Source organism: Bombus vancouverensis, unplaced genomic scaffold, assembly GCF_051014615.1.
Source record: "Bombus vancouverensis nearcticus unplaced genomic scaffold, iyBomVanc1_principal scaffold0041, whole genome shotgun sequence".
Taxonomy (NCBI): Eukaryota; Metazoa; Arthropoda; class Insecta; order Hymenoptera; family Apidae; genus Bombus; species Bombus vancouverensis.
In genome coordinates this window covers 110,978-255,156 of record NW_027468932.1, presented here as the reverse complement: position 1 = coordinate 255,156, position 144,179 = coordinate 110,978, and the positions used below count along the sequence as shown (strand labels likewise).

The following is a 144,179-nucleotide window of genomic DNA, read 5'->3' as shown; positions in this document are numbered from 1 at the left end:
AATCAGAAAGAGAGAGGAAGTCTCACCGATTCGCTATCCTGTCTCAAAAAGATTCGAAATAGATACGTCAACCGAAGACTCTCCCATATTCGAAGCTAAACCACACGTCTTGCCTCAATCCAGTGATTCTAAAAATCAAGGAAAGGGTTTTAACCGAAAACATTTTACAATAGAAGAAACCCCCATAAAATATTTAGACCAAGCATTAGCAGAAATCGATGTAAGTACAGATAGAGAAATAACCAATCGAGAAAAAGAAGGCACGGATACAACAAGCGAAAAAGAGACCTCCACTGTAATTCCAGAACTAATTCAACAACGAGAAAAGGACACGAGACCTACGATAATTGCGGAACTAAGAATTTCAGAAACCCGAGACTCAATTGCGAGAGTAAATGACCATAAAGTAGTATTTATAGATATACATGGCAATCCGATAGATAAAGGAGCCTTAGAAATGAAGGAAACGGGAAAATTACCTCGTTATGAAGATTTAATGTTAGAAAAAGCAAGATTGAATTACGATTCTGGAAAATACATTGTATTCCTACCGATAAAGGAAAATAGAAATATTCCAATAACACCAGAAAATTTATTAAACTCGCTAAGATCTCTATTAGACGCAATAAATGAAAAACAGTTAACTTCGTTCAGCATTAGCAAAGGAAACTTGGAGGAAATACCCTGGCGATATACAATCAGAAAATTAAAGGAAATATTTATGGAAAAAACCTTAACCATCACCATTTGCACTGGGGAAGTAATTACCCCATCTGTGGAAGCGCGGAACAACATAATACGAGAAAAACATGAATCAAGCGTAGCAGGACACAAAGGAATAACAAAAACTTATCAAAGAATACGACAACATTACTATTGGGAAAATATGAAAAAGGAAATTCAAGATTACGTAATAACATGTAAGGAATGCCAATTGAAGAAACTCACAAGAATAAAAGCAAAGCAACCAATGGTACTTACAGACACACCAGGTAAAGCGTTCGATAAGGTTAGTATGGATATTATAGGTCCATTACCAAAAACCCAAAAGGGAAACGAATATATATCAACTATCCAAGACTTATTAACAAAATACTCAATTGGGATTCCACTAGGAGGAATCTCTTCAGCGGAGATAGCGGACGTTTTTGTAAAGCGATTTGTTTGTCGTTTCGGGTCACCGAGAGCTATTCTCACTGATCAAGGAACGAACTTTACATCCTCACTAATGAAGAAAGTAGCAAAGAGATTCCGCATCAAACAATATACCACGACGGCATATCATCCACAAAGTAACGGTTCAATCGAAAGATCTCACCACGTGCTGATAGAATATCTCAAATTATACATTGAAAATTCCAAAAATTGGGACGAATGGGTAGAATTAGCTATGTTTTCCTATAATACCTCTGTACACGAAGGAACGAAATTCTCCCCGCACGAATTAGTTTTTGGACATCTAGCCAGAGAACCTACTGGTGAAGTAATAATCGAAGAGAACATGGAACCAACTTACGCAGAATATCTCGAAGATCTGTTCGATAAAATTAACACCGTACAACGAATGGCAAGAGAAAATTTGATAAAATCCAAACTAAGATCAAAAGAATATTACGACCGACGAATCAACCCCCAAGATTTTAAAGTAGGAGATTCGATATATTTACTAAAAGAACCCAGTAAAGGAAAATTCTCCGATCAATATACTGGACCATACAAAGTGCTAGAAATCTTGCAGAACCAAAACGTCAAGATCGAAGTAAAAGGGATTCCGCGAACGGTGCATTTAAACAAGTTAAAACTAGCGCATAATCGAAATAAGCAATGAATAAAGCGATTTCAGTGGGCAACGTAGTGCGGTAGTATATGTTATAGTGCTGTTCGTCGAATAATACAGATATCGAACACCTAAAAGGAAAAAGGAAAATTATTATACGTGTGTCAATTATTGCTTAAATATAAAACGTGTTAACTCAATGAACAATTAACTAGTGAAAGTGAAAGTTACCTTGTGAACAAGTGATCAACATACAAGAAAGTGTACGTGCAAGTATAGGTTATGGATCGTTGTTCGTGGAACACAATGTATGACAGCTACCTAAAATAAGTGAATAAATTAGTTTCAGTTGTCTCGGTGCAAAATACAAGGTTACTAAATGTTATAATTATATTATGGATAAATCAAAAGGAGGTGTAACACTGTTCGTCGAATAATACAGATAGCGAAAACCTAAAAAGAAAAAGGGAAAATTATTATGTGTACTCCAATTATTGTTTGAATATACAACATGTCGATTCAATAAATAATTAAAAGAGGGGAAGTGAAAGTTACCTTGTAAACAAGTAATCATCATACAAGAAGGTCTACATGCAAAATAGGTTATGGCTCCCTGCTTGCGGAACACCATGTACCAGCTGAAAATAAACGAACGAATTAACTTCAATTGCCTTAATGCAAAGAGCAGCATCGCTAAATGTTATAACGGTGCTGTGGAGGCGTGGCACTGTTCGTCGAATGACACAGATAGCGGAAACTTGGAAAAAGAAAAGAAGTTTATTACGAGTGTTCCAATTACTGTTTGAATGTAAAACGTGTTAGTTCAACGAATAACGAAAACAGTGAAAGTGCAACTTACCTCGTGAACAATCAATCACCATACAAGGAAGTGTACATGCATAGATTTCGCAGATTAACAAGAAGAAATAAAATAGCTGATAAATATAGAAAGTGGTTAAAAAATAATTAAGATAGATTAATTGAGAGTTAGTAATAAATATAACCGGAGTAAAAGGATATTTTATTATGTATTAATCTACGTAGTATTGTTATATTATTATATCTAACATGTAGAAATGGATTTTGTACGCATATATGTATATAATTCCAATCCAAGTAGTATTCATAATATTTATTTTCACTGATAACAAGTACGTAAAACCTAAAATAAAACAAAGGTATTAACAATAAAAAAAAAAACAAAAAAAAAGAAAAAGGGGAAGAAGAAAAAAAAAGAAGAAAAAAAAGGAAAGAAAAAAATATAATATATATAAATATAAAATTTTCTTTTTCTATAAAAGGTTATTCCTATTTCTGATAAACTCGAGAAATGAAAACATTATACCATGATACACTGACGCAAAGATACACCACACAGAAGAAACTAATAGAGAACGCTTTAAGCTTGGCAAACTTACCGCCCGACGAATTTGCATACACCATAACCAAAACCCAGGACACATGGCTTTGATTGTTATTTAATAAGGTTTTGGGTTTATAAAATAACGATTCACTTAGATTCGTTTTCTCCAATATATTTCAGTCTTATAACACGTCTTACCACACAGGAATCTCCAAGTCAATAGAACAACGTGGTCGACTTCTAAGACAAAAGAGCGTCGTTAGAAGTCGTACCAACTTAGCTTGTAGTAAGCAGCGATCGTACCAACTTAACATTTCTCAACACTCCCCTTTGATCGCTAGTTTCTACAAGCCCCATAGCTTTGGTAAATTGCTGAGTCTTAATCCTATTTAGGCCTTTGGTGAGAATGTCAGCCACATTCTCAGGACTAGGTACATAAGTATAATCTAGTATCCCCCTCGATACGCAGTTCTTAACGTAAAAGTAACGCACTTGGACGTGCTTAGAACTCTCAGCAACTATTTCGTCCTTTGACCATGAAATAGCTCCGATATTATCGCAGAATATCTTGCAGGGGCGAGGGCAATACGACAGTTGACCCAATTCCTTTAACAGTAAAGAAATCCACACTGTTTCCCTTGCTGCTTCCTGCATTGCCACAAATTCCGCTTCGCACGTCGATTGAGCTATAATCGGTTGTTTTTTGGATAGCCAGGATATCGCACCACCAGCGAGTATGAACACATACCCGCTCCTGGATTTCCTGTCTACCGTACAACCCGCAAAATCCGAGTCGCAAAACACCTTCAGAGGTTGCCCGGTCCTTTGGTATACTAACTTCAAGTCTTTGGTCTTTAGTAAATATCTGAATACCCGCTTCACTGCTTTCCAATCGGATACAGTCGGATTCGCGCATCTTTGGCTTAGTTTCCCTATTGCACACGCAACATCAGGACGACTTACAGTAGCTACATACATTATGTGCCCCACAGCTTGTTCATATAATTTACTGTCGAAAGGCTCATCACGTTCAATATCAAAACCAGCCTCACATTCTCTAGCTAGCGGTGTCGACACTCCCACCACCCCAACCTCACGAGTAATGTCAAACAGATCCAGCATTTGACCTATCTGTACAGATTGATCGAATACTACAGTGGTGCTGTTTGGCTTACTCAGGTGGATGGACAGAAATTGAGTGTCTACACCTAGCATTCTAACATCTAATTTGTCCTTAATCCTAGTTTTGAATATCTCAATCCACTCATTCGTCCCAAACACAAGGATGTCGTCCACATACACAGCTACAATAAATTTTTTAGACGCATCCACATACACGCATGGACCACTCACGCATGGGTTCAGACTCCAACCTCTTAAAATGCTATTGATGTGTCTAAACCACATTCTTCCAGCTTGCTTCAGTCCATACAGGCTCTTTTTGAGCTTACACACAAATTTAGTTCTGTCTTTACCTGGAACTCTAAAGAGTTCTGGTTGCTCCATGTATATATCCTCATCCAGAGGGTTGTTGAGATACGCATATTCGGCGACTGGCTGTCGCCTCGAGCCCAAGCTCATTATCACAACTCTCGAACAATTACAATCGGATTGAATAACTACAATTGTTCAATTACAGACTCCGGTGTTCTTTCATCTCCGACATATATATATTTTTTACATTTGTAGTTGCGCACAGATTTTATTAAAGAAAAGTGTTAACAATGTGTTTTCATGATTTATTTCTCGCGACTGACTTCCATTAATCCCTAATATTCCTGTCGCCATACGCGTGTAAATCTAACATGGCTGCTCATAAATGTCATCAGTAAAGTTATAGTGAAGGGTCTTTAGTTCTGCTTGATATCGAAGTAATTTTCCGTCTGCCGCTCGTTTTTCCTTATTCTACCGCAATTAGAACATTTATTTATTAATATTGTTTTAAAGTGACAAAAGTATTGTTCGTGTGAATATACGTATATATATATATATATATATATATATATATATATATATAATATATATATAATATATATATAAATATATATATATATATATATATATATATTTATGTTGTGTGTCATTTTAATATGGCTAATGTTTTGTAATTCTTCGATTGCGTTATTTATTGTTTTGAGTAGTTTATTTTATAGAGTATTCGATAATATAAAACATACGCGCCCACATACATATATATATATATATATATATATATATATATATATATATATATATATATACGTATTCATATGCATATTTCTCCTGGCAGTGTAGTATTCATACGAAATGAAATGTCAATTATTTATTTATCCTTTACCGGAATGTAGGCTAGTTTTAAGTATGTATCTTAGATTATCGATTTGAATCAATAATGTAGAATGCGCATACATTAATAGTAGTTTAGTTTAGAATATAATTTATATATTTATATATAGACATGCATGTTCCGTAATATAGTTCTTATTTTATAATTCTTTACCGGAATGTAGGCTAGTTTAGGTATGTATCTTAGATTATCGGTTTGATAGAATTCGCACACATATATATATTTCTGACAATGTAACCTTCATTTCTTTAATAATACAATATTGTATGTTTTATGTATTCGTTAAACTATTAGTTTTTGACTTCATGTATACTTATATTTCATAAATTGATAATATTGTATTTATTGCATAGTATTGGAAGCACTGTCTCTAATATTTACTAGGTTATTACATGTTCGGCATATATGTTTATACTTATATGTAACTCTCCAAATTGATTGATTGAAATATATTTATATATATATATATATATTCCTGGCGTTTCAATTATTTTCCCCTTTTGTAGTTATTCTTATTTCCTGGTTTATTTAGAATTGTGTGTATATGTATTTTGTTTATTGGTTGGATCCGTTAATCGCCCTCGTTTTGTTAATCCTTCCTTTCGTTTCGTAGTGCCGTGTGTTCCTTTGTGCATTCAAATCCTTATTCGCGTGTTTTGTATAGAATGGTTTTCTTGTTCTTGTTACGGCGCGTGCGGAGCGCGGGACGTGACATCCCCGCCCTTGGAGTTCAAATTTCCAAAGGAAATTTGACTGATGTTATCTCTGAGTTCGCTCAAGGCGGACGTAGATGTCGTTGGTAGTTGAGTGACTACCGGAGTTATCGATATCCCTTGAGGTTGTGCTGTTTGATCATCGATATTTCGTCTTCTTTTGAGGTATAGTAGCGGGTGGGTGACTGAGCCGCATATTGCTCCTAATAGGGCGATTCCGCATTCGTAAGTTTCACGTAACTGGTATCCGTGTGCGGCTATATATATTATTGTCTTGATTAGTTTAAATATTGCGAGTATTCCAAATATTGCTGCACTGACAGTTCCAAATTCCATAAAACCAGTCCATAAGCTTGATACGGTATTTTTCGCTATTGTCGTTAATGTGTTTTGTCCATCATTCCCAGGATGTTTACTGTTCCAGGGACGATTGTTTTTCCTGTTGCTCCTCTGGCCAATGCGTTCAAGACTGCAGATTTTCTGCCGGGAACATGACGTGGTCCCGTAGTGCATCGAGGTCTTTTGGGTATACATTCCGCTCGTGGCCAACGACGATGGTGCTGAATATCGCCACGTTTGGCGCACGTCCGGGCGGAGTTCCTGTGGTGCGATTCCTTTGCCAAACGGGTAGTTCCGAGTAGCATTTTGTTGTATGTCGTACCTTTACTTGTACCGGAATGCATTTGACTATATGGACCGCTTCTCCTGCGATCAAAGCCATGTGTCCTGGGTTTTGGTTATGGTGTATGCAAATTCGTCGGGCGGTAAGTTTGCCAAGCTTAAAGCGTTCTCTATTAGTTTCTTCTGTGTGGTGTATCTTTGTGTCAGTGTATCATGGTATAATGTTTTCATTTCTCGAGTTTATCAGAAATAGGAATAACCTTTTATAGAAAAAGAAAATTTTATATTTATATATATTTGTTAAGGAAATTCGAGGATATGGGAATACAAATTATTGCCTACATTTCCCACACAACAGTTATACATCTATATTACTCTCTGAAGAACGTCTTGCACGCACGCTGGTCGCCAACCGACTATCCTAGATTCTTCTAACATCTGGCAACAGTCTTTTGTCTCCACTAAGACCTTGACGCCCTCTGGCCCTTACACACACACTCTCATGTACAATGTAAATGTATCACTTCCCTAACAATGTTATATTTTTCTTCTTTCCTTTTTTCTTCTTCCCCTTTTTCTTTTTTTTTTTGTTTTTTTTTATTGTTAAAACCTTTGTTTTATTTTAGGTTTTACGTACTTGTTATCAGTGAAAATAAATATTATGAATACTACTTGGATTGTAATTATATACATATATGCGTACGTATTGGTAAGTAGTATAAATGAGATTTGTTTTATTGTTATAAATATATAAGTATATATCATCAATAGGAATAAATATCACAAATGTACCTTGTTTTCGAGTATATATACATATATGCGCGTGCAATGGTAAATATGACGGCTTATTTTTATGAGTCACTTGCATTATCAATGGAAGTGAATGTTATAAATATCGCCTACTTTACAACATGCGTGTATATATATATAGTGATGAACATAAGTGAAAATTATATGCATAGTTATAAATGTTGTTTGTTTACAGGTGGATAGCATCAGTGTTTGGTTTCGTGAGTGGCGTACAAATACTTTACAGTTCCACTGTGTGGATTGCTATTCATGTTCTTCCATCCGTCGTTCAGAAAATGGTTGATGAGTTCGCCATCAGTTCTGTACACACATATAAAAATAGTTAATGTATATATGTAGTATCGTGAGTGAGAGGCCTGGGAGTTGGCGGGTGAACCGCGTGGAATGTCGCGAGAGCCGAGGCGTTTGTTTTTGATCGCGTAGTTTTGGAAAGAGGAGACCTACGTGATCTTGGCCACGAGCGGTTGCCAAGGGACGGGAGAAAAGGAATCAACAAACGGAGTTTGCGAGTGGCGTTGCCGAGAGAGTGTTGATTGCATTTGGTGAAAGTCGAGTCGTTATCTAATTATTTAGTTGTGCTGTTTTCTGTACGTTTGGTGTGAATAGTTCAGGTTGAACAACAATCGTCTTTTTCTGTCCGATTAACATCTGTATCATCCATTCCTTGTAAATATATTATATCACGATATTACATATATATACTATTTATTTATTTTTTTATATATATAATTTTCGTTTGGATCTGTTCCTTTGTACGAATACTGTATCCCTGTATATAATATAATATGTATAATATGTTATAATTATGTTAGTTGTTATTTATTATATATAGTTTCCTTAACTCTCTCCCCCTTTTTCTTGTTTTTTTTTTTTTTTTTTTTATTAGTACCTAACATTGCTATTATGATGCTGTATTGTATTGCATTGGCTGTTATTTGTATGTGCGCGCGACGAATTTTTCAACATGGTCGCTCGCGTGTCTCTTTGGTATGGCGTTGGTTTAATGTCAACAGTAACGTGTTGTTGAAATAACTAATTAATTGTTAATCACTATAATTTTATTTAGAAGTGTTTTGTAATATTGTTTTGTGTTTCATGATATTGTGTGTGTCAATACCGTGTGCTACTTTAATGCGATAGCGTGGATTGTATTGTTACCGAATTTCAATAGTCATTGTTTCGATTATACGTGACTTGCATTTATGTAAGTCTCGTTTAATTTAGTTAATGTTTTGTGTATTGTGTTACCAGTTATTTCGTGTAGCATAACTTTATTCCTTTGCACCGAGTTCAGTCATGTCTTGTCGTTAATATTTAGTTAGTCTATCTTGATTAATATATATATTTAACAAATATTTAAGAAACAATGGCGAGTGTAGTGGAATCGTTGGACGAAGAAATGGTTTTGACATTGTCGGAAAAGCTTAAAGCATGGGATGCGAACTTTCGCGATATGAGTGCAAAACTCGCCGAATTACAAAGCGGCTTATTCGAACTTAAAACAAAACAAGAACCTAAAACACCCGTATCGCCGCCGACAACGCAACAAGAGACGGTCCAGCCGAGTGGACATACCCAGCCAATTAAGCTAAAAGATGCGATCGAATCGGTGCCAGTGTTTGACGGATATCGACCATCGGTATTCCACTTTTTAAGAGCTTGTGAGCGCGCGCGAAATATGATTCCCAGATATCAAGAACCTCAATTGGTAAAATTGTTAGTAAATAAGCTCCGTGGACACGCGCTCCTCGCCATCGAAGACACAGAATTAATGAGTCTAAACGATTTCGGAAACAAATTAAAGGATCTATTCGGCCCAAAGAAATTTCTTAACGAATATAAAGGGGAATTAGGAACGATATTTCAACGACCCGGGGAAGACATATTACATTATATGGATCGCGTTAGAAATCTTAGATTGGCAATAATGGACGGAGAAAGAGGCGACTACGGCATCATATCCCCCGATATCCAAGATACTATAGATTGGGAAACGAAAGAAGCTTTCGTTAAAGGACTTCCGAACGAGGTATATGTGCGAGTAAAAATAGCAGGGTACCATACTTTAGAAGATGCGTATCGTCAAGCCGTCAAAGCAACACACGAATTGAAACAAATAACCGATAGAACGCGACCCCAACGACCGACACCCTCGAACTATTACAGACGCGACAACGCACATCCTTCGAACACTAACAACAATATCAGGAACAACCGCCAAGATCGAAGATCGCTACCTCCATCGCAGAATTTTTTGAATTCTACAAGACAAAATATCACGTGTAACTATTGCAAAAAACCCGGGCATCTAGTGAAAGACTGTTACAAATTTAAAGCCCGAGTAGATGCCGGATTAATCGTACCCTATGCTTCGAGACCATCGGGAAACCAAACACGTCCTTCGGGAGAATGGGGCGAGCCACGAAGGAACGATACGCCGAATCGCCCAAGAGTACAGGCGGCAACCAGGCGACCGGCGCCGACGGCAACAAACACAACAAGGACAGCCACCCCCGCGAGATCGACTCCACCACCCATAACGAGAGACAGAGCGAACGCAATGCCGACCATAAGATCGAACGAACAACCACTAAATATTGTGGGGGAGTCATCCCACAACCAAACGAGGTCACAGACAGAGAATCCAGAATCTCAAGGCAAAAGGAAAAGAGTGAAGCACAAGCAACCGGCGAAGGAAAATCATCAGGAGTTGAATTCAGATTCGGAAGGCGACCTCTCCGAATTATTTCAATAAAATTTAACGATTCCCCAACGACCCCAACTGCACGAATAGTTTCCCCAGATCTAAAGACTAAGACGAGTTTATTATTAGACTCTGGATCGGAAATCAACATTATCAAGAAACCTGCTATACTCGATTCAGCCATCATCGACGAAAAGGAATCAATCGAAGTGCGAGGAATTACGGCAACGAGCCTGGTCTTCTTAGGGCAGACGGTAATACAGGTTGCGGGCCATCCGGTTGTTTTTCATGTAGTCGATGATTCATTGCTAATCGATCAAGACGGAATCCTAGGATCCGAATTTTTTGCAGGTTGTAAGGCTCGTTTAGATTATGAGGGAAAACATATCAGATGGGGAAATATTTATATTCCCTTCGATACTAAAGAAAAAATAATTATACCGAAGCGAAGTTCAATAACGTGTTCGATTAATATCGCTAATCCAGAGATAAAAGAGGGATTTATTCCAAGAATCGAGCCGAACAAGGGAATCTATGTTGGTAATGCAGTTGTGAGGAATCATAAAGGAAAAGGTTACATAAGAGTAATAAATACTACTTCGAGAGATTACGTATTTACAACACCAACGATGGTAATTAAAGAATTTGAAAATCCCCCCCCCCCCCCCGCCCCCCGCTTCCTAGGACAGCGTGCAATACAGTTCTAAGATCGGAGGAAAGTAGATACGATAAAATAAATGAGTTACTACGACTCGAACATTTGAACGAAGAAGAAAAGGAAAATGCTAGAAAATTGATTCGTAATAATCAAGATAGGTTTCATATTCCAGGAGATACATTGGAAGCAACCGAAGTTCTGGAACATAGGATAATTACAACGGATAATATACCCATCAATACTAAACAGTATCGATATCCACCAATACAACGAGAAGAAATAAATCGACAGGTCCAAGAACTACTAGATACGGACGTAGTGGAACCATCAATATCTCCATATAACTCCCCGTTATGGATTGTGCCCAAAAACCCGATTCGCAAGGAAATAAGCGCTGGAGATTAGTCATCGATTATAGAAAATTGAACGATAAAACGATTGGCGATGCCTTCCCACTACCCAACATTACAGAAATATTGGATCAATTAGGAAGTGCAAAATATTTTTCCACGTTTGACTTGGCATCGGGCTTTCACCAGATCTGTATGTCACAGGAAGATGCCCACAAAACTGCATTTTCGACACCATACGGGCATTTTCAATTCAAAAGAATGCCCTTTGGATTAAAAGATGCCCCAGCAACATTTCAACGTTTGATGAATTCAATATTATCTGGTCTGCAAGGAATAGAACTATTCGTCTATCTGGATGACATAGCGATTTATTCCACGTCTCTCCAAGAACACGAAATTAAATTTAATAAATTAATGGAAAGACTGAGGAAAGCTAAATTACGATTACAACCTGATAAGTGCGAATTTTTACGACACGAGGTGAATTATTTAGGACATATAATTAGTGAGGATGGCGTGAAACCCGACCCAAAGAAAGTCGAAGCCGTATCAAAATTTCCACGACCAAAGAGGGCGAAAAATATCAAACAATTTCTGGGACTAGCAGGATATTACAGAAGATTTATACCCCGATTTCCCCAAGGTCGCGAAACCATTGACACAACTATTAAAGAAAGACACTCCCTTTAAATGGACAGAAAATCAAGAAAACGCATTCAATAATTTAAAGACAGCGTTAGTGACGAAACCCATCCTGCAATATCCAGACTTTTCTAAACCCTTTAACCTTACTACAGACGCATCAGGATATGCAATAAGCGGTGTACTGAGTCAAGGGCCAATCGGAAAGGATTTGCCGATTGCGTATGCCTCAAGGCTATTAAATCCCGCCGAACAAAACTACTCTACCATAGAAAAGGAGTGTCTGGCAATTGTTTACAGCGCAATGCACTTCCGACCGTATCTTTACGGAAGAAAGTTTACCATCGTAACCGATCATAAACCTTTAGTGTGGATGCATTCTATCAAAGATCCTACTTCAAGAATTTGGAAATGGAAATTAAAGTTATCGGACTTCGAATTTGATATTGTATACAAAGAAGGCAGGGCGAACGCAAACGCAGACGCATTATCTAGGAACCCTCCGGAAGTTTGTTTACCAATCAGAAAGAGAGAGGAAGTCTCACCGATTCGCTATCCTGTCTCAAAAAGATTCGAAATAGATACGTCAACCGAAGACTCTCCCATATTCGAAGCTAAACCACACGTCTTGCCTCAATCCAGTGATTCTAAAAATCAAGGAAAGGGTTTTAACCGAAAACATTTTACAATAGAAGAAACCCCCATAAAATATTTAGACCAAGCATTAGCAGAAATCGATGTAAGTACAGATAGAGAAATAACCAATCGAGAAAAAGAAGGCACGGATACGACAAGCGAAAAAGAGACCTCCACTGTAATTCCAGAACTAATTCAACAACGAGAAAAGGACACGAGACCTACGATAATTGCGGAACTAAGAATTTCAGAAACCCGAGACTCAATTGCGAGAGTAAATGACCATAAAGTAGTATTTATAGATATACATGGCAATCCGATAGATAAAGGAGCCTTAGAAATGAAGGAAACGGGAAAATTACCTCGTTATGAAGATTTAATGTTAGAAAAAGCAAGATTGAATTACGATTCTGGAAAATACATTGTATTCCTACCGATAAAGGAAAATAGAAATATTCCAATAACTCCAGAAAATTTATTAAACTCGCTAAGATCTCTATTAGACGCAGTAAATGAAAAACAGTTAACTTCGTTCAGCATTAGCAAAGGAAACTTGGAGGAAATACCCTGGCGATATACAATCAGAAAATTAAAGGAAATATTTATGGAAAAAACCTTAACCATCACCATTTGCACTGGGGAAGTAATTACCCCATCTGTGGAAGCGCGGAACAACATAATACGAGAAAAACATGAATCAAGCGTAGCAGGACACAAAGGAATAACAAAAACTTATCAAAGAATACGACAACATTACTAGTGGGAAAATATGAAAAAGGAAATTCAAGATTACGTAATAACATGTAAGGAATGCCAATTGAAGAAACTCACAAGAATAAAAGCAAAGCAACCAATGGTACTTACAGACACACCAGGTAAAGCGTTCGATAAGGTTAGTATGGATATTATAGGTCCATTACCAAAAACCCAAAAGGGAAACGAATATATATCAACTATCCAAGACTTATTAACAAAATACTCAATTGGGATTCCACTAGGAGGAATCTCTTCAGCGGAGATAGCGGACGTTTTTGTAAAGCGATTTATTTGTCGTTTCGGGTCACCGAGAGCTATTCTCACTGATCAAGGAACGAACTTTACATCCTCACTAATGAAGAAAGTAGCAAAGAGATTCCGCATCAAACAATATACCACGACGGCATATCATCCACAAAGTAACGGTTCAATCGAAAGATCTCACCACGTGCTGATAGAATATCTCAAATTATACATTGAAAATTCCAAAAATTGGGACGAATGGGTAGAATTAGCTATGTTTTCCTATAATACCTCTGTACACGAAGGAACGAAATTCTCCCCGCACGAATTAGTTTTTGGACATCTAGCCAGAGAACCTACTGGTGAAGTAATAATCGAAGAGAACATGGAACCAACTTACGCAGAATATCTCGAAGATCTGTTCGATAAAATTAACACCGTACAACGAATGGCAAGAGAAAATTTGATAAAATCCAAACTAAGATCAAAAGAATATTACGACCGACGAATCAACCCCCAAGATTTTAAAGTAGGAGATTCGATATATTTACTAAAAGAACCCAGTAAAGGAAAATTCTCCGATCAATATACTGGACCATACAAAGTGCTAGAAATCTTGCAGAACCAAAACGTCAAGATCGAAGTAAAAGGGATTCCGCGAACGGTGCATTTAAACAAGTTAAAACTAGCGCATAATCGAAATAAGCAATGAATAAAGCGATTTCAGTGGGCAACGTAGTGCGGTAGTATATGTTATGGTGCTGTTCGTCGAATAATACAGATATCGAACACCTAAAAGGAAAAAGGAAAATTATTATACGTGTGTCAATTATTGCTTAAATATAAAACGTGTTAACTCAATGAACAATTAACTAGTGAAAGTGAAAGTTACCTTGTGAAAGTGAAGTGATCAACATACAAGAAAGTGTACGTGCAAGTATAGGTTATGGATCGTTGTTCGTGGAACACAATGTATGACAGCTACCTAAAATAAGTGAATAAATTAGTTTCAGTTGTCTCGGTGCAAAATACAAGGTTACTAAATGTTATAATTATATTATGGATAAATCAAAAGGAGGTGTAACACTGTTCGTCGAATAATACAGATAGCGAAAACCTAAAAAGAAAAAGGGAAAATTATTATGTGTACTCCAATTATTGTTTGAATATACAACATGTCGATTCAATAAATAATTAAAAGAGGGGAAGTGAAAGTTACCTTGTAAACAAGTAATCATCATACAAGAAGGTCTACATGCAAAATAGGTTATGGCTCCCTGCTTGCGGAACACCATGTACCAGCTGAAAATAAACGAACGAATTAACTTCAATTGCCTTAATGCAAAGAGCAGCATCGCTAAATGTTATAACGGTGCTGTGGAGGCGTGGCACTGTTCGTCGAATGACACAGATAGCGGAAACTTGGAAAAAGAAAAGAAGTTTATTACGAGTGTTCCAATTACTGTTTGAATGTAAAACGTGTTAGTTCAACGAATAACGAAAACAGTGAAAGTGCAACTTACCTCGTGAACAATCAATCACCATACAAGGAAGTGTACATGCATGGATTTCGCAGATTAACAAGAAGAAATAAAATAGCTGATAAATATAGAAAGTGGTTAGAAAATAATTAAGATAGATTAATTGAGAGTTAGTAATAAATATAACCGGAGTAAAAGGATATTTTATTATGTATTAATCTACGTAGTATTGTTATATTATTATATCTAACATGTAGAAATGGATTTTGTACGCATATATGTATATAATTCCAATCCAAGTAGTATTCATAATATTTATTTTCACTGATAACAAGTACGTAAAGCCTAAAATAAAACAAAGGTATTAACAATAAAAAAAAAAACAAAAAAAAAAGAAAAAGGGGAAGAAGAAAAAAAAAGAAGAAAAAAAAGGAAAGAAAAAAATATAATATATATAAATATAAAATTTTCTTTTTCTATAAAAGGTTATTCCTATTTCTGATAAACTCGAGAAATGAAAACATTATACCATGATACACTGACGCAAAGATACACCACACAGAAGAAACTAATAGAGAACGCTTTAAGCTTGGCAAACTTACCGCCCGACGAATTTGCATACACCATAACCAAAACCCAGGACACATGGCTTTGATTGTTATTTAATAAGGTTTTGGGTTTATAAAATAACGATTCACTTAGATTCGTTTTCTCCAATATATTTCAGTCTTATAACACGTCTTACCACACAGGAATCTCCAAGTCAATAGAACAACGTGGTCGACTTCTAAGACAAAAGAGCGTCGTTAGAAGTCGTACCAACTTAGCTTGTAGTAAGCAGCGATCGTACCAACTTAACATTTCTCAACACTCCCCTTTGATCGCTAGTTTCTACAAGCCCCATAGCTTTGGTAAATTGCTGAGTCTTAATCCTATTTAGGCCTTTGGTGAGAATGTCAGCCACATTCTCAGGACTAGGTACATAAGTATAATCTAGTATCCCCCTCGATACGCAGTTCTTAACGTAAAAGTAACGCACTTGGACGTGCTTAGAACTCTCAGCAACTATTTCGTCCTTTGACAATGAAATAGCTCCGATATTATCGCAGAATATCTTGCAGGGGCGAGGGCAATACGACAGTTGACCCAATTCCTTTAACAGTAAAGAAATCCACACTGTTTCCCTTGCTGCTTCCTGCATTGCCACAAATTCCGCTTCGCACGTCGATTGAGCTATAATCGGTTGTTTTTTGGATAGCCAGGATATCGCACCACCAGCGAGTATGAACACATACCCGCTCCTGGATTTCCTGTCTACCGTACAACCCGCAAAATCCGAGTCGCAAAACACCTTCAGAGGTTGCCCGGTCCTTTGGTATACTAACTTCAAGTCTTTGGTCTTTTGTAAATATCTGAATACCCGCTTCACTGCTTTCCAATCGGATACAGTCGGATTCGCGCATCTTTGGCTTAGTTTCCCTATTGCACACGCAACATCAGGACGACTTACAGTAGCTACATACATTATGTGCCCCACAGCTTGTTCATATAATTTACTGTCGAAAGGCTCATCACGTTCAATATCAAAACCAGCCTCACATTCTCTAGCTAGCGGTGTCGACACTCCCACCACCCCAACCTCACGAGTAATGTCAAACAGATCCAGCATTTGACTTATCTGTACAGATTGATCGAATACTACAGTGGTGCTGTTTGGCTTACTCAGGTGGATGGACAGAAATTGAGTGTCTACACCTAGCATTCTAACATCTAATTTGTCCTTAATCCTAGTTTTGAATATCTCAATCCACTCATTCGTTCCAAACACAAGGATGTCGTCCACATACACAGCTACAATAAATTTTTTAGACGCATCCACATACACGCATGGACCACTCACGCATGGGTTCAGACTCCAACCTCTTAAAATGCTATTGATGTGTCTAAACCACATTCTTCCAGCTTGCTTCAGTCCATACAGGCTCTTTTTGAGCTTACACACAAATTTAGTTCTGTCTTTACCTGGAACTCTAAAGAGTTCTGGTTGCTCCATGTATATATCCTCATCCAGAGGGTTGTTGAGATACGCACATTCGGCGACTGGCTGTCGCCTCGAGCCCAAGCTCATTATCACAACTCTCGAACAATTACAATCGGATTGAATAACTACAATTGTTCAATTACAGACTCCGGTGTTCTCTCATCTCCGACATATATATATTTTTTACATTTGTAGTTGCGCACAGATTTTATTAAAGAAAAGTGTTAACAATGTGTTTTCATGATTTATTTCTCGCGACTGACTTCCATTAATCCCTAATATTCCTGTCGCCATACGCGTGTAAATCTAACATGGCTGCTCATAAATGTCATCAGTAAAGTTATAGTGAAGGGTCTTTAGTTCTGCTTGATATCGAAGTAATTTTCCGTCTGCCGCTCGTTTTTCCTTATTCTACCGCAATTAGAACATTTATTTATTAATATTGTTTTAAAGTGACAAAAGTATTGTTCGTGTGAATATACGTATATATATATATATATATATATATATATATATATATATATATTTATGTTGTGTGTCATTTTAATATGGCTAATGTTTTGTAATTCTTCGATTGCGTTATTTATTGTTTTGAGTAGTTTATTTTATAGAGTATTCGATAATATAAAACATACGCGCCCACATACATATATATATATATATATATATATATATATATATATATATATATATATATATATATATACGTATTCATATGCATATTTCTCCTGGCAGTGTAGTATTCATACGAAATGAAATGTCAATTATTTATTTATCCTTTACCGGAATGTAGGCTAGTTTTTAGTATGTATCTTAGATTATCGATTTGAATCAATAATGTAGAATGCGCATACATTAATAGTAGTTTAGTTTAGAATATAATTTATATATTTATATATAGACATGCATGTTCCGTAATATAGTTCTTATTTTATAATTCTTTACCGGAATGTAGGCTAGTTTAGGTATGTATCTTAGATTATCGGTTTGATAGAATTCGCACACATATATATATTTCTGACAATGTAACCTTCATTTCTTTAATAATACAATATTGTATGTTTTATGTATTCGTTAAACTATTAGTTTTTGACTTCATGTATACTTATATTTCATAAATTGATAATATTGTATTTATTGCATAGTATTGGAAGCACTGTCTCTAATATTTACTAGGTTATTACATGTTCGGCATATATGTTTATACTTATATGTAACTCTCCAAATTGATTGATTGAAATATATTTATATATATATATATATATTCCTGGCGTTTCAATTATTTTCCCCTTTTGTAGTTATTCTTATTTCCTGGTTTATTTAGAATTGTGTGTATATGTATTTTGTTTATTGGTTGGATCCGTTAATCGCCCTCGTTTTGTTAATCCTTCCTTTCGTTTCGTAGTGCCGTGTGTTCCTTCGTGCATTCAAATCCTTATTCGCGTGTTTTGTATAGAATGGTTTTCTTGTTCTTGTTACGGCGCGTGCGGAGCGCGGGACGTGACATCCCCGCCCTTGGAGTTCAAATTTCCAAAGGAAATTTGACTGATGGTATCTCTGAGTTCGCTCAAGGCGGACGTAGATGTCGTTGGTAGTTGAGTGACTACCGGTGTTATCGATATCCCTTGAGGTTGTGCTGTTTGATCATCGATATTTCGTCTTCTTTTGAGGTATAGTAGCGGGTGGGTGACTGAGCCGCATATTGCTCCTAATAGGGCGATTCCGCATTCGTAAGTTTCACGTAACTGGTATCCGTGTGCGGCTATATATATTATTGTCTTGATTAGTTTAAATATTGCGAGTATTCCAAATATTGCTGCACTGACAGTTCCAAATTCCATAAAACCAGTCCATAAGCTTGATACGGTATTTTTCGCTATTGTCGTTAATGTGTTTTGTCCATCATTCCCAGGATGTTTACTGTTCCAGGGACGATTGTTTTTCCTGTTGCTCCTCTGGCCAATGCGTTCAAGACTGCAGATTTTCTGCCGGGAACATGACGTGGTCCCGTAGTGCATCGAGGTCTTTTGGGTATACATTCCGCTCGTGGCCAACGACGATGGTGCTGAATATCGCCACGTTTGGCGCACGTCCGGGCGGAGTTCCTGTGGTGCGATTCCTTTGCCAAACGGGTAGTTCCGAGTAGCATTTTGTTGTATGTCGTACCTTTACTTGTACCGGAATGCATTTGACTATATGGACCGCTTCTCCTGCGATCAAAGCCATGTGTCCTGGGTTTTGGTTATGGTGTATGCAAATTCGTCGGGCGGTAAGTTTGCCAAGCTTAAAGCGTTCTCTATTAGTTTCTTCTGTGTGGTGTATCTTTGTGTCAGTGTATCATGGTATAATGTTTTCATTTCTCGAGTTTATCAGAAATAGGAATAACCTTTTATAGAAAAAGAAAATTTTATATTTATATATATTTGTTAAGGAAATTCGAGGATATGGGAATACAAATTATTGCCTACATTTCCCACACAACAGTTATACATCTATATTACTCTCTGAAGAACGTCTTGCACGCACGCTGGTCGCCAACCGACTATCCTAGATTCTTCTAACATCTGGCAACAGTCTTTTGTCTCCACTAAGACCTTGACGCCCTCTGGCCCTTACACACACACTCTCATGTACAATGTAAATGTATCACTTCCCTAACAATGTTATATTTTTCTTCTTTCCTTTTTTCTTCTTCCCCTTTTTCTTTTTTTTTTTTGTTTTTTTTTATTGTTAAAACCTTTGTTTTATTTTAGGTTTTACGTACTTGTTATCAGTGAAAATAAATATTATGAATACTACTTGGATTGTAATTATATACATATATGCGTACGTATTGGTAAGTAGTATAAATGAGATTTGTTTTATTGTTATAAATATATAAGTATATATCATCAATAGGAATAAATATCACAAATGTACCTTGTTTTCGAGTATATATACATATATGCGCGTGCAATGGTAAATATGACGGCTTATTTTTATGAGTCACTTGCATTATCAATGGAAGTGAATGTTATAAATATCGCCTACTTTACAACATGCGTGTATATATATATAGTGATGAACATAAGTGAAAATTATATGCATAGTTATAAATGTTGTTTGTTTACAGGTGGATAGCATCAGTGTTTGGTTTCGTGAGTGGCGTACAAATACTTTACAGTTCCACTGTGTGGATTGCTATTCATGTTCTTCCATCCGTCGTTCAGAAAATGGTTGATGAGTTCGCCATCAGTTCTGTACACACATATAAAAATAGTTAATGTATATATGTAGTATCGTGAGTGAGAGGCCTGGGAGTTGGCGGGTGAACCGCGTGGAATGTCGCGAGAGCCGAGGCGTTTGTTTTTGATCGCGTAGTTTTGGAAAGAGGAGACCTACGTGATCTTGGCCACGAGCGATTGCCAAGGGACGGGAGAAAAGGAATCAACAAACGGAGTTTGCGAGTGGCGTTGCCGAGAGAGTGTTGATTGCATTTTGTGAAAGTCGAGTCGTTATCTGATTATTTAGTTGTGCTGTTTTCTGTACGTTTGGTGTGAATAGTTCAGGTTGAACAACAATCGTCTTTTTCTGTCCGATTAACATCTGTATCACCCATTCCTTGTAAATATATTATATCACGATATTACATTTTTGGGGGCTCGTCCGGGATTGGACAAGACAGAAAACGAAACGGTTTAACAGAGCTATTCGAGCTAGTTGTGAATTTACCGGTACGCGGTGCGATAAAAGACGATATCGTTGACTGTTTAAGTTTGTGTAGTGTGAAAAATGGCAAACGTTGGGGACGAACGATTGTCGGGTGAAGAGGGTTCGACGCTGGAGGAGCTGAGGAGTAAGCTCGCACGAATGAACCTCCCTATATCTGGTGCGAGGTCAGTGCTGATTGCAAGGCTGAATCGGGCGTGTAGGGCTGGACAATCGTATCCTAAGGGATCGACGGGCGGTGAAGAGCTAACCGGTCAACGAGATTTAGGAAATGTACAGAGAGCTGAGCGTGATTGTAACGAAGATGAAAATTTTGAGAAAATGAATACGAAGGAGTTGAAGGAGCGCCTCGCTAGTTTGGGTTTAAAAACGACGGGAAGAAAAGTAGAATTACGCGCACGGCTACAAGCGGCCATGGATGGTAATGACATATCGTCGGAAGAAGAAAGCGACGACGAAAGTGAGTATGAAGATGACAAAAAAGACGCAAGAGGATACAAGAGAGGTACGCGAAGGGTGTATCAGGACCGTGATGAATATTGTCGAAGGGCATGTGTTGGTTCGACACTGAGTTTTAGAGACGTCGAAGATGCATTAGAGTCGTTTAGTGGCAACAAAGGTGAAAATGTCGAACGATGGTTCGAGTCGTTCGAGGAAGTCGCTGATACGTGCATGTGGTCGGATGGGCAGAAGGCAGTCTACGCGAGGAAGCTGCTGAAGGGATCAGCGAAAATATTTGCGAGCTTCGAGTGTCATGCCAGGACTTGGCATGAGTTGAAGAGGGGGCTAGTGAAAGAATTTTCGAGGAAAGTCAACAGTAGGCAAGTACATCAGAAACTTGAAGAAACAAAAAAGGAGAGTGATGAAGCATGTTTGGCTTACATGTACCGCATGCTCGAAATAGCCAACCATGTGGACATAGAGGAGGAAGCAAAGGTGGAATACATCGTGGATGGAATAATAGACGACGAGAACAATAAGGCTATATTGTACGGCGCTACATCAATCAAAGAGTTGAGGAAGAGGTTAGTGATGTACGAAGAGCAGAAGAGTCGCAGAATAAAGTCGATTGTGAAGCCGGCTAAAACCCAGAAGAACGGGAAGCCCAGTCAATCTGTAGATGCAATGAAGAAAAGAAGATGCTTCATTTGCGGTAGTGAGGATCATCTAAGTGTTAAGTGTCCGGAGAGGGGAGAAGGTGTTAGATGTTCCGAGTGCAGCGGATTTGGACATATTGCAGCGAGGTGTACGGCACGACCGAAAGAGACTTGCGTAGTGTCAAGATCCGAAAAGGGGAAGTATGTGAAGGAAGTGGCGATAGATGATTGTAGGTTTGTGGCACTAGTGGATACGGGTAGTGATCTCACGTTCATTCGATCAGACGAGTATGCGAGGTTAGGGTCACCACCCCTAGGTAAATGCACGCTTAAGTTCGACGGTGTTGGTTCCGCTGGCAATGAGACCTGGGGTGAATTCACCAAGGTAATGACGGTTGATGGGTGTAAACTGCCAATCACTTTGCACGTTGTTTCAAACAAAATATTGACGAAGCACGGCCTGTTGTTAGGCACTGATTTTCTGGATCAGGTAGAGTTACGGGTTAAACGAGGCGAAGTGACTTTCTTGCGGCTTGACGAACAGACTAACAAAGACGTGCCGGATGTGTTTAGAGTTAACGTGGTAGAACAGACCGACGAAACAGACCTAACACACGTACGGGAACCGCATTATCGTGAAGCGATTCGCGATATCGTTAGGGGGTATAGGCCGGAGAAAAAGCGGGACGTTGGGATAACGGCAAAAATCGTTTTAAAGAGTGACAAACCTGTGGTTCGAAGGCCGCGAAGATTGGCGCCTTCGGAGAAAAAAGAGGTGGACGAGTTGATGGAATTATGGACAAATGAAGGTACAATAAAACCGTCAAACTCAGAATATGCAAGTCCCATAGTTGTAGTTAGAAAGAAAGATGGTTCTATCAGAGTCTGTGTTGATTTTCGCGAGCTTAATGAACTTATTGAGTGTCCACATTTCCCATTGCCTTTAATTGATGATATTTTAGATGCATTGCAAGGTACTCAGTTTTTCACAACGTTGGATTTAAAGAATGGTTTTTTTCACGTGTGTTTAGACAAAGACAGCCGAAAATATACATCTTTCGTTACGCCATCGGGGCAATATGAATTTTTGAAGTTGCCGTTTGGTTTAAAGATTTCACCCATTGTGTTTCAGAAGTATATTTCGATGATCTTTAAGGAACTAGTAGGTAAAGGTATTGTTATCGTGTATATGGATGACATTATTATTCTTGCAAAGAATTTAGAGGAGGCGTGGGAACGTTTGCAAATGGTCATAGAGTTAGCTGAGCAGTATGGGCTAATTATAAACTGGGGAAAATGTCGTTTTCTGCAGCAGGAAATTGAATATTTGGGGTATATAGTCTCAAAAAATACCATAAGGCCGTCTACACATAAAACTAGGGCAGTAGCAAACTTTCCCAAGCCAACATCTGTTAAAAAGGTTCAGAGTTTTTTGGGACTTACGGGGTACTTTCGAAAATTTATTAGGGGATACGCGAAGATTGCTAAGCCTTTGACGGATTTGTTGAAAAAGGAGGTAAAATTTCAGTTCGGCGATCGAGAAGTAGAGGCCTTTGAAATCTTGAAAACAGCGCTTGTCAACGAACCAGTGTTAAAGTTGTATAGAATGGGCGCGGAGACTGAGTTGCATACAGACGCGTCCGCAGAGGGTTACGGAGCAATTTTAATGCAACTAGATCTGGACGATGGAAAATTCCATCCGGTCTACTTTGCCAGCGGAAAAACAACTCCCGCCGAGGCAAAGTACACCAGTTACGAACTGGAAGTACTAGCAATTGTAAAAGCGTTGAACAAGTTTAGAATATATCTGTTAGGTATGCCGTTTACTATCGTCACGGATTGCCAAGCGTTTGCTATGACAATGAAAAAGAAAGATTTGTGTGCGCGTGTAGCCAGATGGGCCTTGTTACTAGACGAGTTTAAGTATCAGGTGTGTCATAGGCCAGGTAAAAGCATGCAGCATGTGGATGCTCTGAGTAGAAACCCCCTGCCGAGCACTATGTATGTAACGGAAAGTGAAGACGGGCTGATTGCACGGTTGAGAAGTGCACAGAACAAGGACGTTGAAGTCCGTAGGATTTTAGACGCCGCAACGTGCAATCAGGTCGATGGGTATGTAATAAGGAACAATATTTTGTATAAAGAGTGTAAGGATGATGTGTTAATAGTAGTACCGAAGGCTATGCAGGTTCAGGTAGTCAGGCAGGCGCACGAGCGTGGGCATTTTGGGGTCACCAAAACAGAAGCTATAGTCAAGAAGGACTTTTGGTTTAAGGGGCTACGTAAAAAGGTCGAGCATGTGGTATCTAACTGTCTCGATTGTATCCTAGCCGAACGAAAATTGGGCAAGCAAGAGGGATATCTAAATCCGTTAGACAAAGGTGACACACCGTTAGACACTTACCATATTGACCATGCGGGCCCTATGACAGCTACAAAGAAAAGATACGCACACATCTTTGTAGTAGTGGATGCGTTCACGAAGTTTACGTGGCTTTATCCTACTAGATCTACTGATACCGCGGATGTTATCGATCGACTGAAGAAGCAAGCGGCTGTTTTTGGGAACCCACGACGAATTATCTCTGATCGGGGAACAGCGTTCACATCCAACGCGTTCCAAGAGTATTGCGAAGAAGAAAATATAAAGCATTTATTAGTCACGACGGGGGCGCCGAGGGGGAACGGGCAGGTAGAGAGGGTAAACAGGACACTCATACCTTTACTAAGTAAACTGACTGCCCCTAAACCCGATGATTGGTATAAACATGTCGACCAAGTACAGAAATACCTGAATTTTACATTAAACAGGAGCACGGGAAAAACTCCTTTCCAGCTACTTGTCGGGGTCGAGATGCAAACTAAAGAAGACCCACAGATCCGAAAATTGGTTGAAGAAGAATGGGTGGTGGAATTCGAAGAGCAACGTCGTGAACTGCGTGAGGACGCGAAAAAGAAAATTGCTGCTACTCAAGAGGAAAATCGGAGGCACTACAACAAAAGAAGAAAAGGTGCGAAACAGTACCTAAGTGGAGAGTTGGTGGCCATAAAGAGAACGCAGTTTGGCCCAGGATTAAAACTGGGAGGAAGATTTTTGGGTCCGTACCGGATAGTGCGAGCAATGCGGAATGATCGCTACATTGTGGAGAAGGTAGGAGAGCATGAGGGGCCAAAACGGTCATCAACTACTGCTGATTTTATGAAACCTTGGGTCATAAACGCCGAAAGTGACGCATCTGATGACAGAGAGATAGAAGGCAACATCTGAGGGCAGATGTTATTGCAGGATGACAGAGTGTAGTATCGTGAGTGAGAGGCCTGGGAGTTGGCGGGTGAACCGCGTGGAATGTCGCGAGAGCCGAGGCGATTGTTTTTGATCGCGTAGTTTTGGAAAGAGGAGACCTACGTGATCTTGGCCACGAGCGGTTGCCAAGGGACGGGAGAAAAGGAATCAACAAACGGAGTTTGCGAGTGGCGTTGCCGAGAGAGTGTTGATTGCATTTGGTGAAAGTCGAGTCGTTATCTAATTATTTAGTTGTGCTGTTTTCTGTACGTTTGGTGTGAATAGTTCAGGTTGAACAACAATCGTCTTTTTCTGTCCGATTAACATCTGTATCATCCATTCCTTGTAAATATATTATATCACGATATTACATATATATACTATTTATTTATTTTTTTATATATATAATTTTCGTTTGGATCTGTTCCTTTGTACGAATACTGTATCCCTGTATATAATATAATATGTATAATATGTTATAATTATGTTAGTTGTTATTTATTATATATAGTTTCCTTAACTCTCTCCCCCTTTTTCTTGTTTTTTTTTTTTTTTTTTTTTATTAGTACCTAACATTGCTATTATGATGCTGTATTGTATTGCATTGGCTGTTATTTGTATGTGCGCGCGACGAATTTTTCAACATGGTCGCTCGCGTGTCTCTTTGGTATGGCGTTGGTTTAATGTCAACAGTAACGTGTTGTAGAAATAACTAATTAATTGTTAATCACTATAATTTTATTTAGAAGTGTTTTGTAATATTGTTTTGTGTTTCATGATATTGTGTGTGTCAATACCGTGTGCTACTTTAATGCGATAGCGTGGATTGTATTGTTACCGAATTTCAATAATCATTGTTTCGATTATACGTGACTTGCATTTATGTAAGTCTCGTTTAATTTAGTTAATGTTTTGTGTATTGTGTTACCAGTTATTTCGTGTAGCATAACTTTATTCCTTTGCACCGAGTTCAGTCATGTCTTGTCGTTAATATTTAGTTAGTCTATCTTGATTAATATATATATTTAACAAATATTTAAGAAACAATGGCGAGTGTAGTGGAATCGTTGGACGAAGAAATGGTTTTGACATTGTCGGAAAAGCTTAAAGCATGGGATGCGAACTTTCCCGATATGAGTGCAAAACTCGCCGAATTACAAAGCGGCTTATTCGAACTTAAAACAAAACAAGAACCTAAAACACCCGTATCGCCGCCGACAACGCAACAAGAGACGGTCCAGCCGAGTGGACATACCCAGCCAATTAAGCTAAAAGATGCGATCGAATCGGTGCCAGTGTTTGACGGATATCGACCATCGGTATTCCACTTTTTAAGAGCTTGTGAGCGCGCGCGAAATATGATTCCCAGATATCAAGAACCTCAATTGGTAAAATTGTTAGTAAATAAGCTCCGTGGACACGCGCTCCTCGCCATCGAAGACACAGAATTAATGAGTCTAAACGATTTCGGAAACAAATTAAAGGATCTATTCGGCCCAAAGAAATTTCTTAACGAATATAAAGGGGAATTAGGAACGATATTTCAACGACCCGGGGAAGACATATTACATTATATGGATCGCGTTAGAAATCTTAGATTGGCAATAATGGACGGAGAAAGAGGCGACTACGGCATCATATCCCCCGATATCCAAGATACTATAGATTGGGAAACGAAAGAAGCTTTCGTTAAAGGACTTCCGAACGAGGTATATGTGCGAGTAAAAATAGCAGAGTACCATACTTTAGAAGATGCGTGTCGTCAAGCCGTCAAAGCAACACACGAATTGAAACAAATAACCGATAGAACGCGACCCCAACGACCGACACCCTCGAACTATTACAGACGCGACAACGCACATCCTTCGAACACTAACAACAATATCAGGAACAACCGCCAAGATCGAAGATCGCTACCTCCATCGCAGAATTTTTTGAATTCTACAAGACAAAATATCACGTGTAACTATTGCAAAAAACCCGGGCATCTAGTGAAAGACTGTTACAAATTTAAAGCCCGAGTAGATGCCGGATTAATCGTACCCTATGCTTCGAGACCATCGGGAAACCAAACACGTCCTTCGGGAGAATGGGGCGAGCCACGAAGGAACGATACGCCGAATCGCCCAAGAGTACAGGCGGCAACCAGGCGACCGGCGCCGACGGCAACAAACACAACAAGGACAGCCACCCCCGCGAGATCGACTCCACCACCCATAACGAGAGACAGAGCGAACGCAATGCCGACCATAAGATCGAACGAACAACCACTAAATATTGTGGGGGAGTCATCCCACAACCAAACGAGGTCACAGACAGAGAATCCAGAATCTCAAGGCAAAAGGAAAAGAGTGAAGCACAAGCAACCGGCGAAGGAAAATCATCAGGAGTTGAATTCAGATTCGGAAGGCGACCTCTCCGAATTATTTCAATAAAATTTAACGATTCCCCAACGACCCCAACTGCACGAATAGTTTCCCCAGATCTAAAGACTAAGACGAGTTTATTATTAGACTCTGGATCGGAAATCAACATTATCAAGAAACCTGCTATACTCGATTCAGCCATCATCGACGAAAAGGAATCAATCGAAGTGCGAGGAATTACGGCAACGAGCCTGGTCTTCTTAGGGCAGACGGTAATACAGGTTGCGGGCCATCCGGTTGTTTTTCATGTAGTCGATGATTCATTGCTAATCGATCAAGACGGAATCCTAGGATCCGAATTTTTTGCAGGTTGTAAGGCTCGTTTAGATTATGAGGGAAAACATATCAGATGGGGAAATATTTATATTCCCTTCGATACTAAAGAAAAAATAATTATACCGAAGCGAAGTTCAATAACGTGTTCGATTAATATCGCTAATCCAGAGATAAAAGAGGGATTTATTCCAAGAATCGAGCCGAACAAGGGAATCTATGTTGGTAATGCAGTTGTGAGGAATCATAAAGGAAAAGGTTACATAAGAGTAATAAATACTACTTCGAGAGATTACGTATTTACAACACCAACGATGGTAATTAAAGAATTTGAAAATCCCCCCCCTCCCGCCCCCCGCTTCCTAGGACAGTGTGCAATACAGTTCTAAGATCGGAGGAAAGTAGATACGATAAAATAAATGAGTTACTACGACTCGAACATTTGAACGAAGAAGAAAAGGAAAATGCTAGAAAATTGATTCGTAATAATCAAGATAGGTTTCATATTCCAGGAGATACATTGGAAGCAACCGAAGTTCTGGAACATAGGATAATTACAACGGATAATATACCCATCAATACTAAACAGTATCGATATCCACCAATACAACGAGAAGAAATAAATCGACAGGTCCAAGAACTACTAGATACGGACGTAGTGGAACCATCAATATCTCCATATAACTCCCCGTTATGGATTGTGCCCAAAAACCCGATTCGCAAGGAAATAAGCGCTGGAGATTAGTCATCGATTATAGAAAATTGAACGATAAAACGATTGGCGATGCCTTCCCACTACCCAACATTACAGAAATATTGGATCAATTAGGAAGTGCAAAATATTTTTCCACGTTTGACTTGGCATCGGGCTTTCACCAGATCTGTATGTCACAGGAAGATGCCCACAAAACTGCATTTTCGACACCATACGGGCATTTTCAATTCAAAAGAATGCCCTTTGGATTAAAAGATGCCCCAGCAACATTTCAACGTTTGATGAATTCAATATTATCTGGTCTGCAAGGAATAGAACTATTCGTCTATCTGGATGACATAGCGATTTATTCCACGTCTCTCCAAGAACACGAAATTAAATTTAATAAATTAATGGAAAGACTGAGGAAAGCTAAATTACGATTACAACCTGATAAGTGCGAATTTTTACGACACGAGGTGAATTATTTAGGACATATAATTAGTGAGGATGGCGTGAAACCCGACCCAAAGAAAGTCGAAGCCGTATCAAAATTTCCACGACCAAAGAGGGCGAAAAATATCAAACAATTTCTGGGACTAGCAGGATATTACAGAAGATTTATACCCCGATTTCCCCAAGGTCGCGAAACCATTGACACAACTATTAAAGAAAGACACTCCCTTTAAATGGACAGAAAATCAAGAAAACGCATTCAATAATTTAAAGACAGCGTTAGTGACGAAACCCATCCTGCAATATCCAGACTTTTCTAAACCCTTTAACCTTACTACAGACGCATCAGGATATGCAATAAGCGGTGTACTGAGTCAAGGGCCAATCGGAAAGGATTTGCCGATTGCGTATGCCTCAAGGCTATTAAATCCCGCCGAACAAAACTACTCTACCATAGAAAAGGAGTGTCTGGCAATTGTTTACAGCGCAATGCACTTCCGACCGTATCTTTACGGAAGAAAGTTTACCATCGTAACCGATCATAAACCTTTAGTGTGGATGCATTCTATCAAAGATCCTACTTCAAGAATTTGGAAATGGAAATTAAAGTTATCGGACTTCGAATTTGATATTGTATACAAAGAAGGCAGGGCGAACGCAAACGCAGACGCATTATCTAGGAACCCTCCGGAAGTTTGTTTACCAATCAGAAAGAGAGAGGAAGTCTCACCGATTCGCTATCCTGTCTCAAAAAGATTCGAAATAGATACGTCAACCGAAGACTCTCCCATATTCGAAGCTAAACCACACGTCTTGCCTCAATCCAGTGATTCTAAAAATCAAGGAAAGGGTTTTACCCGAAAACATTTTACAATAGAAGAAACCCCCATAAAATATTTAGACCAAGCATTAGCAGAAATCGATGTAAGTACAGATAGAGAAATAACCAATCGAGAAAAAGAAGGCACGGATACAACAAGCGAAAAAGAGACCTCCACTGTAATTCCAGAACTAATTCAACAACGAGAAAAGGACACGAGACCTACGATAATTGCGGAACTAAGAATTTCAGAAACCCGAGACTCAATTGCGAGAGTAAATGACCATAAAGTAGTATTTATAGATATACATGGCAATCCGATAGATAAAGGAGCCTTAGAAATGAAGGAAACGGGAAAATTACCTCGTTATGAAGATTTAATGTTAGAAAAAGCAAGATTGAATTACGATTCTGGAAAATACATTGTATTCCTACCGATAAAGGAAAATAGAAATATTCCAATAACACCAGAAAATTTATTAAACTCGCTAAGATCTCTATTAGACGCAGTAAATGAAAAACAGTTAACTTCGTTCAGCATTAGCAAAGGAAACTTGGAGGAAATACCCTGGCGATATACAATCAGAAAATTAAAGGAAATATTTATGGAAAAAACCTTAACCATCACCATTTGCACTGGGGAAGTAATTACCCCATCTGTGGAAGCGCGGAACAACATAATACGAGAAAAACATGAATCAAGCGTAGCAGGACACAAAGGAATAACAAAAACTTATCAAAGAATACGACAACATTACTATTGGGAAAATATGAAAAAGGAAATTCAAGATTACGTAATAACATGTAAGGAATGCCAATTGAAGAAACTCACAAGAATAAAAGCAAAGCAACCAATGGTACTTACAGACACACCAGGTAAAGCGTTCGATAAGGTTAGTATGGATATTATAGGTCCATTACCAAAAACCCAAAAGGGAAACGAATATATATCAACTATCCAAGACTTATTAACAAAATACTCAATTGGGATTCCACTAGGAGGAATCTCTTCAGCGGAGATAGCGGACGTTTTTGTAAAGCGATTTGTTTGTCGTTTCGGGTCACCGAGAGCTATTCTCACTGATCAAGGAACGAACTTTACATCCTCACTAATGAAGAAAGTAGCAAAGAGATTCCGCATCAAACAATATACCACGACGGCATATCATCCACAAAGTAACGGTTCAATCGAAAGATCTCACCACGTGCTGATAGAATATCTCAAATTATACATTGAAAATTCCAAAAATTGGGACGAATGGGTAGAATTAGCTATGTTTTCCTATAATACCTCTGTACACGAAGGAACGAAATTCTCCCCGCACGAATTAGTTTTTGGACATCTAGCCAGAGAACCTACTGGTGAAGTAATAATCGAAGAGAACATGGAACCAACTTACGCAGAATATCTCGAAGATCTGTTCGATAAAATTAACACCGTACAACGAATGGCAAGAGAAAATTTGATAAAATCCAAACTAAGATCAAAAGAATATTACGACCGACGAATCAACCCCCAAGATTTTAAAGTAGGAGATTCGATATATTTACTAAAAGAACCCAGTAAAGGAAAATTCTCCGATCAATATACTGGACCATACAAAGTGCTAGAAATCTTGCAGAACCAAAACGTCAAGATCGAAGTAAAAGGGATTCCGCGAACGGTGCATTTAAACAAGTTAAAACTAGCGCATAATCGAAATAAGCAATGAATAAAGCGATTTCAGTGGGCAACGTAGTGCGGTAGTATATGTTATGGTGCTGTTCGTCGAATAATACAGATATCGAACACCTAAAAGGAAAAAGGAAAATTATTATACGTGTGTCAATTATTGCTTAAATATAAAACGTGTTAACTCAATGAACAATTAACTAGTGAAAGTGAAAGTTACCTTGTGAAAGTGAAGTGATCAACATACAAGAAAGTGTACGTGCAAGTATAGGTTATGGATCGTTGTTCGTGGAACACAATGTATGACAGCTACCTAAAATAAGTGAATAAATTAGTTTCAGTTGTCTCGGTGCAAAATACAAGGTTACTAAATGTTATAATTATATTATGGATAAATCAAAAGGAGGTGTAACACTGTTCGTCGAATAATACAGATAGCGAAAACCTAAAAAGAAAAAGGGAAAATTATTATGTGTACTCCAATTATTGTTTGAATATACAACATGTCGATTCAATAAATAATTAAAAGAGGGGAAGTGAAAGTTACCTTGTAAACAAGTAATCATCATACAAGAAGGTCTACATGCAAAATAGGTTATGGCTCCCTGCTTGCGGAACACCATGTACCAGCTGAAAATAAACGAACGAATTAACTTCAATTGCCTTAATGCAAAGAGCAGCATCGCTAAATGTTATAACGGTGCTGTGGAGGCGTGGCACTGTTCGTCGAATGACACAGATAGCGGAAACTTGGAAAAAGAAAAGAAGTTTATTACGAGTGTTCCAATTACTGTTTGAATGTAAAACGTGTTAGTTCAACGAATAACGAAAACAGTGAAAGTGCAACTTACCTCGTGAACAATCAATCACCATACAAGGAAGTGTACATGCATAGATTTCGCAGATTAACAAGAAGAAATAAAATAGCTGATAAATATAGAAAGCGGTTAGAAAATAATTAAGATAGATTAATTGAGAGTTAGTAATAAATATAACCGGAGTAAAAGGATATTTTATTATGTATTAATCTACGTAGTATTGTTATATTATTATATCTAACATGTAGAAATGGATTTTGTACGCATATATGTATATAATTCCAATCCAAGTAGTATTCATAATATTTATTTTCACTGATAACAAGTACGTAAAACCTAAAATAAAACAAAGGTATTAACAATAAAAAAAAAAACAAAAAAAAAGAAAAAGGGGAAGAAGAAAAAAAAAGAAGAAAAAAAAGGAAAGAAAAAAATATAATATATATAAATATAAAATTTTCTTTTTCTATAAAAGGTTATTCCTATTTCTGATAAACTCGAGAAATGAAAACATTATACCATGATACACTGACGCAAAGATACACCACACAGAAGAAACTAATAGAGAACGCTTTAAGCTTGGCAAACTTACCGCCCGACGAATTTGCATACACCATAACCAAAACCCAGGACACATGGCTTTGATTGTTATTTAATAAGGTTTTGGGTTTATAAAATAACGATTCACTTAGATTCGTTTTCTCCAATATATTTCAGTCTTATAACACGTCTTACCACACAGGAATCTCCAAGTCAATAGAACAACGTGGTCGACTTCTAAGACAAAAGAGCGTCGTTAGAAGTCGTACCAACTTAGCTTGTAGTAAGCAGCGATCGTACCAACTTAACATTTCTCAACACTCCCCTTTGATCGCTAGTTTCTACAAGCCCCATAGCTTTGGTAAATTGCTGAGTCTTAATCCTATTTAGGCCTTTGGTGAGAATGTCAGCCACATTCTCAGGACTAGGTACATAAGTATAATCTAGTATCCCCCTCGATACGCAGTTCTTAACGTAAAAGTAACGCACTTGGACGTGCTTAGAACTCTCAGCAACTATCTCGTCCTTTGACCATGAAATAGCTCCGATATTATCGCAGAATATCTTGCAGGGGCGAGGGCAATATGACAGTTGACCCAATTCCTTTAACAGTAAAGAAATCCACACTGTTTCCCTTGCTGCTTCCTGCATTGCCACAAATTCCGCTTCGCACGTCGATTGAGCTATAATCGGTTGTTTTTTGGATAGCCAGGATATCGCACCACCAGCGAGTATGAACACATACCCGCTCCTGGATTTCCTGTCTACCGTACAACCCGCAAAATCCGAGTCGCAAAACACCTTCAGAGGTTGCCCGGTCCTTTGGTATACTAACTTCAAGTCTTTGGTCTTTAGTAAATATCTGAATACCCGCTTCACTGCTTTCCAATCGGATACAGTCGGATTCGCGCATCTTTGGCTTAGTTTCCCTATTGCACACGCAACATCAGGACGACTTACAGTAGCTACATACATTATGTGCCCCACAGCTTGTTCATATAATTTACTGTCGAAAGGCTCATCACGTTCAATATCAAAACCAGCCTCACATTCTCTAGCTAGCGGTGTCGACACTCCCACCACCCCAACCTCACGAGTAATGTCAAACAGATCCAGCATTTGACCTATCTGTACAGATTGATCGAATACTACAGTGGTGCTGTTTGGCTTACTCAGGTGGATGGACAGAAATTGAGTGTCTACACCTAGCATTCTAACATCTAATTTGTCCTTAATCCTAGTTTTGAATATCTCAATCCACTCATTCGTCCCAAACACAAGGATGTCGTCCACATACACAGCTACAATAAATTTTTTAGACGCATCCACATACACGCATGGACCACTCACGCATGGGTTCAGACTCCAACCTCTTAAAATGCTATTGATGTGTCTAAACCACATTCTTCCAGCTTGCTTCAGTCCATACAGGCTCTTTTTGAGCTTACACACAAATTTAGTTCTGTCTTTACCTGGAACTCTAAAGAGTTCTGGTTGCTCCATGTATATATCCTCATCCAGAGGGTTGTTGAGATACGCACATTCGGCGACTGGCTGTCGCCTCGAGCCCAAGCTCATTATCACAACTCTCGAACAATTACAATCGGATTGAATAACTACAATTGTTCAATTACAGACTCCGGTGTTCTTTCATCTCCGACATATATATATTTTTTACATTTGTAGTTGCGCACAGATTTTATTAAAGAAAAGTGTTAACAATGTGTTTTCATGATTTATTTCTCGCGACTGACTTCCATTAATCCCTAATATTCCTGTCGCCATACGCGTGTAAATCTAACATGGCTGCTCATAAATGTCATCAGTAAAGTTATAGTGAAGGGTCTTTAGTTCTGCTTGATATCGAAGTAATTTTCCGTCTGCCGCTCGTTTTTCCTTATTCTACCGCAATTAGAACATTTATTTATTAATATTGTTTTAAAGTGACAAAAGTATTGTTCGTGTGAATATACGTATATATATATATATATATATATATATATATATATATATATATATATATTTATGTTGTGTGTCATTTTAATATGGCTAATGTTTTGTAATTCTTCGATTGCGTTATTTATTGTTTTGAGTAGTTTATTTTATAGAGTATTCGATAATATAAAACATACGCGCCCACATACATATATATATATATATATATATATATATATATATATATATATATATATATACGTATTCATATGCATATTTCTCCTGGCAGTGTAGTATTCATACGAAATGAAATGTCAATTATTTATTTATCCTTTACCGGAATGTAGGCTAGTTTTAAGTATGTATCTTAGATTATCGATTTGAATCAATAATGTAGAATGCGCATACATTAATAGTAGTTTAGTTTAGAATATAATTTATATATTTATATATAGACATGCATGTTCCGTAATATAGTTCTTATTTTATAATTCTTTACCGGAATGTAGGCTAGTTTAGGTATGTATCTTAGATTATCGGTTTGATAGAATTCGCACACATATATATATTTCTGACAATGTAACCTTCATTTCTTTAATAATACAATATTGTATGTTTTATGTATTCGTTAAACTATTAGTTTTTGACTTCATGTATACTTATATTTCATAAATTGATAATATTGTATTTATTGCATAGTATTGGAAGCACTGTCTCTAATATTTACTAGGTTATTACATGTTCGGCATATATGTTTATACTTATATGTAACTCTCCAAATTGATTGATTGAAATATATTTATATATATATATATATATTCCTGGCGTTTCAATTATTTTCCCCTTTTGTAGTTATTCTTATTTCCTGGTTTATTTAGAATTGTGTGTATATGTATTTTGTTTATTGGTTGGATCCGTTAATCGCCCTCGTTTTGTTAATCCTTCCTTTCGTTTCGTAGTGCCGTGTGTTCCTTTGTGCATTCAAATCCTTATTCGCGTGTTTTGTATAGAATGGTTTTCTTGTTCTTGTTACGGCGCGTGCGGAGCGCGGGACGTGACATCCCCGCCCTTGGAGTTCAAATTTCCAAAGGAAATTTGACTGATGGTATCTCTGAGTTCGCTCAAGGCGGACGTAGATGTCGTTGGTAGTTGAGTGACTACCGGTGTTATCGATATCCCTTGAGGTTGTGCTGTTTGATCATCGATATTTCGTCTTCTTTTGAGGTATAGTAGCGGGTGGGTGACTGAGCCGCATATTGCTCCTAATAGGGCGATTCCGCATTCGTAAGTTTCACGTAACTGGTATCCGTGTGCGGCTATATATATTATTGTCTTGATTAGTTTAAATATTGCGAGTATTCCAAATATTGCTGCACTGACAGTTCCAAATTCCATAAAACCAGTCCATAAGCTTGATACGGTATTTTTCGCTATTGTCGTTAATGTGTTTTGTCCATCATTCCCAGGATGTTTACTGTTCCAGGGACGATTGTTTTTCCTGTTGCTCCTCTGGCCAATGCGTTCAAGACTGCAGATTTTCTGCCGGGAACATGACGTGGTCCCGTAGTGCATCGAGGTCTTTTGGGTATACATTCCGCTCGTGGCCAACGACGATGGTGCTGAATATCGCCACGTTTGGCGCACGTCCGGGCGGAGTTCCTGTGGTGCGATTCCTTTGCCAAACGGGTAGTTCCGAGTAGCATTTTGTTGTATGTCGTACCTTTACTTGTACCGGAATGCATTTGACTATATGGACCGCTTCTCCTGCGATCAAAGCCATGTGTCCTGGGTTTTGGTTATGGTGTATGCAAATTCGTCGGGCGGTAAGTTTGCCAAGCTTAAAGCGTTCTCTATTAGTTTCTTCTGTGTGGTGTATCTTTGTGTCAGTGTATCATGGTATAATGTTTTCATTTCTCGAATTTATCAGAAATAGGAATAACCTTTTATAGAAAAAGAAAATTTTATATTTATATATATTTGTTAAGGAAATTCGAGGATATGGGAATACAAATTATTGCCTACATTTCCCACACAACAGTTATACATCTATATTACTCTCTGAAGAACGTCTTGCACGCACGCTGGTCGCCAACCGACTATCCTAGATTCTTCTAACATCTGGCAACAGTCTTTTGTCTCCACTAAGACCTTGACGCCCTCTGGCCCTTACACACACACTCTCATGTACAATGTAAATGTATCACTTCCCTAACAATGTTATATTTTTCTTCTTTCCTTTTTTCTTCTTCCCCTTTTTCTTTTTTTTTTTTGTTTTTTTTTATTGTTAAAACCTTTGTTTTATTTTAGGTTTTACGTACTTGTTATCAGTGAAAATAAATATTATGAATACTACTTGGATTGTAATTATATACATATATGCGTACGTATTGGTAAGTAGTATAAATGAGATTTGTTTTATTGTTATAAATATATAAGTATATATCATCAATAGGAATAAATATCACAAATGTACCTTGTTTTCGAGTATATATACATATATGCGCGTGCAATGGTAAATATGACGGCTTATTTTTATGAGTCACTTGCATTATCAATGGAAGTGAATGTTATAAATATCGCCTACTTTACAACATGCGTGTATATATATATAGTGATGAACATAAGTGAAAATGATATGCATAGTTATAAATGTTGTTTGTTTACAGGTGGATAGCATCAGTGTTTGGTTTCGTGAGTGGCGTACAAATACTTTACAGTTCCACTGTGTGGATTGCTATTCATGTTCTTCCATCCGTCGTTCAGAAAATGGTTGATGAGTTCGCCATCAGTTCTGTACACACATATAAAAATAGTTAATGTATAGTTTTGATCGCGTAGTTTTGGAAAGAGGAGACCTACGTGATCTTGGCCACGAGCGATTGCCAAGGGACGGGAGAAAAGGAATCAACAAACGGAGTTTGCGAGTGGCGTTGCCGAGAGAGTGTTGATTGCATTTTGTGAAAGTCGAGTCGTTATCTGATTATTTAGTTGTGCTGTTTTCTGTACGTTTGGTGTGAATAGTTCAGGTTGAACAACAATCGTCTTTTTCTGTCCGATTAACATCTGTATCACCCATTCCTTGTAAATATATTATATCACGATATTACATTTTTGGGGGCTCGTCCGGGATTGGACAAGACAGAAAACGAAACGGTTTAACAGAGCTATTCGAGCTAGTTGTGAATTTACCGGTACGCGGTGCGATAAAAGACGATATCGTTGACTGTTTAAGTTTGTGTAGTGTGAAAAATGGCAAACGTTGGGGACGAACGATTGTCGGGTGAAGAGGGTTCGACGCTGGAGGAGCTGAGGAGTAAGCTCGCACGAATGAACCTCCCTATATCTGGTGCGAGGTCAGTGCTGATTGCAAGGCTGAATCGGGCGTGTAGGGCTGGACAATCGTATCCTAAGGGATCGACGGGCGGTGAAGAGCTAACCGGTCAACGAGATTTAGGAAATGTACAGAGAGCTGAGCGTGATTGTAACGAAGATGAAAATTTTGAGAAAATGAATACGAAGGAGTTGAAGGAGCGCCTCGCTAGTTTGGGTTTAAAAACGACGGGAAGAAAAGTAGAATTACGCGCACGGCTACAAGCGGCCATGGATGGTAATGACATATCGTCGGAAGAAGAAAGCGACGACGAAAGTGAGTATGAAGATGACAAAAAAGACGCAAGAGGATACAAGAGAGGTACGCGAAGGGTGTATCAGGACCGTGATGAATATTGTCGAAGGGCATGTGTTGGTTCGACACTGAGTTTTAGAGACGTCGAAGATGCATTAGAGTCGTTTAGTGGCAACAAAGGTGAAAATGTCGAACGATGGTTCGAGTCGTTCGAGGAAGTCGCTGATACGTGCATGTGGTCGGATGGGTAGAAGGCAGTCTACGCGAGGAAGCTGCTGAAGGGATCAGCGAAAATATTTGCGAGCTTCGAGTGTCATGCCAGGACTTGGCATGAGTTGAAGAGGGGGCTAGTGAAAGAATTTTCGAGGAAAGTCAACAGTAGGCAAGTACATCAGAAACTTGAAGAAACAAAAAAGGAGAGTGATGAAGCATGTTTGGCTTACATGTACCGCATGCTCGAAATAGCCAACCATGTGGACATAGAGGAGGAAGCAAAGGTGGAATACATCGTGGATGGAATAATAGACGACGAGAACAATAAGGCTATATTGTACGGCGCTACATCAATCAAAGAGTTGAGGAAGAGGTTAGTGATGTACGAAGAGCAGAAGAGTCGCAGAATAAAGTCGATTGTGAAGCCGGCTAAAACCCAGAAGAACGGGAAGCCCAGTCAATCTGTAGATGCAATGAAGAAAAGAAGATGCTTCATTTGCGGTAGTGGGGATCATCTAAGTGTTAAGTGTCCGGAGAGGGGAGAAGGTGTTAGGTGTTCCGAGTGCAGCGGATTTGGACATATTGCAGCGAGGTGTACGGCACGACCGAAAGAGACTTGCGTAGTGTCAAGATCCGAAAAGGGGAAGTATGTGAAGGAAGTGGCGATAGATGATTGTAGGTTTGTGGCACTAGTGGATACGGGTAGTGATCTCACGTTCATTCGATCAGACGAGTATGCGAGGTTAGGGTCACCACCCCTAGGTAAATGCACGCTTAAGTTCGACGGTGTTGGTTCCGCTGGCAATGAGACCTGGGGTGAATTCACCAAGGTAATGACGGTTGATGGGTGTAAACTGCCAATCACTTTGCACGTTGTTTCAAACAAAATATTGACGAAGCACGGCCTGTTGTTAGGCACTGATTTTCTGGATCAGGTAGAGTTACGGGTTAAACGAGGCGAAGTGACTTTCTTGCGGCTTGACGAACAGACTAACAAAGACGTGCCGGATGTGTTTAGAGTTAACGTGGTAGAACAGACCGACGAAACAGACCTAACACACGTACGGGAACCGCATTATCGTGAAGCGATTCGCGATATCGTTAGGGGGTATAGGCCGGAGAAAAAGCGGGACGTTGGGATAACGGCAAAAATCGTTTTAAAGAGTGACAAACCTGTGGTTCGAAGGCCGCGAAGATTGGCGCCTTCGGAGAAAAAAGAGGTGGACGAGTTGATGGAATTATGGACAAATGAAGGTACAATAAAACCGTCAAACTCAGAATATGCAAGTCCCATAGTTGTAGTTAGAAAGAAAGATGGTTCTATCAGAGTCTGTGTTGATTTTCGCGAGCTTAATGAACTTATTGAGTGTCCACATTTCCCATTGCCTTTAATTGATGATATTTTAGATGCATTGCAAGGTACTCAGTTTTTCACAACGTTGGATTTAAAGAATGGTTTTTTTCACGTGTGTTTAGACAAAGACAGCCGAAAATATACATCTTTCGTTACGCCATCGGGGCAATATGAATTTTTGAAGTTGCCGTTTGGTTTAAAGATTTCACCCATTGTGTTTCAGAAGTATATTTCGATGATCTTTAAGGAACTAGTAGGTAAAGGTATTGTTATCGTGTATATGGATGACATTATTATTCTTGCAAAGAATTTAGAGGAGGCGTGGGAACGTTTGCAAATGGTCATAGAGTTAGCTGAGCAGTATGGGCTAATTATAAACTGGGGAAAATGTCGTTTTCTGCAGCAGGAAATTGAATATTTGGGGTATATAGTCTCAAAAAATACCATAAGGCCGTCTACACATAAAACTAGGGCAGTAGCAAACTTTCCCAAGCCAACATCTGTTAAAAAGGTTCAGAGTTTTTTGGGACTTACGGGGTACTTTCGAAAATTTATTAGGGGATACGCGAAGATTGCTAAGCCTTTGACGGATTTGTTGAAAAAGGAGGTAAAATTTCAGTTCGGCGATCGAGAAGTAGAGGCCTTTGAAATCTTGAAAACAGCGCTTGTCAACGAACCAGTGTTAAAGTTGTATAGAATGGGCGCGGAGACTGAGTTGCATACAGACGCGTCCGCAGAGGGTTACGGAGCAATTTTAATGCAACTAGATCTGGACGATGGAAAATTCCATCCGGTCTACTTTGCCAGCGGAAAAACAACTCCCGCCGAGGCAAAGTACACCAGTTACGAACTGGAAGTACTAGCAATTGTAAAAGCGTTGAACAAGTTTAGAATATATCTGTTAGGTATGCCGTTTACTATCGTCACGGATTGCCAAGCGTTTGCTATGACAATGAAAAAGAAAGATTTGTGTGCGCGTGTAGCCAGATGGGCCTTGTTACTAGACGAGTTTAAGTATCAGGTGTGTCATAGGCCAGGTAAAAGCATGCAGCATGTGGATGCTCTGAGTAGAAACCCCCTGCCGAGCACTATGTATGTAACGGAAAGTGAAGACGGGCTGATTGCACGGTTGAGAAGTGCACAGAACAAGGACGTTGAAGTCCGTAGGATTTTAGACGCCGCAACGTGCAATCAGGTCGATGGGTATGTAATAAGGAACAATATTTTGTATAAAGAGTGTAAGGATGATGTGTTAATAGTAGTACCGAAGGCTATGCAGGTTCAGGTAGTCAGGCAGGCGCACGAGCGTGGGCATTTTGGGGTCACCAAAACAGAAGCTATAGTCAAGAAGGACTTTTGGTTTAAGGGGCTACGTGAAAAGGTCGAGCATGTGGTATCTAACTGTCTCGATTGTATCCTAGCCGAACAAAAATTGGGCAAGCAAGAGGGATATCTAAATCCGTTAGACAAAGGTGACACACCGTTAGACACTTACCATATTGACCATGCGGGCCCTATGACAGCTACAAAGAAAAGATACGCACACATCTTTGTAGTAGTGGATGCGTTCACGAAGTTTACGTGGCTTTATCCTACTAGATCTACTGATACCGCGGATGTTATCGATCGACTGAAGAAGCAAGCGGCTGTTTTTGGGAACCCACGACGAATTATCTCTGATCGGGGAACAGCGTTCACATCCAACGCGTTCCAAGAGTATTGCGAAGAAGAAAATATAAAGCATTTATTAGTCACGACGGGGGCGCCGAGGGGGAACGGGCAGGTAGAGAGGGTAAACAGGACACTCATACCTTTACTAAGTAAACTGACTGCCCCTAAACCCGATGATTGGTATAAACATGTCGACCAAGTACAGAAATACCTGAATTTTACATTAAACAGGAGCACGGGAAAAACTCCTTTCCAGCTACTTGTCGGGGTCGAGATGCAAACTAAAGAAGACCCACAGATCCGAAAATTGGTTGAAGAAGAATGGGTGGTGGAATTCGAAGAGCAACGTCGTGAACTGCGTGAGGACGCGAAAAAGAAAATTGCTGCTACTCAAGAGGAAAATCGGAGGCACTACAACAAAAGAAGAAAAGGTGCGAAACAGTACCTAAGTGGAGAGTTGGTGGCCATAAAGAGAACGCAGTTTGGCCCAGGATTAAAACTGGGAGGAAGATTTTTGGGTCCGTACCGGATAGTGCGAGCAATGCGGAATGATCGCTACATTGTGGAGAAGGTAGGAGAGCATGAGGGGCCAAAACGGTCATCAACTACTGCTGATTTTATGAAACCTTGGGTCATAAACGCCGAAAGTGACGCATCTGATGACAGAGAGATAGAAGGCAACATCTGAGGGCAGATGTTATTGCAGGATGACAGAGTGTAGTATCGTGAGTGAGAGGCCTGGGAGTTGGCGGGTGAACCGCGTGGAATGTCGCGAGAGCCGAGGCGATTGTTTTTGATCGCGTAGTTTTGGAAAGAGGAGACCTACGTGATCTTGGCCACGAGCGGTTGCCAAGGGACGGGAGAAAAGGAATCAACAAACGGAGTTTGCGAGTGGCGTTGCCGAGAGAGTGTTGATTGCATTTGGTGAAAGTCGAGTCGTTATCTAATTATTTAGTTGTGCTGTTTTCTGTACGTTTGGTGTGAATAGTTCAGGTTGAACAACAATCGTCTTTTTCTGTCCGATTAACATCTGTATCATCCATTCCTTGTAAATATATTATATCACGATATTACATATATATACTATTTATTTATTTTTTTATATATATAATTTTCGTTTGGATCTGTTCCTTTGTACGAATACTGTATCCCTGTATATAATATAATATGTATAATATGTTATAATTATGTTAGTTGTTATTTATTATATATAGTTTCCTTAACTCTCTCCCCCTTTTTCTTGTTTTTTTTTTTTTTTTTTTATTAGTACCTAACATTGCTATTATGATGCTGTATTGTATTGCATTGGCTGTTATTTGTATGTGCGCGCGACGAATTTTTCAACATGGTCGCTCGCGTGTCTCTTTGGTATGGCGTTGGTTTAATGTCAACAGTAACGTGTTGTTGAAATAACTAATTAATTGTTAATCACTATAATTTTATTTAGAAGTGTTTTGTAATATTGTTTTGTGTTTCATGATATTGTGTGTGTCAATACCGTGTGCTACTTTAATGCGATAGCGTGGATTGTATTGTTACCGAATTTCAATAGTCATTGTTTCGATTATACGTGACTTGCATTTATGTAAGTCTCGTTTAATTTAGTTAATGTTTTGTGTATTGTGTTACCAGTTATTTCGTGTAGCATAACTTTATTCCTTTGCACCGAGTTCAGTCATGTCTTGTCGTTAATATTTAGTTAGTCTATCTTGATTAATATATATATTTAACAAATATTTAAGAAACAATGGCGAGTGTAGTGGAATCGTTGGACGAAGAAATGGTTTTGACATTGTCGGAAAAGCTTAAAGCATGGGATGCGAACTTTCGCGATATGAGTGCAAAACTCGCCGAATTACAAAGCGGCTTATTCGAACTTAAAACAAAACAAGAACCTAAAACACCCGTATCGCCGCCGACAACGCAACAAGAGACGGTCCAGCCGAGTGGACATACCCAGCCAATTAAGCTAAAAGATGCGATCGAATCGGTGCCAGTGTTTGACGGATATCGACCATCGGTATTCCACTTTTTAAGAGCTTGTGAGCGCGCGCGAAATATGATTCCCAGATATCAAGAACCTCAATTGGTAAAATTGTTAGTAAATAAGCTCCGTGGACACGCGCTCCTCGCCATCGAAGACACAGAATTAATGAGTCTAAACGATTTCGGAAACAAATTAAAGGATCTATTCGGCCCAAAGAAATTTCTTAACGAATATAAAGGGGAATTAGGAACGATATTTCAACGACCCGGGGAAGACATATTACATTATATGGATCGCGTTAGAAATCTTAGATTGGCAATAATGGACGGAGAAAGAGGCGACTACGGCATCATATCCCCCGATATCCAAGATACTATAGATTGGGAAACGAAAGAAGCTTTCGTTAAAGGACTTCCGAACGAGGTATATGTGCGAGTAAAAATAGCAGGGTACCATACTTTAGAAGATGCGTGTCGTCAAGCCGTCAAAGCAACACACGAATTGAAACAAATAACCGATAGAACGCGACCCCAACGACCGACACCCTCGAACTATTACAGACGCGACAACGCACATCCTTCGAACACTAACAACAATATCAGGAACAACCGCCAAGATCGAAGATCGCTACCTCCATCGCAGAATTTTTTGAATTCTACAAGACAAAATATCACGTGTAACTATTGCAAAAAACCCGGGCATCTAGTGAAAGACTGTTACAAATTTAAAGCCCGAGTAGATGCCGGATTAATCGTACCCTATGCTTCGAGACCATCGGGAAACCAAACACGTCCTTCGGGAGAATGGGGCGAGCCACGAAGGAACGATACGCCGAATCGCCCAAGAGTACAGGCGGCAACCAGGCGACCGGCGCCGACGGCAACAAACACAACAAGGACAGCCACCCCCGCGAGATCGACTCCACCACCCATAACGAGAGACAGAGCGAACGCAATGCCGACCATAAGATCGAACGAACAACCACTAAATATTGTGGGGGAGTCATCCCACAACCAAACGAGGTCACAGACAGAGAATCCAGAATCTCAAGGCAAAAGGAAAAGAGTGAAGCACAAGCAACCGGCGAAGGAAAATCATCAGGAGTTGAATTCAGATTCGGAAGGCGACCTCTCCGAATTATTTCAATAAAATTTAACGATTCCCCAACGACCCCAACTGCACGAATAGTTTCCCCAGATCTAAAGACTAAGACGAGTTTATTATTAGACTCTGGATCGGAAATCAACATTATCAAGAAACCTGCTATACTCGATTCAGCCATCATCGACGAAAAGGAATCAATCGAAGTGCGAGGAATTACGGCAACGAGCCTGGTCTTCTTAGGGCAGACGGTAATACAGGTTGCGGGCCATCCGGTTGTTTTTCATGTAGTCGATGATTCATTGCTAATCGATCAAGACGGAATCCTAGGATCCGAATTTTTTGCAGGTTGTAAGGCTCGTTTAGATTATGAGGGAAAACATATCAGATGGGGAAATATTTATATTCCCTTCGATACTAAAGAAAAAATAATTATACCGAAGCGAAGTTCAATAACGTGTTCGATTAATATCGCTAATCCAGAGATAAAAGAGGGATTTATTCCAAGAATCGAGCCGAACAAGGGAATCTATGTTGGTAATGCAGTTGTGAGGAATCATAAAGGAAAAGGTTACATAAGAGTAATAAATACTACTTCGAGAGATTACGTATTTACAACACCAACGATGGTAATTAAAGAATTTGAAAATCCCCCCCCCCCGCCCCCCGCTTCCTAGGACAGCGTGCAATACAGTTCTAAGATCGGAGGAAAGTAGATACGATAAAATAAATGAGTTACTACGACTCGAACATTTGAACGAAGAAGAAAAGGAAAATGCTAGAAAATTGATTCGTAATAATCAAGATAGGTTTCATATTCCAGGAGATACATTGGAAGCAACCGAAGTTCTGGAACATAGGATAATTACAACGGATAATATACCCATCAATACTAAACAGTATCGATATCCACCAATACATCGAGAAGAAATAAATCGACAGGTCCAAGAACTACTAGATACGGACGTAGTGGAACCATCAATATCTCCATATAACTCCCCGTTATGGATTGTGCCCAAAAACCCGATTCGCAAGGAAATAAGCGCTGGAGATTAGTCATCGATTATAGAAAATTGAACGATAAAACGATTGGCGATGCCTTCCCACTACCCAACATTACAGAAATATTGGATCAATTAGGAAGTGCAAAATATTTTTCCACGTTTGACTTGGCATCGGGCTTTCACCAGATCTGTATGTCACAGGAAGATGCCCACAAAACTGCATTTTCGACACCATACGGGCATTTTCAATTCAAAAGAATGCCCTTTGGATTAAAAGATGCCCCAGCAACATTTCAACGTTTGATGAATTCAATATTATCTGGTCTGCAAGGAATAGAACTATTCGTCTATCTGGATGACATAGCGATTTATTCCACGTCTCTCCAAGAACACGAAATTAAATTTAATAAATTAATGGAAAGACTGAGGAAAGCTAAATTACGATTACAACCTGATAAGTGCGAATTTTTACGACACGAGGTGAATTATTTAGGACATATAATTAGTGAGGATGGCGTGAAACCCGACCCAAAGAAAGTCGAAGCCGTATCAAAATTTCCACGACCAAAGAGGGCGAAAAATATCAAACAATTTCTGGGACTAGCAGGATATTACAGAAGATTTATACCCCGATTTCCCCAAGGTCGCGAAACCATTGACACAACTATTAAAGAAAGACACTCCCTTTAAATGGACAGAAAATCAAGAAAACGCATTCAATAATTTAAAGACAGCGTTAGTGACGAAACCCATCCTGCAATATCCAGACTTTTCTAAACCCTTTAACCTTACTACAGACGCATCAGGATATGCAATAAGCGGTGTACTGAGTCAAGGGCCAATCGGAAAGGATTTGCCGATTGCGTATGCCTCAAGGCTATTAAATCCCGCCGAACAAAACTACTCTACCATAGAAAAGGAGTGTCTGGCAATTGTTTACAGCGCAATGCACTTCCGACCGTATCTTTACGGAAGAAAGTTTACCATCGTAACCGATCATAAACCTTTAGTGTGGATGCATTCTATCAAAGATCCTACTTCAAGAATTTGGAAATGGAAATTAAAGTTATCGGACTTCGAATTTGATATTGTATACAAAGAAGGCAGGGCGAACGCAAACGCAGACGCATTATCTAGGAACCCTCCGGAAGTTTGTTTACCAATCAGAAAGAGAGAGGAAGTCTCACCGATTCGCTATCCTGTCTCAAAAAGATTCGAAATAGATACGTCAACCGAAGACTCTCCCATATTCGAAGCTAAACCACACGTCTTGCCTCAATCCAGTGATTCTAAAAATCAAGGAAAGGGTTTTAACCGAAAACATTTTACAATAGAAGAAACCCCCATAAAATATTTAGACCAAGCATTAGCAGAAATCGATGTAAGTACAGATAGAGAAATAACCAATCGAGAAAAAGAAGGCACGGATACAACAAGCGAAAAAGAGACCTCCACTGTAATTCCAGAACTAATTCAACAACGAGAAAAGGACACGAGACCTACGATAATTGCGGAACTAAGAATTTCAGAAACCCGAGACTCAATTGCGAGAGTAAATGACCATAAAGTAGTATTTATAGATATACATGGCAATCCGATAGATAAAGGAGCCTTAGAAATGAAGGAAACGGGAAAATTACCTCGTTATGAAGATTTAATGTTAGAAAAAGCAAGATTGAATTACGATTCTGGAAAATACATTGTATTCCTACCGATAAAGGAAAATAGAAATATTCCAATAACACCAGAAAATTTATTAAACTCGCTAAGATCTCTATTAGACGCAATAAATGAAAAACAGTTAACTTCGTTCAGCATTAGCAAAGGAAACTTGGAGGAAATACCCTGGCGATATACAATCAGAAAATTAAAGGAAAGATTTATGGAAAAAACCTTAACCATCACCATTTGCACTGGGGAAGTAATTACCCCATCTGTGGAAGCGCGGAACAACATAATACGAGAAAAACATGAATCAAGCGTAGCAGGACACAAAGGAATAACAAAAACTTATCAAAGAATACGACAACATTACTATTGGGAAAATATGAAAAAGGAAATTCAAGATTACGTAATAACATGTAAGGAATGCCAATTGAAGAAACTCACAAGAATAAAAGCAAAGCAACCAATGGTACTTACAGACACACCAGGTAAAGCGTTCGATAAGGTTAGTATGGATATTATAGGTCCATTACCAAAAACCCAAAAGGGAAACGAATATATATCAACTATCCAAGACTTATTAACAAAATACTCAATTGGGATTCCACTAGGAGGAATCTCTTCAGCGGAGATAGCGGACGTTTTTGTAAAGCGATTTGTTTGTCGTTTCGGGTCACCGAGAGCTATTCTCACTGATCAAGGAACGAACTTTACATCCTCACTAATGAAGAAAGTAGCAAAGAGATTCCGCATCAAACAATATACCACGACGGCATATCATCCACAAAGTAACGGTTCAATCGAAAGATCTCACCACGTGCTGATAGAATATCTCAAATTATACATTGAAAATTCCAAAAATTGGGACGAATGGGTAGAATTAGCTATGTTTTCCTATAATACCTCTGTACACGAAGGAACGAAATTCTCCCCGCACGAATTAGTTTTTGGACATCTAGCCAGAGAACCTACTGGTGAAGTAATAATCGAAGAGAACATGGAACCAACTTACGCAGAATATCTCGAAGATCTGTTCGATAAAATTAACACCGTACAACGAATGGCAAGAGAAAATTTGATAAAATCCAAACTAAGATCAAAAGAATATTACGACCGACGAATCAACCCCCAAGATTTTAAAGTAGGAGATTCGATATATTTACTAAAAGAACCCAGTAAAGGAAAATTCTCCGATCAATATACTGGACCATACAAAGTGCTAGAAATCTTGCAGAACCAAAACGTCAAGATCGAAGTAAAAGGGATTCCGCGAACGGTGCATTTAAACAAGTTAAAACTAGCGCATAATCGAAATAAGCAATGAATAAAGCGATTTCAGTGGGCAACGTAGTGCGGTAGTATATGTTATAGTGCTGTTCGTCGAATAATACAGATATCGAACACCTAAAAGGAAAAAGGAAAATTATTATACGTGTGTCAATTATTGCTTAAATATAAAACGTGTTAACTCAATGAACAATTAACTAGTGAAAGTGAAAGTTACCTTGTGAACAAGTGATCAACATACAAGAAAGTGTACGTGCAAGTATAGGTTATGGATCGTTGTTCGTGGAACACAATGTATGACAGCTACCTAAAATAAGTGAATAAATTAGTTTCAGTTGTCTCGGTGCAAAATACAAGGTTACTAAATGTTATAATTATATTATGGATAAATCAAAAGGAGGTGTAACACTGTTCGTCGAATAATACAGATAGCGAAAACCTAAAAAGAAAAAGGGAAAATTATTATGTGTACTCCAATTATTGTTTGAATATACAACATGTCGATTCAATAAATAATTAAAAGAGGGGAAGTGAAAGTTACCTTGTAAACAAGTAATCATCATACAAGAAGGTCTACATGCAAAATAGGTTATGGCTCCCTGCTTGCGGAACACCATGTACCAGCTGAAAATAAACGAACGAATTAACTTCAATTGCCTTAATGCAAAGAGCAGCATCGCTAAATGTTATAACGGTGCTGTGGAGGCGTGGCACTGTTCGTCGAATGACACAGATAGCGGAAACTTGGAAAAAGAAAAGAAGTTTATTACGAGTGTTCCAATTACTGTTTGAATGTAAAACGTGTTAGTTCAACGAATAACGAAAACAGTGAAAGTGCAACTTACCTCGTGAACAATCAATCACCATACAAGGAAGTGTACATGCATGGATTTCGCAGATTAACAAGAAGAAATAAAATAGCTGATATATATAGAAAGTGGTTAGAAAATAATTAAGATAGATTAATTGAGAGTTAGTAATAAATATAACCGGAGTAAAAGGATATTTTATTATGTATTAATCTACGTAGTATTGTTATATTATTATATCTAACATGTAGAAATGGATTTTGTACGCATATATATATATAATTCCAATCCAAGTAGTATTCATAATATTTATTTTCACTGATAACAAGTACGTAAAACCTAAAATAAAACAAAGGTATTAACAATAAAAAAAAAAACAAAAAAAAAGAAAAAGGGGAAGAAGAAAAAAAAAGAAGAAAAAAAAGGAAAGAAAAAAATATAATATATATAAATATAAAATTTTCTTTTTCTATAAAAGGTTATTCCTATTTCTGATAAACTCGAGAAATGAAAACATTATACCATGATACACTGACGCAAAGATACACCACACAGAAGAAACTAATAGAGAACGCTTTAAGCTTGGCAAACTTACCGCCCGACGAATTTGCATACACCATAACCAAAACCCAGGACACATGGCTTTGATTGTTATTTAATAAGGTTTTGGGTTTATAAAATAACGGTTCACTTAGATTCGTTTTCTCCAATATATTTCAGTCTTATAACACGTCTTACCACACAGGAATCTCCAAGTCAATAGAACAACGTGGTCGACTTCTAAGACAAAAGAGCGTCGTTAGAAGTCGTACCAACTTAGCTTGTAGTAAGCAGCGATCGTACCAACTTAACATTTCTCAACACTCCCCTTTGTTCGCTAGTTTCTACAAGCCCCATAACTTTGGTAAATTGCTGAGTCTTAATCCTATTTAGGCCTTTGGTGAGAATGTCAGCCACATTCTCAGGACTAGGTACATAAGTATAATCTAGTATCCCCCTCGATACGCAGTTCTTAACGTAAAAGTAACGCACTTGGACGTGCTTAGAACTCTCAGCAACTATCTCGTCCTTTGACCATGAAATAGCTCCGATATTATCGCAGAATATCTTGCAGGGGCGAGGGCAATATGACAGTTGACCCAATTCCTTTAACAGTAAAGAAATCCACACTGTTTCCCTTGCTGCTTCCTGCATTGCCACAAATTCCGCTTCGCACGTCGATTGAGCTATAATCGGTTGTTTTTTGGATAGCCAGGATATCGCACCACCAGCGAGTATGAACACATACCCGCTCCTGGATTTCCTGTCTACCGTACAACCCGCAAAATCCGAGTCGCAAAACACCTTCAGAGGTTGCCCGGTCCTTTGGTATACTAACTTCAAGTCTTTGGTCTTTAGTAAATATCTGAATACCCGCTTCACTGCTTTCCAATCGGATACAGTCGGATTCGCGCATCTTTGGCTTAGTTTCCCTATTGCACACGCAACATCAGGACGACTTACAGTAGCTACATACATTATGTGCCCCACAGCTTGTTCATATAATTTACTGTCGAAAGGCTCATCACGTTCAATATCAAAACCAGCCTCACATTCTCTAGCTAGCGGTGTCGACACTCCCACCACCCCAACCTCACGAGTAATGTCAAACAGATCCAGCATTTGACCTATCTGTACAGATTGATCGAATACTACAGTGGTGCTGTTTGGCTTACTCAGGTGGATGGACAGAAATTGAGTGTCTACACCTAGCATTCTAACATCTAATTTGTCCTTAATCCTAGTTTTGAATATCTCAATCCACTCATTCGTCCCAAACACAAGGATGTCGTCCACATACACAGCTACAATAAATTTTTTAGACGCATCCACATACACGCATGGACCACTCACGCATGGGTTCAGACTCCAACCTCTTAAAATGCTATTGATGTGTCTAAACCACATTCTTCCAGCTTGCTTCAGTCCATACAGGCTCTTTTTGAGCTTACACACAAATTTAGTTCTGTCTTTACCTGGAACTCTAAAGAGTTCTGGTTGCTCCATGTATATATCCTCATCCAGAGGGTTGTTGAGATACGCACATTCCACATCGATGTGCTCGTAAACCCACTCATTTTCCGCACATAGAGCAAGCAGAATTCTTAGAGTTCTGCGTTTTACTATTGGATTAAAGGTTTCTGAATAATCTACTCCAGGCCTCTGCCAGAATACCCGAGCTACTAGCCTAGCCTTATACCTATCAGGGTCTCTCTTTATCACAAGCACCCACTTACAGTCTATAACGTTTTTATTTAAGGGTCTTTGCACAATGTCCCACACATCTTTACTTTTTAGATTGTCTAGTTCCTTCCTTATTGCATCAGTCCATTTTTGAGCGTCTGGCCCCCTCAGGGCTTCATACACATTCACAGGTACACACACGTTTTGAGCTTTACGAATAGTCGCAGTGTGAGCACAACAATCACATATTCTTGGTTTGTGTAGTCTTGCCGACCTCCTCGGCACAAACGGTACACTCACAGTATTCACTGGATTGTCCTCACACGTTAAACTGTCCATAAAGTAGTCGGTTTCCCCTTCGTCGTTTTCTCCGTCACTCTGTGTCTCGACGTCAGTTTGACCGGCTTCTCCCCTATGTTCAAAGGCTTCTACATCCCATATCCATTCCGAGGACTTATCCTTTATATGGTTCGTTTCCGCCTTAGCGCTCTTGTAGGGAAACGTGTTCTCCTCGAACCTGACATGACAGGATATTATCACCTTTTGGATCTTCGGTAGGTAAATTCTATAACCTTTGACCTGTCTGTCATATCCCACAAATATCCCCTCATCCGCTCTGCTCTCGAATTTTCCTCCGCTTGGACTCTTTAGATACCAGACTCTGCATCCAAACACTCTCAGTCTGTTTATCTCCCCTTGGAGGTCACATCCCTTACCCTTCCATAATTCCAGTGGGATCTTGTCTCCGATGGCAGCGGATGGGCATAGGTTTCTTATGTGGCATGCCGTGTTCACAGCCTCCCCCCACAGATAGTCAGGGAGTCCAGATTGGATGAGTAAACATCTGGACATCTCGACCAGGGTTCTGTTCGCTCGTTCGGAGACCCCATTTTGTTCAGGGTTTCTAGGAACAGTTTTCCTGTGTAAGATGCCTTTCTCCTTCAGGTAGTTCTCGAAGTTTTCTCCTGTGTACTCACCCCCGTTATCTGTTTGAAGGGCACTTATCTTGGATTGGTGTAAAGCCTCCACCTCCGCCTGGTACTCCTTGAAGCACTTGAGTACTTCTTTCTTCCTACTGATGATTCTGACGTGCATGAAACGAGAAAAATCATCTATGAACGTTACGAAATAATTACCTCCGCCCAGCGACTTGCATTGCGTTCTGCCACTAATATCGCTGTGAACTATTTCTAAAGGACGTTGACACATGTGGTGGGCTGTCTTCGGAAATGGTACTTTTGTCATTTTCCCTGTCACGCAGACCCCGCATGGTTCCTCATGTATCCTAGAGCCCTCCTTCACGTTCCTCACAGGGATCTTTCTCATCGCGTCCCCATGTAGATGACCTAACCTCTCATGCCATGACACGATACCTTTGTACGCCTTAGCTTCAATAACCTCGGCGTGGTCGTCATCATTTCCAGGTTCTTCTTGATCGTTCTCCATGGAAACGTTTGCTACATGCCTCTCAGGTGGTATTGTCTCTAGGTAGTACACGTTGTCTCCTACCTTTGAGTTAAATACCACATCCCCATGCCAATTGAGTGATCGAGATTAGATTTACATCTAATTCAGGCACCCACAGGGCGTTCGACAAGGATAGACTCCACCCGCCACAGGCTTTGGTCATCTTCACGACGATCGTGCCTTTTCCCTTGACTTCCAGGTACCCCTTACCAATCCGGATCTGTCCAGTCGCAGGCACGAAGTCCACGAACCGATACCTATCCGGGGTCATATGGTTTGAGGCTCCCGAGTCAAGATAGCTGATCCTGTCCCTTTCCACGTGGTTGATAGATGATAAAGCCAGTGTGGAGATAAGTCCCTTGGATCTCGGTTTATCTTCCGATCCTTTCTCCACTTTGTTTTCTGGGTCTTTCTCTTCCTTGTCTTCTTTTCCCTCATGGCAGTTGTACGATATGTGGCCTCGTTTTCCACATTTATAGCATTTTTTACCCTTTGGGTTTTTGTGCTTTTTCTTAGCGCCATCTTGATTTTGTTGGGGCTTGGTCTTCGATTGTTTGCAAGCCGCCATTGCACTGTTCTTCTCGGAGGGACCCATGGCCGCTTCCATTCTCCTTTCCTCAAGTAGGAGATCGGATTTCACGACCCTCGAGGTTAGATTCTTATCGAGTCTTACCGTCCTAAGATATGTCGTGTAGTTTGGGTCCGCCACGAGGCCGGCTAAGATGAAACACGCCATCATGTGGTCTTCGGTTCTTAAACCTGCGTTGGAAATTTTTTCGCACAGATCGTATATCTTTCCGCAGTATTTTGCGACGTCCATATCGGGGTTTTTTCTATGGTACCCAGTTCCCGTATGCATAGGACAGTGTCCATCGACGTGGACCTTCCATGGACGTCCTCTAGCGCCTTCCAACAATCTCTCGCTGTCTTCAAGGATTTAATTTCTCCGATATATTCGGGGCGAATATGTCGGAAAAGATATGCACGTGCCATGTTATCCTTCCTCATGCATTCTGGGTCCAGCCTTTGCGCTTCCGTAAATCCTGGTTCTATTGCCTCCCAGCAACCCAGGAAAATTAGCGAGGCTTCCGTCATTATCTTCCAATACTCGTAATTCCCCTTTCTTAGGACCGGCTTCATATCGCTGTCCACATCACTTACTTTGTCGTGATCGGCCATGGCGTGGTCTCTTCTCGGATTGTCTTAGAAAACACAAAAAACTCAAAAAAATAATACCGTTTTTCCCCGCAGTTTACTGCTCTGGGCCCATAACCTGTTATTTAATATGGTTTTGGGTTTATAACGATTCACTTAGATTCGTATTCTCCAATATATTTCAGTCTTATAACACGTCTTACCACACAGGAATCTCTAAGTCAATAGAACAACGTGGTCGACTTCTAAGACAAAAGAGCGTCGTTAGAAGTCGTACCAACTTAGCTTGTAGTAAGCAGCGATCATACCAACTTAACATTTCTCAACATTGATCGCAGGGGAAGCGGTCCATATAGTCAAATGCATTCCGGTACAAGTAAAGGTACGACATACAACAAAATGCTACTCGGAACTACCCGTTTGGCAAAGGAATCGCACCACAGGAACTCCGCCCGGACGTGCGCCAAACGTGGCGATATTCAGCACCATCGTCGTTGGCCACGAGCGGAATGTATACCCAAAAGACCTCGATGCACTACGGGACCACGTCATGTTCCCGGCAGAAAATCTGCAGTCTTGAACGCATTGGCCAGAGGAGCAACAGGAAAAACAATCGTCCCTGGAACAGTAAACATCCTGGGAATGATGGACAAAACACATTAACGACAATAGCGAAAAATACCGTATCAAGCTTATGGACTGGTTTTATGGAATTTGGAACTGTCAGTGCAGCAATATTTGGAATACTCGCAATATTTAAACTAATCAAGACAATAATATATATAGCCGCACACGGATACCAGTTACGTGAAACTTACGAATGCGGAATCGCCCTATAAGGAGCAATATGCGGCTCAGTCACCCACCCGCTACTATACCTCAAAAGAAGACGAAATATCGATGATCAAACAGCACAACCTCAAGGGATATCGATAACACCGGTAGTCACTCAACTACCAACGACATCTACGTCCGCCTTGAGCGAACTCAGAGATACCATCAGTCAAATTTCCTTTGGAAATTTGAACTTCAAGGGCGGGGATGTCACGTCCCGCGCTCCGCACGCGTCGTAACAAGAACAAGAAAACCATTCTATACAAAACACGCGAATAAGGATTTGAATGCACAAAGGAACACACGGCACTACGAAACGAAAGGAAGGATTAACAAAACGAGGGCGATTAACGGATCCAACCAATAAACAAAATACATATACACACAATTCTAAATAAACCAGGAAATAAGAATAACTACAAAAGGGGAAAATAATTGAAACGCCAGGAATATATATATATATATATAAATATATTTCAATCAATCAATTTGGAGAGTTACATATAAGTATAAACATATATGCCGAACATGTAATAACCTAGTAAATATTAGAGACAGTGCTTCCAATACTATGCAATAAATACAATATTATCAATTTATGAAATATAAGTATACATGAAGTCAAAAACTAATAGTTTAACGAATACATAAAACATACAATATTGTATTATTAAAGAAATGAAGGTTACATTGTCAGAAATATATATATGTGTGCGAATTCTATCAAACCGATAATCTAAGATACATACTTCAAACTAGCCTACATTCCGGTAAAGGATAAATAAATAATTGACATTTCATTTCGTATGAATACTACACTGCCAAGAGAAATATGCATATGAATACGTATATATATATATATATATAGATTTATATTATCGAATACTCTATAAAATAAACTACTCAAAACAATAAATAACGCAATCGAAGAATTACAAAACATTAGCCATATTAAAATAACACACAACATAAATATATATATATATATATATATATATATATATATATATATATATATATATATACGTATATTCACACGAACAATACTTTTGTCACTTTAAAGCAATATTAATAAATAAATGTTCTAATTGCGGTAGAATAAGGAAAAACGAGCGGCAGACGGAAAATTACTTCGATATTAAACAAAATTAAAGACCCGTCACTATAACTTTGCTGATGACATTTATGAGCAGCCATGTTAGATTTACACGCGTATGGCGACAGGAATATTAGGGATTAATGGAAGTCAGTCGCGAGAAATAAATCATGAAAACACATTGTTAACACTTTTCTTTAATAAAATCTGTGCGCAACTACAAATGTAAAAAATATACATATGTCGGAGATGAAAGAACACCGGAGTCTGTAATGGAACAATTGTAGTTATTCAATCCGATTGTAATTGTTCGAGAGTTGTGATAATGAGCTTGGGCTCGAGGCCACAGTCAGTCGCCGAACGTAGCCGCGGTTACGGGATGAACGCTTTGTTTAACAAAGGTATGGAGTAATTCTATAGCTCTCCTTAAAAGAAATATTCGTGGCGACACGCGACAGTAAACATTCCAACGGTTTCTGTCCCGTGGCTCGCCACACGCAGACCCTATTCTTCGAGTAAGATGATTGCCAGATGTCGATGCGTCTCCGCAGTACATGTTCGGCTAGCCCGAGGGCCCGTTATAAATCTTAAGGTTTAGTTAACTAAAGTCCTTCAAACAGACAAACAGTCTTTGTCCCAACTACGGGAAGATAGGGGAGACATATTTTTCAACGAGCGGCGTCTCCCACTAGCAACTTTCCCTCAAGGGCGGCTATCATTCTAACCACCGATATGGAGATTGACCAATTAGCAGCAACGCCAATTTCCCTTACTTTCTGAACAAAGGCTTTTCTCGACGAACCCGATGATCTCGTATCCTTAGACACACCCCATTATAGTTTTCCTCTGTGGCATCATCGGGACGGGAAAGGCATTCTCGCTCGCGATCTCATTGATGAAAGGTGTAACTCTTTACGATCAGTGAATATTACGCGTCCGACTTTGATTTTGTGAGTACGTTCATCTATCATCCCGTCGACCGCGGATTCGTTATTGAACCTAGGATCATTGTCATTAGTTTCTCGAGTACCTAACTACCACGGTTACTTGTCCGGTTTTGTAATAATCGTATTTGCACTAGTCAATATCTTCTCTATTGCATAACGACAACGTGTAACCCAAACGAAGATTCGTTTCACGCCCCTAACCCTAATTCTAATGTAAACCCGACATATATAATAATTCTATATTGAAAAAAATATGAAATTAACATGATACATACATTACTACATAAGTTATATATAAAATATGTATATTATACCCTTGCCTACTGACTGATATGAATTTCTTTCGGTCTCGAATGCGTTAAAAGAGAGCGCAAAGAAGTCGAAATTACTTATTGTAATTAGTAAAACGACCTGAGTGGCAGACAGATACAAGAAAGAAGGAATATTATATTAGCGGAATTTTTATAGCAATTATATAGGGTTTCGATCGCATAATTAATCAGTATCAACTTACCAGTCTTTAACGGAAGAACAAAAAGAAGAGCAGACGGCACACAGACCGCAATGATGATCATTTTCAAGTAGAATCTCAAACTGCCGTACATCTTTGAAAACTTCGTTAGTCGTAAGGGATCAAAGGATGATGTCCGCGCTGCGGAAAGTAGATGAGAAGCGGCTATTTCAACAACCACCGTGTAGGTACTGCACTAGCCAGAAGTATCTGCGACAGAAATCAGAATACACTCGTTTTCGCATGGTTGGATCAATTTCGCGTGGGACTAACCTGATTGAACCTAACGCGGGATAATTGCTCAACTCACGACTTTAACCAGCCCGCTTGATTCTCTGTAAATGCTTGAAATTGACGCTTGGATTCTTTCCAGATTAACTAGCTTTGCCCCTCCCTCCCTTTATCTATTTTCTTAGATCGACTTAGACTGCCACAACATATTATCTTTCTTCTTTTCTTTTCTTTTCTTTCCTTTTGATCTTTTAAAGCCCTAAATCGCTGGCTATTTTGTATACTATATATTTTGTACACTCAATTACTCTGTAAGTCATAAGTACATATGTTTTACAACGTTATTTGTAATATTTCAGTTAAAATCCAGAAAAGCCAGAAATATATTTTCAGCATATTTTAACGCGCCCCAGGCAAAGATCTCAAAAACGAGTTGCGGCACAATTTAAAGCGACAAATAGCATCGCGTGTCTCGTTGTGGTAACACACGGTTCGCCAGTTTTTTTTTTTTTTTTTGATATCGGTGACTGCCATATTCTCTTGAGTTTCTAAATCGTAAAGATTCTTTCCCCAGGGATTGGTCAACTGTGTATGTCCCCATGCGACGTAACTTGCTTAAGGAACACGAGCCGGTGATATGCAGGCAACGTATAATTGAATATCATTCGCTCTGAAACGCTGAAGTAATGACCAGTGCAGTGGTCCAGTGGTCATATTGAATGCCGCTGGATATATCAGCATTTGGCAACCTAACCCAAAGAAGCAGGAAATATGAAGCCACCGAATACCAATTAACTTCGTAGTTGCACGGTTCACATTCCATCATTTCTGAATATGCGAGGACAGCCCTCTTATTGTGCTTTTAATTCTTTTATTTGTTTCATTTTCAGCAAATATACTGGTTTTTTAAATTAAGCTTCTTTTTATACAGAGTTACAGATTATATTAATTTTATATAGAATATATTTAAGAAAGATATTTAATTTTTTGCTAGTTAAGTATTGATCGATTAAGTTACTGTACCTTTGTTCCGATAAATGCGTGCCATTTCCTCGAATCTAATATCATAGCAAATGCCAATACCTATTTTGCAGCCCTTCACATCGAACGTCGTTAGGGAGTTACCAGGACTGAGTGAATCACTCTCTCGAAAAGTAATCTTATTAGGAATGTCGATGTCGAATAGATGTACCTAATAACATAAAAATGTAGTCGCTAATTCTATTGCTGCAACTTTTGTAATTTAATATCAAAGTTACCAACTCCTAAACTTTAATTATTTTTTATTTAATAACTGACAGCGTTTTTATCACTTTCTTTTATTAAAAAATCTTATCATTTAATAATGTTTAAAAAGGAGAAAAAATAAGTATAATAATATTTTAAGTATGTGAAAAATTTATACAACAACAAACACATTACAACAAAAATGGGCGTTTCCCGTATCATAACGTATTTTATAAACCGTAAATTATAGAATTGGTTATAGTATACGTATGTACATATGTATATTCCTAAATTATTCCTAGATAGAGTCACTTTCTTCACCCCAATATTTTCAAATTCAAAGCCATAAAGGAATATATTACTTATCTTTCGGTGTTTTGCTATCAAAGTTCCCCCCCAAAGGGACCCCAAATAGTACAGGTATTGTACAATTTATCGCCCTCTATTTCAGGCATCGTACCACCAACTACATAGATGTTGTTTTCTTTAGCTGCGTTCGATGAAGCAACGCTCGTTTCACCATCAGGAATACTCTCGACGTATTTTGGAAAGTACTCTGCATTGCAATATTTCAATTAATGAAAAATAACTGTCTTTTGTTCCAACCATAAATTAAATTGAAATGTTTGTCAGTCAATAGTATATAGCTTAGCTAATAGTATATATAATAAATTGTTTCTACAGGTTCAAAATGAAAAATGAATATTTAGAAATATTTAATTACGACAATGCTATTTGTGTTAGCATCAGTGGCTTGTTACTCAACGACTTTGCTAGTACTTTTTGAAACATAAAGTTAGTTTTCAATTAACACTTATACTAGAGGCGGAATTATAAATGCAAAATAATTGATAATACTAATTTATAAGTACCTAATTATTAGTATGTTAAAAAATATATTTATACAAAAATCACGATAATCATGAAAATGGGGAAATCCTATATTCTCGACTCAATTCACAATTTATTTTGTATATTAATTAGATTTGTGACGGATGAAAAGAGAGGGAGAGTTGTGCGTTTCGTCCCGGGACTACCGGTGGACTCGTCAGTAAGGCTATGCCCGGTAGTCCCTGCCTTAAACGTAGAGGGAGTCTCGCTAGGTGCGGTATTTATATCAATCGCTCGTATATTCGACCGCTAGCGAGTTAGACAGACAGACTCGTTGTCGTCGTAGCCCTCTAGTGTTGGCGGTTGGTACCCGCGGATCGCGCGGGAGGTGTTGCACCGCGTTGATGCCTCGACCTGTCGGCGTCCTGTTGATACCGATCCGCCACAGATTCCGCGCTCATCAGTACGTACTCACTGGCGACATCGAGAAAATGTATCGGCAATTCCTCGTACGACCAGAGGATCGGAAATATCAAAGGATATTATGGCGCAGCGCGAGTGGAGAAACAGAAACATATGAGCTTAACACCGTAATACTCTTATCATAGAAATAGAAGCAGTCCTCAATTCACGCCCGCTAACTCCTATCTCCACCGATCCAAATGATCTCCTAGCCCTCACTCCCGGACATTTCCTCATTGGCGATTCATTAATGCGCTTACATGATCGAGATTTCATGGACATTCGATCGAACCGACTCTCCAAATGGTAGCATATCCAACAGCTTAAACAACATTTTTGGAACCGCTGGCATAAGGAGTATTTGAACGAGCTAACCAATCGCAATAAATGGAGCAAGGGTGGACACAGCATCCAAAAGGGCACAATCGTCATCCTCAGAGAGGACAACGTTCCCTCCATGCACTGGCCTCTGGGCCGAGTTATCAAGGTTCATCCAGGCGCCGATGGTATTGTCACGTAAAATAACAAAATAAAAAAGGAATTTGAGGTAAAAAATAAAAAAAAGAAAACTTTATTTTTTTTCTAACATCAATACACTTTACAATCTACTTCCGAACTCTAGGCGTGACTTTCTAAGACTGACTCTTATGATTTTACTTTCGATCGGATCCGATTACTTTCTTTTGTCATCCCTCAACATCCCCACCGTCCATGCATTTGCTAGGCGTCCGCAATCGTTGCCACGTGCTCTTTCTTCTAGAACCTTCGGTGGAAGGACCGTTGGGATGTTGATGGTTCATTAGGCACTTCCGCGATATACATTGTCGCCGAGTGCTTTATCTCTATCGTCAGTCCGTCGGATTTGAAGTATGCCGGTCGTGACATACCCCCCTGGTTAGATTGATCTTGGTCCTCTAAGATCGTAGTAGAATGGAATTATTTAAATGTAGATCAAAGGATATGTTTACGCTTTTTTTTCAGGGATCGCTATGAATTGATTTTCTGCATGTGATGGTACAAAAGTTATTTCGTTAATCTTAAATATAGCAATTTTACAATATTTGTTAGTGTTCGAGAAGCTAATAATTTCAGAGGCGTAATCATGTTGTAGTTTTCGATCGTGAATTGGTTGGGTTTGTTTACAAAGCGTAATTCCTATCCCGTGAATTTAAGGCAACTAATTAAGGGTATTGTTACTAGTGCTAGGGTCAGCATTATCCTGAAAAAAGTACGCTTTCAATCGGTTACCATGTATCTTTTTCTTAGCATTGTCGATAGAAATAATGTAATAAGGAGTTTTCACATCGTTAATCCTGTAGGGTCCTAACCATTCAAGGTCCAACTTATCTCTTTTATGGTCGTTGTGAATTAAAACAAAGTCTCCTTTCCTAAACACAGTCTGAGTTTTAACAATCTTTCTTTCTTGGTCTCGCTTGTATCGTTGCTTATTCTGAATAAGTGTTTTGTGAGCTGTTTCCCAATATTTATTCAACTGTTTTTGCCAAAGTAAGTACATATCATCATATGTAAGTGTGGGAAATTTGGATATTGCGGAAGGTAAGTTAGCTTTTCGCCCAAAGGTCAATTCAAAGGGAGAGAATCCTGTTCCTTCATGTTTCGCGGTGTTGTACCCTAAACAAATGAAATTAAGTACTTCATCCCATTCTTTGTCATTGTCGTGTAATGCAATACGAATTAAATCTTTAACTGAGGCATGCGTTCTTTCGAGGGATCCGTTATTTTGTGGGTGAAATGAAGTTGTTTTGATGTGTTTGATTTTAAAAGCTTCTTCAAATTTCGTCATTAAATCACTAACAAAATTTTGTCCCTGATCTGTTAGGATCGTTTTTGGTGCCGAAAATATGTAAATATAGTGTTCAATGAGCGCGTTAATTATGGATTCAGTTCGTTGCGTTTTAAGGGGAACTAGTATCAGATATTTCGTAAGTTCATCGTGTATTGAAAGTATGTATTGGTTTCCGCGTTTGGTTTTCGTCATCGGTCCTATGATGTCCATAGCGATTTTGTCGTTAGGGTTAAGTGGCGTGTCTGAGATTTGTGGGGATTCTTTGGGTCTGATACGTGTTAGTTTCCCCTTTTGACATGTGTCGCATGTTTTCACAAAGTTTTTTACTCTTTCTAAAAGTCCGGAAATTTTGAATTTATCCTTGATCCGTTGATACGTTTTCTGTATCCCTAAATGTCCTACGGTGTCGTTATGGTTTTCCTTTATTGCTTGTATTATTTCGTTTTCGTCTAGTTTTAAGATGGGATTAGGTGCATAAGTAATTTTCTTCTACGTGTCGTTAAAATATATTAGCGTGAGTTTAATCTGTGTTTTCTCTAATTCAGTGAAATCGCTATTTCCTATGCCGATTTTTGTTGTATCTTTAAGAATTTTGTAAAGTCTTCTGATCCAAAGTGTCTCGTCGTATTCTCCTAAGTCGTTTCGAGTTAATTGGTAAAATGTTTGGTCATTTGGTTTAATTTCTAAGAGTTTCGGATTCTCGTTGTTGTCTTTCCATGCGTTGAATGAATTAGTGTGATCAATTACTAGGTCGAGGTTAACTACTTCGTCGCGAGTTACTGCGTGAACTTTAGATAAAGCGTCTGCAGCTGTGTTATCTTTACCCTTTGTATATTCGATTTCATAGTCATATTCTTCGAGTCTAAGTCTCCAACGAATCAGTCTGCTAGAAGGGTCTTTGCAATTGTGTAGCCACTTAAGAGCTTGGTGGTCGGTTCGAATAATGAAGCGTCGTCCTAACAAATATTGTCTTAATCTTTTCACGGCCCATAAGATGGCTAAGAGTCCCTTTTCTGTCGTGGTATAGTTTCGTTCGGGTGGATTCAGTGTTCTTGAAATGTAACAACAAGGATGACCGTCTTGCGACAGTATTGCTCCTAGTCCTTCGTTACTTGCGTCGGTAGTTAAGGTAAAGGTTTTGTTAAAGTCTGGATAAGCTAATATTGGGAAATTACAGAGTTTGTCTTTTAAAGTATCAAAACTAATCTGGTGTTTGTCAGTCCAATGGAATGGTGTGTCCTTTCTTGTTAAGTCTGTAAGGCTTTTCGCGATTTTGGAAAAGTTTCGAATAAATTTGCGGTAATAACCTGCTAAACCTAAGAATGATTTCACGTCCGTGGCACTGCGGGGTAATCGAAAGTTTTTTACAGCGTCTAATTTCTTGGGGTTTGGTTTGACTCCTTCGGATGAAACTACATGGCCTAAGTATTCTAATTCCGGTTTTATGAATTCACATTTGTCCGGTTGCAATTTAAGTCCTAATTCTCTGAGTCTCTGAAATACTATCGTGAGGTTTTCGTTATGTTCTTGAATCGTTTTTCCGAATATCACTATGTCATCCAAATAAACAAAGCAGTATTTTCCTACAAGTCCAGCTAAAGCTCTGTCCATTAATCTTTGAAAGGTAGCGGGTGCGTTTTTAAGTCCGAATGGCATTCGATTGAAATGAAAATGCCCTTGCGGTGTCGAAAAAGCGGTATATTTTTTAGATTTCTCGTTCATTGGAATTTGATGGAATCCTGAGGATAAATCAAGTGCCGAAAAGAATTTTGCGTTTCCTAGTTGTGTTAAAATGTCGTCTATATCAGGTAAAGGGTAAGCGTCTTGTTCTGTGAGTTCATTTAGTTTCCTGAAATCGATAACTATCCTCCATTTCTGTTTTCCTGAGGCGTCTAATTTTTTCGGAACTACCCATACCGGAGAGTTATAAGGGGATTCGGATTCTTCTATAATATTTTTCTTCAACATGTCTCCTATTTGTCGCGAAATCTCGTCACGGTGACATTCCGGTGGTCTATACGATCGCGTGTTAATAATTTTGTCTTTGGTTAACGAAATTGTGTGCTGAGTTAAATTAGTACAGGGTAAAAGATCGGTTTCTAAATTAAAGATGTCAATATAATGGAGGATAATCTTTTCGATGGATTCACGGATTGGTTTTTCAATGTGATCTGTTCTCACTAGGCTTTTTAGTTTTGATACATTGGAAAAGTCATGAGAATTTTGAATATTGCTAGAAATTTCAATGTTTTGCTCACCAGTGTTGATAAAACATACTTTAGTTGGTTTGCCTTCCAAATAGATTGTTTGAACTCTGTTTTCTCCAGGAGTCAAATGTATTGGTTTCTGAAATAAAATGGTTTTGTCGTTTAATCGGATTTTGTCATTGGATATTGAATAGTTATACTTCTCTAAACATGGTAGCCCAATGATTCCGTCTTCGATAATAGGGAAATTGTTCGGTACTATGTGAAAAATGTGATTTTGTCCAAAAATTCGTTTCGTTACGTATTCGTTAGTTTCGTATTTGTCTCGTCCCATAGAAAATTTTTGTTTAGGCCCTATTTGTATCGCGTTGACAGTTTTGTTACGTTTCACCAGGTTTATCCCTGCTCCTGTGTCGACCAGAAATACTCGCTCTTCGGTTCGGGTTGACAAAGGTATTGCGAGCAGTCTTCCCGTGGCGATGTTGACTCGTATGTCTCGTACGGTTCGTCCATCTCTTGGTTCGATGTTGTTTCTTGTATTTCGTCCCATTCCTGGACTGCCTGAATCCTTGCGGGTGGTTGGTCGCGCTGGATCGGTGGTAGAAAATTTTGACACTTGTTGGCAATGTGTCCCAGCTTTCCGCACTTGAAGCACTTCATCTACGCGCGTTCAGCAGGTGATCTATTTTCTACTTGGTTAAACGTAGCAGGTTTCTGAGCTACTGGCGTGTTAGGCGATCTTGATGGTACAGATCGTCTTACCTGCATATGCTGGTTGTCGGGGCGATTACTAACCGAAGGTAAGCGATTACATGACCAATTAGGTTGTCGTTCTTCTCGCAAGTAGCGTTCTACATCGGCTGCCTTTTTTTCAGCTTCCGGAAGATTCAAGGGTTCACTGCTTAATAGTATTCGTCCTATGTCGCGTCTGAGTCCCTTTAGGTATACACGAACAGTCTTCTTCGTGATTTCTTCAGTCATAATTTTACGCGTTAGTGGTTGTGGGTACTCATTGGTTACTGCGTACAGCAAACGGTTGAGTATTCTTCTAAACCGAATATTAAAACTTTGCACTGATTCCTCGCGTCCCTGTCTCAACTCTCGTAATTGTTCTTGGTACTCATCCGAAGTCAGTTGTGCTGCTAAGTTATTTCTCAGTGCGTCGTACAGATCACTGTAACACTCAATAGGAATGTTGCGAATACTTTGGGCTGCTTTCCCCACGATTTTTTCCACTTTTATTGCTTTTAGCAATAGATCTTGCTCCATACAGCGATCCTTCATACTTCTCACTTCTTTGATGAAGTCTTCAACTCCTACATCATCATCTCCGTTGAGCGTTGGGATGTAGCGTATTGCATCCTTAGCTCGTAGAGTGGGAGGAGCGGGCGGAAAATAGCCTCTTTCTTCCACCTCGGGTTGTTCGATGTCGAGGTGGACAGGTGGGGTGTCTGGAGCTGCTAACCCTGACAGTTTGCGTGCTTTTGCCATATTCACGGTGCGATTGATTGCTGTCGACGCACTTTCATTGTCTTCGGTGATAATGGAAGCAAATTCATCGGTCGCAGGGGATCCGAACCCAGTCCGTAGCGCTGCGACGGTTTTTCCGAGATTCTCGATTTCTGCTGCCCTGTGTCTGTTCTCTTCGTCATTTTGCATAGACAAACGTAACATTTCCTCTCGTAAAAGGGCAATGTTCTCGTTCTGTTTTTGAATACTGTCCCATATTGCTCGCAACATTGGGTCAGTTGAGGTTGAAGTTTGAGATTCGTTTGCCTTAGACATTATTGCGCTGATTTATAATTTTCAGACGAAGACGAGTCTTGGCTACTGAAGCTAAATTTTCTTTCACGGTAACGTACAAAGGAATTCAGTTTACCTTTTATTGTTACTTCACTTGGTTCGCGATAGTTACTTTGTTGTTGCGGATGACCGTAGTCCCAAATAATTCGATCTTCCGTAGATGATGAATGTCTTTTGGTTTCCGAACAAACATTTTTCACTATCCTGGCAGGATCGCCAAAATGTCACGTAAAATAACAAAATAAAAAAGGAATTTGAGGTAAAAAAATAAAAAAAGAAAACTTTATTTTTTTTCTAACATCAATACACTTTACAATCTACTTCCGAACTCTAGGCGTGACTTTCTAAGACTGACTCTTATGATTTTACTTTCGATCGGATCCGATTACTTTCTTTTGTCATCCCTCCACATCCCCACCGTCCATGCATTTGCTAGGCGTCCGCGATCGTTGCCACGTGCTCTTTCTTCTAGAACCTTCGGTGGAAGGACCGTTGGGATGTTGATGGTTCATTCATGATGGTTCAGCGATATACATTGTCGCCGAGTGCCGCCACATCTTTATCTCTATCGTCAGTCCGTCGGATTTGAAGTATGCCGGTCGTGACATGCTCTTCGGGCCACACGTTTTATGATACAAGACCAGCAAAATGATCAATGTGTAATTTTACATATCTTACATTTTTTCCAAATGAAATATTGTTTTTATTAAACGTTTAAAACCTCAGGCAACATTTATTTCATCTGATTTCAGTTTTACAAATATATATCTATAATACATATCTGTATAAATTACGGTCTGGTTATATCAAACAGGGACCGACACTCACTAGGGAAAACTGCCCAAAAATTGAATCGTAAAAACCAATATGAAAGACAACAAATTTCTCGTTCTGCGGAACAAATAGAAATGAGCGGAGTATCTTTATCTTTATCTGAGACATTCAAAGCGTATCACGCATACGCTAAACCTGAAGAAAACTTTCTTGTCTTCCATGTTCATTTTTCCCTTTCCATTTCCGAACGGTTTCTTCTATATTTATTTATATGTTCGTGATTGATGCTATTGACAACATACAACTAAGGGGAAATACGAATAGTAATAGATAGATGTATAATTCATTATGCAATTTTATAGAATTAAATCTTATTTATCTTCAGATATAAAAACTATATTTACCAGCTGAAACACTAACGCATATGCAGTATAATATAATCTACTTAACAATCTCGTTTTAGTTATAATATGTGATTAATTCTTTTGCTATTTCGCTATAAACAGTTTCTTGTGCATACAATATTTTTTTATAGTATTCTAATATATTGTTAGATATTGTAAAGAAAATAAAATACAGTTATTGAAGTTTGGGAACATTCAATGTTAACCTTGCTTCAAAAAATAATCTTTCGAATGAATGGGGAATAGATTTTTAGTATTATAGTTGGCATAATGTCATCATTGTTTACAATGTGTTAGAGTTAAAGAAATGAGACAAATTAATATTTCAGAAGCAAATTCAATATTTAAATGATGTTATTTTAAAATGGCAGATGATATGAATGTTCTTTTTATACGAGGAAATGGAAACGTATGTATGGTAATGGAAACGTAATGGTTTTAACATTATTTTAGTACAAGATTTTAGCATAATAGTAATTAACAGTATCCACTACCTTTTAGTCAATTTTTGAAAAATGACATATATGATAATTTGCAATAGTTTGATAATAAAATACTTGTATCAATATTAATAACGTATAATTTGCTATCTCAAAAGGATACAGACACAGCCAATGATAATGTTTGGGATGAGAGTGCATTAATAGAAGCATATGATAAAGCAATAAATTTAGCAAAAGAAGAAGTTATCAAGCGAATGGGAATGGATGTTGGAAATTCTCAACCGAAAGAAAACCTACAAAATCTTAAGCAGCCTAAACACGCAAGTAAATTACACAAGGTTGTGATTTTGATAGAATATTACAAATTTGATACAGAATATTATTAAATATATTGATTAAGAAGCAAATTATTTTATTTTGCTATTTACTTATATTTATTTGTATACACATCTTTTCTCTATAGAAATGGATCATAGGAGCACCTTATCGTGCAATATACTCAGAGGATGGAGAAATTTATGAAGCTATAATATCAAAAATTTACGAAAACAATGGCACGTGTGTTGTAAAATTTGTAGGTAATACCTTTAGCATGATGGTTATGTCAATTAAGAAATGTACTAAAAATACATATATATATGAAGTAAAGGCTTTCGCATAGTCTATCACAGTGTCATTCAGCAGGTCCTTAACTGGGCAGGAGTACCTGTCAATGTCTATGGGGAGACCCGTGGGATATAGGGTCATGAACCATAAACATGCATGTTACTTATTGTTCATTATTAGCTGCTTGGAATATAATTCTCCTCATTAGACGAGTGATTATTACTACATATATCAAGGCAAACATTTATACATATACATTTATGCACGGGAAATTCTAATACATTGCCTGTAAGGACAGTAACTGAATGGCACTCAGTAATTCTATTAAATGACAAAAATTTCTTTTACTTTGTGTTTAGGCTATGGTAATACAGAGAAAGTCGAGTTGAGTTCTCTTTTAGAATCAGAAGGTTTGCAAAGTCAAATAGCACAACAAAAGAAAGCTTTGCAAGAGAAATTCAATGAAGAGAACGATAAGACTTGTGAGACTAATTTTTCTACAAATGTAAATTCGAAAAAATATAATGTAGAAAAAATGGATTGTGACTCTGAAGAAGCAAATGCGTATAAACATCACTTCATACCGGGACCATCTTTCAATTCGATGACTGATATAATGCCACCTGCACCTCCTTTACCACCACAATTAATGGCCAAGTAAGTACAATTTAAAAATTCTAATGGAATGCTGAATACTTCTAATATTAATAAGTAATTTGGAATAAGTTTAATATTTTATTTGGAAAAAAAATACGAAATTTTAATAAAATGTACTAGATTACCAGATAATGATACAGACGCACTTTCAAGTATGTTGATGTCATGGTATATTAGTGGTTATATGGTATATTACACAGGTAATTATTTCATATAAGTATTTTATTGTATATTAAATTTTCAATGGACTATGTTATTTCTTTTGTAGGTTATTATCATGGTTTGAAACAAGCAAGAAACAATCAAGAGAACAGGAAGAACTGTTGATTATATCAATTTTTTCAATAACAATATAACAATAATATAAGATATAATAAAATATAAAACTCATTGTATTTATTTACTTCAATTATTTGAAATAAAGAACAGCTTTATTTTCATATAAGACTTTAAGACTTTTTAAAAAATAATTACTAAGATAAGAAAACATAAAAAACATATTTTTGATAAAATACACTCACATATATATGTCGGGTTATCATTAGCATTTAAGGCGCGTAATGATCCTTCGTTTGAATTAGCCATTGTTTTACGAAACAGAGAATATATTTACGCGAATAAACAAGATTTTACAAAATATTATGAATAATGAGTTTAATAAATAATAAGATTAACAAACGATAAGTTTAACTAATAATTAGATTAAAGATTAATAAGTTTAACGAACAATAAGAGGAACGAATAATATGTCTTACGAATAATGAATTTAACGTATAATGAGATTAACGATTGATAGGTTTCACGAATAATGAATTTAATTAACGCTATTAACAATGTTCCAGGGTTCAAACGAATCCACGGTCAACGGGATAACTCTTTACTATGTGTAGAATAATTTTAAACACAAAATACAATTGCTGAGACACTCGGTAAATTGCTCGATGTATCACTTTCCAAGGCGATCACACGAATGAATATCTGATGAAAATCTTTTTCGCTATACGACTGCATTTGTTTGTTATATGCTCGCTGGAAACATCGAGAAGGTTCCAATCGTTGTTGCTAGGCAATTTCTGTCAAAAGTTTGTTGTATACTCTTTGGAAACATCGAGAAAGATTCAAACGCCGTTACTAGGCAGTTTCTGTCTGGAGATTGATTCCTAATACAACGTGTGTCCCATTATATCGACATCTCTAAAGTACAATTCTATGTGATTTCTAGGGAGAACAATACAACCGATCCACACCTTCGTCAGGCAAAACGTTTATCCCGTGACCGTGGCTACGTTCGGCGACCAGTTGTCACCTCGAACCCACTTTTGCTTTCACAAATGTCAAACAATTACAAATGACAATTGCTTAATTACAGTTATGATAAAATCTAGGCTAAAGCATTAGAAGGCTTCCTCAAAATTGCAAAGGGAAGGCTCCGGTTTTCCTTTCATCTCCGACATATATAATACAAGGATATAATACAACCGAATATTTTAAACTTAGCCTATAGCGCGTGCGCGCACACACACGCACACACATGACACACATGACACACATGCGCGCACACACATGCGCGCATACACACATGCACACACATGCGAATGATTTCTCGAACGATAATCCATTTATTTATATTTTTCAATATCTGTCCTTACGATTGCGTATTTATTTGTTCCACGTATCATATTTATCTATTTGCATAACTGTAGGTGACTTTTTTTAAACAATTTTGCTAATATTTCATAACTTTTTAATTCATATTTCAAAGTGGTAACAGGTGTTTCTTTCTTTTCAAGTCTCCTCCATATCGGGCTTATTTCTAGTAGCCACGCTTGCTTACAAAGCAATTTTATATCTGCACAAGAATATCTTTCAGTACATTTTACTATGTGGTTTACAATATCTGTATTTTCTAATAAGTGGTTGCTAAGGTATAATTTGAATATACCAAGTCGAGCAACTTCATTGGGTAATGATACGTATATTTGCTTTTCGAGACGCCTGAGTAAAGCTGCATCAATGCCCCTAATAACATATTTACAATAAATATTATCGTTCTATTATACTAATAATAATGAAGGAATACTTCAAACAACACAATAACATATTTGGAATTTGGAGAAATATTACGATATTTTCTACTTAGAAAACATTGAAATAACGTGATATACGTACCAAGGGGAATTAGTTGTAGCCAGAAGAACTACATTAGAATTCTCATTAGACACTAATCCATCCAATCTAGAAAGAAGTTCTGATCTGAATCTCTTTGCAGGTTCAGACAATATACAGTCTCCTTTATTTGTGGCGATCCAGTCAATCTCGTCGATAAAAATAATTGTAGGCGAATGACTATAGGCAAGTTCAAATAAAACCTGTTCAGTTTAACAAATGTATTATTCATTAAATATTATATTCGAAATTCCTTAAATTCATTGCCTCATCACGAATATGATATCATTTCGTTTTCCAAACAACTATTCTATTTATATGTAAATGACGAAAAATAAAATCAAATCTTTTTATACCTAGAATCTCTCCTTCATAGACAAAGGAACAAAGAAACTTACATAGACAAAGCAACTTACACGTATATACTTCTCGGAATCGCCTCTCCATTTGCTGACCAATGAGCTGGCAGTTATGTTAAAAAAAGGTGCAATGGCATTCTGTCGCGACTGCCTTCGCTAACTTCGTTTTCCCTGTTTTGTATATTTCTTGTAAACACGTACAGAAATGAAAAGAATACGAGTATCTTACCTGTACCAGGTGGGCCGTACAGCAAAATACCTTTCCAGGGGGAAAACGGGCTATCAAAAAAGATATGATACTTAAGGGGATACACAACGGCCTCCTTAACAGCGGTTTTACATTCCTCTAGGCCTATAACGTCATCCCAATGTACATTTAATTTGTTTACTATGATCTCCTGTGAAGATACAAAGATAAAATGGCGTCTTCTCTATATTAAGTAAGTGTTACGTAATTTGATATTTGAAGCGTTACTGAAATCATGTCATCGTCGATATACGTTGGACGGTTTATCGACGGGAATTTTATCGTTTAAAAGGTTTACGATACGTATATTAATCGAAAATAACTTACGCATGAGATGTCCTCAGCAATCTTTCGTAATTCCGGATTATCTGAATAAAGCTTTTCAATGCATTTCAATATCTTCGATTGCATGGATTGTTCCATTGGGACGTTAAATAGCTCTTCTGATGAACGTCCATCACTCTCATTGGGGAATATTGACGTCACTGTCATTGCGAGATTAATATGATTCGTATTGTCATCAGTTATCTTCTGCTGTAGATTCGTCTCTTTCACAGGCTCACTTCTCGCTTGTTTACTAATAGATTTGGCTTTTGTCTCAATACTTCTACAAACACTGGATCATATTGTAATACGATACGTTGAATACGATACGTTGAATACGTTGAATACCGTTTAATATCGTTAAATAATTTAAATTCTTCCGTTTTGCTTGCATTTGTCACTTCCCTTGTCATTTCCCTTCCAGTTATTTTCTTACACAATATGGGATATTTTTGAAATTTCATCTTGTAATGATTTTCATACTCTGCAACGATAATTTCCAAATCGATGTTGTCGCAGACCCGATGTTCGGGAGATAGACGAGCTTCCCGGAATAATACATCGCTAATGTCTATATACCTAAAGAAATGTAGTTTTTAATTAATTATAGTTTTTAACCGATTAAAAATATTTTTCGCAATGACTGAACACTATAAGATAACCATCAAACAACTGTTTTATCTCTAGGTAATACAGGCAAAAGAATGTATTTACTATATAAATCCTCGAAGATAATTTCTTGTCTTCTGCTCTTTAATTTCCAATTTTTAGATGGATAAGAATAATTTGAATTTATATTTCATATATTTGTTTATAACTAGTTAATCTACATTATCGATTGAGTTATTCTTAACTACTGAATTACCGATGTTGAATTTTCAAATTTGGTTTCGCCTTCTCTTTCCACGATGTCCACTGATTTCTATTTCGATTGGTCACTGACACTATTCAAGAGAATTGGAACTAGGAATATATTTTAATTATAATATACTCACCCATTGTGTTCCAAATAATCACATACAAGGTATAATATGTTCCGATGACGTTCCGAAATACGACTCTCCTCCTAATATAATTATTTTTTCATTACAATAATATAAGTTTTTTCATGTAATTTTTTGTTACATTTGCGAATTCAACGAGTTACACATGATTTTTCATGAAACACGAACGTTAAAAATATTTGATACAGCCTAATTATAAAAATTGTTAGAAGCAAAAGTCATAGATACTATGTGCGAGTATCGCATGAAACGAACAGCTATTAAGAGAACTGCAGCAATATTACAAATCAAATAACAAAACACACTCGTCTGTGACGTGGAAATTCTAAAATCTAAAATCTAGAATATTCCTTACCTTTTTTCGCAGATTATAAAATATCTTATTCATACTACCTTGCATCGATAAATCACCGTTCATAGTGACACTTTCAAATCGCCTATCGTTTCTCAATGGATACGAGAATTTCCGTTTATTACTTTAAAAACAACCCGTCCATTACGTTTCTCTTAAAAAATTCTTTCAACTCCGTTGAAAACCGAGCATCAAACAAGAGACAAACGATTTGTTGCCATGGAAATGTTTGGTTCACACATAAGCAACGCACAAATATAATGATAGAATAGCTGAGTGTGTGTACTGTATAGTAAGATGGATGCAACATGGAAATAGAAAGAGAACACCATGTATAGATACTTCCTGTCCTTGTTTAATCAGGCATGCACACTAGTGGACACTGACGCTGCTCGTATACCCCTGTTACATATTTCCTGTACAAGTGCGCGTCATTAGACAAGGACGGAACATCCTCTCTCTACTTCTCTATCGCGTTTTTAGTTCGCTCACGCGTCTGTATTTATATCTATTACATTTCCACCATAAGCAGCGGCCGTGCAGTGACTTACAAAAGTTCCGAACGGTTCCATCCTGGGCGGACGGTTAATTGCGTTCGGTACTTCGAGGCAGGAAGGTGAGTACAGAATCGCTCCTCTTAGTACTCTTATTAGAAGTGTTATCATCGAATATAAGTTTTTTCAATAAATTCTTATCGTTTTACAATCTTTCTAGAATACAATGACGTCAGCAATCGATCATTTTCGCGAATTTATTGTAAATTAATTGGGGGAATATCTGGAGTTCTTTATCGGTTTCGACTGTAAAATCAGCAACTATTCGAATTTTTCATTCATAATTGTGACGTTTTCGACTCTTCCGTTGCCAAGACCCTCTTGAGAGATTTTTGGCACGTTCCATCACCCTTGTTAAACGAGTGCACATTGGTGGATATATTGATTTTAAAAACCAATACGTGAACGAGGTTTATTATCTCACTGGGACAAAGAAATCCGTTTTATTCGCGAATTTTCCGTGTTTCTTCTTAATTTTCGTGAGTGTCTGGCGCGGAGCATTATTTGAATGAACTTTTCATCGTTCAGATTATATTTCGTTTAAAAAGATTGAAATTGATGTCGAGAAGAAATGAAACAAGGTGCTCGGGCATTCCATCGTTTCCCGGGGAAAGAGAAATATGAAAAAAACAGTCGTTCTTCCTTCTGCCATTTTCGTCCATTACCAAAATGGTATGACCCAAATGTCCCGGGTCATGAATCAATCAAGCGAATTTTGAATAATTTTTGAATAATATCCAGTTAATAATTTGTGAAACAAATTAATTTCATTTTATCGTTGGAAACAAATTAGTTGGATTTTTCTTTCTTTAGCAGTTTTCGCCGGAGTTGACCTGACGTGCTACTTCAGTTTCCATCTTCGCTTCTCGAAACTTCCAACGTCCTTGGTGTTGGAGTCTCCTTGCCCAGGTGAGTACATAGCTTCTAGATACTCGTCGCTGTTCATCCTTACGAGCCTCTCGAGCTTTAGTTGTCAATTGTTATCGTTAAAGGAAGAGAAGCTCGCGACAGATGTTATCGAACAAATCGTTTGTTCTCGAAAAGTTCGAACTTGTTCGTTGCGTTTGAATATATATGGACGGACTCCATTTTTCATGACATCTTCATGATTTGTCATGTCGTGAGTATAGCTTCTGACTACCATATGTTTGTGATTTATGTGAAATTTGACCACTATACCGTGATAGAAAAATATTTCCAATGAATTATAAATATTTTACATTGTGAATTATAAATATTTGTTACAAATTATATCGTACTTGAGGTGAAAATGAACCATATATCTGCTTATGGAATACGAGGTAGTAAATCATTCGAAACATAATAACGATTAATTAAGCACATATACAATAACGTTTACGAATGAATATTGCGAATTATTGTATGGCTTTAATGCGGTATTTAATGTTTTGATTGCGGTCTTTGAAATGGTATCATAGGTGCTGATATAATATCGCGCGAAAAAGGAAAGACCAGTGGTTAATATTGCAGGTGCACCAGTGCGTTGCGCTCGTCGGGGGTGGTTTTGACGCCGGTGCCGAGGAGAGACGCAGAACGTGTTGGATCGACCCGCGAACGTAGCCCGTGCTCATACTGCGACAGAGTTCGTTTCAGTTAGGCTCAGTCGCTGTTTGTCCGTCGACAGCGTATAGTCGCGTCGGCCTACGATTCCTTTTTTCTTCTTGTTTCTTGCGAACTCTCTCGCAACAGCCGTTCTATACGTACGCCGCCAGTATATCGCGTGATCATCGTTCCCGTTGCTTCCCTTACCCTCTCACGTCCCTCGAAGAAGACCTCCCTTGGTTTTTTCCTTGTTTGGAGGGAATTCATCGCTCGGACACATGGACTGCGAAGCACGAGGGTTGATCGAGGCATCAGCGTGATGTACTTTTCAGGTTTCATATTTTCTCTATGATACTTTCTAAGGAGAATTTGGAAGATATACATTTTTAGGAAATAAAGGTTTTTATGGAGTCATCGATAGGTTAGAATTTAATTAACTCTCTTATAACAGGTATTCCAATTTTTTAATATATAAATTTAGTTTCCTCTATGGTGTTAGAGAACATAACGCGGGCATTTTATGATATAACGAATATATTCGTATATATTTTAGTTTATTCATTCGTCAAATTTCCCTAGTAGGCCGGCCTGCAGCTCACATGCAGCACTTAGTAAAAATTTGTTTTGTTAGAGGTTGGCCATTCTTCTTGCTATAAAAATATCGTGAAGTCATATCATATGATAAAGCATCTTCTGAAAGCTAGATGCTCGATAACGAGCCTAATGATTCTCGGTAGTTTGTAATGAGGTGGTATAGTGATAGGTGCGTAAGGAACTACTCTTGGTGTTTTTAACGAATAACAGTTTATTAGAACTAATCAACAATCAGAGTTAACAATTAACGGTCAACAATAACATTTAACGGACAACAGGTAACAACTAACAAATAACGATAGACACCGAGATGTCGTTCGTCGCGTTGCTATCGAAAAGGGACCGAGGAGTTACACTTCTAATGACGCAAGCCAGACTGACTCTGCTTTTTGTTTTTCTTCGCGCAGACCTTCCCTTCGTAGCCCATCGATATCCCCACTCGCGTGCATTCATAAGATGTGTCGCCTGTGCTGGCACGAGTATGCTCTTCCGAGAATTCGGCGGAAAGAGTGTGAGGATATCGATGACAGATTGGGCACATCGGTGTTGCGCTTTGGTGGCGTCGCGCTTTGTATCTGGAGCCGTTGAAAAGTTGCGTGGCCTGTGCCGCCACAGTAATGTCAAGCTTTGAATTGGCGAGATCGCTCTGCTGTCAAAACGCCGTCCAGCGGCGACCACATTCTTTAACCACGTTCAAGGGGTATATCACGCTACAGAAACCATCAAAGGGTTTGCAAGTTAGTTGCCTTTTAGAAGTGGGGCAGTTGGTTGTTACATGTAATCCGTAGTTGCTGGCTGTTCTCCTTAGTCACCATACATCATAGAGACGACAGTTATAGTCGCCAGTTGTCCTTACTAATGGTTGCTTGTTGTCGCTAGTTAGTTCTCGTTATCGTTATGTATTCCATCAATCACGCGAAATTTAACGTATGGGAATTTATTCTTCTTTATTCTTTCTGTAGGGAGATTTTTTAAGACGAGGAAAATATAGAATATTTTAAGACGACGGTAAGGTTTGAATTTAAGTAACTGTTTTATGATACAACAAAGTGGAAAAACGATTTAATTTTATAAAGTTTAAGGTAATTTTTTAAAAAACTTCGAATTTAAAAGATTCAAATAGATATCTTAAACGTAATTAAACCCTCCATATCGTAAGAAATTAAATGAAACTGCGCAACAAAGTTAATACATTTAATGTATTATTTTAAACATTTATTTAAAAACATTTATTTAAAATTGAAGTGTAGGCGTTGACGCGCGCGCGCCATTCGAAGCATTTGTCACTTCGTTACATCTGCGGTAAAAGTTGTAACTACGAAGAAGCTTAACATATGGTGCGTCTCAAGACGACAGTAAAAAGTATTAAGAGATTTTTCGAGATTTTTTCTTTTAAGTTTCCAAGTACTTTTTCTATTTAACTTCTTTTTTTTGCATTTTCTAACAATATTCGATAAATAGAGACGAAATATGACAGTTCTTAGTTCGGGGATTTATTGGTTCGAAAGTTACTATATATATATATATATATATATATATATATGTCGGATCAGGATTCGAATTTTGGGCGCGCGACGACTCTTCATGTGGACTAGCCATCGTTTCACAAAGCCGAGATTTTATTTACACGTATATACAGGTCTATCACTAAGCTTAACAAATAATAAGTACAACTAATAATAAGTCTAACAAACACTAAGCCTAATGAATAATACGATCTACGAATAATTAAATTAAATAATACTATTAGCAATGTTTGAGTTCAAACGAATCCACGGTCACCGGGATAACTCCTTACTAAGCGAAACTAACTTAGACGCAAATGCGATCCTCGAAAACGCTCGATGTATCACTCTCCAAGGCAATCGCAAGAATGCCAGCCTCGTGGAGATTTTTCTCCCTGTACGATTGCATTTTGTTTTCTATACTCGTTTGGAAGCATCGAGAAGGTTCCAAACGCCGTTGCTAGGCACACTCGTTGGAAGCATCGAGAAAGTTCCAAACGCCGTTGCTAGGCAGTTTCCGCCTGGAGTTTTGATTACTAAATACAATGTATGTCCCATTGCATCGGCACCTCCGAGGCAACATCACACGTGGCTCGGCCCGCTCTCGAGGCCGCATGCCGCCACAACCACATTTCTCGGAAAACACATACAACCACTCCAGACCTCCGTTAGATAAAACATCCATCCCGTGACCGTGGCTACGTTCAGCGACCGATTGTCACCTCGAACCCAATCTCGCTTATTACAAATCTTAAACAATTACAACTATAATAAAATCTAGGCTAAGGTACTAGAGGATGTTCCCAAAATTTCCAAGGAAGGGCTTCGGCTTTCCTTTCATCTCCGACATATATATATATATATATATATATATATATATATATATATATATAATAATTCTATATTGAAGAAAATATGAAATTAACATGATATATACATTACTACATATGTAATTTCGACCAATTGCGGGGAGACGTAATCGCGAGGAGAGACGTCAACGGGGGTCGTAAATCCCCGTTACGACTGTAGCAGTCGACACCACGAATTGATCGATCCCCTGATTTCCGTTGAGATAATAAGGGGTGATTGAGTTTGTATAACCCTGTGATTCACAGAGTTATAAATTATATATGTCCAACACTTAGACTACACTGATGCCGAAATAAATAGTTAACAACCTGTCGCACGACGATGCGATAGATATGTGCGCTAGAGCAGGGCTCTTATACTGGAAATTAGTGTATTAATGGACTTAGCACTATGATGTATTTAGGAGAGAAGATGTATGTTCGACCACACCGAGAACCGACAAAGATTTGCGGGAAGTATGCGACTCTCGCGCTATGTGCAGACTGCCGCGTTAGGCGTTAGTTTTTAGACTGACTGTCGCTCTTTTTTTAATACGGAAGAAAAGTTCGGTGTGGGTGTGCCCCTGTGCCTAAAGAACGCGGATTCGTTGTTCCCAATTTCGTTAGGAAAAGTGAGGGTAACGAACCGAGGTGTCGATTGGTCATGACCTGCATTACTGCTCGAAGGGATGAGTAGGGAGTCTCCTACCATCGTGGCGGATAGATGACTGTGTGCGTAAGAAAACATAGCTTGTTTTATTACAGGGCTATTCGGATTTTCCTCATGGGTGCATACCCGCCTTCTCCGTGTTTTAAGTGCGACTAATAAACCCAAGGACCTCTCTAAAAAACCAGATGTGCGTCGAAAATACTTTTAGGCTGAAGAAATTCTTCAGGACAAACGGATTGACGACACATGGCGAAACAATACAGGAAAGTGAAAGTTATGGTGGGCCCTTAGGTTTATTGAGGGTCGAAGTGACGTTACGCAGGTCGGTTGTTGTCCGGTCGCGCGGGCTGGCGTGCAGATGTTTTAGGCGGCGTAACAACATAAGTTATATATAAAATATGTATATTATACCCTTGCCTACTGACTGATATGAATTTCTTTCGGTCTCGAATGCGTTAAAAGAGAGCGCAAAGAAGTCGAAATTACTTATTGTAATTAGTAAAACGACCTGAGAGGCAGACAGATACAAGAAAGAAGGAATATTATATTAGCGGCATTATCATGTTTTTGCTCTCTTTAAGTCTTTCATCGAGACAGACAATCTACAGGTATTAATCGACCAATTTCTCCAAGCTGATAACTTCGAATTGATGTTTATATATAAGAAGTGTTATGTGTTAATCTGTCTAAATGTTTAAAAGGTGTTATAAATTAAATGTTGTTAAACGATACGTAATTGCCTTTTGATCGTAAATTTTACTATCAAGGGGTCTTTTATGTATGCGTAATCATTGTGAATTATAACAATTTATGTGATCGATATTAAAGGTGTTTAAAAGCATGTGTGTTTTTCTATATTATTATTTTCCTATATTATTATCCTATATTATTATAGCATTCCTATATTATTATAATATCCAATTACATGTTGATACACAGGATATACAGATTATTATTTATAACGTTTTGGTTTTTTTAATTGAGTCATTCATTTAGTACAAATGATAAGAAATTAGTAATAATTCACAAAAAAAGAATATGGTAGTAGAAATATTATAAAAAAACATTTTCTGTTTTAGTGTAGAGTTACTCCTTCTTACAGACAGTGTCGTACAAATCTGTACGTCTCTGAGAAACTGTAGGTATCTGAGCCCTTACTTCCTCAACAACTTTTAGATCTGATAGAAAAAAAGAAACATACGAAGTAATAAGTAATGCTTACTAATAAATTCAACAAATACAGAGGAAGATGGCTAAATCGATAAATTAACGAGGCTAAAAATTAATTACATCATGGATCTCTCGCTTTTAATTTTAAGCTGTAAATTACAGATATCGGTGACTGCCATATTCTCTTGAGTTTCCAAATCGTAAAGAATCTTTCCCCATGGATTGGTCAACTGTGTATGTCCCCATGCGACGTAACTTGCTTAACGAACACGAGCCGGTGATATGCAGGCAACGTATAATTGATTATCATTCGCTCTGGAACGCTGAAGTAATGACCAGTGCAATGGTCCAGTGGTCATATTGAATGCCGCTGGATATATCAGCATTTGGCAACCTAACCCAGAGAAGCAGGAAATATGAAGCCACCGAATACCAATTAACTTCGTAGTTGCACGGTTCACATTCCATCATTTCTGAATATGCGAGGACAGTCCTCTTATTGTGCTTTTAATTCTTTTATTTGTTTCATTTTCAGCAAATATACTGGTTTTTTAAATTAAGCTTCTTTTTATACAGAGCTACAGATTATATTAATTTTATATAGAATATATTTAAGAAAGATATTTAATTTTTTGCTAGTTAAGTATTGATCGATTAAGTTACTGTATCTTTGTTCCGATAAATGCGTGCCATTTCCTCGAATCTAATATCATAGCAAATGCCAATACCTATTTTGCAGCCCTTCACATCGAACGTCGTTAGGGAGTTACCAGGACTGAGTGAATCACTCTCTCGAAAAGTAATCTTATTAGGAATGTCGATGTCGAATAGATGTACCTAATAACATAAAAATGTGGTCGCTAATTCTATTGCTGCAACTTTTGTAATTTAATATCAAAGTTACCAACTCCTAAACTTTAATTATTTTTTATTTAATAACTGACAGCGTTTTTATCACTTTCTTTTATTAAAAAATCTTATCATTTAATAATGTTTAAAAAGGAGAAAAAATAAGTATTTTCGTATGTGAAAAATTTATACAACAACAAACACATTACAACAAAAATGGGCGTTTCCCGTATCATAACGTATTTTATAAACCGTAAATTATAGAATTGGTTATAGTATACGTATGTACATATGTATATTCCTAAATTATTCCTAGATAGAGTCACTTTCTTCACCCCAATATTTTCAAATTCAAAGCCATAAAGGAATATATTACTTACCTTTCGGTGTTTTGCTATCAAAGTTCCATCGGGACCCCAAATAGTACAGGTATTGTACAATTTATCGCCCTCTATTTCAGGCATCGTACCACCAACTACATAGATGTTGTTTTCTTTAGCTGCGTTCGATGAAGCAACGCTCGTTTCACCATCAGGAATACTCTCGGCGTATTTTGGAAAGTACTCTGCATTGCAATATTTCAATTAATGAAAAATAACTGTCTTTTGTTCCAACCATAAATTAAATTGAAATGTTTGTCAGTTTTTTATTTTCTAAATTATCAAAATAACTAAGTTTTATATTTCGACTTAATTAAATATGCAATTACTTAGCTAATAGTATATATAATAAATTGTTTCTACAGGTTCAAAATGAAAAATGAATATTTAGAAATATTTAATTACGACAATGCTATTTGTGTTAGCATCAGTGGCTTGTTACTCAACGACTTTGCTAGTACTTTTTGAAACATAAAGTTAGTTTTCAATTAACACTTATACTAGAGGCGGAATTATAAATGCAAAATAATTGATAATACTAATTTATGACTACCTAATTATTAGTATCTTAAAAAATATATTTATACAAAAATCACGATAATCATGAAAATGGGGAAATCCTATATTCTCGAATCAATTCACAATTTATTTTGTATATTAATTAGATTCCGCGCTCATCAGTACGTACTCACTGGCGACATCGAGAAAATGTATCGGCAATTCCTCGTACGACCAGAGGATCGGAAATATCAAAGGATATTATGGCGCAGCGCGAGTGGAGAAACAGAAACATATGAGCTTAACACCGTAATACTCTTATCATAGAAATAGAAGCAGTCCTCAATTCCCGCCCGCTAACTCCTATCTCCACCGATCCAAATGATCTCCTAGCCCTCACTCCCGGACATTTCCTCATTGGCGATTCATTAATGTGCTTACGTGATCGAGATTTCAGAGACATTCCATCGAACCGACTCTCCAAATGGCAGCATATCCAACAGCTTAAACAACATTTTTGGAACCGCTGGCATAAGGAGTATTTGAACGAGCTAACCAACCGCAATAAATGGAGCAAGGGTGGACACAGCATCCAAAAGGGCACAATCGTCATCCTCAGAGAGGACAACGTTCCCTCCATGCATTGGCCTCTGGGCCGAGTTATCAAGGTTCATCCAGGCGCCGATGGTGTCATCCGGACAGCTACAGTTCAGACGGCAAAGAGCATTTTGGATCGGGGCGTCAAAAGGCTTGTCCCACTGCCAATTCAACCCGATCTCGAGAAACCCGAACAACTAGCCACCGAGACGAAATAAGATGGGAACTTCAACCACACCTCGCTAGTTTGATCGGTACCCTCTCAACGGGGGGAGAATGTTACGCCATGCGGCTTACCATAGGTCATATTCTTAACTATCGATCGCGGCACTATAATGTCGCAGACGGATCGTCGCGTCTGCCCGGCAAACAAACATTATAGTGGCAAGCGCATGGTTCATTAAGCAGGGCGACTTCCAGAAACGTCGACTCGTGGCCCGTATTTTACCTCGCGTAAAAGAATGTGGCGTGATCCGAACGTAGTGGGGGTCGCCTTCCAGAAAACACGAAAAAAATCGAAAGGCGTTCAGAACTTTTCGAGAAGTCGAACCGTCAACACATGTGGTATGTCGCGCATTACTTATCAACCAAAACGCAGTTACATTTTTTTTGTTCCATTTATATCTTTCTAGTTAATAAGTTGTTGAAATAAACATTAATTTATTTGTGTTAATTCTGTGGAATTTCATTGAACTACCCTTATTATCATAATCGAAATAAGGGGATCGATCAGTTCGTGGCGTCGATTATTTAATCGTAACGGGAACTTACAACTCTCGTTGACGTGCTATCCCGCGATCGCGTCTCTCCGCGAACGGTCGAAACAAAATGATTCACTAAAAACTGTCCTGAATTCCTAAGAATTTATTTACCGCAAAACTGACAAAGTGTTTATTTAAAAAATGAGGTTGAAGGTAGTCCTTTTCTTTCATTTCATTCATTTTCATTTTCTTTCTTAAGTATGGCTAACACAATATCTAATCAATTAAAATTTTATATTTTCACGTGAAAAGTTTCTTTAGATAATTATTATCAACATGATGACTAACTCTTACGGATTAATACGTGTCTGTAGGGCAATCCGGTGGACTTGATCGGCTTTTTACTTCGAAAGTTGAGTAATCGGTGTCGCTTTCTTACGCATCTTTGAACTGTATAAATGTTTTAAAATTGTTTGATCCAGAATGTACCACACCGGACAATCAAGAAGGCAGGTGCCTTGACTACAGAAAATGTAAACCTCTGCAAGAAATATAGCAGATACAGTACCGTACAGCCACCGATTTTTATAGACGATCAGTGTGCAGATACCAGGGCAATGTTACGATCGTTTGCTGTCCGGACGATCCAAACAAAGAGAAGAGAGAAATTTTAATAAAAACTGTGTATAAGTATAAGGCTTGGCGACCACCATACTGTGGTTTTAGCAACGTCTCTCATACCAGAGTGGTCGATGGTAAACCAGCTGAACTTGGTACGTTTTATGTCTTTCTTTCCGATTAATAATAAGCCATTTACTGCAAAGAATGAACTTTAAAGGCATTAAACAGCACATCAATGTACATTTCAATTAGACTAAATAATAATGCTATGATTTTATCGGTACTAACTTTACTTATTAACTTGAATTATTTCTTTCTTTTACTTCATGTTAGGAAGAGTATCTTTTTGCTTGAAATAAAAAATTGATATAGGAGTAATAATATGGATAGAGATCAAAAACTGTTAGGGCAGAAATTACACGTTTGAACTTTATAGTTCGGTATAGTTCAAATAGAAATTATATAGAATTATTTAATAATTTGTATTCCACTGGAATAAAAATTTAATTTCTGTCTTCATCAAATCTCTATTTCAGAGTATTTGTACGTATGTACTTATCGTCTGCTGTATGATCGAATATCGAATAGGTAATAATCGTTGTTACTCATTATGTGAGAAAAAATTATGTATATTCACAACTATGACTATTGCATTTTAGGCGCTTGGCCATGGATCGCTGCATTAGGTTTTCGTAATCCCCGAAACCCAGACAAACCACTATGGAAGTGCGGAGGTTCCCTGATATCGGCTAGGCATGTTTTGACCGCAGCACATTGTGCACATATGGATGGAATAGAAAACATACACAATCATAATATTGCCATTCTTAGATTGGTGGAGGAGGTGCCATTTTCGAGTAAGTCCTCAAATATATATATATATATGCTATTGAGTATTACTGAAGTATCATATCCTGAAATTTCTTACTGTACACATATATTGTGTCATAAAGCGTGTACAATTCTTTCTCATACTTTTGGTCATTCGTTTCCTGCATTTTCATTTATTTTTTTATTTTTCAGGGTACGTATATCCCATTTGTACGAAAGAGCCCCTACGAAAGAGCAACTTCGTCGGCTATAACCCCCTTGTTGCTGGATGGGGAGCATTAAGATATAGTAAGTGATATCAATTTTATAATAAAATTAAACAGTTCCAGTCTTAAATATCTTTCTTATTTTCTTCGTAGGACGACCACGACGTAATGCATTAATGGAAGTACAAATGCCAGTGATTAAGAACGCCGAATGCAAAATAGCTTATTCCAAATTTCCTAATGCACCTGATATCACTGATGGTATAATATGCGCCGAACATGCTCAGGGTGGAGAGGATTCTTGTACGGTAATTAAGTTATAGAGTTACTACAAACTATACGGTATCTGAAGACACGTCAATTCGAATTAACATCAAATCGACGTCTTAAACATTAGAAATAATAGATAAACACAATTTAATAGTCTTGCCCACTTCTCACACCTCATTATGGTATTTAATCTAATTTCCTTCTAATCTTAGTTTTGCTCAAAATACATATAACATGTACATTATAAATTGGAGTATTTCAATACACAAATCAATAGAAGATTATTACTGTATATAAGTATAATTTCAATACAATTCGATCGATATATTTCAGTATCTTTGATTAAAAATTTAACGATCCTTTCAGGCTGACCGCGGCGGACCACTGCTGATACAACATGAATGAACCTCGTATTTAATAGGTATTGTGTCTTATGCTTATAAGTGCGACACAGCTGGGTATCCCAGCGTTTACACTAGGGTCACATCGTACCTTGACTTCATTCTCCAAGCGATGCAATAATATGATATTACTGTTCCATAAATATCATTGTGTAAAAAACGTAAAGTTGGATTTTCTTATTGTGGAGATAAGAAACAGCTCAAATTTACATTGTTTTGTACGTTACAAATTATAGGCTTAAAATGTACGAAATGTAACTTTGAAAGGACACTAATTTTTTACGCACGATAAACCTCCACGACTTAGGTATGTAAAGATGATAAACGTATATTAATTCTATTAATTTGGTAATAATAAACCAACTTTCTGAGAAGTTCTGTAAATTTCGTTTCTGTTGTATCAAGAGAATAATGGAATATTCCACTTAGATCGTATACTTCTTGTATGTACATACAAAATTTTCCGGCTAATCTAAAACACTTCATAAGATAGAGAGCTTCTGGAAATTCGGACACAGAGAGTACATGAAATACAAGATAAGTCTCGTGTCTTTCAAAATTATTTTTTATTCGCTAAAAACGTCCTGTGTACTCATGCAATCACATGCAACCTCGAAACTTCACTTATTTTTTATCACTTTCCAATTCAATACACTGTTTCTGCATTTTTGACTATATGTAAGAGAAATTTCCATTCAGCCAAAGGTGTACTTACAGATTATAGATTCCTATACGACTCTCGGTAAAAATTTATCCGCACTCCAGATAGTTAAAACTTCTGTCGACCGTATTGATCCATCTGCACTCTTCGTATGACGTCAATATCTGTTCAGTGCTGCTGCGTAGGTTTCATTGTGTTACGTCAATTCGTTTGTGACCGTTGCGCGAGTAATGGCGCTTTGCAATGGTGATTTGCAGGAAAACAGTGCAGGATGCTGTGATTCGTTTCTTGTGGTCGGAGGTTATGTTTGATGCCTATATTTATCAAAGATTTAATGCACATTATGGAGAAAGTGTTTTGTCACGAAGTGTGTTTGAATGGGCACAAAAGTTCAAAGAATATCGCACAAGTGTTACGAGAAAACAGCTGGACGCCCGTCCACATCCATGATGACAACATTGAACGTGCTCATGAACTTATGCTCTATGGAATAGACGAGTGACACTGGATAATGTGGCAAATCATTTGCAAATCAGCCACGGCTCTGCTTATGCAATAGTGCACGACAGATTTGGGTTTTAAAAAGTTTGTGCGAGATGGATGCCGAAAAAGCTGATGAAAAGGTGAAGACGACGATGCATTCGTGGTTCGCAGCTCAGCCCAAAACATTTTTTAATGAGAAAATACGAAGGTCTTTCAGCAAATGGACAAAGTGTATACAGAAATTGAGTGATTATGTCAAAAAATGATGTATGTCTTTTTTGACAATTGCTTAAAATAAATTCTACACCGACAGAGCGGGTAACTTTTTACTCACCCTCGTAAGACACTTAAATTTCCAATCTATTATGATGAATAAAAGAGCTTATACTATTAAATCTAATTGTATTTTGTTGCATGAGAGTACACGTGTATGTGATGTACATTACCTTTATATCCCCTTGAACGCTTCAATATTGCGCGTATATACTATATTTTGTACAGCTTCTATAAAATTTTGTATGTTTGTTTAGGCTGTTAATCTAGAGGCTGGAGTACAAGGAAGTGGCACAATGATGTGGGCTGATGACATTTATAATTATCAAGGAATCACCCCTACATTCGCTCAGGTATATATCGTTGACTATAATGTATTTAACATATATGATTGTTAGAATATTAATAATTAATTTTTAATTCTATCAGAATTTTAATGAAACTGTCCCTTGGGAAGGAAGAACTGATACCTTGATATCACGGTTTGTACATCCTATATGTACGACAAATTTTAGAACATTATATAACGAAGAACCAGATGGTCGTGGCCATGTGATGTGAATAAAAGGACTTGAATTTGATGATATTTTTATAATGTTAGATAACATAACTAAGTATCTTCACAGTAAGATAGGATGACATGGTTTACATGATCTTAATGTTGTTCACTTGAGTGATGATATTATAAGGAAAAGTGTAATATCACAGGTAGGATGATTCATAATTTAGAACTACTAACTCATGTATGTATTAAAAATTAAAGAAATATATTAAATTTTATAGGATATTTATGTTTACTAACCAGTAATTCAGAGATTGGTATTCATGGTTACTATAACGAGGCTGTAGAAACGCACCCTTTCTTCTTTGCAAATGGTCCTGTATTTATGTCTAAGCCGAAACTGGAACCTCTGAATAATTTAGATTTATTCTTGTCATTTTCTAAAATACTTATCTACAGTATACCATAAGGAATGATACCGTATCACACCTAATCAAGTGCCTTAAGAAACATCAACAGGATATCACAGTAATCCCTTATCGACTGATATGTAAGTAAAAGTTATGTGTCATTGTTATACACAGTTATGTGTTAGTGCTATACACAGTTATTTATCATTTTCTATTAATTCAGTTGTAGCCACTACAATATCTATGACACTGGTAGTAATTATAAGAACAATAATGATGTTCTATAAGAGGAAATGATGATTAGGAGCAAAAAGTTACAGGTAAGTCAAAGTATATGTTATTTGCCATTTGAAAAGAAAGTTACTAACTTAGAATTTTTTGATAAATAATAATTGTGCAAAATATATTGGATTTCAAATTTGTCAAAAATTGAAATTTAAGAAGCATTGTAATAATATAACATTAATATTTTGATTTTTCAGGAGATATCATGCGGTGGATGGATAATATGTAAAAAATATTAAGCAGTATATGAATTTTCATATTGCGTAGAGATAACAAAATGAATTTTAAAAAATGTCGACATGGTAATAAGAAATAGCATCATGACAAAGAATATATAACCACAGTTTCATTTTTTATAAATAAAAATTTGTTGTTCCAGATTTTGAAATATAGTGAAACGTTTAATTAGTATCTTAATATCTTCAAATAATTATTATTTTAGAATCAATTGTAATTGTATCATACGTACTTTTGAATTCGTGCAAGAACATATGTAATTTTGAAGTAGTTATTATTAGGAAATTGTTAGACGCGAACAGTATGCGAAAAGTTAGTATGCAGTGTAATAATTATCAATCAAAACACAAGAATTAAATTCTTGAGGAAAAAATTTCCGGAATTTCTTATTTACATGATTATAAAGAAATCCATAATAAAAAGGAGCTGCTTTCTAATACTTCTCTTCCTTATAATGCCTACGTTAATAATAACGAGGTTCGACTTTTTGTTTTTAGAGGGATACTGGAAAATTTGAAAGTACAGTACCATTGGGAAGAAAATCACGATATTGAAAACGATATTTGCAAGTAAATTTCCAAAAAATCTGTTTTCAAATTTTCGCTTTCTATTTCACATTAAAAGAAAGGGCTGCCTTCTTTTTCTGCAAGACAAAACAAACATTCTGAATCTCGTATCAATGAATGATGTCAATAAGTTATTTTTCTTTTCAGATTGAACAATATTCCAGATTTATTCATAATTTCATACTACGCGAAGAATAGACTTTCATAGGTATATAAAGGAAATATTAAGTATAGGAAAACTCTTTTTCGTTGTAGGTGACATATGCTTCACGGTTGAACACATGTATTTTTGAACACATATAAATGAAAAAGTACTCTTATGGAGAAAAAGAATTGATACCTTCGATTGACATTAGATAATCTATATAAACTTATGAACAATCACTATCAGTTTGTATTTTAGGTGCACACGCAGATTTGTTGGAGTTCTTATAAAATGTACTTCCTGTACGAACGTTTTATTCTTTCAAATTTTACGATACTATGTCTCATATAATAACTATATGGATTAAACGTAATATAAATGATCCGAAAATAGACTCGAACGACATTAATTGTCTTTCTATTTATACCAATATCGAAAATACAAGTAAAGCTGGAGCAATAGTATGCAAGAATGGACTATTTATTATTTTAAACCAAATCATAGCATATTCAGAATGCACAGTATTATCATGAAATGTAAATGAATCAGTTGTAAACGAACGATTTTACTGTAAAATCATTGCCTCCTTTTTTTCATCTGAAATATAGCAGCAATGAGTACATTCTTTTAATATATAATAAAACGAGATATCTTTATAAAGTTACATATGTCATCACTGGTAACTGTTATCTCGTATGACACCAAATATACCGTTAGTATGGAATGATATTTTTATGAAGATATACTTTAATGATAGATTTTATGAATGAAACGTTATATAAGAAAAATTATCTCTTGTTATTCTATGAAGTGTAGTAGCTAATGAAGATTAATTTTACGAAGTATTAGAGCAAAAGAGAATTAAAAAATTAAAAAGATCTAAATAAGATTGTTCGTGTGGCTTAATTATCTCAATTCTGGTACACCACTTGTTACATTCTAACTAATTAGCGCTAAACAATAACTTGCAAATATTAAAGATATTAACACCTTAATATTAACACCTAAAGGTTTTCAGGAAATTTTATAATATTTGATTATTGTATATCTAGTCATTGATTGATAAAATTTCTTGTATAAGCATAGATCGAGGTTGACGTCATACGCAGATTGCATATCATTGACAGGTATCGTTTTAATTTATTTTATGGCTAGAATCATTTGAATATCATACGAATAATTATTTCCATTCGAACGATTAATAAATCACGTACCTATAAAAGATATATTATGAAAAAGACGTGACGAAACAAAAAAATATTGGAAATTCCGTTGTCATTAGATCAATTATTTTTGCAATGATTTTTATTTCCATGTAATTACATATGAAATGAGTAATTCATTAACATCTCCTCGAATCGAATATAATTCGTTACACTTCACAACGATTCAAATAATGGACGGGAAATATATAATAAGTTTCCTGTCCTTGCGTTAAAATAGTACTGTACAAATCAGATGATACAGGAAATACCCAAAAAACCCAATTACATCCACATTGCATGACAGCACACTTGCAATGGATTTTTGTGATTTCAATGTCACAGACAATGACACAACTAATCAGAACACGTTCGAGGCTATAGACATTGAAATTACCGCGTGTTTAATACGTTTAAAGCATAAATCTAAATTTCACGCGATTATTTCTTTGTACATTGTGAAACTCTTAAATTATCTTAATCGAATAAATAATCCTAATGTAATAAAACATCTTGAAATAGACCTAGATATCTGAAACAGAAACTCGAAGGATAAGAAATCCTAAAAGGTACTAATCCTAAAATAACAAACTCCTAAATAATAAACAAGTGATAAAACCTGTTATAAATAATAAAGCTTACCTGGAATAATCAAATCCTAACTAATCGAAAATAAAATAAGGCAAGCAATTCTTAATCTTTCAAGTAATTTTTCCGAAAACACAGAAAGATAGAGAAATTAAAAAGACGCAGCACAAATTGCAGCACAATGAAAGTTTCAGAGCGATGAATACGATCGTATTAAACTAAATAATTTTCAAAAGTGAAATTACACTGAAACGTATATCGATGATATTTGTCATTTCTACGATCTGTTTCGCTTGATCGTGCTTCTTTTCTGATGTAAATTCAATTTATAATACGAACTAAGTTTCCTTTATTATTATTAGTCCTGCGTCTTTTTAATTCGTCACTTCTTTTATTTCAGAACAATGACGGGCTCCAAGATGCTGTTCGGATGTTTGGCGTTAATTGCTTTTCTGCATCCATTAGTTCACGTTTGTACTTCGAGTAGTACAGCTCAAGGTTTGTACTTCGAGTTGTCTTTTTCCATGCACTTCAAATTCCAATACGATCTGGTCACGTGGCCTTCGTACAATTTCGAAATTTTACCTGTTTGGTAATCGTCAATGAAAAAAGAAGTTATGCGTGACCTCAACACATTGAAACAATTTTTATGATTTTTTATTTGCCGGTTGGTCAGCAAGTTAATGGAAAAATTTCACTTAACTATTCGCGTTAATTTCTTCGGTTTAACTTTTGGGAAATGCTTCGTTAGCTTCGGGAATATTCCAACGATTCGTTTTACGTACAAAATAAGCATGATAAATATTACATCACGGTAATGAAAACTATTGGCGTGATACCTAAGAGAAAGATGCAGAGACATTCTTAGAATTTCTAATGACACCTTTATAGATTTCTCGTTTAATATCGCTACTACATTTGAATCACTTTTACCTAACGGTGTCACATAGTCTCGTTGGAAATTTGTCAAATTCCTTAAAATGATCACTGAAAATTTTCCTAAATTTCCAAGAATTTATTTATCACGAGGTAAAGAAAATGTGTATTAGAAAGATGAGATCGAAGGTTTACCATTTTTTCAATTATGGCGAACGCAATATGTAATCAATGAAAATTTTATATTTTCACGTTGAAAGTTTCTTCAGATAATTATTATCCAGATGATGACTAACTCTTACGAATTAATGCGTGTCTGTAGGATAATCCGGTAGACTTGATCCGCTTTTTATATCGAAAGTTGAGCAATCGGTGACGCGTTCTTATACACCGAACCGCGAAAAGCAAAATTTCATATGATCTCACCAATTTCGGATGTCAGTCAAATCAGTCAAATAATAAGTTCGCGTTAATATACACGTTCGATTTTTGAAAGGCTTGTTCAATTTAATAAGAGTCTTGGTAACAGGCTTATGTTTTTAGACCTAATTGGTTGTTTTCATTTACAAGTACCTCGTGTTAAAGTACTCATAAAATGACATTAAAATTAGAAAACTAATAACTGAAAGATTATCATTTCTCCTCTGTGGTAGTTTACATATAACATAATGCAACTAACATGTCACGATTAATGCAAAATAAATAAATTACTAATATAGACATTTTTTTAGTAATTTGTATAATCGTGAAACGAATTGAACTTTCTAAAGGCAAATATTAAAGGAAACATGGAATTGATGCCAAATTTATCACAAATATTATTTATACTACTTATTTGCGCAGTTTGAAGCGAATCAAATTGATGAAGGTTTCTTTGTTACATGTTAATTTACATTTTAAAAGACATAACAGGCACGCTAATTAGTTTGCTTAAGATACTTTCGAGATACCAAGTTAGACGCGTTTCCATGAAATCATATCAATTTTACGATGATATTTTTCTATCAAGCATGCAATTATAACCGTATCGTTGATTAGTGCATACAATTATCCATGTACATTCGTCTTTCCGAGTACCGCGCTTCAATATTGCTAATTTCAAATTCGTACATTAATGTTCGTAAATGCTTGAAAATGCTATATAACTGTATCAGCTTCTGTTAAAAACATTTTATAGTAAAATCTCTATAAATTTGTAATATTTTTTAGACAATTTGAATTCATTATATTATACATCATACATTCTAGTCATTTCTAATTAAGTTACTTTTGCGATGTTTAATTACATTTTATGTATATTCTTATAACTCTCTCTGTTACGGCGCGTACGATGGTCCGTGCGCCGTCTGAAACTTTATACTATATACTGATCTACTACATACTATATCCTATAAACTGAATCCTTTGACGTAATCTTAATAGCTTGAAGGAATCTCTAACCCTGTAAGTGTTTTCGTTTTATGGATGGTCCTTAGAACAATGCTTAGGTTTATTGCGCACTCTTACAAATAACGGAGAAAGCGGGTAGTTATTTTTCCAATAAACAATGTCACCCACGAGCCACGTTGGTAGGAGGCTTCCTCCTCCTATCTTCATTCATTAACATTGGCTATAATCAATGGGCACCCTCACTTTCCTAACGAAAAGTGTGAACAACGAATCCGCGTTCTTCGTTCAGAAAGCACACCCACACTGAGATTTCCTCTCGTGGCGGCACACGAGAACGCAAATCTCACCACTCGAAACCAACTAGTGTCGGACGACGGCAACGCAGTGGTTAGCGCCATAGAGTACAAACGTTCGGATCCCGGATTCAAATCCCGGCGCCTCGTACTTTTCCAAAGTCCGATTTTTCTTCCACGACATCTAAATAAGAAGGAAATACAGCAGTACTACACCCCGGCAAGCGACATCTACAGCCAGCAGGCTACAATTATCACGGATATATGAAGGAAGACGGAGAAAAAGAAGAAAAAAAGTGTGTTTCGTCCAGAGCCTGCTAGTGGACTCATCAGTAAGGCTTACCTAGCAGGCTCATGCCTTAGATACAATGGAAGGAGGGGGAAACAAAGCTATGTACATGGCAGAGACATTGAAGACGGATTCCTCCCTCCCACGGCCGGACACTGTATCCAAGGCCGGTCGGATCTCCTACCCTCTCTTGCGACGTATCCCAGTGGAGCGGCCCCACTCTTAATCTAGTTTGGTGGGAAAGGTTCGCGTACACACCGTGTGTAAGAACTATTAAAAACCACACAGTGTATCGCGACTACCTTTCTACTACTTAACCCAAGTCCTATATTATCAGTCTTTGGTCCGAGGCGGCTCCTGTCACGTAAAGTTGGTACTTGGGTGGTAGTAAGAAGGCTGAGTCGTAACCCAACTACTTATTTTCCTTTATAAAACTTTATTATAAACACCTACAAAATAACATCGAACCGGAGAATAGGGGTTGTATGAGTACAGCAACTAGAAGAGGAACAAGAACTGCCCGAGCTGGGTGAAGTTTCGGTTTATATACGTTTTGGTTTTAGGATGTTGAGGGGATAGGTGTAGGTTATGATGTAGAAAAGTGTCTGAAGGTCGGGGGTCCATATCCTATCTCTGATGTGGACTTTGGTGCATCACAGCCTTGGTGTATGCTATGATGATAAGGTGGTGATGTATCCAAAAGTGTCCAAAGGTCGGGGGTCCATATCCTATCTCTGATGTGGACTAAGGTGCGTCACAGTCTTGGTGTATGCTATGATGATAAGGTGGTGATGTGTCCAAAAGTGTTCGAAAGTCGACCGTCGATGTATTATCACTGATGTAGGTTGAGATGTGATTGATGTCACATACCCCCCTCTTTAGATTGATTTTGGTCCTCCAAAATCTTAGTGTTTCCTCAGTATGGAGCGATGGAATTGGACTCTGACTGGCTCGACTTGTACTTGTTCTTCTTCGTCGTGGTATATGCTTTTGCTATTTCAACCTGTGAATGTTGTTGGCTGGTTAAATTTCGACTACGATTAATAGGGATAATTTGCTAAGTTTGACGAAATGCCGCAGTATCACGCGTTGAATCTTTTGTAGACTTTCTAACAGCCTGTGATATAGAATGAGTTAGTGGTCTTTGAGTAATGGTTTTATACTATCTTGTTGTTTCTTTATAGTTTGATTGTTATCCAGTTGTTCCTTTGATACTTGCATTTCTTTGTTTTGTTTAGCAACTTCTAAAGCCTTTTCAGCATCTACAACTGGTTCTTTTTCCATGCATGTAATTTCTTCTTCGACCAGTACAACTGTGCTTTCCTCTATAGTTCGTGTTTTTGTGTCATTTAGTAAACTTTTCAATTCAATTTCCACAGTATCTGGAGCTTTGGATACCGACTGACTATCATCTTCTGCATTTTCAATGCCCCAATCATCAAAGATATCCTGAATGACACTTCTTTTGTTAGTTATGCGCACTTTATCTGCTTCACTTATAGATTTATTCCTTCCTTCTGTATTAGCAACATGTATAAGTACGACAATTTTATTATGAATAATTTTCTTTTCTACATTAATTTTATGTGAACTATCAAAAGATCAATCTTGCCATTTCCATTTGTTGTTTCTTGTTATTCTTTTCTTTAATATCAATGTCATCTACAGTTTCTAGATCACTAATTACTCCTGAGGTAATAGGAGTTATAGAATCGTTTCTTGTCTTTGTATGATTTAATATGTCATAATTGTATTTCTGGCTACAATTTTCAGAAACTTCTTGGGCCACAATTTCTGTTGAAATTACTTCTATAATTGTTCCATCACTTTCTCGTGCTTAACCTATCGAATTAAATTCTTCATTTACAATTTCAGCGTTCTTCATTCCTTTTTGTTCTGCAGAAACATTTTTTTTTCTTCATTGGAATTTACAACAGCATCCTTTTCATGTACAGTTAAAACAATATTTTCTTCTGTACTTTCATTCATATCATTAATATATAGTAGTTTCTACAGTCAGTACCATTACTTCTGAACTACTATCAACTAGTTTAGACAAATCTGTGTCTGTATCCGTGACATGCAATGTTTGGGCTTTATCATCAAAAGTCTCACCAAGTGTTTTAATTAATGCTTGACACTGAGCATTAGTAAACACTAACTGTATCTATATTTAACACTGTACAAACGTTGTGTTTCTCAATGTTTTGTTCACCCTCATTTGTATTAAATATTTCAACATCGTTCGTACTTTCTTTATCTAAAGATGTGTCACCTGCATATCTTGAATGCATATCTTTTACTTTACTAAAATCCAGTTTCAATTTATTAGTTTCTTCTTCATATTTATATCCAAAATCACCCATTTTTTCATATTCACCCTTTAGTTCGTCTAGTTCACATTGAAGGGCAGATTATTTGTCCTTGTGGTTCAAGAACTACATTTTATCTCTTTTGCATCTTTAGCTCCAGCTTCACGTTCCTCCATTGAATTACTAACACATGAATTAAGTTTGGCCTTTTTTTTTTGTTCCAGCAAGTCAACTTCATATTTGTGACTTATGTTATTTCTTCTAATTTTATTGTTAGTTCTTCAATTTGTATTCCAAAAGATTGAACTCTTTTTACGTGCGTGTGTGTTTTTCTTTTTTTTGTAACTCGTCGAGTTGCAATTCTAATTTTTGCACTTCCTCCTTCATGTCTTCTATGTGCTTCTCGAACTCTTGTGTCGTCCTGTCTTTGTCGGAACATTCTACTTGAAGATCAGCGAGTTGATGCTCGGGATCGTAATTCAATTTTTGGTCGTTAGCAGTAATAAGCTCACGTAACTTCACTTTTGAACTTGATCTTGTTTGGTCTTGATTGTGTTTTCGTGGTGCTTGTGGTGTTCTAAAAGTAATCGTCACGTCGCTTGCATTTTTAGTGCACATTGATACACTGCACTCTGCAGTTCTCCTATTTTCAAACTTGCTTCATTTAAGGTAACTTTATGAATTTCCAATTGATGCTTTAACATTTGATGTAAGTCTTCTATTGCTGTTTCACGTTCTTTCAACTGTTCATTAAATTCGTTGTTTAGCATATCCACTCGAGAAATTCCGAGTTCTTGAGCATCGTTTCTTCTTTTAGAAATTTGGCTTATTTTCTCTCGCCTGCTGCTACATGTTGCTGTCATTTTATCAACTTCTTTCTTCTTTTTTTTTTTTGAACTTAAAATCTTGATTTAAGGTTTGTGTTTCACTATATGATTTATTATTATTAACTAGTTCAACATTATTTTCAGTAGATTTTTTTTCGCGTGATTTTTATACTTATTTAAATAGTTTAACATAAGCAAATGCATCGTACGTCAGATATACCATTTTTAATAAATTGTCGCCTTTACAACTCGAGTTACCTCTGAACGAGTCGCATGATTGATCAATAAGCCATGAGTAATTATGCAAATTCAGTTTTTTTTCATCTATCTATCTGAATATTATAACAAAGACTTTACATTGAATATTTTATTAAAATTGTAAGTTTTTCATAAACGCTTCAAAATCCACAGTCTATTGATCAACTCCTCTATCCTTTCTCTTTCTCCCCACTAAAATAGATAAATTCCTAATGTAGTTTGTGGATAATATTTTTTTTTTTTTTTCTAAAGCAAATCACATTTATCATCTGATATATTTTTTGAAATAATTTCTGTCTGTACATTTTCTTCTTTTCCCTTACTCCTCTTTCTCTTTCTAATGAATTCTTTTTATTCCGTAAAATAGTTTTTGTATATTCAATTTTGTTAAGTGCAATCCTTATTTCTGATAACTTAGTTTTATTAGATAATTCTTGTGAATCTTCTACTACATCTTCCATATCATTTTGAGTGCGGCTTCTACCTTCAGTAAATTTAATATCTTGAACCGTATCATTAATTTCAATAGCTCTTTCGGTATCAAGTAAATCGCACTTATTATTTAATATACCTTTTGAATTGACTTCTGTCTCTGCAGTTTCTTCTTTTGTAACTTCTTCGAGTTTTCTTTGTTCTTCTAATCCACCCTTCTCATTTTGTAGGATCTTCCTTGTATCTTCATCTTTTTTAACTTCGACTTTATCCGATCTCCTAGGTCTGCCTCTATGTTTCGCTTCATCAGTTGCTATTACACCCGTTACTGCATTATCATTTTCTACAGATTTATACCTATCGCTATCACTAGCTGTGTTCGTTAAAAGAACTTCCCTTCGTTGACGAGTATCAGTTGTTTCGTTTTCACTATCTGAAATTGATTTTTGTTTAACACCTCTTTTTTCTTCTTTGGCAAATTTATTTTCTACATTTTCCGATGCCTTTTGTTTATTAATTATTTCAGACTTGTCTTCGATTAATTTCGTCTTTAAAGCGCTCCGCAAAATTTTATTTGTGTTTGATTGTCTGGTTTGATTATAAACAATTTCTTCACATTTTGGCGAAGTAGCAGGCTTTGCAGCAACATTATAACGACTGCTCCGTTTACTACTATCTAACATAGATGGAGATGGATTCTTGTCATCTTTATTCTCTAAAGACTTCTCTTGTGTATTAGCATCTAAATTTCTCGACATAAGATCTGCTGAAGTTTTTGATTCTGTAGTGTCACACGCATTTTTCGCTGTCATCATTTGGTCTTCTTCTATAAGCAAATGTTCATTATTGTAAGCATTATCTCTTGCTTTTTGTATGGATTCTAATGATATATTTTGTTCAACATTGTCTATTGATTTTGTATCATTTTCAGCAGTTGATTTACTAACTGCTTCTAATTCCTTCGTTTCAATTTGGTTTTCTTTATTTGTATCGCCGTCCAAAATATTTCTCATTGAAATATTGTCCTTCTTGTTATGATCTTTTTCTGCTTCTCCTAAACTTTTACTTTTTTCGTCAAACCATTCTTGTAAATTTTGAGTATCTTGTGACAAAGATGGTGACAAATCATTATACAATACTGCAATATCTTCTTTCCTTCGTTTCACAGACTCTTTCTGGTATTCTGTTGAGCTATTGACATCAAACATTAAGTCTGTTTTAATGAAAATATAATCCTGTGAAGCGGTGTCAATTGATACTTTCTTTTCATAAGAATTTTCTACATTAGACTGCAATTCTTTTGAAAATTCTTTCAAAACCATTTCTTCATTTCCTACAGTAACGTCTGTTTTCTCCAAGCTTCTGTTCAAAGTATTAGAAACTAAACTACCCTGATAACTCCGACTAGTCGCTGCTTTAATAGTCTCCTTTAACAGTTTTCTTAACTTGATTTCGTTCTGCTTCTGCATAGCGTCTAGTATGGCCCGAATACTTGGATCCACACCAGTAGCCATAGGGCTAACAGAAGATGTGTCTTCTGATTTTTTGCTCATAGTGGTTATTGTACTGTTGTTGGAGTCTGTACTAGCGAAGCTATTGCGACGAGTACAATAATATTTAAAAGAATCCAGTTCTTTACCTGAATATTCTTCTTTTCGTGACCAGTTTCAGTTTTGGTGATGACCGTAGTCCGCTTTCCGTAGAAGTCGTTTTCACGCAAAGTGAGCTGATCTGCAGTCGATCGCATCCGAAATGCGTAATTTCGTTTTCTTGAAGTTGATGGATCCTGGCACGGATCGCCAAAATGTCACGTAAAATGGATACTTGGGTTGCGAGAGAAAAGAAAGCTGAGTCGTAGCCCAACTATTAATTCTCTTTTATCGAACTTTATTATGACTTTGGCACTTACAGTAGAATAACGTTGAACAGAGAAAGGGGTGTTGTACAAGAACAGCAACTAGAACGAGAACTCCCCGGGCTGGGTGAAGTCTCGGCTTATATACACCCTGGCTTGGGGATGTTGGGGGGTTTGGTGTGGATTCCAAGGAGTCCGAAAGTCGGGGTTGGGGCCTTATCTCTGATGGGGACTAAGATGCGTCGCGGCGTTGGCGTCCGACAGTCGGGAGTCGATGTCTTTTCTCTGAGAGGTAATTGGTGTCACACGGTCAACGGGACGAACTCTCCATCTAACAAAGGCATTAAGTAATCCTATAGCTCTCCTTAAAAGAAAGATTTGTAGCGGCACATGGCAGTAAACATTCCAACGGTTTCTGTCCCGTAGCTCGCCACACGCAGATCCTATTCTCCGGGCAGGATGTTTACCAGATGTCGACGCGTCTCCACAGTACGTGATCGGCTAGCCCGAGGACCGTCATAAACACTAATATCTAGTTACCTAAAATCCTTCAACAGATACACAGTCTTTGTCCCAGTTACGGGAAGACAGGAGAGACCTATTTTTCCACGAACGACGCCTCCCACTAGCAACACTCCCTCAAGGGCGGCTAGCATCCTTTTCTAACTACCGATATGGAGATTGGCCAATTAGCAGCAGCGTCAATTTCCCTTACTTTCCGAACGTAGGATGTCCCCGACGAATCCGATGATCTCGTGTCCTTAGACACACCCCGTCATATTTTTCCTCTGGGGTATCACCGGTTCGGAAAGTCTCTCTCTCTTGCAGTCTCATCGACAAAAAAGGATTAACTCCTTACGGTCAGCGAATATTAACACAGAATCCGACTTAGATTTTTTGCGAGTGCGTACATCTACTATCCCGTTGCCCGCGGATTCGTTATTGAACCTAGGATCATTGTCATTAGTCTCTCGAGTATCTAATTACCACGGTTATTTGTCCGCTTCTATGGTAATCGTATTTGCACTAGTCAATGTCTTCTCTATTGCATAACGACAACGTGTAACCCAAACGAAGATTCGTTTCACGCCCCTAACCCTAATTCTAATGTAAACCCGACGTATATATATATATATAAATAAATAAATAATTATAAATTAATATTACCTATTATTAATAATAATTTAATTATATATCTCAAGATAATAAAATATTTATAATTTATATTAATTTTTATATATAAATATTTAATTATATATAATGCATTTTTTTCAATTTAAAGTTAAAATATTTATATTTATATCTTAATTTTTTTATAAAATTAAATATATGTATAAAGATTTTAAAATTAATATATTTAAAATTAATAATTATATATTAATATATACTTATATACAAGATAATTCAATTTTTATCAATTTTATTAAAAAATTTCAATTTTTTATTAAAAAATTTTATTTTATTACGTTAAATATTTATAAATTATTTTAATTTAATTATCTAATTAAATTATTATTAATTAATTATAATAGCAATATTTATAATAGTATTGTTAATTTTTTATTTTTATATTTTAAAATATATATATAATGTACGTATCCATTATGTATTTCCAATGTACGTACAGCAGATACTCACAGGAAAAACCAACGAGACTAATAATAAAATCAATGAATTAGAAAAAAAGAGCTATAGACAAATATCTTATAATATACCGTGGCATAATCTGCAATTTATTATAAAATAATTGATCCGAGCAGTATCAATTATAAAAGAAGATGGCTGAATATGATAGACACTGTCGAACACTAATCAAATATAATCATTTAGTTAATCTTTAAGATTTAAGTTAAGATACATCTTTGAGGAATCAATAAGTCTTTCGCTAATAGCCTAATAGATCTCTTGATAGATCAAACGAAGAAATACCTAACCGCGATTACAGCCAATTGGTACATATTATTCGATACATAATTAATATTTGTATCACGTACAGCGATGCAAGTGGTATTGAAGAAAATAGCCATTTTATGTTACAACTATAACGAGTAAATTTACTCGTTTAACTTGAGAGGAATTAAAAAGGTACCTGACTTTTAAATAAGCATTAAATAAGAAATTTAAATATCGCAGACGGTGATGTAGGTGTTATTCAAGAAAAGAGAACATTTTATTTTGTAATTAGCACGAGTAAATGAACGAATATCGATAATATAATATAATGATTAATATGAATTTTATCTGGCTGATTATTTAAATACCATAACATATTTCACAGTAACGTCATCGACTGCCGTTAGGCTCTTTTCCCTTTTTGTTCAAACTAATTGATAGTCGAAAACTAGTATCAAGGAGGTGTGAATTTAGTCTTAGTTTGTAGAAACTATTAAAATGATAAAAATGGATAGCGTATTAAATCGTCGAAGGCGCCAATTTACGATAAAAATTAAGAAATTGTTCAATTTTATTTTGTTATAATGGAAAACCCGTCCTTTGCTATGTCAAGAGATCGTTAACGTTTGATTGACATCTCGACACCTTGTCAAGATATATAAGGAACGCGGAAGTCGCGCGTGAGCTCTTTCGTGCCTGAAATTCCGGACAGTGAACATCCAAGAAGAATTTAAATATAAGGTAAATAAAAAAAAATATCAAATAACAACATTGTAACTAGTAATTTATAACGTCTAAGCCATTAATTTACAATACTTGAGAAATTAATTTATAATATTTAAGCTATTAATTTATAACATTTAAGCCATTAATATATAACATATAAGCAATTAATTTATAACGTCTAAACTATTAATTTATAACATTTGTTGAGATATGTATAATTTTCTGTGTTGGACTGGGTTAAATGTGTAGTAGAGATACTTGTATGTGAATATCAGCGTGTGGATGTATGTGTGTGCGCGGCGTCTCGAAAACAGATGAATGTAAACTGTTCAGTCCGTTAACAGTCGGGTATAGAAGAAAGTGGTGAGACGCGTGCAAGTGTGTATCGATGAATATATAAGAAATCGTCCATGAAATAAATATATTACTATTTTAAAATTAATCCTCAGTATAAATTTAGTGTTCTTATAACATTATTTCGACTTCAAAGATCCACAATTCTCAACAACATTTGTGCTATTAATTTATAACATTTAAGTTATTAATTTACAACATCTAAGCCATTAATTTACAACATTTGAACTGTTATTTTATACATTTAAGTTATTAATTTATAACATTTAGGCTATTAATTTACAACATCTTAGCCATTAATTTACAATATTTGAACTACTATTTTATACATTTAAGCCATTAATTTATAACATTTAAACTATTAATTTATAACATTTAAGCCATTAATTTATAACATTTAAGCTATTAATTTTCAACATCTAAGCCAATAATGTACAACATTTAAACTGTTATTTTATACATTTAAACTATTAATTTATAACATTTAAGCTATTCATTTATACCTTCTAAGCCATTAATTTATAACATTTAAGCCATTAATCTAAAACAATTACATCATTAATTCTTAACAGTTATACCAATAATTTATAACAACATTTTCCCATTAATTCAATATAATTATGCTCTTAATTTATAACAGTTGTACCCTTAATCGGAAGTAACTCTACATTCATTGATTTTAATCAATACCATAAATTCGTAGTGAGTGAATTAAAGATTTATTTTGCTTTATTTTATTAACGAAATCTATCAAGTCTTTGAAGTGCTATTTCATTTCCATATAGCATTATATTTTAACTCTGAATACAGTATTCAATTTCCAATTTCACTATTTCGTATAAAATCTGTGGTAACACAGAGTGTCGATGTATGTGTCACGTAAAATAACAAAATAAAAAAGGAATTTGAGGTAAAAAAATAAAAAAAGAAAACTTTATTTTTTTTCCTACATCAATACACTTTACAATCTACTTCCGAAATCTAGGCATGACTTTCTAAGACTGACTCTTATGATTTTACTTTCGATCGGATCCGATTACTTTCTTTTGTCATCCCTCAACATCCCCACCGTCCGTGCATTTGCTAGGCGTCCGCGATCGTTGCCACGTGCTCTTTCTTCTAGAACCTTCGGTGGAAGGACCGTTGGGATGTTGATGGTTCATTAGGCACTTCAGCGATATACATTGTCGCCGAGTGCCGCCACATCTTTATCTCTATCGTCAGTCCGTCGGATTTGAAGTATGCCGGTCGTGACATATGTAACGATATATGGTATAACGTTATAACGTATTACTTTACATGATATAACTTTATAACGTATTACGTTATATGGTATGACGTTATAACGTATTACGTTATATTTTATAACGTTATAACGTAATACGTTGTGTGCTATGACGTTATAACGTATAACGTTATATGCTATAACTTTATAATGTAATACGTTATATGGTATGACGTTATTACGTATTACGTTATATGGGATGACGTTATAACGTATTACGTTATATCTTATAACGTTATAACGCATTACGTTATATGTTATAACGTTATAACGTAATACGTTATATGGTATGACGTTATAAAGTATTACGTTATATGGGATGACGTTATATCGTAATACATCATATGGTATGCCGTTATAACGTATTAGGTTAAATGGTATGACGTTATAACGTATTACGTTTTATGGGATGACGTTATAACGTATTACGTTATATGGTATAACGTTATAACTTTATAACGTAATACGTTATATGGTATGACGGTATAACGTATTACGTTATATGGGACGACCTGTTTCTGTCTGGAGATTGATTCCTAATACAACGTGTGTCCCATTATATCAGCATCTCCAAAGTACAATTCTATGTGATTTCTAGGGAGAACAATACAACCGATCCACACCTTCGTCAGGCAAAACGTTTATCCCGTGACCGTGGCTACGTTCGGCGACCAGTTGTCACCTCGAACCCACTTTCGCTTTCACAAATGTCAAACAATTACAAATGACAATTGCTTAATTACAGTTATGATAAAATCTAGGCTAAAGCATTAGAAGGCTTCCTCAAAATTGCAAAGGGAAGGCTCCGGTTTTCCTTTCATCTCCGACATATATAATAATCTGTTAATAGCAGCGTTCTCTTCATGTTAACTACCCTCATTATCCCAAAAGAAATAAGGGATTGAACGATTCGTGGCGTCGATTAGTCAATCGTAACGGGAATTTACGATTCCCGTTGGCGCACTTCCTCGAGATCGCGTCTCCCCACGAACGTGCGAATTTACATATTTAACAATATATATATGGCGGGTTAATGTTGAAATTTTGGGTGTTTGGGCGTTAATTTTAGTTTCTTTACATTTTTTTCCTTTAGGAGTACCTGCACTTTATCATTTATGGAAGTTTTGTTAACAGAAACGAAAAATTTAGAAAAGATATGTATAATCAAGGAATCTCAGGATAGCACACTTAGACTGCAGATTTTTCTGTATGCAAAAGTAAGTCAAAGGAAGAGGATGAAGTTTTCTTGTATAAGGCTTTGTTTCTGCTTGAGCTAGCTTACAATGAAATACGTTCAGTGTGACAGAGTATCGGCAACTATTTCAAACTTTAGCTTTAAATACAAAAAGTTTACGCGCAAAAATAAGCTGAAGAAAAGAAAAATGTTTTTTTTCTTGTTTGACGTCTTATCCTGTCTGGCGGTATGGAATTATTCTGGAAAAGCCTGTATATGTACAGAGTATATAAAAAATACACTTATTTGACCGGACCACCCTAATTCTACAACTCTGGATGATACAGTTTTACAAACGTCTACTCATCGCGAGGACCAACTTGCCAACTTTTCAAAATAAGCTATGAGTCGCAATTGAACCGTTTTCTGGAGAAATGACGTTGAAATTCCATTGGGTCTTACATCGAGATTATTCGCAACAAGTTTATATTTCGCAGTCAGGTAGAAAGTAAGCAATGTGACATCAACGAGAAAACAACAAGTTTTCGTTAGCAGGTGGGATAGCCCGTGATAAACAGAATGGAGCAATCAGCGTGATTTCACATTATTACAGAATTATCTACTGTGTGAAAAAAGACTTTCAAACAAAGATTCTGATTTTATTAGCTTTCTTTTAGAATAAATAGAAAATAAAATTTGTAAATAACAATTAATCTCATTATTTTGAATAATATATTTAAACTTGTTGAAATTGCAAATAATTTATTTCTGTCTTTTAACATTTAAACAATTATTTAAATGAAAATTTATTTAATAGTGCCCAGTATTGCGCGCAACACATTTTTGGAACAACGAACAATTCGATAGTCGGTAATAGAGATAGATGGCAAAATAATTGGATTTATTGATAAAATGAGGATTAAATTGATTAAAAAAAGTAAATTGATTAAAATGTATACAAATCCTACATATACAAGAATAATATCTTGCACATCATGGTATCCAAATATACTTTCCCAGTAAAGTTCCATTTGATCCTCGTGCTAAGTGGCATACGGTGCCAGCAAACGTCAATTTTTACAAAATTTTGCATGAATCAATCGATCCAGAGGCTCCGATCCTCCGAAATCACGCTAGTGGACACTTATACGCCCTGACACTTTTTATACATGCTGTACATAAAAATATATGTATCGAAACTGTTGTTATTTCTATACTCAGAGGTAAGATCAGAGTAGTTATTATTTTATTGAATGGATAAATCTATTACACCGTTCTGAGCCAAAAAGAGCCTTTATTGCACACGCTTACAAAAACTAGGGATAAAAACAAAAGAGCATCTTAAGCCTATCGATTAAATCTATCGATTGTAACTAGCATCATCCTCTAGTTACTATTTCTTATCACTAACGCATCTGCATATGGATGGCGAGCACGAACTCACGTTGTCATTTTCAACAGAAACTTTGATACAAAGTACGCAGATTTGTGTATAAATACATTACGGTTGAAAAATTGTTGAATATTTACTACTGTATCTGTTATACTTGATCGTTAACACCTATTTTTTTCGCCTGCCTAATTTACTATCCTCAAAACGTTATCAGATTATACATTTTGTTCGGCTGATAAAATGGAATTTCTTGGAATTTAGAGCTCCCTTTACATTCACTTGTTATTGTACGAGTATTTTGCTCGTTCACCAGCCGTTCACTCATTTTATTTTGCAATCGTGACAATTTGATGCTGCTTCTCCACTCTGTATAACTTGTTACCTACAAACACCGATATGTATATAATCTGATGCATTAATTACTATACGATACACCATGAGGACGTTAATACACGCAAAACGAAATAGATAAACAGTATCTGCTAAAATTATAGCTATAATATATAATATAATATAATATAATATAATATATAATATAATATAATATAATATATTTTTGTTACAGTCGACTTCTCCAAAAGTCAAAAGCTTGTCTTGTTATTGGCACGTACCGTAAACACTCGACTAATTGCGTATTTCTTAAAGCTATATTTCTCCTCTTTACAACTTTTTTACGAGATTAGTTTGAAATCAGCCCAATTGATAAACCATTTCAATTTTCAATCTCCTATATTCAAAATTTATTATAATCAATTCTATTTTAGTTTTTGCTATCAAAGGAACATAAATTGGAAGTTGAAACAAAAAACATGGGTTCTAATTAAATATTACTATCTGCTTCTATTCTTAATCGTTACGAATTATTTATACATTATTACCAATTATCAATTGTTTATTATACATTGCTCGTTGCATTCACCCTATTACCCCTACACTTCCGTATCATCAACCATATTGCTATCTTCGAATAATTTTCCTCAAACGCAAAATCTCCCACGTACCTAACCTTTTAATTTCAAAGCTAATTAATTCACGGACATCTTCGATCTTTAACAAGTGTGTATCCTACCAATGATTAGCAGTTACTCTTCATTAATTCATTAATTCATTGATTCAATCTGTAACGTTTCGAGTATGTACATCGCATGTCGTATCATTGTATCGGTATTGTATCTGTTGATTCGAAAGATAGCTGGTTACTCAGGTGGCTAAATTGATCTCGCCATAGACGAAACTTATTTGTGTATCCATCTATGTATATATAAAAGATATACACAAGCAAACAGATAAGGCAATCGAGAATCAATGGATTCAATAGCCGGTAAATATTTACAAAAAAAGGAGATACCGCCGATTTTGACATTTTTTAAATATTTTGTTAATGTTATCAGTTTGAGTAAGATTTTATTCGAGGATTGCCGTTCATTAAAAAGTTAATATCAAAAAAGTTCAATGAGTCATTTGCATTTAAGAGAGTGTACTTAGTCAGATTCTTAGTAAACACTTATCCAACAGCCGATCGTTTAGTAATTTTCGATTCGATTATTCGTGTTCGTTTTTTCGTGTTCGATAACGTTTTGCAGAAGAAGATTCGATTCAATGTTTGTAATATGTCGTGTATACAATTTTGATAATTACATTCGATAATTGCACAAAAATCGGGACTGAAACGTTACAATTATGGAGACGTAGGAACGACTCTATTCCTCAAAATTGACAACGCGAATGAAAGAGAAAGAGAGCCTCGTTAAAGACTGGCGATAAGTTGAAAGATTCTTATTTGCGATTTTTGATCAATGAAATTTTTGCTAATATGTTTCTCGCGTTTTACTGGTTAAAATGACACCAAACACGATAAAATTTGGAACATATTTGCTTACTTAATAATTGATAATTAAATATTATTCATATTATATCATGTTTGATCTTATTTTAGTCGGGGAAATCCTACAAATGCGTTAGTGGAAATTTAATTTTAAAAAACCTAAAATAAGGCAATTTTCAGTTTTGAATGATTACTCGGATACATTGTCTCAACGATAACTGATAATATTGGATCATGTTACACTGCTCGATCGCAATGGACCGCCAAATTTCCGCGATACCTCAGGGAAATCTGTCCTTCTCAAAGTGGACACGACGGCTGTGTAACTACGTAGAGGACTTTTTCGTGCAATTATCGAATGTTTGTACTAACCGTTTAATTTTTTGTTCCAAAATTCTTATTCTTTATATTAGATGAATAATTCAAATATCTCACTGTGAAGTACCTGTGTTATTATTGATTGGTGTTTTATAATTATATTAAACAACGAATACTGAATAACGAAGTATTTTTCGGTTAAGGATTTCTTTCGTTATTCATAATTAATAATTATTATACATAGCAATTTCGACAAAGTAACGAAGATGTAGAGTCGAATTCGAGTACGATAAGTAGTCACAGAAAATTTATCTTTTCTCCAATTGATTGCGTCTCCTAGTTTAATGGTGTTTTATAAACGGGCCGCTTATCTTGAAAATGGTAAATCCATTTTCCTTTGTTTCGGAATATTGAAACATTACGTTCGATTGGACTATTTTACTACGTTTTATGACCTTGAGTGACCTTAAATGACCGCGATATTTAAATCCGTCTTCAAAAGAGCAACAATGGGACAAATAGGTATTCAAAACTACACGGCTACACTTAAAAAAAAACGAAGCCTATTAAAGTGTTCTTTAAAACTCGTAAACGCGTCCATCTGAGAAAAACTTTTTCCATCGCGTAATAGCCTCCTCGAAACCAAACAACTTTTGTTTCAAACATTTCCCTGCGTCTCAAAAAATTGAAAGAATTATTCAGGTGGTTTGCTGTTGAAGACTCAGCCTGTATATCCCCAAAATTCCATGTAGTTCTGATTGTTAGGCAAACTGATATTGTAATCTAACACGAGTCAACCTCATCAAGGGGCGAGAGGGAGGGGGTGTCAATAGACTAAACACAGAAGTATTCGCCTCTATATGTACCTCTATTCGCTATTTTGAACATGAACAGAAAGATAAGAGTACGGAGTGGGTGAGAAAAGCATTAAGAATTTTGATCCAGCATTTTTTAATCTCTTTATTGTGACATGAAAACTACGGAAAAAGTAATTTAAAAAAGCGACCAGATATCGATGACCTACGAAAAAGATAAAATTCATCCGGACAGAAAGAAGGAAGAAAACTATTTAACGTTTCATCAGAGAAAAAGAATCGAGGAAAAGGCTTGGTTATTGATCTTGTGAGACAGGAACGTCATAAATGCTAGTATAGGTAATCTTGCAGAAGTTGTTAAGAATCTTTATCGTAGTTTGGTATGAAAAATATCGAATAATTTGGATTTCGAATCACATACAAATTAAGATGCAGGGGAGAGTCGCACGGTACCTTGTGCTAGAGTTGATAAAAGTGAGAATTTACAAAGTGACTTTATAGCACAAATGGAACTTGATAAAAGTAGGAAAATTAATTTTATGAAATTCAATAATACGAATTGACGAATTAACAATGTGCAAGAATAGTAATGTCGGAATTTGTAGGAAACGAAAAATTGTCGTCCAGTACCGATCAATTATTTAATTATTTGATCTTTTGCTCTAAATGGTTAATAATGTTTTAAAAAGTCCTCTAGATGTCAGTATACATATTCTTATTCAAATTTGATTATTATGTATATCGTATGGAAAATACTTAATATTTTCTTGATCTGCGCATTCGACGTGTGCCCAGACTTCACATTCGTCGTTTTTGAAACATTGAAAGCTTCAGTGACCTGTCTTTGGGCCATTTTATTTTTGAAGAGTAGCTTCGAAGCCCCATTCATGTTCTCCTCTGACCATTTCTCTCTTTTCTGTTTTGGACTTTCAAACATTTTTCTATGGGAAAAGGTAGAAGAAAAATTAAACGGACACCTTCTAATTTAGTCTCAGTTGCCAAAATATTGAACTTACAGGTAAAAGAAATTCGGTCTATGACTAAATCATCGGTATTGGACGACAAATACGTTGAACAAATACGTTTTAGATTATAATGTATATAATATACAAAGGAAATTATAAAAGTGGGGCAAATAACTGGTAATTACACTTAATAAATTAGATATAGTATACATTAAAAAAAATTTTACTTACCTGAAAAACAACATGTCAACTCTAGAAAATAATTTTTAATTTTCGAAATATCAATGTATATGTTTGACATATCAGATCAATATGGCTCCGAAATATGTTACACGGAATTGTTCATTTTCATTTGTTTGTTCCAATAAAAGCGCTAATATCTGGTGAAAAATCCTATGTATTTAGAAATTAACAGAAATGTTAAGTGAGCTGTTATTTTGCCCGCATTGTATTTCTTACATGTAATGCCTGTTACACGTTTTATCTTTAAAATAGCAAACTCATTATTTACTCGAGATTTATTCCTAGCGCACAAATATTTTTCAATAGAGCGATGCAAAGTTTTACTGTATCTCGGATCATCACAAGTTAATCAAAATCTTGAAGATTCGATTTCACCTGCTCAAAGTGACTTTTGCAGGCAAAAGAAATTGTTCCTCGGATACTTTAATATTTTTTACTAAATTTCATCAAAAATAGAATTTTATTTGCTAATAGAAGATAACTATGTTTTGGTACTCCTACAGAACAATATCACGACATTCGCTAAAATTACAAATATTGTACAGTATATTCACTGCAAGGCTAATTGAAATAGCTTGAAATCCAACATATAAGAATGCTACTTGCAAAGTATCTTTGCTAGTAACAGTTTAAAGTAGAGAGATATTCCTAAAAGATCATATATTTTATACATATATGTACGTAGTATATACAGTGAATATAACTATCTTTCTGAATTTATAAAATAACAGTATACAATAATAAATAATAATAATAATATAATATAATAATAATAAAAAAATAATATAATAATAAATAAAAATAACATAATAATAATAAATTTATAGAATAACAATATTCCAATATTTATATTTTTCCTTGTTGCAATTTTGTAAACCGTCAAAGCGTTTACAACAGAAATTCCCAGAAGGAATTGAATGCCAAGTTTTCTGTACCATTTGATTCCTTTTCTAATTGTGGTGGCATAAGAAACCATTTGATCGGAATAATCTATACCACACTTTCCTTCGTTATATTCGACAACAGCTAGCGGTTTTAATGTAGCGAACAAGCGAAACGAAAGATCATTCTTGAGACCACCACTTGAGCGATTCGCATTACTAAAATATCGATAGGAGCACCTAGCAGAGAACGCTTGGTACTGCTGTACGCGTGGCCTGACGCAGATTTTTTTGAAAACACGCGTGGCAGTCAATGTGTTAATAAACTATTAAACTACATGTCGTGAAGAAGTATCCCCTTTATGAACATTTATTAATAGCTCTAGAGTTGATAATATTAGCTTGAGGAAGTTCTGTATGTACGTGTAATTGATAGTACTCGCGTACACCTGTGCGTGTAAAACGTTTCAAGTTAATAAAGAGAACATGATACACGTGGAATAGGTATGAATAAAAATTACAAGAAGCCGGAGAATATTCTAAAACATATGCCATGATAAAATATAAATTGTAAAGAGTTATAGATCATGTTATTATATATTAAAATTATGCTTAACAAGCAGATATTAGCGTAAATATGACGCTGCGTTAATTAAATCCAACAATATTGAGAAAAGAACAAATTGAACAATACCTAGAAATAATTTAGAAAAACACTGTTAGATCAATTTCAAATTGGGTTTTCTTTACTCGATGTCAAACTTAACTCTTACTCGTCTTTTGCATAAACTCTTTTCGTGATATGAAACTTTAGAGTTGACATGCTGCTGGTATTAATTGCACACGCAGAATAAGATTTTCCAAATTGAACCGAAACGATTTAGACAGAAAAATGTAATACTTTCAATACTCATAACAATTATTTATGCATTCCGCATATAAACCTACCGAATATTTATTACTTACTTTTAGCTCAAAAATATTTGATATACTACTACCAAGCAAATATTAGATTGAAGAGGAAATCATACATGAAAGATGTCACTTTTTTTAATAAAAAGTTCGTTCTCATCAAAGTTTCTGGCAATTTATTACATACCTGTGTACAAAGTGGATTACTTTGTAACACAACTGGAAAGTAACTTTCTTTAGTAATGATTTACGTAATAAATTACGCAAAAAGTAAAAAGAAGATTATATTTTAAATCATATTCTAAGAATAACTGTATTTTAAACGTGATTTCAAAAGAATTTTGAATTTAAAAATTCGTCAAAAGTACATACGTACTTACTACTTCGACACGATCTAGGCTAATTATGTGTACTAATGTTTATACATCTTGATAGTAGCTGTATTCAAAGAGCGCGTCGAATCTTTTTATAGTATTTGCCTTTTGATGTATTAAAAGTATTGTAGTAACTGATGGTTTCTTAGAGTAAGGACAAGTGATGATGGTAGAGTTCAAAGTTTAGTGTATTTTAATAAGTGATATTCAATAACAAAAGGACCGACTACAATATCGTCGCACGCCGACTCACACTCCGTATCCGCTCAACTCGCACTCTGCTTCTCGACTGACTCTCTGGCCGTTGTAGCACTCTATTGTCTTTTGCTAGGCCCACCGCACACGTGTTCTGCAGACGCTCGTAGCCAGGGTCACGTAGGTCTTTTCGGCAAGGCTATTTACTTGAAGGACCCGGTAATGCATTGATGGAGCCGACAGCGCCTCTGCTCTCGCGACATTGTCTGTAGTTAGCTCGACGTTTCTTGGGCCCTTCTCCCCGATACTACAGTATCATTAGAGATATTCTTCTTATTATCGCAAATATGTATTGTTCTGCTCATTGCATCGACAAGTGAACGGATTTTAAGCTTCCTATTCTTTTACATTTTCAATATTTCCAGAGTTATTTGTTTTCAGTAGAAAAAATATTAATTCCTGCCACTTTTGAGAGGAATTGTTTAGAAGTGTATCCTGTTTATCTCGAATCGCTCAAATATATCGGGGAAAAAATGAATGACACAAAAATCGAATGACATCGAAAGGGATATACTATTATATTCGTGTGTATTTACTTTGCGTGTATTGTCTTAACATGAAATCTCTTGCGTGTTAAAATATTTCAATGGATATCTCCATTTTTTGTTACATAATCACGCAGCTGACGTTCAGACATCTCTAAAATACTAGAAACTTGCGTCTTTCGCACCATCCGCTATCGTAATAGAAACTTTCAAATTCGACAGAGCAATACAAAGCACGTGTCACGTAAAATAACAAACTAAAAAAGGAATTTGAGGTAAAAAAATAAAAAAAGAAAACTTTATTTTTTTTCTAACATCAATACACTTTACAATCTACTTCCGAACTCTAGGCGTGACTTTCTAAGACTGACTCTTATGATTTTACTTTCGATCGCATCCGATTACTTTCTTTTGTCATCCCTCAACATCCCCACCGTCCATGCATTTGCTAGGCGTCCGCGTTCGTTGCCACGTGCTCTTTCTTCTAGAACCTTCGGTGGAAGGACCGTTGGGATGTTGATGGTTCATTAGGCACTTCAGCGATATACATTGTCGCCGAGTGCCGCCACATCTTTATCTCTATCGTCAGTCCGTCGGATTTGAAGTATGCCGGTCGTGACACACGCGAAAAGTGACTGACCAAAAAAGAACTGAATGTTTTGACGACATTAAGAAACTGCAGCCTTGTATTTCAGCAATATCATACCAGCAATAACAAATTTTGAGAAATATCTTTATGTTCTATTCCTGTGGCGTACTTTGGATAACGCTAATCCCGGCGACACACTAAATTTTGAAATCCATACGACTGATTCTACAGAAGCGGGGATTCTACAGCAGCGATTTCGCTTGCACAGTTGTTCATTTAATTTGTGAATTGTAAGAAACCTCAAGTATGTCAGAGGACATAGTGATATTGCTACAAAAGCGACTAGACAAATAGAGAGCTACATGTGATTTTATCGTATTTTTTTAACCCTTTCGCTTCGGCAATCCAGTCCGCCGAAGTACTGTCACTGAACGGAAACGCGCGCCAGAAATACGCACAGTGTGCGTGGCTACTGTATATACGTTTTCCTAAGTCTTAAATAATAATAATTCTTGTAAGAACCGTATACGAAATATCGTTTCACTGTCAATGGATTTAGTAGATTTTTTAGCACGAAACAATATACGATTTTGATGTTGTTTCAACAACGAGTAACTTAAAGAAGTGATTAATCCAATATGTCAATAAAATCAAGGGAAAATGTTCTGTCGATAACGAAAAAATATATTAATGACCACAGATAGCATTTGTATATGCATCATTTTTGTCAAATTTTGTCTTCCAAACACAACTTTTTAATATTCCTATTTTATCTACTTTTGCTAAAATACATTAAACACATTTCAATACTAAACTAAAGATCTTTAAACTTAAAAATGACTTTTGCTTATTCCCATGTCACAAACAATTGGCTTTAATAATTATCGATCAATACTCTCTTATTCGTAAGCACATCAGCATATTCGATCCATGCAAATTCACGTAAAATGTTACTACTTCCTGCCTTTCGTTACATGTATCTTAATAAATTGTATCTTATTAAATCTTAATAAATATGAGTCTTAATAAAAAGAAGTTAATTTTTACGTAGACCAAACCTAGTTCCATTATTAAGCGCGTAAGCAGATAAGATGAAGATCAAATAGAGGCAAAGCTAAAAAATAACGACTATATATCTTCATGTTTCAGCGTTGAAAACTTATGTGGGTGAAACGCTAGAATTGACTGGAGTTCTTCGACAAGAAATGGGCACTTGTCTTTGCATAGACAGCAACAATGTGCCTCCGACAGTCAGCAAACGTTACTCTGTACAAGTTCACTGTATGTATTATTAAGCGCTTATCATAGAGTTATTATACAAATATATTTGCAATTATCATTCTTATATATTATACAAGGTGAATCAGAACACGTGGAAAATATGGCAGAGGTTGATTCTGAATACTGAAATAAGAAGAAAATTTTATATAACATAATATGCCTAATATGACCATACGTTCCGCTTATAGCTTATTTTGCGATGCTAAACATTACACAGATGAACGATTTCTTGGAAAATAGATAAATCGTGCTGGCCTTATTTCCGGACCAATACGCTCTTCGGATCCGAATCCGTTCGATTATTAAATACGGGGGCGTTTAAAATCTCTTACTTATAAAACGTTAGTTGACGTGACGATCAAAATTTTCGACAAATTCGTGTAAGCTGTTCGAACAAGATGGACGATCTATGACGCGACGCATTCGTTTCCGTAGAAACTGGAACTGGTCGATTCGAGTAATTTTTCTAAAGATAGGTAAGAAAGTACTGTGACACAAAGCAAGCGTCTACTCGAAAACGTTTATACGAAATTTTCTTCTTATTTTAATGCGCTGAATCAGCCCCTGCTTGCCTGGAAGCCGTACTTTCCACATGTCTCGAACTCTATCATACCGATCCACTAGGTAAACAAAATAAAAGCCTGCCAAGCACTGTGGCGGCACGGGCCACGGAACTTTTCAACGGCTCCGGATGCAAAGCGCGACGCCGCCAAAGCGCAACACCGACGTGCCCAATGTACCATCGATATCTTCACACTCTTTCCGCCGAATTCTCGGAAGAGCATACACGTGCCAGCACTGGGCTACGATATCGATGGGCTACGAAGGGAAGAATCTGCGCGATCCGAAACAAAAGCACAGGCAGTCTGCCTTACGCCATTAAATGTGTAACTCCTCGGTATTATTTGCATAGCAACGCGTCGAATGATCTCTCGGTGTCTATCGTTATTTGTAAGTTGTTACCAGTTGTCTGTTAAGTGTAATTGTTAATTGTTAATTGTTAACTCTGATTGTTGATTAGTTCTAAATAAACTATTGTTCGTTAAAAACACCAAGAGTAGTTCCTTACGCACCTATCACCATACCACCTCAGCACGAACGCCGTATAGATTGTTTTCACCTGTTCGATTCGTGCTAGATTTGACTAAAATACTCATGCGAAGTTATTGAAAATATAAAATCCGAATTAACATCCAGTTTTCAACAACCTGTCTAAAGATACCGCTCACAAACAAGCTATCATTTCTTGAAACAAATATATAAGATTTATTTACGTTATCAATTTTGTCGTGTGTCGAAATACAGCCCACTCAAAACATTCTATGGACCAAACGAAAAAATTGTTGACATTGATTGTCAACAAGTCCTACAAACTAGGATCTTTCATATTTCTTTCGCTTTTGATAATTAGACACAACCTCCCGCTAGCCGATGAGTCATTCTGCTATATTTGGCTTATCCTTTGTTATTATACAAATTACTGCCATTGTTCACGGCTGATCTACTAATTCGTTTGGTGACTGGACACTACGTTAGATATTTTAATCAAATAAACTCATAATTGTATCGATGAAATACTTCCTATCAGTACAATATATGATCCAAAATTTAAACATCCTGCTTCAGGGCGACATATCCAGTGAATTAACGGCGCCTGAACAATCCCTTAAAACGGGTAAATCTATAACTTTATTATCTAATTTCAACCTAATATCCACAAACTGATCAACATAATTTCACTATGCCCAAAAAGAATCGCCTTGCAAATGATATCGATATTTACGACATTTCTTTGCTATATTAATATAGTATTATTTGTTATAGATCCAGACCACCGACCTCCACCAGGGCTATCAAAATTCGCCTTCGTCATGGCCAATAACCAATATAATATTAACTACGATAGAAACTGTCATTGTTAATTTAACACTAGCTATCGCTGCTATAATACGAATAGCCTGTATACATATTAAATAAACTGTAATAAATAACTTATTATTTTTAAATACACCCTGTCTTATTTATCTACACCTTCCTTTATCTTACGTCCACCTTGACCTACGAATTGTCACGTAAAATTCGTGATAAAAAAGGATTTTTGCAATCCACTAGCGATAAAAAGTTCGCGTACAAGGTAAATAGCGGGCAAAAGAACGGTATAAAGCATAGAGTGTAGAGTATAGTAGCATCGCAGAAAAAGAAAAATCAACAGCTTGCTCGGTCATTGCGCAGCAACAGATCGAGCAACGATACAAATGATCATGGAAGTGCGTTTCTGCTTCCCGGTCTGTTCGAACTATGATGATTTGTCTTTCTGATCTTTCCGACTCGACCGTTGCACCGTTCACTCGACCATCGACCATAAATTGTTTCGAATTTTCTAGAGAACGGACACTTGAAACTACGTGCTTGCGGTACATTCGATAGCCAGAACAGAGGGATCCTTCGTGAGCCTGTTTTCGTCCTGCGAGACGAGCAAATTATTAGAAATTTCCTGATGCAATTGTACGCGGTTTTATGCAACTTTGATTATACACGTGAGCGATATTTGGCACAGAGGAGTAACATTTTCGGGGTAACATTTGCGCACTAATAGGTTCCCACGTAGCTAAAATAAAGCAAAAGTTGCGCGAAATTAACGGATGACAATTGAGAAATTTCTTGGGTGATCTACGTTTATTACGAAATGGTTGGATGCGAGAATCGATATCTGGTAGCATCTAAGTTGTCCGAGAGAGTTTCACGATAAAGGAACAGATCTCTGCCGATACTCTCTATCCGACTATCGTAGCAGATTTGCGTACTTTTGCAAGGTTCTCCAAATTAATACAAATTTCTAACTACCGTAACATCGAGATATTATACATCGTAAGGCAAAGTTAAGGAGAGTGGCGATGACCTCGGAAACGCGAAAAATATCTCAGAAGATAGAATTTTGGTGGCGCGAAGGACAAATGTTCGCGATGGTTTTTGCCAATAGCGATTCTGATTCTCCCTTGACGTGTCTGCTCGGCGCCACTTCCGGCATCGTGACAACCACCGTAAGCCCTAGGACACCCTTACAGCCTCCTTTACATCGCATATGCCCTTCTCGCTGTTGATGAAAATCCAATTTGTGAAATTAGACGTTTGCTCGCTTTGAGACAAAGTAAACCGCGTTTCTCACAGGTGTTCGGCAGATGGCGATGATGAGATATATAGTGCAACAAAGTGAAATTTTACGCGCGTAAATCTAACAGGATTATAATGTAACAGAAGCACAACAAAGAGGAAACTTGTGATGAAAAAGGAAGAATATATTACCAACGAAACTCTTTTGCTCCATTTTCTTTCGTAGAATTATATTTCACTTGCGAGTATTATAGCAGGTCTGCCTTTGATACAAAAATCATAAAAGGTTTACGTATCTGCACGTATATTTACGCTGTATGAACGACACTCGAGTATTACACGCATGCATTATCGACAAATAGATCCACGTTCGAGATAAGAGTTCCTCTTTGATACTTTCTTATGGTATAAATAACGAGAAATTATCAGGAAGTATGTTACAGTGAAACTGCTCGTACTTCGTTACTTTTACTCGCATGTATGACACCTACAACGATATTCTTTGTTGAATCAATAAATAAAAGCGCTCCCCAGCGTACATACAAGACTAGATCTTGAAATATAAGAATCGACGTAACAATAAGACTAAAAAAGTTCGAAATGAAAGTAATTATGTATATTCGATATATCTTTGGTAATCATTTCTTTAATCTCCTTCTTTGATCCAGTATCCATATTTAAAATCTACGAATAAATGATATATATTTAATATATACATTAAACTATACTTTTTAATAATACATACCATAATTTAATATTATGGTTGAAATTATGACGTATATAGCAATTAATACATACACATGTGTTTAGTTCTATTAACTTAGAAGCACATGTAAATTAAAAAAATATATATATATATGAAACAATAATAAAATAATGAAGTAACATTGAGAATAGAATCTAGTTTAATTACACATATATACCCTTTTAATAATTCCGTTCTTATAAATTTTATTAAATTTACAGTGAAGCTTACAATTACACTAATGCCAATGAATATTAACGTATGCGTTTATTATTACACTAAATAAAAATGAAAGTAATGCAATGAAAAATACAATATACCTTAATGGAAATAAAATAAGTAAATAGCGAAGTATTTATTAATATTATTATATAGCATTATATTATATTATTATAATATTTATTAATATTTACTTACCTTTTACGTTTGCACAAAAACTATAAAATTTTAAATATAAAGAGAGATTTATAACAGAGATAAAGCAAGTCACAGAAATTAGTGTCTTTCAATGGCAAAAATGCGTTAAAGGAAGTGAAACGATAATCTCCGTCTCGCGTCACAAGCGGAACTGTGTCAGTTTTGCTCCTTGAAAGTACACGTAGCGGTACATGAGCTAGAGAACATTTCAAATCATGTTGTTGTTTTTTTGCTTCGGAGTATCAAGATCGTGAGGACATACATAATATATTAATAAATAAACTCCGGGCAAAACAATGTCGCCGTTACGTTACCGTCGAACCGTCGAACCGTCGAACAAAGACGAATTTGAATTCTCCGACTCTCCCCCGATCTGTTTATACTATACCAGTTTAAACGGACGCAATCGTAAGGAGTTCACGAGAGTTATGGATCAGTATCTACGAGTATCTACCGTCTTTGCGAACATTATCTATAATTATTTATTTAATCATTTGAAAATATACTTGAAGGTTTCAACAACGAGCAATCTTGTCTAATAAATCTCACGATCAACCATCCTCTACACACAAGTCCTCTGAAAACATAACGACTTTTCAGTTCAATTTGAATCGTTGCGTTCAACGCCATCAGGGTGTCCTGCATAACGCGGGCATCCGACTAGGTGCTGATACCACATACAAGAACAAGTCGAATATGTGAAATAAAGCTTTTTAGCTTAAGGTCCCGTTTTGAAAAAAATACAGTTTGAACATGTTCGGTTGGCAATTGGCTTAATACACGCGTATGATAAATAATAAGATTTATTACATGATTTTACAAAATTTGTTAAAATTGATTAAGAAGTTACTTTCAAGAAGTAATATTTACATAATTGTAAATTGAACCCTATGTTTAGCAAAATTAGGCATTCTTAAGTATTTGTTATCGTAAATTACTATTATGCTTCGCCAAGTGTGATTGGCTATTTCTGGAACACAGCGTCCATCGATGTCTTCAATGAAAGAACATAAGTTTAATAACCTAACTTATCGACGAAATAAATCCCTGGCCCCCGGGTACCGTGTTAGGAAGCTTCCGTGGTAATTCTTTTAAAAGCAATTAACGAGTGATCTGTTCGCGAATTATTGTATTGTATTATATATTATGTGGCATCATGATATCATAAGGAATACAAGTCACTATGATTTCTTCGTACTATTTCACAGATGGAGTGTGCAAATTTGACTTTACAATGAACAAAGTCAAACGTGACAATGACAAAATTGTATGTGGCAAAACTGGATACCTCAATGTTATACAGTGTGTCAAGAAAGTGTTTGTTGTCATCTTATGTCTTTGGGAGGTAATTCTACACCTTCGGATTTGCGAAGATCTGTTGAAAAAGAGGATCACAAAATTGACCTCGAGCATTCTATTGCACGTATTGCGTGTTTGTGCGCGTATTTATCCATCGATGTATTGCAAAGAACAGTTTGTCCAATAGGGGTTTCACACGCAGCAGTGGGAAAAATAATACTCTCACCCTGAGAGAATTGACCGGCGAGGGCGCGACAGAGGCCATGGAAGCCCTTCGGTGAGGTGCGCTAGGTCCGTCGCAAATCTGCCCGGCAGGGGAACCGGATTGTCTGGCACGGCGGCTCCGGCGACGAGGCGCGGTGTAACGTGGCCGCATATCGCTCCATTAGGGGGTGTATTGAGCGCGGAGGGGGTGTATCCCTCACACCAGTTCCCGGGCCCCTCTAGATCGCTGCCGGGACGGTCATCGTGGAGGTTTTAGTCCGTTGGCGTCTGCCACTACCACGCCGCTTTTTCCCAGAAGCGACCTGGTGTCCGTGCGGATTTCCTCCACGTTAATAAAAAAAAAAAAAGTGGGAAAAATAATACGCCAAAAGGTGTACGATATAAGGTTCGCCGTGTGCGAAATTATGTCGTTTGACGAATATTCGATGGTTAGCCGCTAAGAAAATTATAACGCAATCCTTGGAAATATCTTGTTTACGGATGAGAGCGATTCTTCCGATAGCAATATTCTCGATCGTCAGACTGCCAGGATTTAGGCTTGTGAAAGTTCTCACATTATGATACAATGATACAGAGATTCAAGCAGGCTCGAGCAAGTTTGATTTATTATTATATTATTTATATATATATATGTCGGGTTAACATTAGAATTTAAGGCGTGTAACGATTCTTCGTTTGAATTAGCTATCGTTTTATGAAACAGAGATTATATTTACGCGAATATACAAGATTTTACAAAATATTATGAGTATTGAGTTTAATGAATGATAAGATTAACAAATGATAAGATTAACAAATGATAAGTTTAACTAATGATTCCAAACGAATCCACGGTCAACGGGATAACTCTTTACTATGCGTAGAATAATTTTAAACACAACATACAATTGCTGAGACACTCGGTAAATTGCTCGATGTATCACTTTCCAAGGCGATCACACGAATGAATATCTGATGAAAATCTTTTTCGCTATACGACTGCATTTGTTTGTTATATGCTCGCTGGAGACATCGAGAAGGTTCCAATCGTTGTTGCTAGGCAATTTCTGTCAAAAGTTTGTTGTATACTCTTTGGAAACATCGAGAAAGATCCAAACGCCGATACTAGGCAGTTTCTGTCTGGAGATTGATTCCTAATACAACGTGTGTCCCATTATATCAGCATCTCCAAAGTACAATTCTATGTGATTTCTAGGGAGAACAATACAACCGATCCACACCTTCGTCAGGCAAAACGTTTATCCCGTGACCGTGGCTACGTTCGGCGACCAGTTGTCACCTCGAACCCACTTTCGCTTTCACAAATGTCAAACAATTACAAATGACAATTGCTTAATTACAGTTATGATAAAATCTAGGCTAAAGCATTAGAAGGCTTCCTCAAAATTGCAAAGGGAAGGCTCCGGTTTTCCTTTCATCTCCGACACGTTCTTTTGTGATCCCGTTGGCCGCGGATTCGTTATCGGGCCTGAGATCATCGTCACTAGTTTCGCGAGTGCCAATTGTCGTGATCTATTGTCAAAACTGTAATAACTCTATTATTGTAATAAACTACACCTGCGTGTACCTTACCAATGGTTAATTCCCGTGAAGATTCATTTGACGCCCACAACCCTACTCCCAGTGCTAATCCGACATACGTATTAATATTTTTAAATATTTTTTTTTTAATATTCAAAATTTTTTAAATTTCCCTAATATTTTCAATATTATGCTCTAAATGTATAAGCTATTTAAATTAAACAAGTTCATCTTTCTCTTTATTTAATTTAAATATAAATTAGTAATAATAATTAAATAATTAATTATAAATATATTTATAATCAAATTATTATTATTAATATTAATAAATAAATATATATTAATAATAAATAAGAAATTTTTAATCTAAAATGTATTTCTAATAAATCACAAACATATCCTATAATCTTTCCTGTAAATGTTTCAACTAAACATTTTTCAAAATCAAATTCATAATAAATTATTTTATTTGTTAAATAACTCATTATAAACTTATAAAAAAATTCTATTATAAAAAATCTTTTGATAAATATTAATTTTTTTCAAATAAATATTTAATATTAATACTAAAAATATTAATCCTAATAATATTATCTTAAATACAAGATATTTATAACTATGAATTAAATTAATATTTAATTGATAAAAGAAAAAATTAAAAATAAATTTTCTTAAAATTGATATAATTATTAAAATTACTGATATAATTCCAGCTATAATACAATCTTCATTTAAATAAATTAAATTTATTATATAATTATTTCCCATTATTATAAATATTGTACGAAAAGAATATGATACTGTAAAAATTGTTCCAAAAATTAAATTTATTGTACTAAAAATTCTTTTCATATTTAAAAAATAATATTCAACAATTAAATCTTTAGAATAAAATCCTACTAAAAACGGAAATCCACATAATATTAATAATGAAAATATTATTAATAATCCTTTTATTGGATATAAATAAAATATACCAGAATAAAAACGAAAATTCTGAATACCATTTATATAATGAATAAATCTTCCAACACACATAAATTTTATAGATTTAAAAAATGCATGAATAAATAAATGTAAAAATGTTAAATCTGTTATTCCTAAAGGATAAATTCTTACTATAAGACCTAATTGACTTAATGTTGATAAAGCAATAATCTTTTTAAAATCTATTTCAAAATTAGCTATAACTCCTGAAACTAATATTGTTATTCTTGAAATTATTAAAATAAATCTTTTATATTTAAAATCAATTATTATCTCATAATTGATTAATAAATAAATTCCAGCAGTAACTAAAGTTGATGAATGAACTAATGAAGACACAGAAGTAGGAATAATTATTGCAGCTGGTAATCACATCATAAATATTAATTGTGCACTTTTTGTAAATACTATTAAAAAGAACATTAATAAAATTAATAAATCTATTTCATATAAAATTAAATTTCATGTACCAAAAATTACTAAAAAAGAAATAATTATTAATAAACTAGAATCTCCTACACGATTTAAAATTACTATAATTATTCCTGAATTAAATGATAAAAATTTTTGATAATAAATAATTAAACAATAAGAAATTAAACCCAGACCATCTCATCCTAATAATAAAGTTAATATATTAGGTCTCAAAATTTAAAAAATTATTGATATTAAAAACATTAATATTAAATAATAAAAACGATTAATTAAACATTTATTATTTAAATTTATATATCTAATTCTATATAATTAAATAAAAGAACTAATTAATATTACTAAAAATACAAATATTAATAATTTAAATCTAATCATAAAAATTGTTAGGGAAGTGGTACATTTACACAGTACATGAGAGTGTGTGTGTAAGGGTCAGAGGGCGTCAAGGTCTTAGTTGAGACAAAAGACTGTTGCCAGATGTTAGAAGAATCTAGGATAGTCGGTTGGAGACAAGCGTGCGTGCAAGACGTTCTTCAGAGCGTAATATAGATGTATAACTGTTGTGTGGGAAATATAGTCAATTATTTGTATTCCCAAATCCTCGAATTTCCTTAACACGAATAGATGTACCTAATAACATAAAAATGTAATCGCTAATTCTATTGCTGCAACTTATGTAAATTAATATCAAAGTTACCAACTCCTAAACTTTAATTATTTTTTATTTAATAACTGACAGCGTTTTTATCACTTTCTTTTATTAAAAGATCTTATCATTTAATAATGTTTAAAAAGGAGAAAAAATAAGTATTTTCGTATGTGAAAAATTTATACAACAACAAACACATTACAACAAAAATGGGCGTTTCCCGTATCATAACGTATTTTATAAACCGTAAATTATAGAATTGGTTATAGTATACGTATGTACATATGTATATTCCTAAATTATTCCTAGATAGAGTCACTTTCTTCACCCCAATATTTTCAAATTCAAAGCCATAAAGGAATATATTACTTACCTTCCGGTGTTTTGCTATCAAAGTTCCATCGGGACCCCAAATAGTACAGGTATTGTACAATTTATCGCCCTCTATTTCAGGCATCGTACCACCAACTACATAGATGTTGTTTTCTTTAGCTGCGTTCGATGAAGCAACGCTCGTTTCACCATCAGGAATACTCTCGGCGTATTTTGGAAAGTACTCTGCATTGCAATATTTCAATTAATGAAAAATAACTGTCTTTTGTTCCAACCATAAATTAAATTGAAATGTTTGTCAGTTTTTTATTTTTTAAATTATTAAAATAACTAAGTTTTATATTTCGACTTAATTAAATATGCAATTACTTAGCTAATAGTATATATAATAAATTGTTTCTACAGGTTCAAAATGAAAAATGAATATTTAGAAATATTTAATTACGACAATGCTATTTGTGTTAGCATCAGTGGCTTGTTACTCAACGACTTTGCTAGTACTTTTTGAAACATAAAGTTAGTTTTCAATTAACACTTATACTAGAGGCGGAATTATAAATGCAAAATAATTGATAATACTAATTTATAAGTACCTAATTATTAGTATGTTAAAAAATATATTTATACAAAAATCACGATAATCATGAAAATGGGGAAATCCTATATTCTCGAATCAATTCACAATTTATTTTGTATATTAATTAGATTCCGCGCTCATCAGTACGTACTCACTGGCGACATCGAGAAAATGTATCGGCAATTTCTCGTACGACCAGAGGATCGGAAATATCAAAGGATATTATGGCGCAGCGCGAGTGGAGAAACAGAAACATATGAGCTTAACACCGTAATACTCTTATCATAGAAATAGAAGCAGTCCTCAATTCCCGCCCGCTAACTCCTATCTCCACCGATCCAAATGATCTCCTAGCCCTCACTCCCGGACATTTCCTCATTGGCGATTCATTAATGTGCTTACGTGATCGAGATTTCAGAGACATTCCATCGAACCGACTCTCCAAATGGCAGCATATCCAACAGCTTAAACAACATTTTTGGAACCGCTAGCATAAGGAGTATTTGAACGAGCTAACCAACCGCAATAAATGGAGCAAGGGTGGACACAGCATCCAAAAGGGCACAATCGTCATCCTCAGAGAGGACAACGTTCCCTCCATGCATTGGCCTCTGGGTCGAGTTATCAAGGTTCATCCAGGCGCCGATGGTGTCATCCGGACAGCTACAGTTCAGACGGCAAATAGCATTTTGGATCGGGGCGTCAAAAGGCTTGTCCCACTGCCAATTCAACCCGATCTCGAGAAACCCGAACAACTAGCCACCGAGACGAAATAAGGTGGGAACTTCAAACACACCTCGCTAGTTTGATCGGTACCCTCTCAACGGGGGGAGAATGTTACGCCATGCGGCTTACCATAGGTCATATTCTTAACTATCGATCGCGGCACTATAATGTCGCAGACGGATCGTCGCATGTGCCCGGCAAACAAACATTGTAGTGGCAACCGCATGGTTCATTAAGCAGGGCGACTTCCAGAAACGTCGACTCGTGGCCCGTATTTTACCTCGCGTAAAAGAATGTGGCGTGATCCGAACGTAGTGGGGGTCGCCTTCCAGAAAAAACGAAAAAAAATCGAAAGGCGTTCAGAACTTTTCGAGAAGTCAAACCGTCAACACATCTGATACGTCGCGCATTACTTATCAATCAAAACGCAGTTACATTTTTTTGTTCCTTTTATATCTTTCTAGTTAATAAGTTGTTGAAATAAACATTAATTTCTTTGTGTTAATTCTGTGGAATTTCATTGAACTACCCTTATTATCATAATCGAAATAAGGGGATCGATCAGTTCGTGGCGTCGATTATTTAATCGTAACGGGAACTTACAACTCTCGTTGACGTGCTATCTCGCGATCGCGTCTCTCCGCGAACGGTCGAAACGCCTATTTTTTAACGAACGACGTCTCCCACTAGAGACTTTCTCTCGAGAGCGGCTAGCATCCTTTTCTAACCACCGATATACAAATTGACCAATTAGCAGCAATGCCAATTTCCCTTACTTTCTGAACGAAGGTTGTCCTCGACGAATCCGATTTTTCCTCTGCAATATTTTTAAAGCTACACATTTCGAATTTTCCAATTATGCCGAAACAATTGCGCGAACCACTCTATATATTCCATACAATAAACTATTTTTTGCGTTTTAAAGTAGTTGAATATTTTATTAAAATACTCTGAGCAATTCTCAGGTTTCTGTGAAAACAAGATAACCCAAATGTAGTTGTGTTTCCTTCAGAATTATGCAGATTTTATTTGAAATATGTGAGGTGTAAGTGACCCCTACGTGATCGAGCTAATGAGATTTCAATGATCGTGATTCCGGGCGCGCTAACGATATGTCAGACAAGAATAAAACAGTTACGACCAGTGAAGTAGTCCGCGTGCCTTTGACGATGCCCTAGAAGATAGTGCTATGGTTCTCCTTACTAGAGAGATAGCTCGCGGCGGCGAGCATCGCGGGCGATGAAGAAAAATCTACCGCTGGCTGTAGATGTCGCTGCTAGGGTACTGCTGTATTTTCTTTTCATTTAAGAATCGTGGAAGAAAAATCGGACTACGGTCGCCGGGATTTAAGAACCCAGATCCCGAACGTTCGTAACTTGAGGCGCTAACCACTGCGCTGCCGTTGTCTGGTATTAGTTAGTGTCGAGTTGTCGTATTTGTGCTGTCGAGTGCCGCCACATATGTATGCATTTATGAATTGAGTGGTTTACAAGTAATTACAATCGATATACATTACAAGTAATTACAATTTATTACAAATGACTCGCTGTGCATATTACTATAACAGTCAGTACTAATTCTATAGATCAGCAGCATTATAACTTTCCAATAAACAACCGAAAATCACGTCGTTGAATAATAAATGCATTCACTGTAGAACGAAATTATTATTACGAATATAAGAGAAACGATTTAAAAACCATGTATTTTTTCATTTAAATTATTTGCATTTGCAAAGGGAGATACAAAATTTTAACAACGTTGCAAATTATAAAGACACAAATTACAGTTTCGTGTTTAAGTTATTGTTCAGAGTTTGTTGGAATACAACGATATTAATCGCATACAGATGAGGTGATTGATCGAACGGATTCTTTCCTTCGTTGTTCAGCGATATCCTCATTAGCGTGCGTTCGTGAGATGTACCACGGCGGCTAGCACGTGCATGCTCTTTCGAGAATTCGGCGGAAGAAGCGTAGGAATATGGATGGAACATTCCCGATGGGCACGTCGAGAAGCTACTAGAAGGTTCTGTGGCACATGTGACGCCACACAGACACCCACACAGGTCACACTCATTACTGCATAGAGAGTGAGGTTCAAAACCTTTTCAAGGGCCATGGGTCACTAAGCCAGTCAGTCTGTGAATAACTAGCCAACTGTCTACATTCCAGAACACACACACTTATAATTCCTGTAATAATTGTTTAATAAATATCACATTATATTGCTTCAACACAAACATTGTGTCTTCCACAGATTATTAATCTTAATTCCAAGATTAAATTCTAACAGAGCTTCCTAATAATTATGATACAATTGGTAAAATGATGATTTTACATGAAAAAAGTAAAAAATATATTAGATAATTGAAATAACGCGATATAAATATGTCGGAGATGAAAGGAAAGCCGAAGCCTTTCCTTGGAAATTTTGGGAACATCCTCTAGTACCTTAGCCTAGATTTTATTATAGTTGTAATTGCTTAAGATTTGTAATAAGCGAGATTGGGTTCGAGGTGACAATCGGTCGCTGAACGTAGCCACGGTCACGGGATGGATGTTTTATCTAACGGAGGTTTGGAGTGGTTGTATGTGTTTTCCGAGAAATGTGGTTGTGGCGGCATGCGGCCTCGAGAGCGGGCCTAGCCACGTGTGATGTTGCCTCGGAGGTGCCGATGCAATGGGACATACATTGTATTAGTAATCAAAACTCCAGGCAGAAACTGCCTAGCAACGGCGTTTGGAACTTTCTCGATGCTCCCAACGAGTGTGCCTAGCAACGGCGTTTGGAACCTTCTCGATGCTTCCAAACGGGTATAGAAAACAAAATGCAATTGTACAGGGAGAAAAATCTCCACGAGGCTGGCATTCTTGCGATTGCCTTGGAGAGTGATACATCGAGCATTTTCGACGATCGCATTTGCGTCTAAGTTAGTTTCGCTTAGTAAGGAGTTATCCCGGTGACCGTGGATTCGTTTGAACTCAAACATTGCTAATAGTATTATTTAATTTAATTATTCGTAGATCGTATTATTCATTAGGCTTAGTGTTTGTTAGACTTATTATTAGTTGTACTTATTATTTGTTAAGCTTAGTGATAGACCTGTATATACGTGTAAATAAAATCTCGGCTTTGTGAAACGATGGCTAGTCCACATGAAGAGTCGTCGCGCGCCCAAAATTCGAATCGTGATCCGACAAATATAATTGAAATAACATCAGTAAGAACGGATGTTTTAAGCTTTCGATTTTGAGAAAACAGGGTATGAATACGTTTAGTTAAAAAGCAATCCGTGTTTATTCGAGCATTCGCGGAGAGACGCGATCGCGAGAAAGCACGTCAACGGGAGTAGTAAATTCCCGTTGCAATTAGATAACCGACGCCACGAACTGATCGATCCCCTGATTTCTGTTACGATAATAGGGGTGGTTCAATGAATTTAACACTGTATTAACAGGTTAATATAGCTTGTATATTTAAAAATAATGAATGTAATAATAAGAACGTCACAAATTATTTAGCGATAAATACAGTTGATATGTTATAGGAATTCAACCCGACATTGCGATATCTCTCAATGAATTCGTTAGACTAAGCAATTTATAACGTTTGACTCTTCAGAAGGGACCGATTACTCTTCGATCCTTTTCGTTGTCTTCTCTGGAAGACGACCCCCATTACGCTCGGATCACGCCACCGTTCGCGCCTATGATCACGTATACCAGCTTCTTTCTTTATGCGGATAAAATAACGCACCGAAGGCGAATAGATGTTTCTGGAACTCGCTGCTTGACGACAACTATGCGTTTATCGCTACTTTGTGTATATCTCGACGGTCATGTAAGACGATCTGTTTGCGACGGTTAGGAACAGGGCCTACAGTAAGCCTTGGGTCGCAATAAACGGAGAGAATAGAATAATCTATAGGATTATCAACGGTGAAGTATATAAATATACTAACGACTCAGAAAACATAATTGAAGTGAGTTGCTTAGATATGAAATTATTGTTAATAACTAAAAGAATAATAGTACAAGTTAGATTAGCAGAGAGACAAACGTGATTGTGCAGTGTGTCTAGGAAACAGGATAAAATATAAAACAAATAAAAATGGAATATGCAATACGTCCTATCCAAGAAGATTGGATACCAACTAATGCATAATAAAAGAATGTCCGCAATATTTGGAATTAAGAACAAAATTCTTAAAATAAACAACCACCATCTTTATGAACAGAGAAAATTGATTATTGAGACTAAAGAATTTTATTAAGAAACAACATGACGCTCAGAGCATAATAACTGAAGTTATAATAACCTGAGCACAACTCAAAAACTTAGCTATGACCCTTTTGTAATAACTAACAAACAAACATTTCAAACTTAATTAATTATAAACAAGCTACAGATAATTTGAAGTTGGATATGAAGAAGCTTAATAACAAAATTAAATAAATAGAATTTTTCTTATTTAAATGCGACAGTTCGTAGTACAGAACAAATTTTGTTCAGGAATAAGGTTTTCTGAAAATTTCCAGCGAAAATTTTTGCAAAAATTTCCTAAAGGAATTATAACCTATGAGATAAATGAAATAAAAATACAAAAACCAACTGATATTAAAAGAAGAATGATTATTTTACAAGATAATATGAAACTGTGTAAGGGATTACATATGTAACATATTGTCCCGATGTACACATATCTGCGAGGCGACTTATTACCCTGTATATTCCAGAAACTTCTTAGTTTGCCCCAGCCTTAGCAATTTGAGACTATTTTATTAAAATTAAGAATTTTCCACATTAGATCGAACGCACTTCTAATAGGTACCAAACAGTATATATATATATATATATATATATATATATATATATATATATATATATATATATAGCAAGATTTCACATATCTCTAAATTATTCACAGAAAATTAATACGGCACATAAATTAGACTTCGGATTGTAAATATTAAGAATAAATAACCGATACAGTCTCACAAAAATAGAAGGATAAAGATAGAGATAAGGGATCAAAAACAACAGTTATTTTTCAAATTTGTATGAAAAGCCCTTAAGAAAATAAGTTCCTCCTTAAATTGAAAACAGTTATATGTATAGAAATCAAACTTGCGATAAAAGTAAAAAAGATAGAAAATAAGAAAATTGTATTTGTTTTTATGACTCACTTTTACATGTAGTATAATTTCCACCGCTATTTTAGCATAGAACGCTATTTTCAAACACGAATTGTTCCAACTCGATAGTCCCTTGCTTTACTGTAAACGGAAAATTCTTTCGTGTTCTCAACCAAATTTATCAAATTCCAGCAATGACACATGCTATGTGATTGTCAGTAGAACATGGAGAAATGTTTCCAGTAAAGTTTCGAGCGACTTATCGGCGATTTTCAGGAAACACGACGCGACGATATCGCGTGTACAGTGCTTCTATCGGTGTTGATGCGCTTTAATACATAGTGCAAGAGAACACTAATAAGATTTCCCAGTGGGCCTGTAAATCCTTATAGATCACTCAAAAATATATCATATTGTTTGTTTCAACTACTAGCAATTTAAAACGTCGTCTACATATATTTAGAAAGTTAGCAAAGACATATATTTGTTCCTGAGCATGATTTCTATCAGTTGAGCGTTGTAGCAAAATGTCCGATACAATTTAATGTTGAATTTGTCTTTTTTTTAGGCTAGCTTGATTGGATTACAGGTAGATTTAAACGATCCGTGTGTTGCATCTCCAAGGCATCTTCGACTCATCGATACGCAGTGATACCCGGCAAACTTCTAGTGGACAAGCGACGTTGCTTGCAGGCAGTTTATATACATGTTTTGGCATGTGTTGTCGGCAGGCAATGTCTACAGACGCCTGTAGTCTGCCCGTGCGCGCCTTAAGTTTCACTGACAGACATTGTCCGCCGATTACTACGACATCTGTCTGTGGACAATAGGCCGTCAGTGTGGAGTTATCTTTACCCGAATAATTTAAGAAATATAAAATAAACTTCAACGAAAAGTTGCTAGCTTCGATATCTTACTAATACAATGTTATCGAAATTGAATAACTGTATTTAAAATTGTAATTGTTACTGTATTTAAAAGGAAATTGCATTTATATTTCAAGTTTATAGAGACAACAACAACAACCAAATAAAGAATCGCAACGAAGAAATAAACGGATACAACAAACAGAACACTGGATCGAAGATAGAACAATAAACAAGATAGAACCAAGAAAACAACAGTAACGAAGAACCGGGGCGCAGAAAAAAGCACGAAGCGTGCGAGCTGGAGAGGAAACCTGTGACCGTCGGTGCAAGCGGTAAGCCTACAAAATGGTTGCCGAGCAGGAATAATCGGCTGGAGAGCCAATCTGCTGGGACCGAGCTATATGGTGGCAGGTATCGCGTGGCGCCAGCTAAGCGAGCTGCCGCCCGAAAGGGTAGGTTTAACTTGTCCAATGATCCGCAAGGAGAGGGCAAGTAGCGCGCCGACCATCTATGCGCGCCATTCCCAAGTCGAACGCGAACGTCTAAATGCGAAGCCAGTATGCGTTTTTACTGCAGGTATGGCGCGGTCGACCAAAAGGTCGGGCCCTCAAACGCACACATTACTTGTACAATTCGAGTGCTGCAGATACGGAAAAGCAATTTATAATTTATCGTAATTTATCGTAATGCGAATTTTGGCGCGTCGTCATAAATAGATTTTTATTTAAAACGAAATTGTTAAATATCCTTTTGTATCAATTCACATAACGTTAATAAATCAATATTAGACATATTACTCATAAATTGTACATATCTTTGTGCATATACGCATAGTTTTCGTGCATATATCAATATTTGTATATTTTATGTGTATAACTTTCATATGCTTTTCGCAAATTTTACATTCATAAACATCTGCAATCTACACGTTACGTTTTTCGTTGTATTTACAAGTACGGACATTAGATATTCTATTACATTCTTTTATTATAATCTTTTGATATATTTATAGTTGTTTAATTATTAGGTCATCCCATAAGTTCGTGCCGTTTTTCGAGAGGTTATATATGTTAAGATCGTTTACATACCTTTCAGTTTCATGAAAAAATGTAATCCCCCTCTCGTTGTACAACTTCTTCCCATTTTTCTGGTAGGTTCCGTCTCGATAAAAGTTCTCTTGTTTTTCTTTAAAATAATTTTCTATGCTATTTTTGAGAGTGTCAATATTTTCAAATTTTTTAGCTACTAAAAAGTGTTGTAATGCTCTGAACAGGTGGTAATCAGATGAGGCAATGTCTGGGGAATATGGGGGATGTGGTAAAATTTTTCAATTAAATTCAGACAATTTTTTTGTAACGCTTTTCGCGACATGCGGTTTAGCATTGTCGTGATGGAAGATAACGTTGTTCCTATTCACTAAACCTGGCCGTTTTTCAGCTAGTGCTTCCCTTAATTTTTCTAACTGAGCGCAATATTTGTCTGAATTAATGGTATTACCACTAGATAAAAGTTCAAAATAGAGTATTCCTTTATAATCCCACCATACACACAAAAGAACTTTACGTGGATGTAACCCTGGTTTTGCACAGCGTTCAGGTGGCTGATTTCGTTGGGATCGACTACGTTTCCGTTCAGGGTTTTCGAAAAGTATCCACTTTTCATCACCAGTTACCAGGGGCGTTTAAGGAATGGTTCACGTTTATTACGTGCAATTAATGACATGCACGCTGTCGTTCGTTCAAGACGGTTCCGTTCCGTAAGTTCATGGGGCACCCAAACGTTCAACTTTGACACCATCCCCATTTCTTTTAAACACCTATGAATCGTTGTCTTAGGTATTTTCAGGACATTTGACATCTCTTGAACTGTCAAACTTGGTGATTTTTCAACAAGATCCCGAATTTTATCTCCGTCTGTCTGAGGAGGACGCCCGGAGCGTACCTCCTCTTCTAAACAGAAATTCCCAGCTCTAAAACGTTGGAACCACTTCCTACAGGTGCGAGATGAAAGCGTATTTTCTCCGTAAACAGCACATATGTTTTTCCTGGCAATTATTACCGAACTTTCTTTCCGAAATTCATATAACATGAGATGTCGAAAATGGATACGCATTTCACTCGTGATTTTTTACTGTTAGAAGGCACTGTGTTCACTATATTACGATCTTATGCCCACGAAGATCTACTCTAGCCTGTTCTCGATCAGCTAAGCTCAAGTGCATTGGTCCCGTATGGCCGTATGTTTAGAAATCGACACATGAAATATATACACAAAAGTGTATAAATATATACACAAAAACTTATGGGATCACCTAATATGTAAACGATTTTGAACTATTTAATTTAATAAAGACCTTAGATCGATGGATTTTAATTGCTGTCACATAATCGTTAATTCATTACTTTTCCTCAAACTGTCACGAATTTTCACAAAGTGTGTATTTCGGATCGTTAATCTCATACGGATGTAAACTTCATTTTCTTAATAATCTTGGTCAATCATGTATCACATTTTCTATAAAATCTATAAGATCAGCAAGTGCTCTAATACTTGTGAACAATCATATATCTTAATTCGTGCCTTTTGTATTAATACAGAAGCTTCATGCGAGAAAGAATTTTCGATATAAATGTTCTCAATGTTGTAAATCGAGTTCTGCCAGAGCAACCGAGCCAAACGGACGTGTAAAACAGTGCTTCAGAAAAAGTGCGGCAAGTGGGGAAGAGAAAGTTACGAACGGCAACGCCCATAGCTAAATGGTGGAAACTCGTGTCTTCTACTAAGAAGACTACAAGCAAAACTAAAATGAAAAAGCACATCCCACCGATAAAAATAATTAACAAAGACGAACAATACTACATAAATAAAACAACAAACATATCAAAACCAAGCCAACCAATAAACGAAGAACAGGAATGCTCAGCTACAAACGAAGTTGATATGGAAACAATACCAAACAATGAAGAGAATATTACCAATAACGAATTAACCCAACAGGATGAAAGCTGGAAGGTGGCAAGTTATAACAAGAAACGAAAAATAACAGGAAATTCAGATACAGAAAAGCAGCGATGGCTGCAAGAATTACCATTAAGAAACTCCTTCAGCTCACTTACGGAAGAAATAGACGACCCAACAACCAAAAACACAACTAAATCAACGCAAACTACAAAACCACCACCAATATTTGTCGACGCCCAGATAATAGACCCGCTTATTGATCGACTAAACGATATAGTTGGGAAGGAAAACTACACAATAAAACAAACAAAATTAGAACAAGTAAAAATTCAAATAAACACCCCAGAAAATTATAGGAAAGTGATAAAAGAATTAAAAGAAAAAACGCTGTGTACCACACATATCAGCTGAAAACGGAAAGGAGCTACGAAATAGTTATAAGAGGACTACATTCAAAAACTAACACAAAAAAAATTAAGTGACGAATTAGCAAAAATTGGTCACCAAACAAGAGCAATAAACAATATGACAAGATACGATACGAAGCATTTAACAACACACTGTCCATACGTAGGGAAAATAAATGAAGTAAAATGTTACAACTGTAATGGAAACCACCCAGCCAGCTATAAAGGATGCGAAATCAGAAAACAATCACAACGTAAACAGTTTCCACCACTTGGCAATAGATCAATCAACAACTACCAACCACAACAAAGTATAACGGATAATTAAGCAACATTGAAAGCACAAAATGAACCAAAAGCTATAAACGGAAACACCGATCCCCAAGGAAACCGCAGCTACGCGCAAGTAACCCAAAACATTAGACAAACAACGCCCACAAACAAACAGAATCAAAGCAACAACACCGAAGACGATACAGAAATCAAAGAAATGCTCAAACAATCCATTAAAGGTACAGAGATATTAAGAAAAATGGTACGTGAGAAAAACACAATACTAAGGCAACAAGTACAACAAACAACAGTCATGTTACAACTACTCACAAACTTGCTAAGTAAAAAATAAAAATGGACATGCTTGAAATAGCAGCATGGAACTCTAACGGACTATAACAAAGGGCCCTAGAAACTAAAACATTCCTGTATAATAATAATATCGACATACTACTCGTATCGGAAACACACTTCACTATAAAAAGTTACATAAAAATACCGTACTACATAATATATGATACCAAGCATCCCTCAGGAAAATCACACGGAGGGACCGCAGTAATAATAAGAAACGACATTAAACACCACTAACACAGCCAAGCTAGTAAGGAATATATACAAGCAACCACCGTTACTGTACAAACTAGCAGCAACCATTTACAGTTGTCAGCAGTATATGTACCACCGCGACACAAAATGACATCACAAACGTGGGAAGAGTACTTTCAACACTTAGGTGACAAGTATATCGCAACGGGAGACTACAATGCAAACCACACGCTATGGGGATCAAGAATTACCACACCTCGAGGTAGAACCCTGGAAAAATACATTAACAACAATCTCAATATATTATCCACAGGAAGACATACTGGCCGACAGACCTGAGCAAAATACCTGGCCTACTCGATTTTGCAGTTACAAAGGGACTAAACGCAAATAAACTAAAAATAACACCCAGCCTCATTGCATACAGCCCAATTGCTTACAGAAACAAATTAATACTTTATAGCAATCCAGGGACACTATGCAACAGAACAACCAAATGGCAAATTTTTAAAGAAATAATCGAGAGCAAAACCAGTTGCAGCATCCCATTGGAAACACCCGAACACGTCGAACAGGCAGTAACACCATTGACAGAAACTATCCTAGAAGCATCATGGACAACCACTATACCTGAACCAACCAACAGACAAACAAAAATAATTCCATCAGACATACTTGAAAAAATTAGAGAAAAAAGAAAAGCGAAAGCAAAATGGCAAAAACATAGAACACGAGAAAACAAAAAACACCTAAACAAACTTGCAAAGGAAATAAAAAACAAAATAAAAGTGCACAACAATAACGAATTCACAAAATTCATAGAGTCACTCTCTGCTCACGAGAACTCCAACTACTCCCTATGGAAAGCCACGAAAAAAAAGAAACCAATAAAACTAGTCCCAGCAATCAGGACGGCAGACAACACATGGGCAAGAAGCAACGAAGAGCAAGCTGAAGAATTTTCCAACCACCTTTGAAACACATTTATACCACATAATATCAACAACAGCAACCCCAAATGTCATACGGACGAGGATGCGTTTACCACTAGTACCTCAACTGACAACCACTATACCATACCTAAAACAACAGCACAAGAAATTAGAAACATAATCGAGAAAACAAAAAACAATAAAGCACCACGAATCGACCTAATAAATGGTAAAATCTTGAAAAACCTTTCGCCAAAAGCGATAACACTAATGACAATAATATTCAATGCAATACTAAGAATCCAATACTTTCCTAAACTGTGGAAACTAGCACAGGACATAATGTTACCTAAACCAGGCAAAGAACCACACCAAACTGCATCTTACAGACCAATATCACTACTTCCTGTGTTTTCCAAAATACTAGAGGAAATAATATGCAACCGCATAAAACCAATAATATAGAAGGAAAAATTAATACCAGATCACCAATTTCGATTCAGAAACATACACTCCACTATAGAGCAAATGCACAGGCTCATTAAAGAAATAATACTAGCATTAGAAAACAAACAATACTGTACAGCCCTCTCTATGGACATAGATAAAGCATTTGACAAAATACACCACGAAAGCCTACTACAAACAATCAGGAAACAATTTCCGGAGCAAATATACCAATTAATAAAATCTTACTTAAGCAGCAGAACCTTCGTAATAAAAATCAAGGACACATACTCTGAAGTTAAAGACATAAAGGCAGGGGTTCCGCGAGGAAGCGTCTTAGGATCAATACTATACACAAAACATACCAACAACTACCAATAGCAAAATACTGACACTCACGGACGACACAGCTGTACTAGTCAGGCACACTAACCCAGAAACAGCAGTCAAATTACTACAAGAACATATCACAAAAATAGAAAAGTGGCTGCAAGATAAACAAATAAAAGCAAACCCCGATAAATGCAACCATATTACACTCACACTGCGAAAACAGACACCATCAAACATCCTACCGAACGGCACGCACATACCGCAAACAAGGCAAGTCAAATACCTAGGACTAGACCACCTAGAAACACAACTCACATAGAAACAGCATACTAAATCAATAATAGACAAAATACAGACAACTAGGAGACAAATGCATTGGCTAACAAGTCGAAAATCCAAATTAAGCATAGAAAATAAATTAAAAATATACAAAACGATCATAAAACCTATCTGGACGTACGGAATACCACTATGGGGGGCAGCGGCAATGAGCCATATAAACAAAATAGAGACAGTACAAGCTAAAATTCTTAAAACAATAGTAAACGCCCCATGGTACGTTAGAAGCGAAGGCATACGGAAGGACCTGGGAATACCAATGGTCAAAGAGAAAATTAGCAGACACGCAGAAAAATACAAAGAAAGAATAGGAACACAGCCAAACTGGCTAGCTGCGGAAACGATCAACACCTCAAACATGGATAGAAGGCTGAAAGGGAAATACCCAGCAGACCTCACAAAGGACACAACCAAACAAACACGAAGATGGTATCCCACTGGGGGTAGCTACCCACATAATAATCTAACAGTTAAAAAATTCTACCAAATGTCCAAACTGGACAAATTGTGAATCTAATCTATAAAATAAAAAAAGCCTGTGATATGAGTTTAGATCTCAGTTTAGAGTGATACATCTCCTAAAAGGATTAAGAGATTTTTTAACAAATTCCCAAAATAACAGTGAATTTTAAAACAAAGATAATGGAAATACATAAACATCTTGTTAATAACGACGTGGGTATACTGATAGGAACTAATATCTGCAGAATATATGAATGTCTTAAACATAAGGTAATGCTAAAAAACGTTCTCTTTGTCCAACGACCTCTTGATTCCTATACAACCTCTCCTGGTTATCTTGCGCACGCGTAACATTCACGTACCGTTACATGCATTGCCATTCCATACTTTTCGTATCCTTTTTATACTGTTACTTGAATATAGAATTGTATGAAAAATACAAGAGCACAAAGATATAGAAAATATAAAAATATAAAAATAAAAGATTACAAAACTGTCAAAATTACAGAAAATCAGATTAAACATTAGTACCTATATTCTGCATTCTTTTTGTATTACATATACATTTTTTACATTATAAATGTCGGGTTTACATTAGAATTAGGGTTAGGGGCGTGAAACGAATCTTCATTTGGATTACACATTGTCGTTGTGCAATAGGGAAGACATTGACTAGTGCAACTGCGATTATTATAGAATCGGACAAGTAACCGTGGTAATTAGATACTCGAGAAACTAATGACAATGATCCTAAGTGCAATAACGAATCCGCGGTCAACGGGATAGTAGATGTACGGGCTCACAAAATCTAAGTCGGACTCTTTGTTAATAAAACGCGTAATATTCACTGGTCGTATGGGGTTACTCTTTTCGTCGATGAGATCGCAAGAAAGAATGAATTTCCGTCCCGATGATGCCACAGAGAAAAACTATGATGGGGTGTGTCTAAGGACACGAGATCATCGGATTCGTCGAGGATAGCCTTCGTTCAGAAAGTAAGGGAAATTGACGTTGCTGCTAATTGGTCAATTTCCATATTGGTGGTTAGAAAAAGATGCTAGCCGCCCTCGAGGGAATGTTGCTAGTTGGAGACGCCGTTCGTTGAAAAATAGGTCTCTCCTATCTTCCCGTAGCTGGGACAAAGACTGTTTGTTTGAAGGACTTTAGTTAACTAAATCCTAAGATTTATAGCGGCTCCTCAGGCTAGCTGAACATGTACTGCGGAGACGCATCGACATCTGGCAATCATCTTACTCGAAGAATAGGGTCTGCGTGTGGCGAGCCAGGGGACAGAAACCGTTGGAATGTTTACTGTCGCGTGCCGCCACAAATATTTCTTTTAAGGAGAGCTATAGAATTACTCCATATCTTTGTTAGACAAAGCGTTCATCCCGTGATCGCAGCTACGTTCGGCGACTGGCTGTCGCCTCGAGCCCAAGCTCATTATTACAAATCTCGAACAAATACAATCGGATTAAAAGACGACAATTGTTTAATTATGCCTATGATAGAATCTAGATTACGGTGTTAAGGGATTTCTCCTGAAGTTCCAAAGGGTATGCACCGATGTTCTTTTATCTCCGACATATATATGAACCAAAATAGAACATATAAGATATATTTTATATAACATGTTTCATGCCCCACTCTTTTCTTAATCATCACATTTTATGTCAGACATTTTCCTTTCACAATTTCCTCAGACTTTTCTTCTGAACCTCTACCAAGCTGCATATCACTTTTTACTTTCCTCTTGTTCTCCCCCCCCCCTCGTACTTCTTAACCTCGTTCTTGTCTAACACTTTTACCGACACGCGCATTTCCTTTTGTTGTAAGCTTCCTCTAAGAACGGGTATTTCGAAAACGCTCGTTTATTATTTGTAACATTTTCCTCTCAAGCAAACGGCGATTCGAAAATCGTTTCCCATACAGACTCTGATTCAGTGAATGTAGCTTGTACGTTAACATAACACAATGTTTACATGATACTCAAACAACGTAAAAAAGCGCTAAACCAACCACTAATTCCGTCGCATTTCTGTGAAAAATTACATGCTACAACACAAAATAAGCTGTCATTCGAAACTGCGGTTATATTGGGTAAATGTTTATATAGACCTTTCTCCTCGTTCTAGTGTGGTGAATTGGCCTCCGTACTTCCCATATTATCTGAATCACTTTATATGTCTATATAAGATGATTTTTAATACAAACATCAACGTCAATGATTTCACTATATACGTGAATGATTTTGATACAGTTTTTTGATACAGATGTACATAAAGTCATTGATTTAAATATATTGTAGTATCGTAAACTATTATAATTAGTTTATTAATAATAAATTGATTAAACAGATGTTAATTAAACAGAAAACAATGATTATTTAACATGAACTAATCGCAAAAACGTATTATAATTAAGACAACTAGATAATTAATTAACAACTCTCGTCAACACAGATTCAACTCTCTCTTCACAACGCTAACAACACTATCTCAACAACGCAACCCGCACTCTCTGGCCTCTCAATTCATATTGCTGTTAATTCGTTTATCGTCCCTTAGCAACCCCCTGTCTTTTGTCTTAACCTTATATCTTTTGTTTTAGCCGCACCACGCACATGCTCAGCAACCGCTTGTTTATAATTCGCACGCCCCCCCCCCTCCTCTCGCTAGACCCTTCGTCCACGATACTACACTCTGCCGTACTGGCAATCACATCTGCCCTCAGATGTGCTCATCTTCGCTAGTTTCACTCGCGTCGTTGACTACGACAGTGTCACGTAATTTTTGGGGTTGATTGGTGAAAATAAAATAGCTGAGTCGTAACACAACTATTAACTTTGTTTTAATTAAACTTTATTATTAATTCAGCAATCACAATGTAACACACACTGAATTAACATAAATCACAACTCACTCCAACCACGTTATGTAAGATTTAGTTACAACAATACGTTAAGTACGCGATTGTTATAAGGATAGAGACCGGTATAGATATATTGACTATTCTAAGGATACAGAATAAGTGAGTTTTTCTGGCGATACTATGTCTGAGAAAGGCTAGGGGTGAGTGTGTCTAAGGACACAGGACTATCGGATTCGTTGATGACAATTTTGGTTAAGGAAGTGAGGGCAGTAGACACCGTCTCCGATTGGATAATAAGACGGTTGGTGGACCAGGAAGGGTTTTAGCTGCCCTCGTGAAAAAGTTGCTAACGCAACATAGCAGACGCGAGGAAAACCTACTTTCCCTGTTAACCCGTAGTAAACAATAAACGTAAAAGGAAATCTAAGACAAGAGATACTCGCTTGGCCTGAAGGACCTTAACTATGAAAATTCCAAGACCCTTGGTGGGTACTTAGGACTACTGAGGGCACGCGCCAAGGATGTGCAGACATCTGGGCGCCATCCTGCCCGCGGTGTGTGGCCTGGTCTCTGATGTGCATTGAGGTTACAACAGCGTCCCACCATTTCATGTGATCAGCCGCCATGGAGGTCGTTCGCGGCCCTTCGTGTTCGCCTTCTCTTTGTGCCATGTAACGGTCATTCCCCAAAACTTTCACCACGCGGTACGGCCCAAGGAACTTCGACTGCAGCTTTAGCTCAGAACCGCCCTGCGTCCTCTCGATTGCCACTAGTTCTCCCGTCTTGTATGTTGTCGCCTCATTACGTCTCTGGTTAAACGTCCGCCTGTTTTCAGCTTGAATCTCCTCGATCCGTTTCTTTGCTGATACGCGCAACTGATCTCGCTTCTCCTGGAACATCGCGACCCACTCGTCTTCGATCAGCTGCCTGATCTGCGGATCATCCCGCATTCTCATCCGCGTTCCAAACAACAGCTGGAACGGAGTAACATTCGTACTTTTGCTGGGAGATGCGTTCAAATACCTCTGCGCTGTCTCTAGGTGTTTGGACCAATCGTCTGGTGTTTGTGTTACATGCGCAAAAAGGCCACTCGTTCGGAAACAGTAATCAGGTACTATACTATTTTCTATTCAAAGAATGCATGTTTTTTATAGTACATGTTAGAAATTTTTTCGTGGACGGACACGTCAGAGCTCCGACGATACGCTAAACGGAGAGTTAAAACTGGCGAGAAATGATCTCGCCACTCACGACGTCGCAATTTCATAATCAAAATTTATTTAAAACAAAATTCAATAATGAAACAATACACGAGAAATGATTATAATCAGATATACCGAGCGCGTCTATGAAATCTAGTCAAGGATTACAAGGAGTGAAGGCAAATAGGCATTTAGAACTTTTCTAGTTGTTCAACCGCAGATATCAGATGATTCGGCAATGACCGAATACTTTGCAATGACGCGAACCGAGCACGGCTCGCCGATTTATGCCCCTGCGTGCTCCTTTTTCGTTGATTCCTCTAAATTTTTCGGAATACGCAAACGTTTAAACCGTTTAAAGGATTGTTATATAGAAAGTTAAAGCCAGACGCGGAAGTTTAAAAAATTAACGGCCGACGCTCTTTGCTAGTTTAAAGAACTGTCTGTAAAAGACCAACAACTGTCTGGAGATTGCCGATCGGCAAATAGAACGGTTTCCCGGTTCCTGTTCCAAACACCAAGACTTATCATAAATAAGACAGGAAATTATTCCAAATTATCCGATTCGTACAACAAATGAATACACACGATTCGTCTCTTCGGGTTGTACCGTTTAAAATTTTTGCAATTTTTAATATTTAATATTTCTCCAAAACTATCATGTACATTATGAAAAAAGAAGTCGGAAATATATAATAAAAATTTTTCGTTTGAGGCTGTTACGTCGAGCGACTCTCTACCTAGACCAGGCCATACACCGCGG

General features: G+C 36.7%; 4 protein-coding genes and 1 pseudogene across 13 annotated transcripts; 2 read left to right on the top strand and 3 right to left on the bottom strand.

Annotated features, from left to right (window-relative positions):
* Positions 1–65,141: 65,141 nt before the first annotated feature.
* Positions 65,142–67,695, bottom strand: LOC143304584 (uncharacterized). Its single transcript, XM_076627060.1, has one exon. The coding sequence runs from the start codon at positions 66,343–66,345 to the stop codon at positions 65,221–65,223; it is 1,125 nt and encodes a 374-aa protein (XP_076483175.1). The 5' UTR covers positions 66,346–67,695; the 3' UTR covers positions 65,142–65,220.
* Positions 67,696–67,795: 100 nt separating this feature from the next.
* LOC143304585 (survival motor neuron protein-like) lies at positions 67,796–69,622 on the top strand. Of its 2 annotated transcripts, none has more exons than XM_076627063.1 (6): positions 67,796–67,950; positions 68,140–68,322; positions 68,448–68,562; positions 68,950–69,247; positions 69,368–69,447; positions 69,516–69,622. In XM_076627063.1, exons 1-6 carry the CDS (start codon positions 67,906–67,908, stop codon positions 69,572–69,574), a joined length of 780 nt encoding a protein of 259 aa, XP_076483178.1. In that variant the 5' UTR covers positions 67,796–67,905; the 3' UTR covers positions 69,575–69,622. The 2 variants fall into 2 exon arrangements, with proteins under 2 accessions (XP_076483178.1, XP_076483176.1); XM_076627061.1 differs by having other exon boundaries at positions 67,798–67,959.
* On the bottom strand, positions 69,622–73,482 carry LOC117163861 (katanin p60 ATPase-containing subunit A-like 2; annotated as a pseudogene).
* Positions 73,483–74,069: 587 nt separating this feature from the next.
* LOC117163862 (venom serine protease Bi-VSP-like) lies at positions 74,070–89,245 on the top strand. 9 transcript variants are annotated; one of them, XM_076627072.1, is made up of 11 exons: positions 74,270–75,162; positions 84,111–84,401; positions 84,786–84,837; positions 84,909–85,368; positions 85,440–85,594; positions 85,923–85,977; positions 87,632–87,727; positions 87,804–88,082; positions 88,158–88,426; positions 88,510–88,606; positions 88,769–89,245. In XM_076627072.1, the coding sequence occupies exons 5-6, from the start codon at positions 85,463–85,465 to the stop codon at positions 85,959–85,961; spliced, it is 171 nt and encodes a 56-aa protein (XP_076483187.1). In that variant the 5' UTR covers positions 74,270–75,162; positions 84,111–84,401; positions 84,786–84,837; positions 84,909–85,368; positions 85,440–85,462; the 3' UTR covers positions 85,962–85,977; positions 87,632–87,727; positions 87,804–88,082; positions 88,158–88,426; positions 88,510–88,606; positions 88,769–89,245. The 9 variants fall into 9 exon arrangements, with proteins under 9 accessions (XP_076483181.1, XP_076483182.1, XP_076483187.1 ...); XM_076627066.1 differs by having other exon boundaries at positions 74,070–74,315; positions 75,070–75,162; positions 84,909–85,977; XM_076627067.1 differs by having other exon boundaries at positions 74,070–74,315; positions 75,067–75,162; positions 84,909–85,977.
* On the bottom strand, positions 80,277–143,164 carry LOC143304586 (omega-amidase NIT2-like). The gene is made up of 3 exons (XM_076627074.1): positions 142,870–143,164; positions 125,371–125,555; positions 80,277–81,440 (listed from the first exon to the last, which is right to left on the bottom strand). The coding sequence occupies exons 1-3, from the start codon at positions 143,162–143,164 to the stop codon at positions 81,258–81,260; spliced, it is 663 nt and encodes a 220-aa protein (XP_076483189.1). The 3' UTR covers positions 80,277–81,257.
* Positions 143,165–144,179: the final 1,015 nt, after the last annotated feature.

Excerpts from the sequence above, each read along its gene's own strand:
- LOC117163862 (XM_076627066.1), top strand. The coding sequence starts at position 84,381 with ATGGTAAACCAGCTGAACTTG. Across the intron at positions 84,402-84,785 it reads TGGTAAACCAGCTGAACTTG|AGTATTTGTACGTATGTACT; the intron begins GTACGTTTTATG and ends TCTCTATTTCAG. Across the intron at positions 84,838-84,908 it reads TATGATCGAATATCGAATAG|GCGCTTGGCCATGGATCGCT; the intron begins GTAATAATCGTT and ends ATTGCATTTTAG.
- LOC143304586 (XM_076627074.1), bottom strand. The coding sequence starts at position 143,164 with ATGCGGGATGATCCGCAGATCAGGCAGCTGATCGAAGACGAGTGGGTC. Across the intron at positions 125,556-142,869 it reads TTACATGGCACAAAGAGAAG|AGTACTTTCCAAAATACGCC; the intron begins GCGAACACGAAG and ends ATTGCAATGCAG. Across the intron at positions 81,441-125,370 it reads TGATAGCAAAACACCGGAAG|GTACATCTATTCGACATCGA; the intron begins GTAAGTAATATA and ends TTATGTTATTAG.
- LOC143304584 (XM_076627060.1), bottom strand. The coding sequence starts at position 66,345 with ATGTCTAAGGCAAACGAATCTCAAACTTCAACCTCAACTGACCCAATG.
- LOC143304585 (XM_076627061.1), top strand. The coding sequence starts at position 67,906 with ATGGCAGATGATATGAATGTTCTTTTTATACGAGGAAATGGAAACGTA. Across the intron at positions 68,563-68,949 it reads GTGTGTTGTAAAATTTGTAG|GCTATGGTAATACAGAGAAA; the intron begins GTAATACCTTTA and ends CTTTGTGTTTAG. Across the intron at positions 69,448-69,515 it reads TTATATGGTATATTACACAG|GTTATTATCATGGTTTGAAA; the intron begins GTAATTATTTCA and ends TTTCTTTTGTAG.